The sequence below is a fragment of the Neolamprologus brichardi genome, chromosome 15, assembly GCF_056152115.1.
Source record: "Neolamprologus brichardi isolate AB-2024 chromosome 15, ASM5615211v1, whole genome shotgun sequence".
Taxonomy (NCBI): Eukaryota; Metazoa; Chordata; class Actinopteri; order Cichliformes; family Cichlidae; genus Neolamprologus; species Neolamprologus brichardi.
The window spans coordinates 36502527-36646705 of record NC_142118.1 but is presented as its reverse complement, the minus strand read 5'-3'; the positions used below and the strand labels follow the sequence as shown (position 1 = coordinate 36646705).

At 40.5% G+C, this 144179-nt stretch overlaps 4 protein-coding genes across 6 annotated transcripts; 2 read left to right on the top strand and 2 right to left on the bottom strand.

The window, feature by feature from the left end:
* Positions 1-16308: 16308 nt before the first annotated feature.
* cth (cystathionase (cystathionine gamma-lyase)) lies at positions 16309-27500 on the bottom strand. The gene is made up of 12 exons (XM_006791959.3): positions 27212-27500; positions 26423-26504; positions 26158-26253; positions 25922-26031; positions 25482-25616; positions 25300-25357; positions 24288-24365; positions 23911-24063; positions 21493-21614; positions 19111-19163; positions 18707-18845; positions 16309-17244 (listed from the first exon to the last, which is right to left on the bottom strand). The coding sequence occupies exons 1-12, from the start codon at positions 27395-27397 to the stop codon at positions 17230-17232; spliced, it is 1227 nt and encodes a 408-aa protein (XP_006792022.2). The 5' UTR covers positions 27398-27500; the 3' UTR covers positions 16309-17229.
* A 7718-nt stretch (positions 27501-35218) lies between these two features.
* On the top strand, positions 35219-61963 carry ankrd13c (ankyrin repeat domain 13C). The gene is made up of 13 exons (XM_006792067.3): positions 35219-35922; positions 37571-37612; positions 44106-44210; positions 50092-50177; positions 51918-51963; positions 52835-52901; positions 54113-54257; positions 55683-55814; positions 56667-56828; positions 60068-60147; positions 60327-60425; positions 60610-60710; positions 60821-61963. Exons 1-13 carry the CDS (start codon positions 35529-35531, stop codon positions 60949-60951), a joined length of 1590 nt encoding a protein of 529 aa, XP_006792130.2. The 5' UTR covers positions 35219-35528; the 3' UTR covers positions 60952-61963.
* A 3420-nt stretch (positions 61964-65383) lies between these two features.
* Positions 65384-73986, bottom strand: LOC102791795 (uncharacterized). Of its 3 annotated transcripts, XM_087852801.1 has the most exons (12): positions 73595-73986; positions 72404-72537; positions 69685-69794; positions 68786-68875; positions 68642-68688; positions 68434-68564; positions 68185-68266; positions 67965-68078; positions 67661-67750; positions 67413-67484; positions 66247-66424; positions 65384-66164 (listed from the first exon to the last, which is right to left on the bottom strand). In XM_087852801.1, exons 1-12 carry the CDS (start codon positions 73714-73716, stop codon positions 65961-65963), a joined length of 1374 nt encoding a protein of 457 aa, XP_087708927.1. In that variant the 5' UTR covers positions 73717-73986; the 3' UTR covers positions 65384-65960. The 3 variants fall into 3 exon arrangements, with proteins under 3 accessions (XP_087708927.1, XP_087708928.1, XP_087708929.1); XM_087852802.1 differs by having other exon boundaries at positions 69685-70850; positions 72404-73986; XM_087852803.1 differs by having other exon boundaries at positions 69685-70193; positions 72404-73986.
* A 489-nt stretch (positions 73987-74475) lies between these two features.
* Positions 74476-106918, top strand: xxylt1 (xyloside xylosyltransferase 1). Its single transcript, XM_087852800.1, has 5 exons — positions 74476-75016; positions 76434-77061; positions 84440-84587; positions 92522-92654; positions 103029-106918. Exons 2-5 carry the CDS (start codon positions 76525-76527, stop codon positions 103423-103425), a joined length of 1215 nt encoding a protein of 404 aa, XP_087708926.1. The 5' UTR covers positions 74476-75016; positions 76434-76524; the 3' UTR covers positions 103426-106918.
* The last annotated feature ends 37261 nt before the right edge of the window (positions 106919-144179 follow it).

The following is a 144179-nucleotide window of genomic DNA, read 5'->3' as shown; positions in this document are numbered from 1 at the left end:
TATACTTTTTCTTCAGTTCCAGTTTAAGTTTCATGATGTTTTTTCACCCGTTTCAGAGTTTATAATGGGTGTGTATGGGACGGAATGTTGGTGCTAGAGTGAGACAGCTCAACTGCTAGAGTGAGAGGAGCGAAAAAATTAATCCTTAAATCTTTTTTAAAACTGCTGCTGTGTCCGCAGCGTTTGCTCTACATGTATGATTTTACCCTCAAAACGTAGCCATCGCTGTCCTCTTTCATCCAATGTGTTTACTATTGTACTAGGTGTTATGGTTCTTTCATAAATGTCACCAATGCACAGCCTCCTCCCTCCAACTCTTCCATAGACTCCAATGTTAAAATAGCTCAGAAGGTTCGTTTGAAAATCAGAAGAGCATGGTGTCTTTACACTGTCACCACGTCAATATAATAAACTCCACAGACATGAAAACTGAGAATTCAGTAGACCAGACATTGCTGGTGCTCACGGTGAAAGAATTTTGTCAATACGACCTGTACTTTTCATTTGGGAACGATTTGTTTCGGCCTGACTTTTCTGTTCATTTTAAGCATCCAAAGTGAGGCGCATGTCTGTCTGTGTGTGTAGGGAGCCATTGGGTGCAGTCACTATAGCAACCAGGCTCACACCTGCCTGCCTAACGAGCTCTCTCTCACTTTGCCAAGATTCATCTTAATACACACTTCTCTTTCAACTGCTGCTGTGTCCACAGTGTTTGCTCATCAGCCATCATTTTACCCTCAAAACGTCGCCATCATTGTTCTCTGTCCAACACCGTGTCTTTCAAAGCTCAGATGTAAAGTTTTTAAACTGTGTGGATCCAAGTGGAGGGATCACATTTTAAATATTCAGTGATTCAAAGAATATGAACTTTTAATATTCATTCAGATGTTTTCTGACTCTAAATTTCCTTTTCTCATTTCTTAGGTCTTTGTAATTTACATTTAAAACATTTTCAGCTGTTTTCCAACTTCTTCTGTGTGGATTTCAGCTTTTAGCAGTTCAGCACTTTTGTTTTCAGGCGAAAATTTCTGTATTTTTCATCTCATTCAACATTTTTAACTTAAAATTCAGCAATTAATTCATTTCAGTGCATACATTCAGATTCAAGCATTCACACTGCAGTTTCTTCAGAAAATGCACTTTCTAGTTATTATTCCGGTTTATTCCGTACGTTTTTCGCCGTCTATCTCCTTCAAAACCGTTCAACTTAGAAAAACCATTCAAACACCGTTAGATTCCTCTTCTTTTGGAATTGACTGCTTCTATTTTTCTCATTTTTAACATTTATATTTTTAATTTTATTCAACTTTATTCAACAAAAATTTCCCATGTATTTCAATGGAGAGACCCTTCAAATTCTCATTCAACTTACTCCTCTTTAAACTGTATCTACTTCCACATACGTTGACATAGAGCCACCATTCAAACTTTAAAACGAAGACAAGACATTCAACTATTCAACTTGTATTTATCTTTTCAATATCTATTATACTTTTTCTTCAGTTCCAGTTTAAGTTTCATGATGTTTTTTCACCCGTTTCAGAGTTTATAATGGGTGTGTATGGGACGGAATGTTGGCGCTAGAGTGAGACAGCTCAACTGCTAGAGTGAGAGGAGCGAAAAAATTAATCTTAAAATCTTTTTTAAAACTGCTGCTGTGTCCGCAGCGTTTGCTCTACATGTATGATTTTACCCTCAAAACGTAGCCACCGCTGTCCTCTTTCATCCAATGTGTTTACTATTATAATAGGTGTTATGGTTCTTTCATAAATGTCACCAAAGCACAGCCTGCTCCTTCCAACTCTTCCATAGACTCTAATGTTAAAATGACTCAGAAGGTTTGTTTGAAAATCAGAAGAGCATGGTGTCTTTACACTGTCACCACGTCCATATAATAAACTCCACAGGCATGAAAACTGAGAATTTGGTAGACTAGACATTGCTGGTGCTCACGGTGAAAGAATTTTGTCAATACGACCTGTACTTTTCATTTGGGAAGGATTTGTTTCGGCCTGACTTTTCTGTTCATTTTAAGCATCAAAAGTGAGGCGCATGTCTGTCTGTGTGTGTAGGGAGCCATTGGGTGCAGTCACTATAGCAACCAGGCTCACACCTGCCTGCCTAACGAGCTCTCTCTCACTGTGCCAAGATTCATCTAAATAAATACTTCTCTTTCAACTGCTGCTGTGTCCACAGTGTTTGCTCATCAGCCATCATTTTACCCTCAAAACGTCGCCATCATTGTTCTCTGTCCAACACCGTGTCTTTAAAAGCTCAGAGATGTAAACTTTTTAAACTGTGTGGATCCAAGTGGAGGGATAACATTTTAGTCATTCAGTGATTCAAAGACTATGAACATTTAATATTCATTCAGATTTTTTTCTGACTCTAAATTTTATTTTCTCTTTTCTTATGTTTTTTTCATTTACATTTAAAACATTTTCAGCTATTTTCCAACTCCTTCTGTGTAAATGTCAGCTTTTAGCAGTTCAGCACTATGGTTTTCAGGTTCAAAATTCAGTTTTTTCATCCCATTCAAAATTTTTAACTCAAAATTCATCAATTAATTCATTTCAGTGCATACATTCAGATTCAAGCATTCACACTGCAGTTTCTTCAGAAAATGCACTTTCTAGTTAAAACACTGTTATCATCGACCTTTTGTGACAAACAAATCAAATAGTAAAACAGGCTGAGATAAATGACAAAATCTTAGGTAACCAGCAGGTAACAACGCATCGCATCCCCTGCAAGCCTTTCATCTGCAGCTCCAGATGCTATAATGGGCTCCCTCAGGAAGATATCCACCACTTTGCTTGTGGCAAAAAGTGGTGCAAATCACATCTTTAGGGATTTTATTATTTGTACATTAAAGCTCAGCATCAGGAACATTTTCCTCTTCACAACACCATCACCCAAGGACTGAATGTTCCCTTTGAGTGCCTGAGTGTACAAGAGAAAAATCCTTTCATGATCGGGAACATCGTGTGTACAAGCCTCATCCCAAGACAAATGGAAATGAAGCCACACGTGGCTCTGATGGCTCTGACGGGCATCTGACAGCTTTGGTAACATTAGTATAAAAAGTAAATCAGGAAGTCTTGTGTACAGTGAATAATTAAACAACGTGATCGTTTATTTTGTTCTGTTCCATTCAATTCAATCCAGTTTTATTTATGTAGTTGTCATGGCCCTGGGTCATGTGACCCAGTATTCTGAGTTTCTTGGTGTTTTGTTATTCTTTTTAGTGTAGTTTCATTTTGGTTTATCTAGTTACATTCTGCCATGTTTCATGTCCAAGTTTTCTTTGTTTGTCAAGTTCAAGTCATGTCTGGATCTCCTTATGTTTCCTGTTTTATTTTGAAAGAGTTTTGTTATGTTTAGTTTCACGTGTCCTGTCATTATGTTAATTGTTGTCAGCTGTTTTCCCCATGTGATTCTACTTCCTTTGATTATTCCTTATGTGTATTTAGTCCTGTGTTTCCACTCAGTCACTGTCAGATTGTCTGTTAACCTCACCACAGTTTTCATTGTTTCTCTGTGTTTTCTAGTTTACTCAGTGTTCACAGTTTGTCATAGTTTTTCACTGAGTGTCACAGCCTTTTTGTTAACACAGTGTTCATAGCCTCCTTAGTTCCCCTAGTTCCTTGTTTTTTCTTCTGCAATCAGCCAATAAAGGCTCGCTTTATTTTTGAAACTACGTTTTGTCTCCACTGTGTCTGCATCTGGGTCTACCTCTTTCCTCACACCGGCGCACCCCGCCGTGACAGTAGTAGCAGTTCACAGTTACTGTGATTTAATTTCTTTTGTAAGGTAAAGAAAACGCCAACAATCAGAAGATCCCCAACTGGGACGCAGTGAGAGTAGAAAGAAAGAACTCCTTTTAAACTGGAAGAAGGCAAAGAAAGCTAAGGTTCAACTGCCTGCAATCCAGTGACCACATGAAGAGGAAAAATCACCACAACCCCAGAAACGAAAACACTTGGTACAACTTAGAAAAGTAGTAAAAAAGATGTCTTAATTTTTTTCTTTTCTTTTTTTTTTTGCCTGTCCCGTTTGGTTCTTTAGCCATCAGAACTGTCTGAAGGTGGATCATCACGTCCTTGCCGTATTCGTCCATTTGATTGACCTTTGTTATTATTATTTATTTATTATATTTTATTTTCAGTTGTTACAGACAGGACAGACAGGACTGGGGGATAGGCAAGGGAGAGAGAAAGAAAGAGAGGGAGGGAAAGAAACACAGAGGGGAAGGGGGAGAGTGAGAAAGGGCACTTTAAAGGAAAAAAATCTCCTGGATCACCTGTTGAGAGAAGAAAAAATAAAAAAATAGACAACGAGCAAAAGAGAGAGCAACATAATAAACACAGCACCATTGCAATAATCTGTAACTAACAGCAAATACTGAATATTGAATGTTATTGTGTAGTACGCAAGAACGACAGCACACAATGTGCTTTGAGGTAACAGCCAAGAAAGGTGTAGTTTGTGTCTGTGCACACCTGTGTGGATGAGCTCGCTTGCATTCAAAAGGTTTCTCCGTGTAACGATCTGCTAGAGGGAGTAAAAATTCTTAAGCCTATACTAAGACTATCTAATTTATGAGGTATTGGACAAAGTACATTGGAAATAAAGTCATGACTGTCCAACAATATATGGAAAAACATTAAAGAGAGATGGGAGACTGATAAGAGGAAGAAGGACTGTTTTCTTGGCAAGCTTTGGAGAAAGCAGCAAACTCCCTTTGTATTGATCTTGTAGATGAATCCATGTGGGCAGCCAAGCAGAGAGCGGTGATGAGTGAGTGATTCTGCATTTCAGGGTGACTGTCACCCAAAACACCTGAATTGGTGGACATGAAGGTAAATGTCTCTGAGGCCTACAGCATAATGAGAGCAAACGTCTGTGTCAACTAATCCTATTTGACCTTTGTTGTTTTAAGGGACTTTGCATTTACTGTCATGTAAATGTGTTTTTTTTTTAAAGATATCCATCTATAAATCAGATGTGTTAGAGGCAGAAATGTCCTGGCGAAATCTGATTTTAAGGAAATATACAGTCGGTGTTATTTGTTATGTAAGTTTTGCTGTCGGTGCCCATTTCTGTATGTCTGAGCCAAGCAAACCTTGAATAACATGTGTTTTTATGGAAGGTATCGAGATGTGCAACGCTTTGCTGTCCCCATGAACTGTGGTAAACACAAAGGTGCTGACTGGAACCAAAAACAGTTGTTGGGAGTGATTCTGTCGAAAGATTTTCTTTCAACGAAGAAACTTTTGGCTAAAGTTCAAGGTAGAAAGAACAAATTAAATTTAAAAAAAAATTAAAATAAATTTTTCAGCATCTTACAATATAAAGCTCCTTGGGGCAACTGTTGTTGTGATTTGGAGCTATATAAATGAAACTGAATCAAATTGTTTAAGCTGTCCATGAGTTACTTTGCTGAATCTGCTTCACTAAATAAAGGATATTTGGTGCTTCTAATCCAGCTTTATCTGCTTTGCCTCTTTTTTTTAAAGCTGTCTAATATCTAATATTAAAATTTGTTTAATGATCTAAAAAATGTAAGCGTGACATCAAAACAACAAAATAAGAAATTAGGAAGGAGACAAATACCTTTTCGTGGCTCGTTTAAAGCTGTAGTGAAGTGAGAATAAATCTGACAGGCAGGAGAAAAACGTCTTTGAGGAGAGAGACGGGTGCACTTTACTCAAACTACTTTTTCTTTTTTACAAGATGATGAATTTCTAGCAGCACAGGCAAGGACTTCTGGGAAACAAATATAACATCACATTGAACCAGATCCAGAGAAATAAGCTGTTCTGTTCACTCAAAAACAGAACACAACACACCGCTGAGCATGAATAATTGATAGGATACCTCCCGTGACAAGGTCAGGAGAGGGGAGAACAACTCCCTCCATCTCAGCCCACCAATGCAACCGTCTCCTCCATGTTAACACTGACAACTTATTTCCTTGCTCGGGAATGACTCTATAGGAGTAACTATTCTGTGACTTGATGTGCTCCTGCTCAACCAGGTTCTCTCTGGAGAGAAAACACAAACATCGATATAATGACGGCTCCTTATGAAAACATATAAAGTATCAATAAGCAGCAGATGGAGGGTAATTATAAAAAATGAGGCAATTTTCTGCTCGATCTATTGCCGTGTAGATGACAAGAAGTCATGCTATGCTGGTATAGATTTTAGCCTCAAGTGATGTGACCCCACTCACTGACTTTGCAAGGGTAATGAAAAAGAAAGTACAAACCACAATGTAGTAGTTTATACAAACACCTTTAGTAGCAATAACTTCAAGTAGTTATTTTCAGCATAACTTGTCATCTCTCAAGTTAATGTGGAGAAATTTTGGCCCAGGCTCCTTTATAGCTTTGCTTCAGTTCATTGAAATTTATGGATATTCGTTTATGCATCAGTCTCACTCTCAAGGTCCAGAGGGCCTTAAGAGGGCCAGCTCTGCTCTAGGATGCCCTCTGGATGCAGCGGATGTGGTGAGTGACAGGAGAATGGTGGCTAAGCTGTCATCCCTGTTGGACAACATCTCCACCCCATGTGGGAGACTCTGACAGCACTGAGCAGTCAGACTCCACAACAAAGACTTCACAACTGACCAAACACACACATCCACACATGTGCAATAGCAATAACACTAAGTGCAATACTCTTTTTCTGACAACGTTGTATTTTTACGAGTATTTGTACTCTATTTTATTCTATTGTATATAGTATTTTATTCTATTCTATTGTGTGCAGTATCTTATTCTTATCTTATTCCAGTGTTTTTCTCATTTTTGCTATGTAACTTTGCACTTTCCACTTTCTGCTGTAACAAAACAAATTTCCCATGTGTGGGACTAATAAAAATTATCTTATCTACCAGAGCATTTGAGTCAGACTGAGGTTTGTAACATTTTGAGTCTTCTCTTTTTCAGCCATTCTCTTGCAGATTTGCTCCTGCTTGTTATCCTGCTGCATGACCCAGTTTGGCTTCAGCAGAGGCCTCCACAGTCAGCTGCAAGATGTGGTTGTAAAACAAGCCCAAATCATCAGCCTCCACCACCAGGCTTACAGTTGGTATGAGGTGTTTACACCGGTCTGCTCTGTCAGGTTTTCACCAAACATGGAGCTGTGCATTGTAGCCAAATGTCTCCACTTTGGTCCCGTCTGTTCAAAGAACATTGCAAAGCTGTTTATGATATGGACTTTTAAAGTTCACAGTCCCCCGACTGTTGGGCAGGAGAATAATTTCTTCCCCTACATCCTTCTAACCTTTAGCTGAAGAGGTCATCCTCCTACCTTTTGCAAACTGATAAGCTGACATTTGCTTTCTATTTACACAGAAAGTGGGCAGTTGTTGCAAAGGGGAAGAAACCACAGTGTGAACTTGTAGCTTAACTCTGATATATTTCTACTTCTGTAATTTGAGCAACTGAATGCAGTGCTATTAATACCTTCCAGAAATGACTGTATTTACTGATAAAGGTCATCACATCTCGCTGCTCAATGATGGCTCAATTTTCACTCCGGTTTTATGTCCGGCCTTTCAGCTGTGACATAAATGGAAGAGTCTTGTTCAGACGAACAAATGAAATTGCTTTCATGTTTTATTAATGAAATGGCTACTTGAGATTGCCTCTCAAAGTGAAACATTTCCTACAAACCAAAATGTTGTATAAAAAATTTATAAAATGTATTTTATACAACTTCACAGAGAAAATAAATATGTTCATAGACTTGTGATCCAGCAGGACAATGATCCCATAAACAATTTAAGCTTGGTTTTTCAAATGAAGCAGGCTAATATTAAGCATCATGAATGACCTTCACCCCGACCTCAACCTATTGAAAATGTCTGCACTGTGCTTAAATCCAGGTCTACGCCAGGAAATTAACCAGTTTAGATATAACTCTACCTATTCTGACAAGAGTGGTCAAATATCCAGATAGACAGAAGCTTGGCTACCAAAAAGGTCTTGCTGAGTGGCAGTTTGCTAAGGGACATTATATTAGGGATATAATTATACATTTAACTAAAATGCCAAATAAATACAAACTTGTGCTCTCAGTTCTTCTTTTTTAAAGATGCATGTTTCCCAATTATTCCACGTGGCGTTCAAAGAAATCAAAAAATCCCAAACTCACTATGACATCCATGCCTATGATTGAGTGCATGTAAACTTCTAAACACAACTGCAAAATCCTTTCACTGATAAAATGAATTAGACTATGCATGCAATCTCAGCACATGCAAACAAAACTGCTCCTGATGAAAGAACAGTTTTGTGTTTTTCTACACTGCATCCCTACATGTTCATGTTGAACAGCTATCTGTATTTAGATAAAGGTTTGGGCTTTTGTGTAACAGCTATGCTTACATGTTTGTCAGTTTGTGTCTGTGTATTTAAAAAAAAGAAACAAAATGTATTTACTTTTTAATAAAATGATCAGTAATATTGAAGATGGTTGTTCCTTTTTAGCTTTTACAATCCGCATGAGTGAGAAATGAAGAAAATCAGTTTCTTTTAAAAAAAAAGAAGGCAATATACTTTAATCTGTCTGCTGCCGGCTTCTGAAATTGTCTGAGCATAACTTTATGAAGTCTGTGAACAACAACAGACAGAAGTTTCAGCCAAATGATGCATGCATCAGCACTAATCTGTTGACTTCCTGCCAGAATAATTTCTGCCTGTTTTTACTCAGACTGACCAGACCGTACTGCTGGCTGATTGATCCGCATAGTTTTTTTTATTGTCTTTTTATTTATTCTTCTTAGACCTTGGCTGCAGTTCCGTTGTTGGCATAACAACAACAACAACAACAACAACAACAGCAGCAGTTGCTGCAGCTTCTGGTTTTGCCACAACAGCAACATCATTGACATTATTTAAAATCAATACAGGAGTAATTATATTCTTTGTCTGCCAAACACAGAGGCTGAGAAATAAATGGCGACAACAAACCCTTCAGACACGTAATTATTCATTTTCAAAGACACTGTCAATATCGCTTCAGTTTATTCTTTTAGTTGCGTTCGACCTAAAAAATAAATGTAACTAAAGTCATTGTTTGTGCTGTTTAAAAATGGGGATATTTAAGCTTGAATCTATGCAAACTCACTGCAAACAATCATTCTTGTTTTCAGTGCTGAAGACGAAGGAAATGATTCCAATGTCCTACCCAGCTTTACCTGCCTAGAATTTGTCTTGTGTGAGACTGTTTACAGCTTCTCAGTGTGAAAAATGCCAGAGCTGACTGCAGTTGTTCCCCACTAGAGCTCTTGGCTGACATTGGAAACAGATGGAGCTTTAATCAACCACAAAGCAGTTTTTACCAGCAAGCTCATTTACGCAGTAATTCAAATGGGCAGCACGGCAGCACGGTTCATGCATCATACAAACAAACTGGTTCAGTTCAGATTTACAGTATGTCTTAATGTTAGAGCAGACAGAGAGCAAACAGACTGGATTCTGGTTGGCCAATGTGGTCTAGAAAGTTTTTAAAGTGCATGCCAAGTGAGCCTCATCATCATTATGCACACATTAATAGGGCGATAGGCAGGTCAAAAGGCATCTGGACGTCTGGCTTAAAGCTACTACAGTGTTTTGTCTCAGCAGCAGCCTGAGCAGAGCAATGACTTGGTTGCTTTAAACCCTTCTCTAACAGCATTTTAATGACCACGCTAACGTGTAACTAAATTCTGCTTTTCAGTCAAAGTCAAATTTGAAACCAGATGCTTTTTGACTAAACGCATCAGACTTATTTTGGGCTTGCTAGACATAAAATTTGTTAATGTGAAATTTGAACAAAGGGTCTTTCTGTAAGGCTGGAGAGGTGGCAGGTTATATTTATGTTTCGTGCAGAGTTAGACGAGCTACAGCAAGAAGAATCTAACAACAGTTTAAACTCTGTTTAATGAGACATAGCCAAGATTTCTACAAAAGATGCTGTTTTTTGTAATGTTTGCGTGCATGCATGTCATTCTTTCTGTCTGTAAACACGATAGCTTGAAGGTTTTGAACAAATTCTGATAAAATCTTGTATGAGTGTAAAACGAGATCATTTTAACAGTCCGTTAAAATTTGGCTTTCAACAAAGAAAACAAATTGAATATATACAAAATATGACAATATTCCCGCTCAGAGAGTGAGCTGCCCTGGTGAAGGTTTGTGCTCTTGGGGTGTAGGAGCCATATGAGTTGTTCCTTTTTGATTATGTGGGTTGGTTTAAATGGACTCACTGTATTGGTGCACGGGTGTGGGGCATGTCTCATGGGTGTGGTAGATAATAAATGTGGTTGCACTCACCTGTTCACAGCACCTGATGTTGATGAGCAGAAAGGTAGGGTGAGCATGAGGCAGAACTTTCTGTTGACCGCAGCTTGAATTATTTTGATGTATTTTAACTGGAACTTGATGGTTTTGTATATTTGTGCACTAATTGATGCCATAGACCAGGGGTCGGCAACATGCGGCTCCAGAGCCGCATGCGGCTCTTTAGTCCTTATACTGCGGCTCCGCGTGGTTTGGGAAAATAAATTAGTATTTAGCTGAAGTGTATTTTATTTGTGTTCTTTTTTTTTAAAAACTTGTAGTTCTAAATTGGAAGATTATTGTGATATTGAAATATAAAAATAAAATTATATTCTATTATTTTTTCATCGCTCAAAATAAGCGTCACACTCGCGGAAGCCGGTGTACCCGCCGAAACGCCATGCATTTATCGAGACTTTCAACCCCAGGTAGGCCAATTATGGATCTTCGGATCCACATTATGTCAGCAGCTATTCTCCACCGTGAACTATGTTAAAGACAAACACTGCTCACGCCTGACAGATGACAGCTTACAGTCCTGCGTAAACTGACTTCGTACAGCCCCGATTAGCAGACGCTGTGCGCAGAGGTTCGGGACCATAAGTCTTATTGTAAACATATCACGGCAGACCGACGATGTTTGCATGAACACGCTTTTCAGCATCTCTTTATTGACCACTTTTCACACACGGTTGCTGTACGCATACAGCCGGCTATAGCTTTTCACCTCACAGCCCGACATACACCACCAACAACACAACAGCACAGATAGCTGGTTATAGTGTGCTCTGTAATGTTTGTTCTCTTACCATTGCTGGTATGGATTCAAAAAAAAAAAAAAAAAGTGTGTGCATATGTATGTACATGTGTGTGTAGATATATATGTGTGTATGTATATGTATGTGTGTTTGTCGCTATGTAATTATTATTGCCTGTTACCTGTGGTAACGCAATTTATAATTAATATATATTCTGTATTCTGTTATGAAGGTCCTATTTGTTGTTGCGAGCTGCCATTGAGATGCTTGCATGTGCCCGGGGCTGTTGATGGTTTGTTTGGTTGTAACGATGGGCGTAGCTGTGGGAAGCTTATTGTTTTTTGTTGATGAGTGAGTATAGGGGTGGGATTTAATAAGTTTTCTTCGTCCCACTCCTTTTCAGGTAATTTTTTGTTTTTTGTTTTTGTGCACTTTATATTTAATATATGTATTTTTGTTGTGCCTGAAATGAACAAATAAATGAATGAAATGAAAAATGAATAGCGCAGACGTAAAGGCAGCGAGGCATGATTGCGGGTGTGGCTCAGGTGCGTCCGCCCCCCTGCAGCAGCGCTGCAGACCACGCCCCACCGCACGCATTAACCTGGTAAAATACATATTTAGGCAGAATTTTGCAAATATCTACTTTTAATTTTTCAGCAGCATAGTGCTTTTTTTATTTTTTAAAAGTCAGGTCAAGGCTCCAACAACCCAAAGGCGATATAAGGGTGGTGGCTGAGAACAGTTTTTGTTTGCTACATGGATCATTTTAGTTCAGGTTGGTGTCTTTCCTTTTGTTATATTTCTTTAAGAGTTCAAAATGTGTTGATTACATAAATAAAATGTAATTTTCTCTGTAGCACTTCATGGATTTCATAAGCAACACACCTTAGTTGTTCACACAAAGCATAAAGGTAAAAAACAATATATACAGTGTTATCTTCATTTTAGATGTCAAAAAGTATTTGCGGCTCCGAGTGTTTTCTTTTGCATGGAAACAGAGTCCAAATGGCTCTTTGGGTGTAAAAGGTTGCAGACCCCTGCCATAGACCAAGTTGTAATTTGGCATAGTAGTTAGTGCAGTTATTAGTGAGTTGCAGTTATTTGTTTGTGGTCTGTGCATTTGTTTAATAAGTTAATTCCAGGCACTGATTTGTATATTGGACAGTTGCATGTGGAATAAAAGTAGCAAATGGTACAGAAGTGTATTTTATGTGTTCATTGTTGCGCGTCATCTGTGTCCTCATGTTTAGCCTGCCGCGGCCATAGCTTGGAGGAGCCGCAACATGGGGTGCTGCTTCTTCTATCATAAGTTTGATGTTCCAGCGCCTCTAAAACTCATGAAAACACATCTTGTTTGTAACAATTCCAAAGTGTAAGACTAAACGTTTCCATTTATATGAAGGGTTTGTGTTGGTTTGTTTCCTGGCTAACAGTAGCATGTTCCTGACATCACTTTTGACTGACAAGACACTGAAGATCACTACTCTCCATGCTGCTGTTCGTTTAATGGTCCAAGTTTAAATGGCTCAAAGGCTACTGGTTACTGGAGGTGAAAAGAATCCATCAAAGATCAGAAAATACAGAAACTTTCTAAAGAAAAATAAACAAACAGTTCTTGTGTCTTTCTGCTTCTATCATTTTTTGATACCTTTCCGTAATACACCGCTGCCCACACTGAAACACATGTATGAGCAGTTTGTAGTCAGTTTCTGGGAACTGGAGTTGATATTTCAAAACAGAGCAAGCTGACATCTGAACTCCAAGTATTTTACTCTCAGATTTGTGTACACGAAAGTACTGTTGGTCAGACATGATGAAGAGCAGAGACCCTCCAGTGAAGGCAAGTAAGTGGTGCAACAGATTGAAAGCACACAATGGAAGGGTCAGTCATTTTTACAGTGTTTACAGTGAAGACTTTCTCCACATTTTCAGTCCCGATTTGTTTAAAATGATGACAGCACATGCTATATTTAACAGGAAATCTAATCCATTAGTCATATTTGTTAAATAAACACCAAGAGCCACACACAGAAATGCGTCTTTCCACAGTAGTCCAGGGTTGTTATTGAAGGTTAAGGTGGATGTGAGAAGCAGTGCCCCAAAAAAGGCTCTGTCTAAATGAGGGGAAATGAAGCTGAAAACCTCAGATGTGTACGTACATTTTCCATTTTAACCGCACACTGAGTGACAGATTCAAGCCAAGTCACAGATAAAAGGGCTCAGAGCTGAATTTAAAACACTTCAGTAGCCCTTCAATTTTGATCCTGTTTTCCTGTCCCGTTTCCATTTTAGCCCTGAGTTCACACGGGTACAGCTAAAGGGACGTGCCAGGTTAAACGAGTTCTGTGAGGCTTCTGTGTGAGGATGATGGTTACGTTAAAGATTTCAGCAAATTTTAAATACTTTGGCAAATGGTTGCCGCAGAATATTCTCATACTCAAAACAAACCCTTACAGTGTGTAAAGCTTCAGCACTAGATGTCTGTAGATTAGTCAACTGAGTTCCGTTTTCTTGTCCCTCTCAATTCAAGTTCATAATCATAGTTAAAGCTGCTTTGGCACTAACATGTTTTTGTTAGCCAAAAGACATCAAAAACAGTAAATATACACATTGTTCCCCATAATGACCGAGGCTGCTCAGCATGTTTCTGCTACTTTAGACTGAAGCTAGACAGACCCCACAGTTTATCCCTGTCTGTGGGCAGTGTTGGGAAGGTTACTTTTAACATGTATTCCATTACAGAATACAGAATACATGCCCCAAAATGTATTCTGTAACGTATTCCGTTACGTTACTCAATGAGAGTAACGTATTCTGAATACTTTGGATTACTTAATATATTATCATGCTGTTTACAACTACATGAATGTCCTATTGCTGTGATTTATTACTGTTACTGAAGGTCCGCGGCTCCGAACCGTAGTAAAGGGACCTCTGGCTAATACGGTGGGTTCTGTGTCGGCTCGTAGCCGAAAACTAGCTTTACTTTGTTGTCTGGGTCAACTTTGCTAGCAGAGACAGAGAGAGGCGTTGAAAGGCTGCTCCAACTGAACTTATTGTTTCAGAGGAAAACACGAACACGGTGTACAGTCGAGTCTTAATAGCTTACTTACAGCTGGGCTCGTCAGGCTCTCTTCTTGGCTGCAGTGGTTATTATTATATTTACATGCTTCCAGCTCCCGTTTTTGCTCGATGACAGCTCGTACTTTTCCTTTTTCTCCCTCCCTCGCTCACAGACACATAACGTGTATGGCAGTCCATTCTCCCTGCAGCACGGACTACACTGCCCATGATGCTACATTCTTTAGAGCTATACCTGTAGCATTCTGCCTATTAGCTTAGCATAACAACAACAACAACAGGCGCTCTCTCACCCAGGAAACACACAGAGACAGAGCGTCACCCTGTAACCATGGCAACAAGAACAACAGAACGTAGCTGTCAAACAAAACCCAAACAGTCCTGACCCGCCACAATATGAAACAGGGAAGTACCGCCGTGTAATCCATTTATTTCAACAAAGTAACTGTATTCTAAATACCACATTTTTAAACAGTAACTGTAACGGAATACAGTTACTCATATTTTGTATTTTAAGTACATAACGGCGGTACATGTATTCCGTTACTCCCCAACACTGTCTGTGGGCTGTTGGTCCACCGCTTACCTCAGCTGTCAATGACAGTGAGAAGCTTCCACATTTATTTAGTCTGGTATAAAACTAAGGTAAACGACTTCTCCTCTGAACAATGGCAGCAATACTGCAGTGAGTTGTTGAGGATATGCTGAACTTTGTCAGTAAGGCCGCTGTTTGTGTTGCTGTTAGTGAAACACTGTTACTCTGACAGTGAATCAACTCTCATATGATGTGAGAATAATCAACTGTTAATCAGAGGGAAAGGGTTAGCTGGCAACATTAGTTAGAATAATGTTCGTTTAGACCAGCGGCCATGGACCGTTTGGTACCAGCGAGTTGAGGCTCGGGTGTGAAATTCATGGTTTTCAGGCTTTTCAGGAGATGACTCTTGAGGTGAGGAGGAAGAGCGTGGGATTTTATTAAGAGGCAGCATTACTTTCTTCATATTTTTGTTTCTGTGGTGAGGGGGACTTAATCGCTGACGATAAAACACAGGTACGATGCTTCATATCTCAAGTCTGAAGGTGCAGGGATGAAGTGAAATGTCCCTCCACCGCAGGCGGCCGCCTACGTATGTGGCCAGTCTCTAGCTACATACGTGAAACACAGTTGGAAAGGTGCTTCCACCCACTGCTTTCAAATATGGTGGTTTCCACAAACCACTTCCATGGATACATTATAGGTTCATCAGAAAGCAACGATTTGTTGGAAGATATAATCACACACACTAATCTTTGTATCCTAATGAACACGATACATTTTTCTCCATTTAATAATTACATAAAATTACTGACTGCACATGTGGGTACTGATCAGTCTTCTGCAGAAGATCTGACTCCTTAAGTTGGAAATTGCATTAATAGTGTTAGGGCCCTAGCAGGGCCTCCTCCTGAAGGTGCCTGTGTGGGCGTGTCCCACCACCTCTTCTGCCTGAGGTGCCACCTTTCCCTTTTACACAGCTGACTCACATCAGTAATTAAAAGTATTTAAGCCCAGGGAAAGGTGAGCTCTGGGCCAGAGTGCCATTAGTGCGTTTGCAGCTAGCAAGCTGTGCGTTTGCAGCTAGCAAGCTGTGCGTTTGCAGCTAGCAAGCTGTGCGTTTGCAGCTAGCAAGCTGTGCGTTTGCAGCTAGCAAGCTGTGCGTTTGCAGCTAGCAAGCTGTGCGTTTGCAGCTAGCAAGCTGTGCGTTTGGTGTATTTGCAGTTAGTGAGCTGCTCTCTCTTTTTGACGTACTTTTTACTTTATTGACCAACGCTTGAGTTTTGTTTGTTTTCCTTAAATGGTGATAGCGGCTTGTCCGTCTATTTTAGTTGAGCTACTTTAATAAAACTATTTAATTTAACCCTTTTGGCTCCTTGACTCCTTTTCCTGACCCGGACACTTTTTGTTACTTCCCCCTCACCGCCTAGACCCCTCAGGGGAACGTAACAATAGTTTGTTTGTTTTTTTAAGATGCCAACTACCTCACCCACCCCATGCCCCATCGTGCACCCCCACCCCACTGCTGATGCTGAACTCACAACAAGACTTGTGCTTGTACAGCAGGATGGTTGAGAGGAAGTGACACGGGCACAGATTTGTACTTGGACTGATTTTAATGGATTTTTTTCAATTACAGTAAATGATGAGCTGTGATGTGGGAATACAGTGGGTTGCACAAATGGCGTGTGTGTTGTCACACAGATAAAACCCAAAGGAGTTCTGACATGTCTCAACCTCTTGTTTAAAAAACATACAAAGCTCTTTATCAAGCATAAATCTCAGAGATGTTCCTGTAAAGACATTCAGCTGTTTCTACACAGACCTCAACTGGAGTCACTGCTGGGAACGTCTTCACTTGTGCATACCAAACCCTCCCACGTTTACTAGCCTCCTCTCTTAGTGACAGTTCAGTTATATCAAAGTTTTGGCCAAACAAAAAGGACATGCAGCATTTTTTGTTCACCTTCTAGTTTGAGTAAAACAATTGTTCTGCATGAGAAAAAGAAATCTCTGTCCAAAACTGTGAGAGCCACTAGCACTTCTAACATTTGGTCAGTAGGTGGCAGCTGAGCCTCAGATTGCAGATGATCACGTGGAGTCTTTACCTTGCCACCTAAAGTGCCCTGAGGTAGATGACTTACATTGTGAGTTGGAAGTGCATATAAAGTAATCTAAAAATCTGCACATTGATACCATGAATCAACCTGAAGACACAGTTTCATAGCCAGGTTATTCAGAAAAATGTCTGTTTGACATTGTTCCAGCAGTAACTCGTGCTTCATCAATTTGAACTGAGCAGGACTTTGCCTGATTAAAGCCTTCGAAAAATCCTAATTATAACAAAGCACAGAACAAACATGAAAACAAAGTAAAACCAGCCAAAAATTCAGCCCCCCCAAGAACAAGCTTCCCTGACAGGCGAATGTCACTGAGCTGAGGTCCCACATGTTGGAAATTCGGGTCTTTCATCCCAAATTTGACTCCTCCACCCTCAAGGATGCCATCTGAAGACATTTCACTTCTTTGGATGCTATTAAAGAGAACAGAAGATAGAGGGGGGAATTAAAATAATTTAATAAATAAATACATAAATAAAATGTACAATCCACATCCAGCTTAATAAAAAGGTCACTCTCTGATGAGCTTAGACGGGATACCAAAATGACTGCAATAAAGCCCAAATTAGATTAATATAGGCCAAAGACAAAACCAGCCACTAATCCAAACCCAGGATCTTACAGAAATATCATCATAAACTACATCAGTAATTGACCAACCGATGTCCACGGCCAACTTTTTCCTGATAAAACTCAACTGGAAATGTACCCGTCTGCCCCCATCTGACCTGCCATCCTATCCAATTAAATGTTTCACAAATCAGAGGTGCCTTTTCCTGGGACCACAGACAGTCATTAGAGAGATTTGTCTCCATTTAATATCCATTTTCTTCAGATGGGCAGCAGAAGGATGCAGCAGCATTATCTGAATGCTGAGGACAGGAGGTACAGAGTGCCATGTAGGGTACAGCTAAACGAGGTCGTAACAAGATTTTAGGAAATTCAAATGCACTGCTGATGACAGCATAGTTAGAGGATGGGAATTAGCGATGAATCATCCCGAACCAGCGCGCTAGAGCTCGGAGTTTTAACGCAGCAGAATCGTGGCCGAGTTGTTGGTGTTTAGTTTTACATCCATTCATAAAATACACCAGAACTCACATCCCTAAACTATCCACGCCAACCAGAACAACGATGAATCGGAGAAAAGCACATTTAATAAACTCTTAGCCACCGTGCCAGGCCAGAGACAGTCAGAGAGGCGTACGAAAACGTCAGACGTCGACACCAGCCGCCAGACGACAAGATGCGATACAGATGCAGATGTCTGGACACAGCCTGCCAAGTCTGAGAGTGATGCAGTGAGACAGCTTAAAACTGAGTAATGAACTTGAAAATGAATTCTGGGAACACGGCAATGTTTCTGCTGAACCAACGAAGAAGTTAAAAATAACATTTCCACTGTATATACTGAGAAACAGCAAATATCCATTTGAGGAGAGGGTATCCAAAAGTAGAAAAAAGTGAATATTTTATTCATTAATGCACTAGCTTGACTACCCACATATCCTGAGACAGGAAAAAACCTGGTAAGTAAACCGTTAGTTATGCTTCTGAATGTCTGCCCTCAAATAATCTACATAAAAGGTACAAGTGCAGCCACAAAACAGAGGATGGAAACGTGACATTTTCAGTTGGTTTATATTTCCACTGGATATTTGTTTCGGAAAAAGAAACAAAGAAAAAGGACAGAAGACATATCTGCTCTAGTTTATTCTGTCCAAGCCATAATTTAATAAACTCCCTGAAAACGTTTAAACTGGTTAGTGCCCAACAGGTAAAGTTAACCTTCTCAGGAAGTCATCTCAAGTCTCCCGTAAACTTGATGCCGCCACAACACAGAAAGAAAACAAAAACTTAATGTCTCGTACTTACAGCAGCAGCCAGTGCCTGATCCAGGTCTTCGATGATGTTGGCTTCGTCTTCCAGGCCGACGGAGAGCCGGATCAGGGTGTCGCTGATGCCCAGCACATTCCTCTCATTTTCTGGCACTGATGCATGGGTCATAATCGCCCTGAACGGTATGATAGAGAAGGATTACATATGAGCTGTGTGCAGAAAAACATGCTGAGATTCTAATGGAGAGCATAGACAGTGACTTTATAATGGACATAAAGTGTTGCAATTAGTTTGAGGGAGTCTGATAGGGCTCATCTATTGGTCTCTGCTGCCCCCTTGTGGTGGTCTGTGTTAAACTGCAGCATAGCTTACAGTAAACAATTTACAGAAGAGTGTACTTTTAACACTACCAAGAATAAAAACACTAGAGTGACACTTACGGGTGTTCTGCCAAACTTTCGTATCCACCGAGGCTTTCTGCAATCGCAAACATCTGAAATAAGAACACAAAGGACATGAAGATGAAGCGAAGCACGGCGCGTAATGTGTACAGGCGAGCACAAAAGTTTCAAGGGAATTACAAAAAATGAAAAAGACAATTAGTAACCAACAACGGAAACCAGCCAAAGCAGCACTCTTCGCTGTTATTTGTGGTCTGGATCATTTTCAGACATTAACAGCAAGCTTACATAGGCCTTTCATACACACGGTGAAATCCACAATCTGTTCTTCTTGGATCATGCTGCTTCACAATGGTCCACTTGTAACAAATGCTATGATAAAACTGGTCAAATTAACATGAAACCAATGTTTTTCCAGTGTGAAAAAAATGTGATGAATTTGGCAGCAAGTATAAACTAATGTCACATGTTAATTATGGCTACAGTGTTGGGGAGTAACGGAATACATGTACCGCCGTTACGTATTTAAAATACAAAATATGAGTAACTGTATTCCGTTACAGTTACCGTTTAAAAAGGTGGTATTTAGAATACAGTTACTTTGTTGAAATAAATGGATTACACGGCGGTACTTCCCTATTTCATATTGTGGCGTGTCAGGCCTGTTTGGGTTTTGTTTGACAGCTACGTTCTGTTGTTCCAGGTGGCAGCGTTACGGTTGCCATGGTTACAGGGTGACACTCTCTCTCTGCGTGTTTCCTGGGTGAGAGAGGCCTTTTTGTTGTTGTTGTGCTAAGCTAATAGGCAGAATGCTACAGGTATAGCTCTAAAGAATGTAGCATCATAGGCAGTGTAGTCCGTGCTGCAGGGAGAATGGACTGCCATACACGTTATGTGTCTGTGAGCGAGGGAGGGAGAAAAAGGAAAAGTACGAGCTGTCATCGAGCAAAAACGGGAGCTGGAAGCATGTAAATATAATAATAACCACTGCAGCCAAGAAGAGAGCCTGACGAGCCCAGTTGTAAGTAAGCTATTAAGACTCGACTGTACACCGTGTTCGTGTTTTCCTCCAAAAACAATAAGTTCCGTTGGAGCAGCCTTTCAACGCCTCTCTCTGTCTCTCGCTAGCAAAGTTGACCCAGACAACAAAGTAAAGCTAGTTTTCGGCTACGAGCCCGACACAGAACCCACCGTATTAGCCAGAGGTCCCTTTACTACGGTTCGGAGCCGCGGACCTTCAGTAACAGTAATAAATCACAGCAATAGTACATTCATGTAGTTGTAAACAGCATGATAATATATTAAGTAATCCAAAGTATTCAGAATACGTTACTCTCATTGAGTAACGTAACGGAATACGTTACAGAATACATTTTGGGGCATGTATTCTGTATTCTGTAATGGAATACATTTAAAAGTAACCTTCCCAACACTGTATGGCTATTATAATGTAGTGAAATATTATCAACTTGGAAAGTTTGTAATGTGTCTTGTAGAAAAACGTTTGAAAATGTCACTGTGTGCGTGTGTGTCCGGTCAGTGAAGGCATCTGATCCTGATACAGACTCTATGCAGTCCTATGAAAAACTAAGTCCACCCCATGACTCAGTAGTTATAGAACCTTTAGAAGCAACAACTTAAAGTAATCGTTTTCCAAATGTCTTCTTTACATTGAGGTCTGCAGACATTCATTCATGCACCACAGTATTTCAGTCGGGTTGAGATCTGGACTTTGGACCATTGCGACACCTTGTTTCTTCTCTTTGGTCTGGTGTAGATTTGCTGCTGTGCTTGGGATCATTGACCTGTTGCATGACCCAGTTTAGCCGTGTGACAGATAGCCTCACATTAGACTCCATAATACTTTGGTATACATAGGAGTTCATGGTCGACTTGGTGCGTGCAGGATGCTCAGACCAAATCATCAGCCATGCACCACCGTGCCCGACAGTTGTTGTGATAAACATTTTCATCTTGTGCAAAATAATAGTTTGCACACAAAACTGCAGTTGGATTTATGAAACAGTCGCACTAGCCTATTTTGTTCTTACCACAGTGCGTATGTTCATCGTTCATGACCAACAGTCTTGTTTAATCTTTATACAATTTGCAACCTATCTGCACACTACCCCGTCCACATTTCTCTATATAAGGAAATAGGTTTGCCTCTAGGTGCAGCTGAGAAAGCTGTGAAAGGCAAGAAATAAGAAGTGAAATTATAGTGTCTGAGGTCCAAACAGGAAGCCAGAAGAGATAGTAGCTCGACTAAACCATTTTTTTGTAATCCCTACAAACGCAGGAAGGGTGCATTTAGTTTTTCACAGCACTACATCTCACATAGTTTTCCTAAAGCCCAGCAACCTGCTTATTAAATGCAAAATCAAACAGGCCAGAATAAATGAAAACTTTGAGCCAAATTACTTTGAGGTTATCGAGGAAGGTAGTAGCATGCTCAAGTTTCCCTTTAATGTTGAAGGCAATCATCCCTGGACACCCAGTACACTGTCTCTTCATCACTTCGTACTGGGGGTGAGACGGCAGGCCTGTGTCAAAAGAGGGAAGACATATTTCAAAATTTCAAAATTAAAGAAAAAGTTGGTAACGTACGGCTTAATCTAAATAAGAAAACTGGCTAAATGATATTTTATAGGCAAAAGCTGTAAATAATTGGCAAAAACAGCACAACAAGATGAAAGTTATTTACCCATGAACACCAAAGTAAGTTGGAGGGAAAATGCTGATTAATCAGTTTGCTTAGTTAAAAATTAGCACAGAGGAGGGACAAAAAATTTATGGATGAGACACAATCAGTTGGCTACTTTCAATAGAAAATTATGTATTTATTAGAGATGGCACGATACCACTTTTTTATGTCCGATACCGAAATCATAAATTTGGATATCTGCCGATACCGATATGAATCCGATATAGTTTTTTTAATCAATAAAACTGTTTTTTTATATCTTGCTGCTTTTTGTATAAGTTCATACTCAAGTTTAAAAAAAAAACAAAAACAAAAACAAAAAAAAACAGTAAAGCTATTCTGTTATACCTGTATGCGAAAAATACACAGCACCCAAAATATTCCATATTTCAGCAATACTGATCAATCTAATGAACTTAAACCTACTCCATCCTCCCTATTCTGGTATTTTAAAGAGTAAGCAACCTAACCAATAGGGTTCTAAAATTCCCAACAAAAAAATAAATAAAATTATTTTAAAAAAAATAGGGAACCACCCCCCCTCCACCTCATGATGCTTAATCAACGTAATCAACTTTAATTTGATGCAGTGGGAAAAAAATTGCACAGAAATAAATTATTTTTCAAGAATAATTAAATAGATTCAACATCTTTCTTCAACAGAACTGCACAGATGGTACCGTCCCAAAGGAAAAAGTAGTATAGCTTACTAGGGTATATTAGACTTAACAGTTACTATATACAGTAATGGACTTCTATACATTTTACATCAGATTAAAACTTTGGGTGTAAGATTCGGATAATTATTTATTAAAAGCTAGACATTTAAAATGAGAATAAGAAAGAAAAGTATGTCTTTGTGCCCCCTTTTCCCTGTTCATGCCCTATCGGCCCCCCTGGCTAAACTTTGCTAGATCCGCCCCTGCACAGTTACCAGCCGTCAGCTGCGTAGAAAAAGATCCTGGTGTAGAAATAATATTAAATAAATTCTAACAACAGCTTATCAAGCTTAAACGTGCTGCTGTTGTTCAGCCGCTGGTTTCCTCTTTCTGGTGCAAAGTGGGCCAAAGACAAACAAGAGAAAAAAGCCGATCAGCTGATCATTGATCAGTTTCATGATTGAAGTAGCAGCAGGAGAGAGAGAGAGAGAGAGAGAGAGAGAGAGAGAGAGAGAGAGAGAGAGAGAGAGAGAGAGAGAGAGAGAGAGAGAGAGAGAGAGGCAGTCGCTCCATATATCGGTTGTTAAGCTTAACGTGGGAACGCTTTACAAACACTCAGAGATGAACTTACACACTTGCTTTACTTCTCTCTGGGAAAACTTCCTCGGAGATGAAATGCTGGTTTGATAGCGAGGCTACAAATACACACAGCCGCTCTATTACGTGATGCATACTGCTGCGAAGTGCTACGGTTATGAGCCGAGTTACGCCATGTCGCAAGTTTTGTGAGGTGCTTTTTTGATATTTAATGGATCGGATGACATTTTTTATTTCTCTCCGATATCCGATCCAGTAATTTACGTCAGTATCGGACCGATACCGATACGTAATATCGGATCGGTCCATCTCTAGTATTTATTTATTTACTTATTATGTAGAAATAGAGGGCAACGCATTACCAAGGCAGGGACTGCGTTTTGCTAGAAAACCAAAAAAAAGCGTGTGACGGGTCACCGCTCAGCAACGTGAACTCAAGTGACCGACAGTGACAATGGTTTAAAGAACAATGGTTCTTTGGATCAATGTTGTCGTGTCAGTGAAAACAACAATAAAGGAAACCTCCCACAAATGTAGGAGGTTTTTAAAAATATATAAATAAAAAATAGTCTAATTGATCTACTAAATAACTGGCAAACAAAGCATAAAGAGATGAAACCAACTTCTATAGTTTAACTGTATGACCACCAGAGTTGTGAAAAAAAAAAAAGAGTGTTTCAATGGGGAAGGTCACCATTGGTCAGTGTGAACTCAAATGACCTAAAAAGACAATGTACATCAAACTGTGCCACTCGGGTTTTGCAGGCTCCTCCAAAAAAAAGCTTAAAGCTAAATCAGCAAGAGTTTTTGGAGATAATGACGGGCATGTTTTGACAAGTCTGTGGTATGTGTGATTTTGAAATGTTTACAGCAAATCACCTGGATAGAGGACGCGCTCCACCCTCGGATCAGCCTCCAGAAACTTGGCAACAGCCAGGGCGTTCTTAAAGTGCCGCTCCATCCTCAGGTGAAGGGTCTTCAATCCACGGTTACACAGGAAACAGTCAAAAGGAGACGGCACACTACCCAGTGCTGACGCGGGGGCGGGATCACATGAAGAAAAGGAAAATCCAAAGAGGTTACAAACAAAGCCTCCCAAAATCCAGATCAACAAATACTTTCCTACTGAAGAGAATTTAAACTGGTCAGAACTTGAGCCTCCAAATACAGTGTGTGGCACGGAGGCATATAAAGAGGTTTATTGTATATTTCCATTAAAAAAAAAAACACTCGACACACTCTTTGTATTTAATCACCATTTTGCAGGAACTTCAGTCGCTCGTACAGATTCTCCTTGTTCATGGAGATGAGTCCCATCACCACATCGCTGTGGCCTGCCATTACACAACAATAAAGAGAAGTCCAAAACACAGAGAGTTTATACTGGAGTTGACTTTGTTGATGTCAAGAGATTTATTCTAAAGACACTTCTTCAGCTAAGAATCTAAAGGTAGAAACACACAGACGCTGCAGTTTTTACTTGCAAGGGCATGATCGCAGAACGCTCACACCAGAGTGGGGGCTGTGAATGTGCGCTCTGTTCCTGCACTTGCCTTTATTTATATACAAAAGTAATACAGCAGTGAATACCTCTATTCATTAACAGAGGAATGTTAGTATGTAGGGAGTGAAGATAAGAGTGGTTCAGGTGTATGTGTGTGTTATTTTGAAGGACGTGGCCCCTCTTCTTGAAGATAAGAGCATCCAGCTCCCCTCTTCCTGGCAGGAGTGAAATGATAACAGCTTATTCAGCTATTATCACTGTGAGAAAGAATTTATAAAGCAAGTCTTGATTCCAACAACAGTCATAAAAGGGTCATCATGCAGTATTCTATAATATGCAAACTTATATATCACAAAAAGATTATACTGACTACTAAGTACAATTTTATATTGACAGTTGCTCTTTTGTGTTTGAGCTTGTGCGTCTTTGCTATGTGATGATGGTGGGCCAAAACTAACTGGGTGAGCATCAAATTCAAACACCTTGACAAAAGTTCTAACTTCACTGGTGATCCCTGCATGTGTTGCTCTGTTTTAATCGTAGAGATAGGCAACGTGAGCATTTTAGCAATGCTTTACAATCATTATTCATTTAAGCTTAAGATCTTATTTCACCCATTTCAGACTTACTTTGGTACATTTTGGAGACATTTTAGGACTAAAGTAATTAATCCCTTCTAGCGTGCAACAGATCACGTGACTAAGATCACAAAATGTTTGCATCGACTTCTAATGCAAATGTTAGGTTAGTAAAATCGAACCTACCATTCATGTATTTGGTGGCTGAGTACATGCAGATATCAGCTCCCAAAGCCAAGGGGCGCTAAAGGTGCACAAGAGAAACAGGAGTAAATCATTTCCTGAATTATTCCAGCGTGAACTGGAATTTGATTGCAGGAGGTTATCAAACTGTTGTTACACAATCAACGGTGCGGGTCAAGTTTCACCTGGAAATAGGCCGACATGAAGGTGTTGTCCACGACCACCACTATGTCTTTGTTGTGCTCGTGGACCAAGTCGGAGCAGGCCTTGATGTCCACCACCTTCATCATGGGGTTGGTGGGCGTTTCAATCCACACCAGCTACGTGAGCAAAGAGATGATGTATAAGTCAAACCAAACATGTGGGCGGAGGGAGGGGTGGGGGTAACTTCCAGAAGAGAAATCATCCAATCACTCGAACTGCTGATTCACAATGACCGTTTCAGTTAGCTTAAAGACACACCCTATTATGCAACCTATTAGTTAAACCAGACAGTGGTACAACAGCATGTGTTTATTTTGCAGGTAAAATGGAAACGTCTCCTAAAAAGGTGCACACAAGCAAAAACAAAAAAAAGAACACATGTTCTGAAATCTTCTGAAGTGTAATTTTTGCTTTGACATACCTTAGTATTTGGCTTCAAGGCAGCCTTGAGCAATTGTGGTTTTGTGCAGTCAGCAAAAGACACATCCAGGCCGACTTCAGCTGCGATTCTTTGAAAGTAGCGGTTTGTGCCTTGTGATTAAAAAAAGAAAATCTCTGTTAATATCACTAAACATAATCTAGGAAACAAGATAACGTCTCATAGCTCACAGAGTTTGTTTTACACATTTGCATCCAAGTTGCAAAGTGGTTTCTCACCTCCGTACACGTCATCCATGCTGACGATTCCATCGCCTGCTTTGAGCATGTGAGTGATGGTCACTGTGGCCGCCAGTCCTGAAGCGAGAGCAAGGCCTGCAGAGGAAAAGGTGTGAGAAGTTGTCCAGAGCAGGAATTATTTTCATCATCGTGTCAGAGAAGCCTAAAATTGGAAGGCTCTGTCATTTTTGAAGCGTTAAACATTTAGTAAAACGATGACACGCTGTTTAAATTCACTGCTGTGAAATACGCTTGGCTGACGTACAGTACTTTGCTCCGTCCAGTGCAGCTACGGCTTTTTCAAGGCAGTTCCTGGTAGGGTTTCCACTCCGGCTGTACTCGAACCCCTACATCAACACAAGATTTTTACATTTCATCACCACGGTCAGCATTTATAATACTTGCTCGCACCTGTTCAGACAGTAAGGGGATGCAGTTATTTAGTGATCAGTGATGACTTGATATGTGGCTTAATTATGTGATTTCCAAAACACATAATTAAAAGGACGTGATCGGATAATTAATTCCGTGTGAAATCAAACGAATGCTTTAAACAAAGTGTTTAAGTGGTTTGTGTGAAGAAAGCTTACCTGAGTGCAAAAACTATAAAAAAAAAATAAAAAAAAGTTTAACTGGTAATGCATTACATATGAGGAGTCTTACAACTGTGAAACATTAAGCAATGAAAACTGACACTAGTGACCTCTGCCCTCAAGAATTTCTTTCCTGTGTAACGTCCTGCCTCTTTTTGTCAGTGTAGTGCTAGAAATCTGTCATCTGTAAGCCAATCAATGCCAGAAGCAATGAGAAGGGAAAAAAACGACTTTAACAATCTGAAACATGGAGAGATAATGATGTTAAAGCGGAAACAAAACAATATTTATCTAACACAGGCGGATTCTAGTCTAGACTCCCAGTAATGGATGGCCATGAACTGGTTATCAGGGCAGTTTCTTATTTAACAGAGTGCGCAGTCAGTCACGTGCAGTGGGTTAAAAACATAACACTGGAACGAGTCTGATCCTAACCTGGCCTAAAGTAACGGGGTACTTACAGCGTGCTTTCCTGGAGAGTATTGCTTGAACGTGGTAGAAAGGGAAATCGGCGGCACTACAGCCAAAGATTTCCATTGCTCCGGCTCCTGGCCGACGTGTATGGCATCTGTTGCGAAGGATTTATAAGCCGTGCGGAAACCGGCGAATAAATCGCTTTGTTCTTCTTTTTTGTCCGTGTTACTCATGTCGGTGCGCTCCAAAAATGACGGCTGCGGGCTGAAGATGAGTAGGCATTACCCGTGCCCGGTAATGGTAAAAGACTTTTAATGGAGCCGTGCGCTGCGCTTGTCGCTCGGAGCCAATCAGCGCTCGAAACAAACCGCGACGTGGTGCTGATTTGCTGGGGGTTAGTGGCCGTCCAGCCAACGTGGCCCTGCACGTTGTTTACGCTGTTCGTCGTGATGCAATGTTTCCTGCTTTTTAAGGCAGGGTCTCTTTCTTCCAACACGGTGCCTACTTTTTAACACGAATGTGCTACTGCACGTTGTTTCCTTCTGGGTTTATGATTCAGATATTTACCCAAAGACAGTGATTTATGATTTATGTTGTTTTGTAAAGCAACAGAGTCAGTTTACAGTAACACTAACTTGGGGGGGATACTGGATTTTTCAGCAGCCGCAATAAAAGTTCTTGTGTTGGTGGCACAATTCACAGAATCTGGTGCATTTTTTTTTTATCCAATCATATTATTATTATCGCTATTTTGTTTTCTTCTTTAAGAACATTTTTGTATCTGAAGCTGTGTTTCCAGGGGTGAACCACAGGGGGAGGAAGTGCTCTGTAATGTCTTCTGAACGAGAACAGTCCGCTTTGCTTTATTGTGTGCAGTTTTCTTCAGTTTGTTGAGCAAATTCACACAAGCGCGTGGTGTTAGTGTGATCTCAAAGTGTAAACAACATCAAATAAATATAGGAATATTTCTGGCTATTTGTTTTTTCTGTCGTGGAAACAACAAATTTAATCTTTCTATCAGAACTACATTATCTTTTTTGGTGTAGTCACAACATTTTGGTGTCAGTGAGACAGTGGTAACACGATAGAGGTGTTTTTGATGCAGATTTAAGTGTTTGTTGTTGTTTTTCATGAATACTTTTATGTATAGTAATGATTTAGCATGTAGACAGTGGGTGTGCTCTGGTATGGAACGATCTGTGGAAAAACAGAGGACTGTGCAGTCCTGTGATTTAGTAGCTTAAAGAAGAACCTTTTGCAGCAGTAACTTGAAGTAATAATTTTCCGTGTGACTTTATCAGTCTCTCACATTGTTGTGGAGGAATTTTGTTCCACTCCTCTTTACAGCGTTGCTTCACTTCATTGAGTTCTGTGTGCACTTGTTTGTGCACAGTTTTCTTAAGTTCGTTATACAGTATTTAGTCAGCTTGAGGTCTGGACTTTGGGCCCTCGAGCCACCTTGATTCTTTTCTTTTCCAACTATTCGGCTGTAGATTTTCTGCTGTGCTTGGGATCGTGAGGGACTCATATTTGACTCTAGAATACTTTGGTTTACAGAGAAGTTCATGGTCGATGCAATGAATGCAAAGTACCCATAAAGGTGATGTCCAGGTGAAAAAAAGGCCAATTTATCAGCCCTCTGCCACTGTTGGTATGAGGTGTTTGTCCTGATATGCTCGTGTGTGCATTATTAAACTATAACATCTCCACTTTGGTGTCGTGTGTCCAAAGGACATTGTTCAAAAAGTTTTGTGGTTTCTTTAAATGCCTAAGCTGTGCTGCCATGACCTTTTTACAGAGAAGAGGTTTTCTCCTGGCAGCCCTTGCAAATAAGAAAACCAACAGGATCAACTGCAACAACAACTGCAAGAATAGCAAAACACTTTTTTGAAAAGTCTGTAACAAAACCATCAAATCTGATCAAGGTTATTAAAATGCTGCCAAAGAAGAATGGATTGGAATTTTAAAAAAATACATATCCTAACCTTAATTACTGGAGGAGAATAATGAATGATGCTCATAGTGAGTAAAAAGTAAACTGTGTGCATTTTTTGGACAGAGATTCACTTCTAAAGTGTATGTATAATACAATACAGATACATAAAAAATACACTCCAAAAATAGAAGTCCTTGAAATATACAAAATATTATTAGAAAATGGAGACACTTGGCCTTTGGTACAATGTATACAATGTATGAAAAGATCTTTACTGCAGATACTACTGTGGCTCTGCAGATTTTTTCTTTTCCCTTAACCTATGTCGCCTCACCTTGAGGTTGGTAAATCTGTCTATCACATTTTGGTGGTCGAGTCTCTCACGCATCTCTTTCTCAACTGACATCACAGCCAGGTGCTGGAGTCTGCTTTGACCCATGGTCCTTCTCAGCCAGGTATGGAGCGGATTAAAGACACTAAAAGACCTTTCACAGCTACAGCTGCTAACTGGGTTTGTCAGGGCAACCTAAATAACAGTTTTCAGTGTGGTGAAGATCTGATTATCCAGAAGATTGTACAATGTTAACATATCTGGAATGGCACCAGCCTCACTCTTGAGCTTTATAAAGTCTTTGGCAACCGTGACTTCCTCTGACTGAAGCTCAATATGGTAATGCAGTGCCAGGGCTGACAACCCAGTTTGTTTTGCAGATTCTGTATAGCAGCTTTAATATAGGGAGAACACAACTTCCAGATTGTATGAGTAAAATTAGTTGTTTGTCTTTCTTTTTCTTTGCCAGTTAAACAGTTACTGTTTTGCCTGTTAGTACTCCCTGTCTGTTTTCTTACCTGGTACTTCCTGATCTTGTACTTTGTCCTCATGTACCCCTCTTTCCTCTCTCCCTCTTTGGACTGACAATCTGTACACACACACACACACACACACAAACAACAGGAGTTATAAGGTTAATGGGCATCCAGTCAGTTAGCTAGTTAGTACCTTGGGTTCAATATCGGCACATGCACATATGGCAAAATAACCAGTTTCTCTCATTACATTTCAAACAGGACAGTGGTAAAAACAGCAGGCTACGGACAATGTTAAGTTTTACATTTTAAATAGGCTGTATACATTTCAATGAGATCAACAGGGCAGTCAAATATGGCTAATTTTACTACAGAGCAAACATCGTCGGAAAACACGTTTTAAACTAGGGCTGCCACAAATGATTACTTTGATAGTCGACTAGTCACCGATTATTTTTGCAATTAGTCGACTAATCAGATCATCATCCATTGGACGTACAGCGTACAGCTTATTGCACCAGCAGCATCTGCTCTTATATAACTATCATTAGCTTACAGCTTTAAGTGTTTAAGGTATGTGCTAACTAAAAATAAAGACAAGATGATAGTTTATTAAATTTTAATGAAATTTGCAGATTGTTTCGGTGAAGTTTAATAAACTCATTGTTATCTAAAATATAACAGGACACCGGAGTATATTCTCCAGCATCTCACACTTCTGATAATCAGCTGTCTGCTTGACGTTTATTCAGCTGTGTAAAAACTATAACTTTAATCTCAGCCTAACCGATTTACTCAGGAACAAATAAAATACTAAAAAAAAGCCAAACAATAACATTTTTAAGTTATCTAAGTGACTTATATATGTTTAACCTGAGTAGTGAAAGACCGCAGTATGTTTGAAAACGATTTGCCGGAGTCCGGTGTTCTCACGGCTCTAGTGAGGCTTGCCCCCGGCTAGCTATCGAGCTACGTCGGAGCGCTTTTGAAAATATGTGGTGTCTTGAGCAGATATTTGAGGTTTGCACAGCTACATTCTCGCCTGAAAATATGCTAAACGTTTATTTTGTGACCCAGAAAGAATAATAAGAGTAATATTAAAACTAACTAGCTGCCGCCATTGTTGCAAACTGAGCTGACACTGCGCTATGAATTCTGGGACACAGCTCCTTCTTCTTCTTCTGGGTTTAACGGCAGCTGACATCCTTGTGCTGCCATCTTCTGTTTCAGTCCGTTATTACACTCTTAAATTCTACTACTTGTTCCTGCTTCTTTTGTGATCTTACAAAGCTTCAAACGATGCCTCGACTATTAAATCAGTCGTCGACGATTTTGATAGTCGACATAATCGTTACTAGTCGTGGCAGCCCTATTTTCAACACAGCAGGTTACCTGGTGTAATGTTTTTCAGTTAAAAAGAAACAGGGTCTGACTCCTACCTAACTATATAAAGAGTAACTGAAAGTTAAATGCAGCTAATATGTCCTGTTTTAAGCCAGGCACTTCCACCTCCGCTCCGCTGCGTCTCAGCCACCATCGCTCTGGCAGCTAGTGATGGGTCGTTCGCGAACGAAATGGCTCTTAGAGCCGACTCTTTGACGTGAACGACGAGAGCCGGCTCCTTATCGCGAGCCGTCACGTGGTTTTTTTTTTTCTTTCTCTCACCCTCTCTCTCGCACTTTTTTTCTGCTTCACTCAGCACACGAACCTTGTGCTTACCGCTGGGCAGAGGGGGGAGGGGCGGTAGTTACTCTCAGTAGCACAGGAACAGAGCCAGAGGGAGAGAGAGAGAAAGCCAGGGACAACAACGTCACATTAGAAAGGTATAGTAATCATCCACAACTATTTTCAGTTGCGGATGATAAAGGATTCAGAAAGTTTATTCATGCAGGTCCATATGACAGAGAATATGCATGTTCTTTTTGTTTTCATATTTTAATTTATATTTAATTGTGTTGTGGTTTGCAGTGTTTTGTGTTGTTTCACTTTAAATTTGTTTAAAAGGAAAAAGCTGAAAATTTAAATAGTTAAAAGTTGAAATGTGAATAGTTGATTTTTGTATTATATGATTTATTTATTACGTTTTATGTGGAGTGAATAAATAAAAGTATATTTACGGTGGCCCCTAGAGACAAAGCACATACAAACTTCAAATTATGTACGAACTCTGAAGCACGTACAAACTCCAAAACACGTAAAAACTCCAAAACACGTAAAAACACGTACAAACTCCGAAGCACGTAAAAACTCAGAAGCACATAAAAACTCAAAACACGTACAAAAGACAACAGAAGTGCTCCAGGATGCTAGGACACAGTGTTGAGCTTTTGTTACCTACCTACACAAGCCAGCAAGTAGCAACGACCGGATTTGGTGTGTGGTAATAACAGGTAAATGAACATTTTTTTAAATTATTTGAATATATGCCTGTGTACAGGCACTCATATATACACAAACAATACACAAAAATACACACATGCTTTCAATTGTGTAATTTAAGTGATCTAGTAGCTCTGCTTTGGAAGTTCAGTTCATGCTAGAAATGTGTTTTGGAGTTTGTACGTGTTTTGTCTCTAGGGGCCACCGCATATATTTATATATAAAAATATATAAATAAAACCACTTTTTTTTTTTACGTTAGTAATTCCTTTTGTGCATAATTTTATATTATTGTTAATAATAAATTAATTAAAGCAACAAAACAACCCGAAGAGCCGGTTCGGAGCCGGAAGAGCCGGTTCGGAGCCGAAAGAGCCGGCTCTTTTTAGTGAGCCGAACCGTAAGAGCCGGATCTCTAAAAAGAGCCGGTTATCCCATCACTACTGGCAGCAACGGTGCTAGAGCGAGTAGGAGAGAGCCGAGCTGGAACAAACCATTTTGGGAGGGGGGAGGGGTTAGCTATACTTTTGTTGTTAAAATGTTCCATCTCAATTAAGTACTGTATGCTTTTTATACTTTTAGTAGTGTGTCCCACAAACAGCAAATATTTTCAAAAAAAGTAAGACATCTTTGGGGGTGCTTTGATTCATTTTGGGGGTGCTGAAGCACCTCCAAAACTGGGCTAAAATCGCCCCTGATTGTTACCACCTGCCTATTAAGGATTAGGTAGTGTTTTGTGGATGGCTGCGCCCACATGTGCATTAAAACTACTGAGAAAAGCCTTGTGCTAAAATGCATTTGTATTTTTCTTATTATCTAGTAATATTAAAGATTTTATACATGGAATTGTGAATGCTGAAATTCTTATTCATAAGTTAATACTTCCAAACAAGTTATATTTGTTCAGTCTTCTTCTAATTGTACTGAAGTCTGCAGAATCTGAAGAGTAGGTCTTGGGCTTTTGGCAGTTTCTCTGAGCATTGCACTGTCTGAACTGGAAATCCACTCTTGGAAAGACTGTTGCATTGTTTTGACACAAACTGTGAAAACTTCTGCTTTTGCACTTCCAGATAATCAGTAAATCAAGTCCATTTGATTAGTATCTGGCTGCTACTTACTCGCATAATTCCCGTGGAAGCAGAAAGGGTGTATTTAGTTTGAATGCACAGTTACATGAAACCTTCACGTGACTGTGACTACTGTAAACAAGATCTCACCTTTGTTTTAGGAAACTGTGGATAAATCAAGCTGCTGCTGCTATGGCCTTTTTTTTTTTTTGGCAAAGTACTCACTACAGTTTGAACAGAAATTCTGTAAATAAGGGCTTAGAGACCGTCGTGTTTTGTTTTGCTTTTGTCTAAGTATATTTATGACTATTTATGAAACGGAATCTGTCATATTTCTTGTATTTTAAATACCTTTCTTTTTTCCTGAAGCACTGAGTCCATCATTGTCAGAAAGAATTAATGTTCATTGTTCACTCAGGCTTTTGGTCATACACTTCATTTTAAATGATAACATGAAATAGATTATAAACTAATTACTTACAGTGGTGATAAAGAAATGCATTCACTGAGGTATCTGGGTGTAATTTTAAATACATGTTTATTTCTGTTCTTCTTAGTATAGATCTTCCACTATAGATTCATTTGAGAGTCAATATTCCTGGTTATTTATTCGAGCTATTCAATGCAGATGATCCACAGAGAGTGTGATACACATAAGATTTCCATCTCCAGCACTAAACTTTTAAAGTTTTAAAGCTGAGATCTGTGGCTGAAATTAACACTTCCATATAAAAACATTCAGCTGATGTACTATGTGGTCATTAAAATGTAGAACTTTTATTGTCATCGATGTACATTGATGTATTTTGTAGTATGACCTTTAAAAAAATTAAAGTACCTTAACATTTTACTGAATAAAATATATTTTATGTTGAATTTATTATTCAGTATATATTGCAGATCACATGGGCAGATTACACACTGGTAAAATACCTTAATAAAATGCAGAAGACACAGTAATACAGTATAAAAATTTAAAATCCAATAATGAGTGCAATAGGCTCCTTTTTTATGAATAACAAGCATGCTTGTAACTCTTGTAACTCTACAAACAAACAGTGCAGTGTTAAATAAAAATAACAGTTCCACAGTTAAATTATTACTTTACAAAATGTTGTTCTTCATCCAAGTTTTTGTTTTCTGCAAAAACAAAAGAGAACAATATTTTAGAATGATTTAGCATAAAGAGGTGGTAAGTACACTGTACTGTACACACAGCTTTTATGAAAATAAAAGACAAGCCCCTATCAGCAGACAGTTTTTGTTACGTACATAAAAAATATATATAATTATTGTTGGGATAAACGAGATAGACTGTGTTAGCTGCAGGGGTGTTGATGGCTGCTTCCCATGTGTCGTGTAAGTTTTAAAAAATCATAGGAAATGTAACTCCCTTGTTGATATATTTTTGAATGCAGTGCTTTCATGCACAGTACATAATAAAAGTAAAATATGTTTAGATTTTAAATAAGTTGCGACCTCCAGTTCGGCAGAATTAGCGAGGAAAGACTTTGCACGAGAGAATTAATTGTAGTTTTCAGGGGATTTTTTTTTTCTTTTTTTGAGGAATTTGGTTACTCGCGAGCAATCTGAACGCTTTCAGTTACAAGGCCAAAGCTGATGGGAAGTTGATGTGTGTGGGAGTTTGATTTTGGTGTTCGTGTAGCTATATTAGATGTCATTTTAGATTAAAATGTAAAATATATGGCTCTTAAATTTGGACTCAACTCAAATACGTGAGTAAAATAATAGAAAACGTGTTTATTTTACACTACTGTAGGCTGTGTTTTTATCAAATAGGAGCGGCTTCAGTGAGTGGCCGTTAATAACCTTTCCCAAACTCTCGCGATAATACGAGCCGGAAGATATCAGCCGAAGCGTTCGTACTAGTCAACTGGAGCCGCTTATGTTGTACTGCAGCCGTCGACAGTTTGGGGCGGTAGGAGGAGAGTGGACTGTTTGTTTTCATAAGAAACCGGCACGAGGGGGGTGCTACTTGTTCGTCCTCAAGCAAACTGTGGTTTTTGTGTGTCCGTGGGAGAAGTAAGTGTTTTCATGTTGTGCAGTTTCCAGTGTTTGCGCGAAGACTTCCAACTGGCGAATCGCATCAGTTCGCCCGGAGGGTCATCGTCAGCGACGACACCCTCTGCTCCGTCAGCGTCGACCGTTTAGAAAATGACCGGAGAGAAGGTCCGCTCCCTGCGCAAGGACCACAGGCCGAGCAAAGACGAGGACTTACTGGAGCCCGACGAAGAGGCTGCGACCGGGACGTTTACAGCCTCCAGGACGAACAACAAGAGCAGAGCGAGTAAAATCTTCAGCAACCACAAGTTAATCAAGTCTTCATCCACACAACAACAACAACAGCAGCAGCAGCAGAACCAACAGTCGCAGATTAATGCTAACACCAACACACTGTCAACATCCGATGTTATCGATGACAACAACAAAAACCCCATTATCCGAACTGGGCAGGACTTTCCGGTGCACGAATGTGTATTTAAGGGAGATGTCCGACGACTGTCTTCGCTCATACGGACGCAGAATATCGCCCAGAAAGACGTCCATGGTGAGTTTAACAACTGCTCATCTCAGCTGCCTTTAAAAAGCCCACAGTGGACTGCCAATTTCAAGGTCCAGTGAAGCTTAGTTTTAGCTAATAGGCCATCATTCTCCGGCAGCATTAGATGTAGGCGAGGTTTCTTCTTGCCAAGGCCCAGATAACTGATGTCCAAATTGAGGAGCAGTTTAATGTCAATACCCTGTAATTTCTTCAAATTCACTTCTTTCAAGCCTGCATAAGGAAAGGTCCCAGCGGCATTACAGTCCACATTTCAAATTTATCACATATTCCTTGTGACACGAGTCATCTTTAAACACTGGATGATAAGTTGGTTCAGGGCCCTATGGCTAACGCATCAAGGCGTGTTGTGCGAAACTTTGGGATTCCCAGACTTGACTGCAACTCATCTGCAGGGCAAAGTCTGTTCAGATAACGCCACATTTTCCAAATCAACGCATTCTTAACTGACAGATCTACAGCGACGGTTTGTTCCGGTTCGCATGTAAAGAAAAAAGGATGGGCTGTGCTTACTGTCAGCTCTGGAATGTGTTCTGTCCTCAAAACACTGACATGCTGTAATGAAACAACGTAGCAGAAGGGGAGGGCATTTACTCTGGTGATGCTGAAGAATCTGAACTTGTTAAGCCTTTTTGCCTTCTCGGTTGATGGTTACCTGGGCTCAGTATCTTGAATTCGTGGCTTTATTCCCATACATTTTTAGCTTCTAGTGGATATAAGTTGAAGCTGGACCATCAAATCACTGAAGTAAGGCAGGCTTTGTTTCATATGTTTATTAACACTGTTATATTTCATCCATTCACTTTGCTGTTTTGTTATGATTTTTTTTCCCAGAAAACTTGTTGCTTAAAGAAATACCTTTTAAACAATTGTTTTCCACTTGCTTGTGGGAGGGAGGAAATAGTCCCAGTGAATCCAGACAATAATTTCGTAACACTGCATTGTTAACAAGTTAAAATGCAGCTTGTTTACAGATTAAACTTAATTTACATCAGCTGACTTTGTATTGGTGCTTTAAAAAATATCAGTGGTTTATTTGAAGCTGTCTACATGGAAAGGTGCCACCAGTGGTGGCTGTAAGTGAACTCAGACCTCACATCCTCATATACACAGAAAACAAATCTTTCTGCTGTTCATCACAGCGTCCCTTGTGATTTTTAGCTGAACCCCAGCTTTGGCACATTTCCCATATTTACCCCACGTTGTTTTTGGATGCGTGCCTACCTCCGTCTTCCTCTGTAAGGGAAAGCCTGAAGGAGCTGGTCCTACAGTTTGGCCAGATAGTAGGTAGAGGCTTTTGCACACCTGCCAAAAATATCATTTCTCGCTTGAATGATTACCATGTAACACATACATTGTGTCTGTTAGCAGGCCATGTGCCTGCCTCTGAAATGTAGCTTGCTTTGTGGTGCAGTTGGGTAGTAATCAGTGGTATTGCCGTCATGGTAGGAGAAGGCACAGTGAGCACAGACTTACCATATCATTTGGAGTTTAGCAAAGGCTGCCTCCCAGATTAAACATCTAATTCACTCCAGCTGTGACAGCCCTAAAGGCAAAATGCTCTTCGAAGTCTCTCGCTTGTTTTTGTTTTTCTTAAATGCAGTACACAAATTCTGTTTTTTTCCCCTTTCTTCAGGAAACACACCGCTGCATCTTGCTGTCATGATGGGACATAAAGGTGAGTAGTGTTGAAAAATTCACCTCCACATGCTTTATTTTGGTTTCTCTCCTTGTCTCCGTCTCCGTGGCTTTTTAAACACGCCTCTCTGTAGGCCCGTGCATCTTTTGTTTGTGTGTGTTTCAGTTTATTTCCCTCCCTTTGTGTGTGCATTTGCCAGGCTAAGCACCACCAGACATTTGTCACAGATCACCACATAGATCCCAGAAGGCAAGATGCTCATGCATGAATAAAGAGGTTGTGTTAATGGATTTTCTCCTGGTCAAAATCATGATGGAACAAGAGACCTTTCCTTCTTTATCTGTTAAGAGCGATTTTTCTTTTCTCCCCAACTTTATAGATTCACAAAGGATTATCAGATCATATTTAATCAGTGAGTACTGGATAATGATGATAGTGCAAGAATTAGGCCTCTCTCAGTAGTTAAAGTCTCATTCTGATTGATGTAACACTGCCGGCTCGAAAGACTTTAACTTTGACGCTGGCACAGGAGGTAATTAGTTGAGATAAGCGATGTAATTTTCAGTGCCTATAATATTTGCTTAGTCTGTTATTTTTAGTTACCTGCCAGTGTCTCTCGCACCAAAGAGGTTACTTTGGTTTTGTGATCGGTTCGAATTGGCTTGTGAAAAAGAGGTGAACGTGTTTCAGAGGCTACAACAATGTGTATTATCTCAGAATGTTGAACATATAACAAATTGCACATTAGTGAGATCTGGGCGTCTTAGAATAACTGTGAGTTCAGAGTATATAATGAATATGTCATGATGTATCAAGGCAATGTAGGAATCTTACATGAGTTTGTTTTTAGAATGAATTGCTCTGGCTGGACTGAAAGCATCCACATAAAACATTAAAACGCTGTCCCTTCGAGACTCAATGCCTGCATTTTAATATGACAAGGAAACATCAGAACATGCTTCTGAAAAATTAATTTAGCCTTTTTTGCAGTCAGCTCCTGATCAGCCATTCAGGCATAGGGTTACCCGTGCTGCACATTGTCATTTGTGGTGTTTGTCACTGAAGCACGGGTTTCGATTGATTTCACATTCGCACAGCTCAATTTCTGTCAGTGTGATGGCTCTGCCACTACCTACGGGTAATTCGGATAGCAGAGTACCGAAGTGTTGTCGTGGACGGGACACCATGGAATTGATTTTGCTAATGAGGTTGCCTGTCTCTTGCCTGAGCTGCTGCCTGGTCCTCTAGGGATGCTCAGGCCAGACGGGCTGAAGGCTACAGCATGAGATCACAGCCTGGGTGTGGCCGGCCTGTTGGGATGCAGAGGACAAGGCTCTCTTTGTTTCTGGCTTTTCTGCATATATGTCCGCCATTGTGGTAATGACAGTTGTGCATATCAGCAGTCTGCTGTCTGATCGTTTGCATGACCGGAATAGTTGCACAGGTGGAATATCTAACGTAAAAGACGAAGAAAATCCAAAGCAGAGCATAATGCAGTCCTGAAAGCTGACGTCATTGTCAGAGGAGTAAGTTTGTCTGGATTCTGCTTCCTGTCACGTGCCTTGAAAGAAAACTCTTGTTTCTTTTTTGTTTGTTTGTTTCTTTCTTTTTTTGTTTCATTTGTCCAATGGGTGTGAATGAAAGATAAAATGGTGAGATTCTAAAAATGGCTTTGAAAGATACAGTTCCAGTGAGTGTTTGACATTAGCGGGCCACCCTGGCTGGAAAAATATACTCTAAAGTGGCACACACATGCACATTTTAAGATTTTGATTAAAATAGTGCATTTGAGTCAAACAGGAAAAGAAAATTTCCTGTTTGACTCAAATCCACTAATGCAAATGTTGCTGAGTGTGTAAATAATGGTTAAAAAAAGCCAGATTAACATTTAAAATGTACTCAGACTTAGTCAAAACTGTAGGGTGAAGGTAGGGAGCTTTAACAGCAATCAGATCCTGTCGACAGAAGCCCCATCTGTAGCCAGTGCACAGCAAGTAGCATTAGATAAGTGCTTTACATCACCATCCTGCTCCCTTACTCATGAGTTAAATGCGACTCAAGCAGGACGTCTTTGCAGCTGATACACGTGCAATCAGCCCAGCAGCCCACAGGGAGTTTTCCTTTATCAGTGCTCACACAAGTGCATATTAGATCGAACAAGACGGCAAACGGTGGCTAATAACAAGCAGCCTAAATGTCATTTTATCCAGTTGGCGAACTTTGTTTATATTTAAAACACTGAATACACACAGCAGTACATTATAGCCATTTTGTATAGAAGCTATGCCGCCCAAATTGGGATAAGTGATCCCAAATTTGTCATGATTTGATCATGGTTATATAAAATTCAATTTCATTTTATTTATATAGCGCCAAATTACCACAGCAGTCACCTCAAGATGCTCTTATAATCCAAGGTAGAGACTGTAATACACAGAAAACAACCTCTTTTGAGCAAGTACTTGGCGACAGTGGGAAGAAGAAACGGGAAGAACCCTCCAGCAGAACCAGTAGGTTGGGAGTGATGGGAGGAAGGGAGGACAAAAACACACTGTGGATGAGATTCACAATAACTAAGGATGAAATGCAAAATGGTGTGTGTAAGCTCATAGTGAGTGAAGAAGAAACGGCCATCATGGAAAGCCCACAGCACCCTAGGCCTATTGCAGCATAACTAAGGGAGGATTCAGGGTCAACTGATCCAGTCCTAACTCTACGCTTTATCAAAAAAGGAAAGTTTTAAGCCTAATCTTAAAAGTAGAGAAAGTTTCTGTCTTTAATCCGAACTGGGAGATGCTTCCACAGGAGAGGCTGTAGCTTAGGGGAGCTAGCAGGTCATCTGCTAATCGGAAGGTTGGTGGTTTGATCCTTGGCTGCATACCAAATATCCTTGGAGAAGATACTAACTCCGATGCATTAATCGGAGTATGAATATTTGTGAATGTTAGAAAGCACTTACATTGAAAAAAAGTGCTTGTATGAGTGGGTGAATAAGGTAAGTTGTATAAAGCGCTTTGTGCTCAGTTTACCATTTGAGAGGGGCCTGCTTTTAAATATCCCAGGAACCACCAACCAAATAAACTAGCAGTCTTTGAGCAAAGTGCATGATTGGGTGGGTATGGTGCTGTGAGGTTTTTAAGATAGGATGGGGCCTGATTATTCAGGACCTTGTATCTTGTGAGAAGGATTTTAAATTTGATTCTGGATTTAAGAGGGAGCCTATGAAGAGAAGCCGTATGGGTCAAATATCCTCTCTCTTTCTAGTCTGCTGCAGCATTTTGGATCAACTGCAGGCTTTTCGGAGAGTTTCTGGACACTCTGATAAAAATGAATTCAGAAGTGAAAATTCTTGAATGATGGACAGAAAACAAAGCATAACTGATTTATTTGAGTAATTTAGTTAAACTACTTCTAATAACTAAATACTAATCAAAACATTATTGTATTAAAATGTAATTTGTTAGGAATCTCGTGGAAAAATCTGATGTTCAGGTCACAGAATTATCAGGTAAGATACTTTTGGAGAGAGCCAAAGGAAATAAAAAAGGTGTGTGGGTGTGTATGTCTGTGTCCTTGACTCTGTAGTGACCAGTGAAAGATAAAGTATCTGTTTGTCTCCACCTGAGCACCATGTCCATGATAATGTGTAAATCGACTAAAAAGGTCCTGCATGTTACTTTGTTACGATAAGAAAACAGAACTCTCGGCTGTTCCAAAAGTTTGACTTGTTACTTATTCCTGAGAGAAATGCAAGTCTTTGATATCTCTGAAAGTGCCTCTGTGGATGTAGCTGCCATGTTGCTGTGTGTGTCTTTCTGAGAAAATGTTTGATGGTTGATTATGAAACAGTCCTTGAAACCAAATGGTGGCCTGGCACACACAGGCACATGCCACCTTCACCCTGACCTGCTTTTAAACCGATCCTCATTTGCTGCTGTTTGAAGCCATTTCATCTACAGCCATGGCTCAATATCATAACTCATATCATACTTAACTGTTGGTAACAACTTGAATGCGTCACAAATGCTATTATTCCACCAATAAGAGCAAACAGGAGACAAGTGCTTGAACCTGGAATTACAAATGTTTGCCTGGATGTTCAAGTTTAAACAAACACTTTAGTCAGTGGAACAGCCACGTGTCTTTGCTGTTAGTGTTGTATCCCATCACATTTGATACAAAAAGCCTTCATTATCTCAACATGATGTAGCTACAATTGTGCTGTGATGTCCCGCTTACCTCACAGGTAATGGAAATGTATCAGTCGATCCTCAAATAGCAACTGTTTGTAATTTTTATCTTAAAGAAAGTGCGAGGTAATTAACTTAGTTTCTGCATTTAATTCACATCATAAACAAGGCATAGAACTCAAGTGTTGTGTGCCTTTAAAACAAAAGTGTATCCATGATGCCGCACTATACACTGCTTATTGCATCTGAAACACAAAACTCAGACCAGAAGCTTGAAGGTGTGGGGCTCAGGACGCACGGCCTGGCTGTTCTCCTCGTGGTTATATAATGCATGTCTGCTAAATGTTGTCGTTATCATTACACAATCGTTGGATTTAGCAGATATATAGGTCAAAGCCTTGAGGAAATGCAAAGCTTACATCAGAAAGCATGCTCTTGTCCGTTTGTTTGCCTGTGTTGCCTCCATATCAACTTCTGTTATCAGCGGCTGAGTCTCGGAGCTGAGTGACAGTTTGAACTAATATGTAAAGACTGGGGTTTGCTGTAATGTTGCGTTATTCACTCACTTTTCAGCTATCTTCCTGTTACCAATGCAGCTATTTTAATTAATTCAAGCATGCGATATGAACAGTATTAGTCAATCTTTTTGAAGTGGTCAGCTTTTGGACAGCGTTCAGCATCAAGCAGAAATTTACCAAGAAAATCCATTAAAGCCAGCAACGAGCCAAGTCTTTGAAACTCTGCATCACTGGTGTGACCATAATGACTTCCCAGCGCCGCGTCTGTGTTCATCTCGATTTTCTTTGCCATGCTCCCATCTTGATGTCTGCTGTACTATACACAACTGGTGTTGCTGTTAATTGCTTATGAGGAGAACGTAACTGTTTGAACTGGTTGATGTCACATCTTGCCCTTTTTATTTCTGTAACTACACTCCTGGGAGAGACGTGCTTCTCTTTGTTGTGTGGTTAATGCGTCTAATAAGGAAGCGTTTCAGATTGTATTGCCCGCCGTCATTAAGACTTTGTGTTACCCTCGTTCTCATTAATGAAACATGGGGAGTATATATATGGTGCATGTGGTTTTGTGATGTATTTGATAGTTGTTTTTCTGCATAGATAATAACAAGTCAGGAGGATTTGAATGAGTTCACGTGATACACCCATGACTAAAAAGACCGGTCGAGCAAATATAACTTCCGGCTCCAACAAGCAAAGGCCCCACGTATGCATTCAGCAGCGGACCATTAGCACTTAGCCCCTGCTTAGCATTTGTAGGACTGTGACTTTTTCGGGCCAGTGCTGGGACAGAGCTGTACAGATGCCAACATTATAATGAGTGATGTCACAACAAAACTGACAGCTGAGCCGGAACAACAGGCTTCAGTTTTGGTTGGCTGTAGTTTGTTGACACGCTGCCCGGAGAGCGGAGGGATTTTGTGCTGCACTTACTGCTGATCTCACCATAGAAAAGAGACGAAGCTCTTTGGCTGTTTTCCAGGTGTTAGAATTCAAGCACCGCTCGGAGGGTGACTACATAGTACCAAGGGATGTCTTTTCCTATTGCTCAAAATTTAGTTTCTAAGAATCCTTCGTTAATTTAAAGCAATGCAGGATAAAAAAAAGGGAAAGATTCCAAGTCTTGCATAATTGTAGGTCCCATATGGCTTTTTGGTTAAAGTTCTATACACAAACTAGCCCTCTGGACACCCTGGATACATTGTGAGTAATGTGCTCTATGTAACAGATGACACCTGTACAGCAGAGTAGTCAGTTTGAAGTAAACACATCAGATAAAACTTGCAGAGCAGGAGAAGTAAAGCTGTTTAACTTTGCATCTCATTTTTGTTTGGTTCCTCTGTGGTTTGAAAATCGAACACATGATTAGAGCTGGACGCAGGGTTTTTCTTCTGTGTATTAAGCAGTCACCATAAAAAATATCAATGTAGTTTTTTTAAAAAGTTTTTATTGTTTTGTTTTCAGCATATATTGTATTATGTGTTTGCTTCATATTAATCGGATGTCAAATGAAGACAAATAAAAAAACAAAACATACCCCAAAGCACCTTTTACTTCTGTGTATTTTTATCATTAGTTACTGGAACATTAATTTCCTGATATCTATGACTATGAAGTTTGGATGCTGTCACATTTTCAGATTATTTCTGGTCAGGAAATCATCCTTCAGCCTGTTGTCGATTCAAGATGCCAAACTGAAAACTATTAGGTCTGTGGTACTGCTCGTGAGTCGTGTGTTAGGCACATTCCTTATGGCTTTTTGGGTTTTCAGTTTGTCCTTCTGTTTGTCTTTTGGTGTTTAGTGATTAACTGTCCTCCTTGCAGAGTGTGCCCATCTGCTGCTGGCCCACAATGCACCAGTGAAGGTGAAGAACGCTCAGGGATGGAGCCCCCTCGCCGAGGCCATTAGCTACGGAGACCGACAGATGAGTAAGTATCTCTGGCATTGCTCGATAAAACACTCACGCAGAGGTTTGAAACCGATGTTGGTCAGTGAACTCGTTTACTAAAGCGAGGCATCAGGCTTGCACCAGTAGGAGAAGGCGAGAGAGAGAAGTTTTCATCAACAGATACAAATCAACAAACGCCTCTGCACATTCTTCCACGCGGCCGCCTCGCAGTGAGGCCACCACACCGGCCTGGCTCTTTTGTCCCTCAGAGGGGGGCATTCCTCAAGGCCCTCTGGCTTTTGTATTCCAGTGAAAAGCAATTCATTAGATATTTCCCTCAGTCCTGATAGGCTGATTATGCTCAAGCCCATATCACACGTGTTTTTGTCCCACGTTTCATAATGGCCCAAAAGTTTGTTTTGAAACAGTGAGAGTGTTTTGTATTATTTCACTGTCACGAGTACCTGCGGCACTGTACAAAAAGTCACGTTAGATTTTTTTGTAATGACTGAGGGAGAATGGATTGAACGACAGCTGTTACAGTTTTGCTAGTAGTGCTCTGCTAGTGAATTTCACCTGCAGTCTATTTAGAGCTTTTGATGGCAGAAACAGGAAGGCTTGAGGTTTGTAACTGTGGTGGGGTCTGTAGCTGTGGTGAATGCATTAAAACTATTTTACAACCCTTCACTACTGCTACAGAACTACCAGGTTAGGTGCTGATTGGCCCACTTCATTCTCAGCTATTGGAACATCTCAAGTACAGCAATCGGATTTTACATATAAGTTAATAAGTTCCAGTTAAAAAATGACTTTGCTAACCTAGTACATGTGGATACATGAATGAAAGAGCTTGCTCTTTCATTCATGTATCCACACAGCCACTTCGCACCAATGTTACGTCATAAACGGAAGCAGCTTTAAGTTCCTCCATCGACTGCTTCCTCTAATGAACTGACTCAAAGTATTTGTGTTGACTGAAACCTCTAATGAACTCTAATGACATTTCATCTTACAGCTGGCAGGTTTCTTGTGCAGGTGACCGTGCAGGTACATGTTGCAGTAAGGTTTTAAAGAAAGGTGTAGCTCTCTATTCTCTGCTCCTTTTTTTTTTCCTGCTGGTGCAGTTAACATTCATTTCCCCTGTACACGTGCAGCGAGGCTTTAGTCCAACTCTCTATAGAACGGCACTAAGGGAAACACAAAACTCGGCAGGATTTTAAACTCCTGGGTCAGGTCAGCGTGCTGATCACCTGAATCAACTGACAGGCTCGGAGAGCCGAGAGAGACTTCAGCTTCTTTCACGCTGAATCAAAAACACGTAGGCACAGAGGACTGTTTAACTCTGCCTGCCTGAGGTCTTTTAATGCTAATCCAAGAGTGCAGGGCATTGGCCACTGCTGTGACAGCTACAAAAAGCTGACTCCACACACAATAAAAATATATATTTAAAAGAAAATTCCCACTTGGAATGTGATGTCTAAAACTTTACTTGGCTGTCATGATGATATAGAGGAGAAAGGTGCTGAAGGGAACCTATAATTTTTTTTCTCTGTACAGTGCAATAAATGTTTTTCACAGGCTTAGCAAAGCTCTGTTCAGTGTGAGCTGACTCAGCGTTTGTCAGGACTTGGAGAAGGAAGTGGAGACCTGGGAACTTTTGTTTGTTTTGCAGTGAGGCAAACATCAAGGTCTGGATAGTGCTGAGAACAGGATAACATTTTGTTTCTGAAATAGTTTTTCACAGGTTGTATTACATAAATTATTTCTTTTCTAAGGAAACATTTGGTTGAATGTGATTAATTGTTGTTTTTAGTTGAAGAAGTGACAATTTACTGTTGACGTCCGTTGTGCGGTTGTTGCGACACAGTGCGTTTGTTAGCCGTGTGTGTGGCTTTCCGTTTGAACGAGGAGACAAAATGCGGCTCAGAAATAGTTTTTGTCATGTGTTTGGTTCAGAAAGAGCTATTTCAGTCCTCGCTCGCCTCTGCCACACAGCTGTGTTGTCAGCTTCAGGGACTTGTTCAAAGAGAGTTTCAGTCATATTACTGTATGTGAGGCAGGGAGCTGCTTTTTCATGTGGGTGTCAGGCAGTAATGGTCTCACTAGCCTGAATAAACAACCAGACTTGGCAAGAAAAGTTTAAGTTGAAGAAGTTTGGCTTAAGAAGATCCTTTTCTCTCTCTGTGTCTTTGTAATAAGCTTGAGTTGAGATTTTTCTCACATGGTTTCTTCCTGTAGTCAAAATTTATAGAGTCATTTATAAATATCCATGATTAAGGCATTAGAATAGATTAGAATTAGAATAACTCATGATTCATCAAGTCATACATACACAAGATCACTTCATAATAGAAATAGTGCCAACAATCAGCAGCATTCATACATACAGAATAGAAATACATCACAGCGTCTTGTTTTTCTGTATACTAATTGCTTTTGGCTGAAATAATCCCTGACTATTAAATCACCCTGAGGGCATAAGTTCAACATCAGAATAAAATTAACAATGACCGGGTTTTCCTTAAGACGGAAGAGCTTATCTCATTAGATTTGTTCTCGACCAATGATTTTTTTATTTATTTTTTGATTCTCCCATTGCTCTGACGTTCATTTGTCTTTCTCTTTCCACAGTCAGGTTACCATACCAGACTGATATAGTGAACATTATGAAATCTTTCCAGAATGTTTTGGCTAAATACAAAGGCTCCTCCCTTCTTTCTAACAAATAATCACTAACTGGCTTTCTTGAAGATAGAATCATCATTATCCATAAAATTCATCTTCTTATCAGTATATGTTGCAGTATATGCTATTAACGATTTCCTCAGACTGACCTGAAAGACCTGTTATAGTGCATGTGTGAATCAAAACAAGGCAGCATTCAGTAACAAATGAGGAGATTTATATTACTCCTCCAACCTGTGCAGAAGAGTCAGGGTTAGAATTCCTGTAAAAGTAAAGACACCAACAGCAACACTATCACTAGGGGTGGGGAAAAAATCGATACTGTGTAGTATCGTGATATTTTGTTTGCTAATAATGTATCGATACAGGGACAGCAGAAATCGATATTTTGTTACAAAAAAAGTTTTTGTGGACTGGAACATGCTCTGACTTCTGAGCAAGAATCCTGACATTCCTTCACTGTCCAAATGTGTTTAACTTTTTTTGGCAGCAATAAACATGACAGTTTACTTATTTTAATTTAAGACATGTTTTATTTTAATTAAGTTTAAAACTTTTTTATTTAATGTAAAATTGTATTTTGTTTTAATTTACTTTCAAATTCTTCAGTTGCTGAAGGGGCTGCATAGTTTTCATAAACTGCATAGTTCAGAATAGCTATAATTGTACCAGATGGTTGCGTTCAGTTAAGTTGGACTAGACTGTAATACAAACCGTTCAGTTTGTCAACAATAAAACTGAAATGAGAGAAAGACTGAGTGTGAAACTTTGTTATTAGATAAAATGAATATTGATAAAGTTTACCTTTATGTACAGAATCTGAATATCGCAAAATATTTTTAAAAATTACAATATTATTGTATCGTGGGATGTATGGTGATTCCCACCTCTAACTATCACCAGCATATTTGAACATTTTCAGTTGGATAGATTTTTATTTCTGAATATTATTATCTTGATTGACTGAATGATATTTTATATTTTGCTTTTTCGGGTGATATGTGTGGCATTAGAAGGAAGAAAAGTTGTTTTTGTTTTTTTATTAAGGCCATAGCAAACCACACGAATTCTTAAATTTAATTTTCTTATTTATTAATTAAAAGCTACCATGGTTTGATTTTAGCTTGTAACTAGTGAATTTTTCTACATTTATTTGCAAACAAAGGTTTCTTTATAGCCTCACTATAACCTCACTGATAAATTAATGTAGAGCAAAATTATTGTGCATATAAAAATATGACAGCACAGGCTGCAGTGATAAAGAACAACGGAGTTCTGTTTCAGCTTGTAATTATTTGTTATGTCTAAAAATTACATTTTCCTGATAAGATTCAGAGCGTTTAAATGAAACTAAATTGAATCAAGCTCCCTGCATGTGATATGTCATCTTCAGTTAACTCGGCCGTTTGAGTTAGCTGCAAAATTTGTCGACCTTGGCGAGTTTTCGCATCCATTTAATATTCTGGCCTGTGTCATTTTGAACTTTTCCCACATTCTTGGAGACCTGCCAGCAGCAGCCGTCCACCTGCATATCTTGTTAAATAGTTGCCCTTTGTGGTAATGTAAAAGCAAGTTTTTGTCTTGACTCTGTCTCTTTTTATTAGTGTGGAGGTGAAACTGCTGAGATCACTCGACTAATTAGCGCCAGCAAAGTGCCCCGATCAGTATCTCGGTGAATTAGTGCCAGCGTGGAGAGTCAGTTGGGTTTAGTGTCGAAACGGCCCGCATCGGTTTCTCAGTCTGTGTTGGCTGGGTGGTCTGTGACCAGATGGTGAGATTTTACTCCCTTCCTTGTCCTGCTGCGAGGCGGTGAGGATCAGGAGGAGCCCCATCCAGAGCTTGTCTACACTCATTAGGCAGCCAGGCCACAAAGACACCCTCATCCTGTAGTTGTGTCTGTGCCGGCTGGCGCATGTGCGTTCCTGTGCTCTCATTTGGCCTAGTTTTACCGTCGAGTCCTCTGCCCCTCTGTGCTGCTGCATGGGGAGCACCAGTTAGACAATATGAACAACACGTTTGTGTATGTTGACTCGCCACGTGGACATGGAGGAGGGCACAGGAGATGGTCAGGCTGATGACTATGCCATATGGGCACTGCTGCTTTTAGTCCTATTAAAATGTAGGACGGGCGGGTTCTCAGTGGCCAAACATATTCCCCCCCCCCTTTTTTTTTCATAACTGTTTCCATGACTTAATCACTGGAATAGTTGTTGTCATTTATTCCCTTCATGGCTTCGTCAAAAGCACCACAGTTATGTCAGTAAACAACTGATGCTCCCACTCCCTAATAAGCATCACATAACATCTAAATAGTTGTAAATTTGCGTGGAACCGTTTTCTTTTGCACAAGTCTCCTGCAGCCAGTGCTGCAGAACGCTTGTTAATGTGACCCGTCATGGCTAAAAGCCCCCTGTGAGCGTTCCTCTCCCCTAGTTCGTTAAGGAGGTTAAAGGAGTTGCTCATTAACAGGCAGCTCTGTATCTGCCATTGCTGCTCCCTTTGAACTTCCTGTAACGGTTTGATCCCTGCAGGCTATGCATCAGGGTTGGTTGGATGATGCTGGGAGTGCCCCATTTGGCTCCAGGAAGCTGGTAAATCTCAGTAAAAATTGCTGTAGCCTGTAGCACTTTTTTTTTCCATTGTTGACACGATTCGCTTAGAGAAACCGTTAAGCACACAGTATTTCCTGTACGTTAAAAACGTCTTGCCCTAAACTTTAACCTTACCAATATTGCAGGTCTGCCCTTTGCTGTGCAGCATAAAAACAGATGGTATGATATTTTTGGGCATGAAAGAAGCACAGTATCTGTCAGTCTGATCACCACCTGTAATTTAAAATAAAACTGACGATGTTCTGCAAGGCACTCAGATTGTCTTGAAAGATGCCCATATGGAAGTGAAGCCCAGCACCCTTAATTTTAGAAATGTTCAAGTAATCATGATTAAGGACAGCCTGTCTTTCAGGGCGTGTGGAGAAAATGGTCAAATTTGCCAAAACACAGTTATTAAACTTTTTTTTTTTTTTAACATGGTTCATCAACTCACAGTAGAATATTTATTAAGTTTAGCAGTGGGATCAGATCCAGTAAAACAGAGGGATATAAAAAATATTCATGGCAAAAAATAATGTGCCATCCAATAACCTTAAATTAAACTTTGATATGTTTTTGTATAGAAAAAGCTGGTGTATCACTTTTCTCATCTGTTTTTCTGCTCATCTTTCTGTGCGCTCTCAGTCACAGCGCTGCTGAGGAAGCTGAAGCAACAGTCCAGGGAGAGCGTGGAGGACAAGAGGCCCAAACTGCTGAAAGCCCTCAAAGAGGTAACGTAGTCCTAAAGTCCTGCTAGAAGCCAGTTTTGCCACTCTGCACCCAGCTTTGGCAGGTTTTTTGTTTTTTTGGCCGCTATTTTGAAGCCTCTGCCCTGAACGAACTGAGTTGGAGCCGTAACTTTATTTTAAATGCTCAATGGACTATTAAAAAAATATGTTTGCTCAAATTAAGTTTTAAAAAGTCTTTTTACCTTCAAGTTATACTTCTACAGCTTCATAATGGCTAATTCCAGAGTGCTGACACCATCGATGACTCTCACCGGAGCACTAATGTCATGCTAATTAATTCAGTAAACCAATAAAACCAGCCCTTTTTATTGTAACAAGTAGATATGCCTGCCACTACACAGATGAAATTGCAGTGAGTCTCTGCTCTGCATTTGTGTCCATTAAACCACAGGATTTTTTGACTACCATTTCTCTCTTTTATAATGTCTCTGATCGTCCTTGCTGCTCCTGACCCTTAGATGGGATATCTTGTTTTATGGTCATCAGATCTTTTTACCTCTCAGAGTGCTCTCATCAATTCTGTCCTGTTTTTTTCCTTTCACTGGGATCTATTCTGCAAGCACAGCCTTAGCACACCTCATTCAGGTTTGTCATTCACAAATTACTGTCATTGCAATGAGCCAGGAAGGACGCATACATGCAAATTATCAGACGGTGCGAGTGGAAGATCGTGATGCTCTTGTGACCGCGTGGTATGACATCATATGTACAAACTGTAAACATGTAACTAGTCACAGACATGTTGATCAGGGTGAAATGACCCCTTTAGCTTTGTTGGTCTCTTGTGCCTTTTTATATCACTTTTATATACATTCTGTAAATGTTTAGACATACACAGACTGGCTTACATGTTTATCAGAGTAAGAACCTTTTCCAATGTTGTTGTGGTGTTATTGCTAAACATGAAGTTATGTAGCCAAACTGTAGGCGTTAATCATTTAGAGATTTTGGCCTCGAGGTCAGCTGTGCAGTAATGCTGAGGAGATCAAGAACAGGACACGAGCAAATAAAACTCAGCGTTTTATCGTGTTTAAAGAGGTTTTACCACTTCACCTGACCTTCCTCCCTCACTGTAAAAGTTTTAAAGTCTCGAGTACTTGACAGACCTCGGAGGCTGTATTTTCCCTGAAATGATGAGACCGGCGATTTTCTTGAGTCATCATCTCTCTGAGATTATAAAGCTCTGGGAAGTGATGGTCCTCGGCCAGCCTGACATCATTACTGACGTGTGGATTGAGACCACCGATCGTAGCGGTGATCCAAGCCTTACAAGATAATTAGACTGTACTGAGGTGGGATTTGCTATGTAAAGAAGCAGAGGCTCAGTTATACTTTCATGTAAAGTGAAACACTGGCTTGCTACTTTTTATAATCTCATTAAATAAAACCAAATCTGGTGTCCAAGTCTGTGGTTTAATTAATTTTTCTGTTGCATAGAGCTCGCTATGTCACTATTGTTACTGTGGGTGAATTGTTCTGTCATTATCAAAACCATTGTCCTCGTGGTGTAACTCAGTAGGAGTACTATTTATTTTTGAGTATTTTTAATTATTTATTTATTTATTTTCAATCTGGTGGCTGCGAGGCACAGAGAGGGAAGTTGGAGAGTGTTGGGAGACAGACTCCGACATTGTGGGTTTCCGGCCTTTCTGTGGAAAAATAATCAGCAGTAGAAACACGTAGCCTTACTCCTTATTGATTTTTCTTTATCTGTGTTCACAGCTCGGAGACTTTTACTTGGAGCTTCACTGGGACTTCCAAAGTTGGGGTGAGTCGAGTTTCTCTGTCTGCTCTCCTTTGACAGTTTCTCAGATTTGATCCACTGTGGAAATGAATCACATGTCATCGTTCTGAAAAACGAACATGAAGGAATCTGAGGGAGAAGAACAGACTTAGTGTTCACGTGGTTACCGATGGATTACCGTGTGTCATGAGGGACTTTGAGTGACGTCACGCTGAAAATGACAGTGCCTGTTTGAAATGAGCCAATACGCCATCCTTTAACATGGATGTCTCACCTTTAATGATCTAATACATGTAGATTCATCAGGTAAAACATCATAACACAGATGGAGCACAGTGTGTGGCGATAGAGCTCAAGCATCAGCATTTGCTTAGCTTGCAGACCAAACCCAGGACTGTAGGCCTGGGCTGATTTCTGTGTACTCAGTGTGTCTTTGTGAATTATTGACAAGGTGAATATGGTTGTGTAATATACACGTGATGGTAACAAAATGTAAAATAGTTACATAAGGATATATTTTTGCCAGTTGAGACGGTGTAATAGTGAAAGTTAATGTGAAAATTATATTTTTAAGGTTTGTGCTCGGAGAACAACAGACTTGTATCAGATGCACATCTTGCTTATTGACTTGTCTTTATTTTCTGTTGTTTTTTTAATGCGCAACTATTCTTCTGTACTTTGGAGCAGCAAGTATAGTATCATGCCTTCAGTTACTTAATACGATAGGGACTGTGAGTTATTAAATATTTAGCTGTTGAACTACTTCTGGTATGTGGCACTCTAGTTTCCAGGTTTATATGCCACCAAAGCTTTGAAATCTGCAGTTTTTCTCCTCAAATGTGCTTTCTAAATTTAGATGTTTTACACACCCTTACTGTATCTTTTCATGTTGCAGTGCCTTTGCTCTCCAGAATCCTGCCTTCAGATGCCTGCAAGATCTACAAACAAGGCATCAACATCAGGCGAGTCCTGTCAACAAATGTTCATTTAAATAGCATTCTGACATTTCAAAACTAAGAGTCACTTCTCAAGCTGCTTGTTAAAGTAAACCAGAAGATGCGAGCCCTGCCTTATTAAACATTTCCCAGAGAAAGCCTGTTCTTCGTGTTGTTTGTTTGTTTGTTGTTTTTGTTGCTGATTTATTTGTAACTGCTGCTGTACACAGCATCCTCTCGTCTTTCTTTTCTCTACTTCCAGTTTCTCAGTTTTGTTAACTAGAGTGTGAAATCAGCGCCTGCAGTACGAGGAAGCCGAACAGCGATCCCTCTGTGCGCACAACTCTTCCTTCTGCGTTTCGCTTTAAATCACAGTCTCATAGATGAAGCTACTGTACAGTCTACTGTGCTGAGTAGCTCACTTACAAAGAGCATCAGCAGAAATTCATCACACCGTGACACATGCTGACACAGTCTCAACAGTGAATCTACAGTAGGAATATATGCCGCTGTGCTCCAAAAATCTAACGCTATGCAGGCTTGAGGGCTGGCTTCCACATTTACAGCATATGCACATAGCTTTTCATACATATATGACAAATCCTGCCCCCTTTATCACGCACGTAAACCTTTGCCTCTACATTTGGGTTTATATCAACACAATCAAATAGATTGTGTTGATATAAACCCAAATGTGTGTGTGCGTGCGTCTTCACTCTTCCTTATGAGGTAACCTTGATGTGGAGCTTGTCATTATTCTGTAAAACCGCTCCTGGCTGTCTAATTTGGTATTCAAAATGCCCTCTTATTATGCCAAAGTTGTAGGGAGAAAAAGGGAGAGCGAGAGACGGAGCGCGTGAAAGGAAAAAAACTGTCACAGCACGTTCATTTACATACCAGCTCCACGGCGTGTCAGGCCTATCATACCTACCCGTAGCACCTACCGCTTTGTGCGCATTCTTCACAAGCAGATCGCTTATTCTCTTTGCCGTCACGCTTTATTTCAGGACTACCCGCTCTGACAACACAAAGAAAATTTTGAAAAGTGCTGTTGGACTCCCGTGGCGGTGATTACCATACACATTGTCTCAGACCTTTCAAAAGTGTAACATCGAGCACAGTTTTGTCTTCGCTCACAGTTTTGACACTGTTGTGCTGCTGGCCTGAAAAGTTAACTTGAGCTCACAATAATCCTCATTTTTGTCTCCTCTGTGTATGTTCACGATGTGTTTGTGCAGACTGGATACAACCCTGATAGACTTCACTGACATGAAATGCCAGCGGGGTGACCTCAGTTTCATCTTTAACGGCAATGCTGTTCCCTCAGAGTCTTTTGTTGTGCTGGATAATGAACAGAAAGTCTACCAGCGGATACACCACGAGGTGTGTGAAACCCTTGTGGCCCTTGAATTTGTGATGTCTGTTAAGAACAAAGCAGCATATTTAAAGTTTTGTCATTGATTTGAAAAATGCAAGGTTTGTGATTCTACAGTGGAAATCTAAAGTTGTTTAGTTGTGTTTAAGTAAATTATATAACAGTGTCCCTACAAATTTTGTAGGGGTGCAACAATACTCTTATCGATATTGAACCGTTCGGTACGCATATGTATGAACAATACAAAATTTTTAATTTATTTTATCAACTTTCCTTCTGACGGTGCTGTCTGTGTTGAGCGCTCAGTGGATCTGTGCTCGACAGTGCAGCCTAGGCGGAGTAGTCGAACACAGATTCACTGAGCGCAGGGCAAGCTAGCTAGACAGAAGTTAAGCTCTCGTTGCAACATGGCAAATTGAGCCTCCCCCACCCTCATTCAGATCTGGCCTTTGGAACTATTTTGGTTTTCATGTGACGTATGACCCTGAAGGTAAGCGCGTCATGGACTAAAGTAAAACAGTATGTTGGATGTGCCACGCAATGCTCAATTACATTGGTGGGAACTAGTGCGTTAGTGCAGTTAGCTCGTTAACGTGTTGATGCCGTCCAGCCCCACGCATGGGATCCGCGGTAGCTCGTTAACGAGATTTGCCGTGTTGTGGCGTTAACGTCATTTCAACGATATTAACGCTGACAGCACTAGTGGGAACACAACGAATATGACTGCACATTTACTCTGACATCATCCTAGTGCAAAGACAAGTGGAAGCAGACAAAAACAACAAGCACGCATGCTACAAACTTTACCCGAGTCATTTAGACAGCCGTTAGCACATGATTCTCCTTATGGGGACCTGATATGTTTAATATGCTGCTGAGAATATAGCCCAGAAGAAGCGTATAGTATAGCTTTTATTTTGGAAAGGGACATTTCTCTGTAATAAACTCTCTTTTCCAAAGATGAGGGATTTCTCCATCAGATTTATTTTTTTATTACTTTGTTGTTTCAGCAACATTACATTTAAAAGCTGTACTTTTGAGTTAAAATATATATTTATAATTTTAATAAATGACAAATTAAAAAGGCATGAACATTTTTTTGTATCGAAAAAATATCTAACGGTGACGCCAAAGTATCGAACCGAACTGTGAATTTTGTGCATCGTTGCACTCCTAATATTTTGGTATTTCTTATGTCTAGCAGGAATATTTGACCTGATGACAGCACTAGACCAAAGGTCAGGGCATCTAAATGTTAACAGATGTAACCCTCTGGGAAACTACAACAGTTCAACATCTTGTGCAATCTGCAGAAAGAGTTGGAGGAACCGACTGACATCATTGTTTCCAACACTAGGATGTGGCTGTTCAGTGTTCACTATGCATGATGCATAATGATGTGCTATATTTATTTATTTATTGTACACTTTAAGGAGTCAGAGATGGAAACAGAAGAAGAAGTGGATATTCTGATGAGCAGCGACGTGTACTCGGCCACACTGTCCACCAAATCCATCACGTTCTCTAGGGCGCAGACTGGTTGGCTGTTCAGGGAAGACAAGACGGTGGGTGTCATTTGTCAGCTTTTAGAAACTCTGCTCTGACTGTGGACCTTCAGGGATTTTTAAAAGTTTAAGACATAACGACTGTAGTCAATTTTTGAACCCAGTTCTTGTACTTTATAACTCAGTTGGCTGGGATGAAGGGGAAAGCTGATTAAATTAAACTTTACTTATGGTTTATCTCATTTATCTCATTTTTAGGTTGTTGTGTTTTTTTGTTTTGTGTTTTTGATTGTTTTCTTTAAAAAAAACTGACCTGAAAAGAACATCAGCCTTTAAAAGGACTGAAGCCAGATCGATATGAGATTTTAAGACCATGTATTTGATGATCATCAGATATATGGACGGATACCAAAACCTTTTTTTTCTCTCAGACACATGAAACATAAACAGATTTTGCTAATGTTGTTAAGTGTGTGTATTTATGAGTCCTTACTAAAATAATAAGACGATGGCCTTGTTTTGCCGACGGGGAAATTTGAGCAGTGTTCGGTGGTAAACTATTCGGTGTTAATTCATAACAAAGGTGTTTTTCTTCTTTAGCTTCATCGTTTTTATTTATTGGCAATTTCAAATTCCAGTGCCGACATATCATATTTCCTGTTGTAAGCCCCACACCAGGAAGGAAAGGCGGTGAATAAATCAGAGAGGCAGTGATGACCCCGGGAAGGGAGCTCAGGTGACAGGATTGGGGTTCAAAACAACACAGACAAATCTGTGTGGAGCTAGTGACTGAAATATGACAGTATTGCTTTTTGCCCTCTCAATCCTTTGTCCTTTTGACTTCTGTTTGAAAGGGAAATTGGTCAGTCTGTGGCAGGCGGGGATCTTATCTAACTGTTTATTAATCTCCAGGAGCGCGTGGGAAACTTTCTGGCCGATTTCTACTCTGTGAACGGCCTGGTGCTCGAGTCGAGGAAGAGGAGAGAGCATCTGAGCGAGGAGGACATCTTGAGGAACAAAGCCATCATGGAGAGTCTGAGCAAAGGAGGGAACCTCATAGAGCAGAACTTTGAGGTGAGCATCACTGACATGAATAAAGATTTATGTGTCTTTGTTTGATAACTTCACAAACCAAAAAAACAAAACCGTCTTCCTGTGGCTATTTTATGTGCAGTTGAAGTCCTGTTTTGAAGCTTTAACTTTAGCATTATAGCATCACCATGTCGATTCTTTAGAGCCAACCTTCAGCATATTTAGACGAGAGGTTGGATTGATAAGTTATGAGCTATGGCCAAAAAGCTGCTCAGCTATCTGCATCCATATTATTAGGCGCAGAGTTATGGAGTGCTATGCAACATTCCAGTTCAATTTATTTATTTTGCAGCAGCACACAATAACAGTCATCAAATGAACTAGTATCCTGCTAGCAGGCTTCTTGGACAGACTGTAAAGTTAACCGCACATCAAGCCAAAATACACAAGCATCATAGTCGGGAGGTCCAGTTCAGTGACTTGAATTTGGAGATTAGCAGAAGCTACCAGCTACAGCTGCCTGTAACGGCATCCAGGCATCCTTCAAAGTGGTCGTGCTGCCAATAATTCAAACTTTAGGTCCTGATAAGATTTAAATAAGTGAGTTAAGTACATTTTAACAAAGACCTCTCGCTTATGAAAAGGGAAGTGGAGACCAAAGGTTTGTGGTAGTAAACTGAAGTTAGGGGCTTAACATCTGAATCTGTGAAGGGTGACTCGGTTTGGGTCAGGAAATGCAGTTTTATCACTAAACGTTTGTCACCATACTTCTTTTAACCATTTTTATTTCTACAGGGAGATACAGTGTTGTAGGTTTGATAGGCGCTGAAATGTACTTAATTTACATTTCTCCTCTAGTTCATTTTCCCACAGCTTCTCATTCAGCAGTGAAGTTACAGTCGTTAAATTTGTGTTACAGTTTTTCTCTTTAACTCGGTCAGTTTGTTCTAACATGAATCCTTGTCTTTGGGAAAGGTTTGGTAGTTTTCTCTGGGAGCAATAGAGCAGTGTATCGAGTGCATCGAGTGCATCGAGTGCATCGAGTGCATCGAGTGCATCGAGTGCACCGAGTGCACCGAGTGCACCGAGTGCACCGAGTGCACCGAGTGCACCGAGTGCACCGAGTGCACCGAGTGCACCCGTGTACCGAGTGCACCCGTGCACCGAGTGCACCGGGTGCACTCGGTACACGGGTGCACCGGGTGCACTCGGTACACGGGTGCACCGGGTGCACTCGGTGCACGGGTGCACTCGGTGCACGGGTGCACCCGGTGCACCCGTGTACCGAGTGCACCCGGTGCACCTCCAGCACTTTGTCGATAAACATTGTCTTTACTTATACCTGCAGCGTAACCACCAGTCCAATCCTGAAACTGTCCTGTCCCGCTGGAACATTGGGGTAGGACACGAGCCTCTCAGACAAAATAAACCTCACAGTACTCCTCACCCCCGTATCCATACAAAGATAAATCCTACAGAAACGGACCCTGTCGAGCCACTTTGTATGGTTTATTGAAAAATTCCTGACTGGATCCCCACTGATGTTCCTTTGATGTTTTTATTTGTTTGAAGACAGAATGAACAAATGCCCCCTGAGCCACCCTGCATGGATTCAAATTCTACCACTGCCCCCCAGTGGTGAAAGCTACTAAGCTGTTCATCGCTCACCCACCATCCCCTCACTACAGTATGTTCGAGAGGAAGCCGTAAACACAACCACTCTGTGAACATAAAGCCTCTCGACACACAATGGACGCTCACGGCTTTTTGTTGTGTTTTTGACCGTCCCGTGTTCTGTGTTGGGCTTTGTTTCATCAAAGTGTTCTCTGTTGTGTGTCAGAACTTTGTGCTGATGTGAATCGGTGCCTGCTCTTGTTTAAAGTGGGGGGGAAACAGTTTGAAGGGATATAATTTTTTGTTTTAGTTTTGATGTGAAAAGTCTCGCCTCCCACACCTGTGGAAAATGATACATGGGAAGTGGATGAGATAAGCAGCACTGCTGTGACGCAACGGTGTTTACTACAGCAGGAGAGAACAAGTCAGTCTGTGGACACAGGCAGAGCGTGGGAGGCTTTGGAGCAGAGCTGGACGCTATTGATCGCACGGATGAAAGCTAACCCCCCCCGTGCCGTGGAATGATGGGGGAGCAGGTCCGGCATGCCAGCAGATCAAGGTCTCCACAGCCTGTGTGTACTCTGTCCTCATCACAACAATGTGCCAGGCCTGGTCCACAGTGTGAGCGAGCACATAATAAGGCTGCACACCTTATGTCAGCCGTCTCTTGGCACAGAGGCGTCTCGTCATCCAGAACCTGTTTTCAGATTCTTCTGCCCTAGTTGTCGTACTCAACCACAGCTTACAAAAGAGAGATCGGCTGGTTTAATAATGATTTAAAAAAAAATCTGAACTCTGGCAGAGCAGGGAGCTAATATTTAGGAATAGCAGACTGTCAAAGCACCTCGTAGTTCAGAGTCATCCAGAACAGATCGTCCGATCTTAATATGAACTGACACCGAAGAAGAACATTAAATCAAGAAGGCCAAGCGCCAAATGCTTTCCAATTTTTCTTTTGAAGAAAGTTCTTTGATCCTTCGTTGCTCGTGGGAAGAGTAACTCACTTCAGCTGATAAAAACGATCTGGTGAATGGCGGCAGCGTTACAGCTGAATTTCAACAAAGCTTAACATTTGAAGGCTGTTTACTGTGCAGCTCCTGTTTATTCAGTTAAGATCACTGGTTCACACAGTTGTTATCAACCATGAACAATAACATAGGATCTAATTTCAAGGTCGACACAACAGCATCAACAACTCTCCTTCTTCTTCTCTGTGACCGTTTGTGACGCTCACGCGCTGAATTAACTAAAGATTTAACATTTTCATCACTGAATTAGGACTTTCTCGATTAAGTTTGGCTGATTCCCGCTTTTAGTAATTACTGATTTAGCTTTAATACTATGCTAACATTTAGGTTATTATATAAAGTTAGTTTGCTGTTGTTGGATGGCTGTTAATTATGTCGGCATAAAAGTGTACAGCTTAGTGATGCGCTGGGGCCCTCTAGTGGCATGTGCCGTGTATGTCATTGCTCTGTGGGGAAAAATTAAAGGTGTGTATGTAAACGCTAATATTGATATAAAAGTAATGACAAAAAACATCTGTATGTCATAACTTAGATCAGTTTTAACATTTTTTTTTTGTTAGTTTCACTCACTGTTTTTAAGGGTGACCTGTATTTTACACTTGACCTTTGACCTTTTTTAATCTCTTTTCTGACTTTTAGCCGGCAAGAAGGCAATCTCTAACCCCCCCGTCACCCAACACTATATCCTGGGAAGAATACATCACGGCTGACAATGGAAAGTAGGTGTCTGAAGTGTTTGGGAATAAATAAAGCAGGAATCTTTATGTGCGCCAAATGCAATATTCACATAGGTTGACATGTTTTAGTTACTGGAAGAACACTGGTAGTTTTCCATGTCTGCATTAATGAGCTGTGAGCTCTTCCTGCCTTCATCGTGGGATAAAATTTTCTGTCTCAGAGCTCCTCATCTAGGAAGAGAGCTGGTGTGCAAGGAGAGCAAGAAAAACTTCAAAGCCACAATAGCCATGAGTCAAGACTTCCCTCTGAGCATCGAATCGTAAGTCTTCATTTAAGCTGCCCTCCAGGTGGTTATTAAAAAGCAGGCAGCATCATTTTCTATTGGTATTTTCAGGCTTGTTTAGTGGGGATAAAGGGGGAAATTACTCATTCATCGAGACCTAAATGCTTTAGTAAAATAGACTTTGTTTCTGTTTGTTGATTTGGGTTCTCGTGTCCCTCAGGTTACTGAATGTTCTGGAAGTGATTGCACCCTTCAAGCACTTTAATAAACTCAGGGAGTTTGTTCAGATGAAGCTCCCCCCTGGCTTTCCCGTCAAGCTCGGTAAGCAGAGTTTTATATGGTGTTGCAAACAGTCTGCCGATTGTTCATGACTTTTTCGTGTGATGTGTTCTTCATGTCATCCATATAATTGTGCTCTTGGCTCCCCGCAGACATCCCCGTGTTTCCTACGATCACGGCCACGGTGACGTTTCAGGAGTTTCGCTACGATGAGTTTGATGAATCCATTTTTAGCATTCCCAATGATTATAAAGAAGACCCTAGCCGCTTCCCCGACCTTTAACCTCACACACTGGACACTGAACCGCAAACAAGCAACGAGGCAACGTTATGCTACAGAGGGTACTTTTTGAATTTTAGAAACAAAACAAAAAACACGAGGAATAAAAACTGCGTTTTGCGACTACCCCTCGCCCGCCCCGACTCTGAATACAGACGACAACCAGACAGCCTAAATTTAAATGAGAGGTAGCAGGTTGTTCGACGTCTCCTCGTGTCGCAGGTTTGAACTTTACCTTTTAGATTTGATTCGATGCAGCGTCCGAGGCAGGAAGTGCAGGTGACTGTGAGAATCTCATCAGTGAAGGGGCATTGAGTTAATATGAGAAACAATACAGCAGGTGAATCTTCTGTATATTCAGTACGAGTACGAAAAACAGCTGATGCTTTGTATTTAAGTATGTAAGTAATGTTCATAAAGGGACTGTTTTAAACTGATGTGTAGTTAAAGCACTGAGTGACTGTGAGAGACGCTGGAGAGGAATTCCACTTAATTGATTTTGAGATCAATTTTTCACTTTTCAAAACACTCGTGAAAAATCATCAGCCTTTTTTTATTTTATGATCTTACATTTATTAAATTACATATAATAATTTATGTCCTAATCTATGTTACAGGCCTGTGTAAGAACGCTATTAAAGAACACACTAGACTATTCCTATTTAATGATTAAGGATGAAATGTAAATGTCCAAAGGGGTCGAATTATTACTAAAAAAGTGTTACTTAAAAAAATATATTAAAAAAATATATACACAATGGATTATAACGGCCATGTTAAGTAAACAAGAAAGTGAAAGGTCTGTTATTTTAATTTGGATGTAAGTTTGAAATGCCAACGATATTCTTGGGATGTGAGGTTAATTTAATTCGTTTTTTCTTAATGTGGCCTTTATAATCCTCTGAGAAGTTTGTTTTGTATAAGGCTGAATACTTTTTGTAGATAAAAATCCTTAAAAAATCCGTTTTCCATAGAATTCCACTTTAACTGTGCACATTTTTAACGTGCGTGTGTGCGTGCGTGTGTGTGAGCGATGATTTTTACTGGCACAGTCAGTGAATATTTGAGGCACTATTTGGATCCACTACACCTACTCGCCTTCCAGCTGACTTGTTAGACTCTCATGTTGTGAAGCTGAATCTTTAAACCTGCATTTGAAATATTAACTTTTAATGGCGGCAGCGGCAGCGGTGCTGCAGATTTTAATGGTACTGCGAAGTCTCTGAGCGACAGGGCAGTGTAAGTCAGGCTAACCCAGCCTTTTGTTTTTTACTTCATCATATTTTGTTCTGTTTTTTTAACTGTGTAAACAACCGCACAGTTCTGCTAAAAGAGGAACTCTGGTGATTGTACAGTGAGCAGGTGTCTGGGAATCAGTAAGTACAGCATTCATGCCCCTTTTTTTTCTTACACTTAACAAAAATCAGGCATTTCCACCGCACACTATATAAATAAATGTTCAGTTATTGATTTGTCTTTTACTTTCTTTTTTTATTCCTACGTGTTTATGGGTTTCAGACATCCTCTGCAAAAAGAAGAGTTGTGTAATTTTTTTATTTTTATGCATCATGTGACATAATTTGAGACTGTTGGTTTGTAAATGGTGGGAGTTGCTTTTTTGTACATACTTATGTTGCTTTAACAAGAAAAAAAATCTCTTAATTGTTTTGTTGGATTTTTTTCTTTCTACTCCCTGGAGATGTGTGGAACCAATAACCTGTCAGCTGTGTGAAAAAGCTCAAAATCAGTCTGTAGGAAGGAAGGAAGGAAGGGTTTAACTCTAAGGAGTCTTCGTAGGTGCTGCTATGGTTCATGAGCTCTTAATGTTGATACAGACAGCTTTCTGTGGGATGTTGCTATTGTACTGGTGGCTCAGAGTTGTTCAGCATCCTGATTATTGAAACACCGTGCTTACATATATTTAGTATGATAACCAAATGCAGTTTGACTTTTCACATTCCATAGTACAGGCAGGCGCAGCTAGTAGAAGCGTGCCTCTTCACTGACATAATGCTTTACATTTATTTGATGCTCCTTCCCCCAATTCAGCTGATCGGATTTGACATGTTTTCTGTAGGAAATGATTCATCCATGTCTAAATGTCGTTGTACAGCAAAAACTGTTGTATAAGTCTGCGACACTATTTTCATATAAAATGTACCAAAATAAAAAGCCACATATCTAATAATGTTTGCACTCTTGTGTTTTTTCTAACTTGGTCGTATTAAAACATGCATGGCACGGATACGACACCTCATCTGGGTATCCTTTTATTCTGAGCTCGTTCTCGAGCATCCTACACTTCTTTTTCTTTTTTAACTTTTGTGGGTTTATAAGTATTTATTTTGTTTTACTGGATGTGACAAAGTGGAGGAGCAGTTGCAATGCTCTCCATTTGTCCCATAGGTGTTTACCTTTTTTTGCACATTGTATACATTATTCTGTTTCTATGTATTTGCTATGATTTGCTATTTGTCAAGTAACATTGCTTCACTCACTATCCCGGGTTTGTTTGTGTAAGCGTTCTGTTGCCGGCAAATCAAACATTCTGCAAATTAAGACAAATACAAAGTTATATTTCTTTATATTTTATTATGTTACACATTAAGTCATTTGTTCATACTTACTTCGTTTGTCTTTTCAGTCGTCATAAGGGTCAGGTGTGGGGAAATGCCCGCCTGGCATTTCCTCATTTTAAAGTCCTGATGATGTCACATATGACATCAGCAGGTCAAACCAAGTGGAGGGGTTTCTTTTTCCATAGAGATGCTTCCTTTTGTTTGTGTTAAGGTTTAAAGGGATTTGTTGAATGTTTTTCCTTTCATTAATACTGCCATTTAGTTGTGTAAATGTGAATGTTAGAAGTGTGTAGAGGTTTTGTGTTTTTTGGATAATCTGTGTAGAGTTTTAGATCCCTCAGTTGAGTGAGTGGTGGCTGGGCAATTGAAGGGAAATTGATGGCCCTATTTAAAGCCAGTCTCTACCAGATGCAGGAGAGAAGAGAGGTGAGCTGTGTCACCAGATCCATGTTATGTTGAGTTTTGTTACATTACATTAAATCAAGTTCACTGTAAATAAATTGCTCACCTTGGAAACCTGAAATGTCTGCATAGTCTGCTTCCCTACCACCTTCCTTGACGTTCGAGTCTGACTACTTCACACTGGACAATGGGACCAAGACATGGTTGTCAAATAGTCAATATTTCAGTTTTTGTTCAACTAAAACGGAGCTGCGATAGGAAGTTTGGTTTTTAGCTTGACTGGGCAGAAAAGAGAATCCGCAGCGGCCTTTCAGAATATTTTTGTTCACATGGTTTCTGAAACGAGCAGAAAAAAGAGGAGAAAGAAAAAGTTGACATAAAGTAAAACATGACGACCTGTCCTGTACCCTTAATGGTGAGTGTTGACACCTCAGTACATATCAATAAAGATGTGGTTTGATGACCATTGGAACAGTTACCAGGTTTTTCCAAAGGTAGCTGCACAGGCAGAGACCATCCTCACTCATTTCTGATGCACATTCAGTTATTTTGTTCTATATGCAGCCTAAAACAGTCAGACACCCACCAGTTCAGGGGAAAAAAAGCTTCAAGGGTTTAAGAATTAAATTACTTTTGACAAACAAGCACTTGCACCTGAGGTGGGAGGGGCTTATAAAGAATAGGTGCAGGAGAAAGGCTTTATCTACAAATATGAATTGTGGCACCCCCACCCTCTGTACAGTTCTAACTACTGCAAAGTAAGTGGTTGAGAGAAATAAAATAAATATATATATATATATAGATATAGATTTATTTATTACTGGCTGGCTCATGACTTCTCCACACCACTGCATGCATGCCTCTAATTTAGTACTTTTTGTTCATTAAATAAGGATGCGTCTCTGCAAACTTCCTATTCACACACAATGCACTGAGCTGTTTAATTCTCAGGCAAAGTCACTGTACATGGCAACAGTAAGCATGTATAGCAGGGGTCCCCAATCCCAGTCCACGAGGGCCGGTGTCCCTGCAGGTTTTAGATGTGTCTTTGATCCATCACAGCTGATTTAAATGGATAAATTACCTTCTCAACATGTCTTGAAGTTCTCCAGAGGCTGGTAATGAACTAATCATGTGATTCAGGTGTGTTGATCCAGGGTGAGATCTAAAACCATTTAACATTTATCCATTTAAATCAGCTGTGATGGATCAAGGACAAATCTACAACCTGCAGGGACACCGGCCCTCGTGGACTGGGATTGGGGACCCCTGATGTATAGTTTATCCCTCAGGTTTCAGTGGAAACAAACTCCATGAATGTAGAGATTAGGACTGAACCATAACGCGACAACACCTGAGTGAAGGTTAACAGTTGCCAGGCACCCAGAACATAACCACAGAATAAATCCCATCGTAGCAATTATTTTTCAAAATAAGGACCCTTGTGGCGCAACTTGACAGTTTACCCCAATTTTATTTGTGTCCTTTGGAAATTCTATTGCAGACAACATATTTCATTGTCACAACACATTTCAATCTACAATGTACAATAATAAAGGGTTGTAAATAGGTCAGTAGAGATGAAACACAGCTGGGTGTGTTACACAGTTAAAGCAAAACGGTTCGTTTGGAAAAAATAAAACGGTGAGTGGCAAACGACGAGCAGTGTGAACGAGGACAAAGTCCTGACCAGTAAAATATTTACAGATGCTGCGTTTTTAGAGGAAAACGCTGCGTATTCTACTGTCAGAAAGACAAACTCCAATAACAAAATCTTTAAAAAGTACAGCAATGACAATTTAAAACCAGGTTTCATGTTCTTCATATTTTAGTAATTGTTTCTTATATCTTTACAAAAGTTCTGCCTCCCCCTCCCCTCCGTACACCCCACTGCCTGCCCTCCTTTGCAGTGTTTCTACAGTTAAGACAAAATCTGTTTAACTTCGAGCGATCAGGCACAGACATATCGTGGCCTATATTAAAAATATAAAAAGGACAGTGAAAAGACGATGCTATCTGGTTTGGACGTTTCTAGTCGCTCATCTCCATGTCTTCCTGGTGGTGATCGTCTCCATTCAGTTTGGACTTTTTGGGGATTTGGCCCTCAGATCTCTCCATCTCCTCCTGGCTTTTCGGGGACGAGATGGAGTCAGAGTCGCTCTTCCTCTCGTCCTCCTCCTCCTCTCCTTTTTCGCTGTCGTAACCCTGCTCCTCCTCATCGTAGTCCCGAGTCACCTGTGCCGCATTTAATCATGTTAACGACGAGCAGAGTAAAGCATCCAGCCACCTGTCTCTAAACAGTGCCTGCTCTACATACCTTAACATCTCCTTTCTCGCTGTCGGACTTGCGGTCCCGATCTCGTTCTTTGTCTTTGCTCTTTTTTTTCTTACTGTTGGAGCGTTCGCGTTCGTCTCTGCTGCGGTCCCTGTCCTCCCTTCTGTCTCGGTCCCGTTCCTTCTCACGCTCCTTGTCCTTCTTTTTTTCTTTCTTGTGGCTGTAAAGATAACAAAAGTATTTTTAAACTGTGGCACTCAAAATTAAACTAGAAAAATTTGCATTTCCTGCGAAAATGCTGTGTGGATGCCGTAACGCTGAAGCTCTCTGCTGAAAATAGCTGAAAAGTTGTAAAAAAAAATTCTATGGTGGTGAAGAAACTGAAAATTCTGCTAAAAACAGGCGAAGAAGCAGAAATTTTTGCTGAAAAGTGGTGAAAAAAAAATGTTGCCGTGAGCATGACTCGAACCTGGCCCTCCTGGTCTCAAGGCGGTTACTCATCTCACTGAGCTAAACTCATTCTCACAAATAGGTGGAGAGACTGACAATTCTGCAGAAATGAGCAGAAGCTGCTGAGAATTGTTCTGATAAGAGGTGAATCTGCAGAATTTCTGCTGAAAACAGCTGAGATTTGTGCTGGTAAGAGGTGAAAAGGCTGAAAATTCTGCTGAAAAGAGGTGAATGAGCAAAATTTCTGCTGAAAAGAGATTTTTTTTTCTGAAAACAGCAGAAAAAACTGAAAATTTTGCTGAAAAGAGTTAAAAACGTTTAACTGTTAACTGAAAGAAATGTTGCCATAAGCGGGATTTGAACCCGGGCCTCCCAGTCTGAGAACGGCTGCTCATCTCACTGAGCTAAAACACAGCTCAGCCCGGCGAGCAGAAACAAGTGACCACATTGATAATGTGTTCCATTCATTTCAATGGGCAAAAATATTGTATAAAAAGCTTAATATTTTAAAAAGTATAATAGTTAAAAAGTACAAAAAGATATAGCAGGAATGAGCAGAAATAGCAGAATCTTGTGAAATTTGAATGGTGAAAATTGCACAAAAATTGTGGAAGTAGTTAAGCGGCAAAGAACGGAGAATAAAGCAACTTGAAGAATAAAGTATAAAGAATAAAGACAAACAGGAGCTCAATAGTGTGGATGCCTTTGAGGGCATCCACACAATGAACTTCATTGTACATCAGATGCAGAAAGCTCACCGTCTGGGGGACGGAGACCTGGAGACCCTTCTCTTAGGGGAGCGAGAAGCGCTGCGACTTCGCCTGTGTCTCCTGAGACACACAAAGGAGTAAAATAAGTAACATTCATAAAAACATCCTCATCATTTATTCAGGACTTTCTTGATTTTCTGCTGTCTATAGAAGAGTTGGAGCTTCTTGTCTTTCACACTGTAAATAGGCTCACCTGCATTTCATCATATTATCACACCGTATTCAAGACTACTCACCGACTAATGCTCCGAGACCTCCTGGCGCTGCTGTAGCTTTTGGGGGGAGTCTTGGATCTTTTCTTGGATTTCTCCTCCTTCCTCCTGTCTCTGTGCGAGATGAAAGCAAACGAAAACATTACCAAACATTTTCATCCCTGAAAAGTCTCAAAACCTGGAGCTGCCCACTGCCAACATTAAAAAACAAAACTCAAAAATATTTTTGACAAATTTCAATTTTGAAATGATCAACCTCTGGTCTCCAAGCACACTTTGAATGAAATGAAACACAGGAGCCATTTTGCTCCTCAGGATAACAGCTGACCTAGATCTACTGCGACGGCCTCGATCCCGGGAGTAGGACCTCCTCCTCCGTGGGCTCTTGGACCTCCTCCTGCTCCTTGAATGAGACCTACGCCGAGATCTGCTCTTCGAACGTCTGCTCAAAATAAGCAGCAGCACATTCACAAACAATTAATATTCAAAAATATACTAATTATGAAACTAAAAGGCTTCCCCCGACATTGCCATAGACGCATCTTTACCTGTGTCTTGAACGAGATCTGGTTCGTCTGCGCCGTGAACGCGAACGAGAGCGGGAATGTTTGCGCTTGTCGTCTTTCTTACCTGCAACAGTAAAAACAAAGTTATACATGTATTAAACATTTACTTACTGCTCTCTAAACATCAATAAACAGGTAAACTGAGAAGTAATTTCCGATAACACGTAATCTATATGAAGCAAGTATTTCTGGTACAGTTATATTTGAAGCATGCTTTGAAACCGCGCTCACTTCCTGGTTCAATAGCTGCAGAAATAAGAGACTGGGCCTCTCGGACTCTCTTCATGGCCTCTTCAATCTCCTTATTCGATGCGTCAGCCTTCAGCCCTGGACTCAAGTTCAATCCAGCTGCAAGGTTCAATCTGCAAATGGCATCAATTATTTAGACACTGCTCAAATAAATATGTATGCTGACTGTCTGTGTCTGCACTTTTCTTACTTGGGGTCCATGGATTGCATGAGCTTCAGGAAATCTGCGGAAAGAGCCTGGAAAGAAAGGAAGACAAAGATATTACTATGATTTTAAGAACTAAGGACTTTTTGCTTGAACTTAAACGGCGCTATGAAGGTAACTGATCCTCACCTGGGGGTTCATGTTCGGTCCGGGCATTCCCATAGCAGCCATCTGCTCAATGCTAGGAGCTCCAAGACCGCCAAATGGTGTCGCTCCCATCTGAAATGTTGAGCATAGACACTAGAATATACTGTAGAGGTAAAAAGCATAGCACGCTTTATTTATGTAACGTTTTGGAGGGGGGATTTTTTTAATAGGATACTTTCAGATGTACTGTTTTTATTATTTTCAGAGAATTGTGCTTTAGAAAGAAGACGGGTGCTTGCAAATGGGCCTAAGGCTTTTTGATGGATCAGAGAAAAGTGTGTTCAGCAGGCTCCAAGTGCCTGCTAGTCAAAATCTGTGGTCCAGTAGCTAAATCTGATCAAACCCGGCTTGGACAGTCTCAGTCGTTGTGTCCTTGTTGTCACCCGTTGCCTACTGGTGGTGGTCAGAGGACCCGGTGGTGCCAGTGTCCGGCAGCCTCGCCTCTGTCAGTGCGCCCCAGGGTGGCTGTGGCTACAATGTAGCTGCCATCACCAGTGTGTGAATGTGTGGATGTTTGTGTATAGTGTAAAGCGCTTTGGGGTCCTTAGGACCAAGTAAAGCGCTATACAAATACAGACCATTTACCAAATAGTAGCATTGCTAACTCTGAACCACCAGCAGCTTGTTTAGTTTGAATGTGCTTTTAGACATAAATGTTACCAAATATCTCCACCAAGAAGAAGAAAAAAAGCCTGCTGTGTGTTTGTTTATTGCAATAAGGCAGATTCATGCCCATTTCCAAGTTAAATTTTGATTGATGGCTGCAGAGAAGGTCGGAGCAATTTTAGAAAAGCATCAACATCTAAAATATCTCTTTTCCCTGATCAAATAACAGTTAAATATTATTGTTTGATATGTTATGTGAAAATGTAAAAACTCACAGATGCCAGAGGATTCGGCGTCGGAAGAAGGCCTCCACCGGGCATCATTCCTGCCACAGCATTGGCTGGAGCCAACAGCGACATAGCTTTAGATTCATCGGGAATGACTCCTGGAGGAAAAACCAAGAACATCTCAGTACATCTCCAAAGACGACGTCGACAACACTCAGACAAGACTTGCAGACAAGCCACCTCAGTCTAACTACACTGTAGTAAAAGAATGAAAAACAAAAATCCACTTTTTTTTGTCTTGTCTGTAAATCTTGAGCCCTGACTTTTGTTGTTGTTGTTGCTGTTTTGCTTTGTTGTGAATATGATTGTAGGATTAGCAGCTATAAGTTTCAAAGTCACAATACACACTGTGGTCAACACTGCCAAGATTTTATCACCTGTACTTGTTTTTTAAGTCATGAACCAAACGTAAGCAAGCACAGCCAGTTGTCCCGTGGGATGTGCTCTCAACTTTCATTAGATGTTTTATGAACAAGCGACTCGCGCCGGCTGCTTCGCTATAAAGCACACAAAAACATTGAGATACAGAAAACAAAGTTCATGATTTGGGTGTAGACACAAGGGTACATTTCAACATCACTTACCATTACCAATACAAAAAACAGAAAAGGCTTACTCATTTGACCTTTTCTAGCCTTTTTCTGGTGGGTTCTCTCTCTTTTTGTTTATTTTGTACAACCCCACCACAAAAAACACTTAACAACCAGGTAAAGTACTGCTAATCAAATACAGTACTGACAGGTTTTAGCCAACAGTATGTCACAAAAAATATAGTAAATAAACAATAATCTACACTGAACAATTACAGGCAGCAAAGGTAGTGATAAGAAAAATATTCCCAAAGCTGAAGAGAACCAAACGGTAAAAATGACAGAAAAAAAATCTCATGAGATGATCATCCATGGCTGTGCAATCTGAAAACAGGCTATTTTTTAATCTGACATGTTTCTTTACATTATGAAGGGAGGAGAGAGGGAGGGAGGGAGAGAGGGAGAGAGAGAGAGAGAGAGAGGGGGGAGACATGCACCCACGCACACCCACGCACACAACAGAAAGGACACTTGAGAAACAGGATAAGGCTGCAGAAGACAAAACTGTTGGTGGCATTTTCAGCGGGGCCTGGTAAATAGGGCTGGCTGAACCAGGAAAAAGAACTGTAAAACACAACAACAAAAGAAACACCACTGTTAAACGTGAGATTCACTCAACTCGTTCAGAGTCATGTTTGGAGAGGGTCAATTTAAAAAATTAAGTTAATAAAAATGCATTTTTACGGCAACATCAAGAGGCTTAAAACCATAATTATCTCTTGTGTTAGTCAAAGTTTGGAATGCAAATTTACAGTATAATAATGATAATATAGTAATAACAGTAATACAAGGCTTTGGGAAATAAAGCAAGTAAATGCCGAAGGCAGTTTCTGTGCTTATTATGACCAAAAGCCAAATTAGAATTAACTGCCACAACACCCGCTGGCCAAAACTCAGATGATGGCAAACACCTTCAAAAATCTAGTCTAGCATGCACAGCTGATTAGTTCTTCTATTTGGCATGCTTTGTGCTGGTGTAGGGATGTCCCGAACATTTTCTTTTATTGGTTTAAAGTCTGATTAGTGTTAACAAAAGGAAACAGACCCAAATCTTGATCCAGTATTCATATTTTCCCTTTAATGTAGCTGTGTGATAAGTTTCCAGCTAAAGAAATTTACATTAAAAAAAAGAAGAAAAAAAAAGTTCAGTTTGGAGACTTGTGTGTGTGTTTGAAGGGGATGGATTCAACATCCACACAGGTGTTTTCTCTTATTAGGCTGATCAGACCAGTTTTCAGGAGCTTCACCCTAACTCTTTTCCTGGTTTTCTTGCACCTACTGGCCTAGAGTTTGCGATCCAACCATCACAGCCCAACCCAAGCCGATCCTAAAAACATGATCAAATCAACCAATAACCGAAACACCTATGCGTACGTGCAGAGCATTTACTGCTATGTCACTGTGGTCTGATGGCTTTCACAGTATCTCAGACAACATTAAAACACATTGCTGCCGAATTTCAATTCGCAGAAGGTTAAAATATAAACAGAGGATCAGAAATGGTTCCGATATGTTTGGATTGCCTTGACACTATTCGACTTGCTCGGGGTATCCCTTATTTGGTGAATGCCTACTACATGACACACATTGTATCTGAGAATATAAAAAATCCTTTCAACATGTGAGGACATTAGATTTCCCTGCACCCTCCCAAATCCCCTAATTTGATTAAGCAGTTGTGAGGCTATTTTTTTTTTCAAAAAAAGATGCCTTGAACAGAGAGAAAAAAAAGTTAATATTTTACTGCAGAACAAGAGAGAGAAGGGGCTTGCGAGCCTGGTGCCATTATTTTTTCTAATCTCCTGATGGCATCAGAGGACCACTTTCAGCCAGCAAGGAAGGGGCTCTCTGCAAATGACTTGTCCACTATGAAAACCACAACACAAATAACAGAGAGAGAAGTTTACAGCTAGATTGTAAGACACAGACACAAATGTACATTTCCCTTTTACATACCTAGAAATGCCAAGCACTGAAAAGCTTAGCTGCTTTCTCATGGCAGTAGGAAAAACAGAAACCTCAATGTCTCTAGTGTTTGCAAGTCTAACAAATACACCTACGCATTATGACGTACGTTCAGAGATGACCACAGCCAAAGGAATAAAACAGACACCCACCTTCAGCGAAAGGGACCACGATCAAGGCTCTGTCCACGAAGACTGTGTTCGTCAGGTGTTGGGAAACTCCCACGGACTCAGCCTCAAGGAATTTTACAAAACAGACACGTGAAGTCACAGGCAAGGGAGAGTCACTGGAAGAAAATACAGATAGGTTGTGCAAAGAATACAAACAAGGGGAGACAACATGCCTTCTTCATACTCAGTCTGTGTCCACAGGGACAAGAAAGCACAGGAGTGACTCTTGTTCCCTGCATCCTCTGCATAGTACAACACAGTATCATCCAGAGGTGACACACAACCTTTTTCTTCAGCCATTTCTGATCCTGTTGCACTCCTTAGCACCACAGTATGAGGATAAAACTCAATACTGGTATAAAACTGGTGGCGATCAAATTTCAAACAGTTACTAAATTGTTACAACTACATCTACCCGGAAAATCACCTTCTTGATTATGTCATACCTGTCCAGTAGCCACGTGTAATTCAACAGAGAAAACACAACACAGAGAGAATTAAGGTAAGAAAACACTGTGCAGTGTGTACTGTAGCTCATTATTGTCCACTGTGAATCTAAACAAAGCATGCACCTAAGGAAATATTCCAATTTAGCTCAACCAGACGTGTAACCAAATGTCCCACTGCTCATTAAGAGTCATAATTAGTTGTTCTTTTGCACTGTCGCTGGTTTAGGATGCTAATCAACAGCTCATTTTATACGAAAAGCTGCCACATAAGTCCCACTTGAAATCAAAATAATTAGGAGCAACTCTGGTGATTATTATAATTAAGCCATTCATGCTTATTTCTCCCGTGTATATTTTTATGACTTTGTTTTCTGACGGAGAGATTACAGATAACTCGATAAACAGGATGTATAGCTGCCTACCGTGTATGTGTTAGATAACCGACTTACACAAACGATTACCAATTTTTTGATTGCTTAATCGACAAATGCGATAGTCAGCAGATGCGTATGGATGAAGAATTGAAGTATTGTTAAATACATGCATATCTAATTTGAGAGAAGCAAGTGCTGCCACGTTAACTAAAGACGCGGGAGCATTAGCATTAGCACTACCGTGCAGCGAGGCCTGCTCGATGCTGTAGGCCTCAGCAAGAGCCCCGCGTGAGCCGCCATAGATTGTGGAGGAGAGGATAATTTACCAGTTCATAATTCACAATACTCACTCGGGCGGGAACAGTTTGAGCTCCTCTATGGTTCCGAGGAATCCAAACAGAGTCCTCATTTGTTCGGACGTGGTACTCGGTGAAACGTTTGTCACCTGGATTACGTGCGTGTTGGAATTCATTTTTGCGAGTGCTATAGTCGAGCTAGCTATATGCTAGCAGCGTCCCCGAATCTTAAACAGAAAAGACAAAAAACTGTAAACGTTCACAACTACAAAAACATCAGGCGACCACAAAAGCTAGCATCTTCCCCAGAGATAGATGGTGGTTGTTTTTTTGGGGGGAGGATTTTGTTTTGTTTAGTTTTTTTTTCCTCCGGACAGCCCTACAACAGTGAGCACAGAACAACAATGCCACTGCCCAAACTGTCGTGAGGTTGCGTTGGATACTTCAGGTACTGTTTGTAGAATCGTACTTAATAATTTTTCCTCCATGTACAGTCGTCACAAGTTAATATACACTCATCATGGGCATTAATTTCATAATCATTTTTGGGCTTGTAATGACTTATTTGAACTGTCCTTTTATAACAACCAAACAAAAAAACAAACAAAAAGAATAGGGATGCACAAGTTTTAATTTATTTTGGATTTTCTCAAATCCACACAGGGTCAAAAATATATGCCGCACGTTTGATCTTTTCAAGAGATGGAGTAAAATTATATTGATCATAGTGGACTGCACTGTGTTACTAATAAAATTCTGGCACTTTGGTTTTGAAGGTGCAATCTAAGGTAGTGCACACAAATGTATTGATGCCTATCTCGAAATTAAATATTTTGAGGTAATTCTCAAAGTCTGTTGTGCTTTAATGTGATATATAAATAAACTTGACTAATGTTCTGTAAAATAAACGAAATAGTGTTTCATAAAGCTGAAACAAGAGAAATGCGCTGGAGAGTAAATAGCTCTATTTTTTCCCCACACCACATAAAGGCAACACGAGTCGGAATACGGCTGAAACCAGGTGGGTGTGTTTAAGGTTGTGTCACATGATTCTGTTGCTAGGCTGTTAGCTGGTGGCTTCTCCATCTGATGTTAGTGCATTCTCTTACCTCCTTACCCTAAACTATGCTATTATACACAAATCGTTTTCAGGCGACAGCGATTTGCGCATATACAGCGAAAATTTTAACAAGCAAACCCTGATTAATTCTCTTGATGTGTGTGCTGAATAATCATCGCTGTAGGGGCTGCTCAACGACCCACATCTAGGCACGTTGCTGGCTAGCTTAGCACCGGTTTTAGGCGGGATGTCAACAGGTTTCCGTAGTGTTTGTCTTGGTTTTATCTTTCAAAACGTGAGGAGGCAATTTAGTAAATGAGACAGAAGCTGCCACTTAAACCGAGGAGATCTCAGGACAGCTTGCTCCCTGGATAAGCTGATATGGTTGAACCACAGAGATCAAGAACATGAGACAGGCAAGTGGATGCACTTCTGTTTTATTTTGTATAATTGGGGTTAGAGTTGGTGTTTACATTGAATATAATCACTGTTTGCCCAACAACAATATTTAATTAGATTTATTTTCTTTATGTAATGCACTGATCCAAAGAATAACATGTTAAAATCAAGACACTCGCATAGATGAGCAGAGAATTATTAGCCCCTATATGAAGTATTTTGCCTTTTTAAGTATTTTCCTAAGTGCTGTTAAACAGGACAAGGAATTTTTAGCAAGCATCCTAGTTTTATTTGGGATGTCTACATGATCTTACTTTAACAAACAACTACCGGGGTCAAAATTAATAGCTCCTTTGATGATAATAGTCTTTTTTTGGTGGTAATAGTGTGTTGTAGCAGCCTATTCTTCTCTTTGGTGAGTTTCTAGATTTTGATGGTCTTTTGGCATGGACTTTGGTCTTCAGGCTTTGTGCAGACCAGCCTGTAATGTTTACTTCGGTGCTCTAGTTTCTTCTCATCTGACACGCTTCTACTATGCATAATCTTTCTTCGGGTTATTCTTAGTACACTTCAGTCTGTCTTAAGGATATCTGTTCATCCGAAGTCAAGTTTTTCTTAATCTTCAACCTTGCAGTCCAATTCCTTTGCAGGGTTCTGCTGATTTTCTTCTTTGAGAATACAATTCCCAACTTGGCTAAGTCATTCACTCGTGCCTTGGCAGTTGTTCTGGGGTCTTTAGACACATCTCTCACTTGTTTTCTTTCCAGAGTCTTTGAAACCTTTCACAGGCTGCCAGGCTTGTTCTGTACTCTGTGACTCTCTTTGAATGTTTTGATGCAACTTCTCACTTTTCTGTTTCTTCACAGTTGAAAACACTGTGATAACTTTGTGTATCCATCTCCTGCTTTGTTTAGAACAATTCTTTTTCTAAATGATAAACTGATTTTGTTTGTTTTTGGCGTGATGCTTTCTCAACTGACAGCACTGTTGTGTCACATTGACGAGCCTCAGTTTGAGCATTACAAAGTTAAAGCACAACAGTGGTTTGTGGTATGGTCAGTTTTTCAGGGGGCTAATATTATTGAAATATAATAATGCCGCCCAACACACAGCCAAAGCAAACGCCTCTAGCCCCTGGACTCTACTCCGGATCTTGCTGCGTATCCCAGGATTGGAATAGCAGTGCTCAAGCGCCTTGAGGCGACTGTTGTTGTGATTTGGTGCTATATAATTAAAAATGGAATTAAATTAAAAGGAAAAACATTCAAAGATGAATTTATAAGACCATGGAATAAAGATCTTTTAATGGCTTAGCCAGAATAGATCATCAATCATAATGCTTCACTTAGATTTGGCTGATAGGTGATATTTAGTTTCATGGTTCACGCCAAAGCTTAAAACTAAAGCAGATGTTTGTTTTTGTTACTCTTGCAGGAGATTGTGGAAAATCTATGAAATCAAAGATCATGAAATGCTGAAAATCTTCCCACTCACGCTCCCGTTCTCATGACGCCAGCAGGGAGGTATGGGCTTCTCAAGGGTAGTAGCCAGAATCATGGGTAGGATCAGTACATTCAGGTCCTATCAGCTGGTGCTTCTGCTGGCTGCTGCACTCGCTGTTGTAGCTTTTTACTACTTTGGCTCAGAGAGGCAGAATTTCTCCAGCACCACAAAGAGGATCAAGCAGACCCAGGCCAGTCACAACACCAACAGAAACGATGCAGACCTCACCGTGGACACCAGGCTCTCGCACCCGGACGAGCCGAAGGAGCAAGGACGGGAAGAGCGAGGCGTAGGAGAAGACGGCGACGCTTTGACGTCCAGGGAAGCGGACAGTGAGGCTGGTTTCCAACATTACCACGTGCTAATGATGTTCACCAAAGTGGACAAGAGCCGGAGCTTGCAGGATAAATTCCGAGTGGCCATGCTGTCCATGGTGAAACACGGACACTTCTTGGAAGGAGAGGTGTTGGTTCTCCACTTTGTGAGTGACCAGGCCAGCCAAGAACTGGGCAAGAGGATGCTGCTGGAGCTTTTCCTTGACACAACGTTTAAATACGAGGTATTTCTCGACACTCACTCCAGTAAATGCCGTTAACTTATTTAGTAGTGTTTCTGACCAAGTACCTATTTATTTAGACATATTAGTTTGTTAATAACAAAACAAAGGAGTAAGTGATTTATGCAGTTAACACTTGACAGACAGACTGCGTTCAGCTTGATTTATATTTCTAAGATATCTCTATTTCTAATAGTGAGGGAAAAATATGTTTATGTAAATTCTTCTTGTGGGTAACAGATCCTATTTTTAGAGCCCAAAATGCTCATGATCCACACACACTTTCTGGGAAGGTTTTATATTTTTGCATTGAATGAGTGAGAAGGATTTTTTGTTTTAAAGGGAGCTTCTGATAGAAATGTCTAACTTTTGTAACACCTTGACTAATCTCTGAATAGAGCTGGTGCACTTCCTGTGAAGCTACTTGACCTTTTAATCAAAAATCCTTCCGGTTAAGAAACGCATTGGCTGTACTTGCTATTTACAGTTGAAACACAAGGGGGCAGTGTTTTCCTGCCAAGCTGATGCCTCACACATGGGACTATCCCTCCCTTATTGTGTTCTTCCTGCCAAAAAACAGGATTATTTCCCCCCCTCTTGTGCTCTTTCTGTTACATGCATATTTTACCCACTTTCTCCTGCTTTGTATTTCTCACAGAGCACACCATCATAAACTGGCTTACAAACTACAATCTCCCTTTTCAGATCTTCCTCGACAGGCAGGGCCTCCTTTCTCAGGAATGTCTCATCTTATAAAACCTCTGCTGTGGATGTTCCACTGCTCTTTTATCTCAGGCTGATCGCATTCCTGCTGGGATTGGTCAGGGATCTGCTCGGCTTGGGATCTTGGCAGTTTAGTGGCTGCAGGTTGGATCGGATCCCGTTCAGATGATTCTTTTGCAATCAGACCGTACTCAGACTTTTCTAGTGGATAAGTTTTACTATGCAGAGCTAAGTCCTCAGAGGAGTGCTGCATGAATATTAGAAAAATGTTGTGTCAAAAACCCATTTTTGGTTATATTTGCTTAAAGCATTAGCAGGGACTTGGTCAGACAAGAGTTCCTCTGTGTTGGTGCGGAAATGCTAAACCTGACTGTGGGTATTTTCTTTTCCTTTTGCATTTACTATTTCTGTCACAATTCTATGTCCTTCTTACTGTAGAGATCCAGTTGTGTGCTAAAGTCTTGAGCCACCACTCATATCTTTATATTTGGCTTGGAAAATGGGTGCATGGATTCATTGAAACATGTGCAAACACACATGGAAGTACAGCATAGAAGGGAAAAACAATTCCAATGAGCTTCAAAGTCAGTATTTGTTGATCTTCAAAGCAGACTGAACTCACTTGGGTGAGTTTTCTTCCCATTTCTGTAAGTAGACTTCAGGAATAGTTCTCCAGGCTTCTTAAAGGACATTCCGAGTTCCTCTTTGTTCTGTTCCCTGTCAACCCCACACTGCTTCAATAATGTTAAGGTCTGTGCTCTGCGGAGGCCAATCGATGACTGATGTGTTTTTCTCTCCATGTTTGCTTTTATTCCATTAGCAGTGTGTTGGGGATCGTTGTCACGCTGAAAACTGAAGTTGCCAATCTGAGACTTCACAGATGATTTTTAGTGGTGGAGCAAAGTCTGATGCACTTTTCTGCATTCACGATTCCATCACTTTTTGACAAGATCCCCAAAACCTTCGCTTGAAATGCAGCTCCACTGTTGTACGTCTCTCCTGATCTCCTGCTTTTCAGTCCAGTTCTTGTGTAATTTGACGTATGTCAGCCTTTTCCTGTTCCTTTCATTACAAACGGCTTCTTGACAGCCACGCTTCCACTGAGACTGTTTGTGATCAGGCTTTAGTAAACAGTAGACGGATCGACTAAGCACCAGATCCATGTCTCAGGTCCTGTTTCAGGTCTTTTCTGCTTTGTTTTTTCCCTTTTAGACGTGACTTTCAGATATTGTTCATCTGCTGTGCACAGATTTTCAGGCCTCTTCCCCAAATCTGTAATTATCTCAAACATCTCTGGCTTGCCACGCATGCTTCATGCTCCTCTCTCCCCTGGTTTCCTCTCAGTATGCTCTCACGTGAAGACGTTTCTGTACTTTCTGTACTGCAGTACCCCCTCACCTTTAGTCTGATGTAAACACGTCTTGACAGTGCTTTATGTTGTTGTTTTTTTAATCTAAGTTACACGCTCCATACATTCAAAGTCGTTTTTTGTTTTCATCAGTCTCATAATATCATTCCAGACCAGCGATTTAAAAACCAAAAACATGTTTCTAGATCATGAATCATAAAACGGCCGTCTGCCGTCACCGCCGCGAGTACAGCCGCTGTCTCTCCTGCTTAGAGGCAGCGGCAGAAACGTATACCAGCAGTTTAGTTGGGACAGAGACTCCTCGGGGTCTGACAAGGGCAGTGCTGACATCCTTGTCTGCTCATCTTGAGGCTCATTCCTGTTAATGATTTAACTTTAAGGAGCACGAGGATTAGATAAGTATGTATTTTAGGCTACATTGCTTCCCAGCAGCAGCACATTAAATGACCCACTTGACATTTGCAGCAGAGAGACTGCAGAGTCACGCTGCCTAGAGGTTACACACTTCACTCCCTCACCATATTTCATGGAACTCACTTGAGCAGTGTCTCATGCAGTGCTGACAGCTCACAGGAATTAAGCAGTGTTGTGATATAATTCCTGGGTTAATATCTGCGTGCTAATGGCAGTGTTTTTGTGTCGGAGCCATTGTACAATATGTTAGTATTCTGCAGCTGATAAGAGGACATAAAAGGCAATAAAAAGTCGCTCAGGAGGATCCAGGAAACACAAGATCAACTCATTTAATAAAACTCAAGAAGGCTTTTTGAGGTCACTGATTTCTATTTATCCTGTAAAGTTCAGGTTCAAGGACGAGTTTAATGTCTCATATTCCTGAAGTTAACGTCATACTGACAGAGACTTTTGTGTCCACGTTATTAAATCCAGTTTGTAAGCATCCATCCTCCATGTTTATGTTACATATGTTCATCATTTCTCTAGCTTTTCATTCAAAAACATGTTATTGCTCATATATAAGCGCAAAGTCCGAATCTTTTCCAGCTCTGTGCTCTCTGAAGGGAGCGCTGCTCGAGTCAGGCCACAGGAGTCAAAAAAGGAACTTTTGCTCAGTCCTGGCACGCCTTCAAAAGCAACACGGCGGCTGCCAAACACGTCCAGCCTTTCAAGTCCACTGCTAATATTACTCGATCAACTGATGTTTGAAAACATCAGAGCTCGAATGATGTGCTCGAGTTTCTCTGCTTGGTTTTTGTCGGTCAAACAAAAGTGAAAACTCTGGTTTTCCATTTATGTGCCACAGGTAAGATTTATGAGTCCGAGTGTCAGGATAAACCTGCACAGCAGTGTGAAGTTTTGGGGCTTTGAAAGTTGGAACTGGGTGTGTTGCAAAAATAACTCCGGTTCATTAAACCAGGACACAGTATTTTAGTACTTTCACATAAGCCCGCACTGGGAATTGATAAGGTTTCCCTGTACCAATATAGATTACCTGGGAATTTTATGACCTTTTTCTTTCCTTTTCTTCACAAATCCACCTGAACAATACATTTAACCCCTTAACTCTTTACCTCCTGAAAGCCTCTCGGCCTTCTGAGGCTGCGTCCACACAAACCCGGATAGATTTGAAAACGCTTCACGTCCACACTATCGTTTTCAGTCGTTTTCAGAGTTGTGCGTTCACATTGAAACGGCCGAAGACGGTTACGTTCCAGTCCTGCGCATGTGTGATAGTGGTGTGTGGATCAATATTGAAATATTGATTCTTCCTATGCCAGTAATTTATGTTCCAGAATCAATTCTCACATTAAAATATCGATATTTTAGTACTTTGGGATAAATTTGTAGTTTTTCATTAACAGGAACACAGTGGAAAGAAACTTTATCATTCAGATCGTCTAAATGGGAAGGAACTACTTCCTCTTCCGCCTGTCATAGTCATGTGCGAAATACAGCTGTATAAATTTGTGGCGCCCTGGCATGCGCACTCACAACAATGGCTGAGCGTAAACAGAGTCATGTGTGGACGTATTTTACCTCCACAAACAGCCGAGACGTGGTTTGCGATACATGTGGCAAGAAAGTGAGGTGTTGTGGCAACATCACTAACCTCGTCAAACACCTCAGAGTAAATCATATCACAGAATATGACGAGTTTATGTTGAGGCGAACTGAAGAGGAGGAGGACAGGTGCTGCGAGACAGACGTCTCTCACAGAGTCCTTTAGTGCTGCAGGCAGGCAACGTGTTCAAATAGCACAACTTCAGGTTTTTTATTTCTATATTATTTTTCTGCATCATTAAGCTATAAGAACAAGTAATGTAATCATTATGACGCTATATTATTATATTATTATAATTACATAATGCAATTTATATATTGTATTATTAAATACATTGAAACATTAAGTTTTTGTACAGAGTATCGGTATCGTATCAGTATCGTCGATACCGCCCTGGATTTTACTTGGTATCGGATCAGAAAGTAAATCAGTGGTATCGCACATCACTAATGTGTGAAACGCAAGAAGATTCGACCTGCCTCATTTCTGTCAGCCGCTTATTTACTTTCCGGCTCTTTGAAACGTGGCGGCAGAATGTCGAGGAAAAGCACCGAGTTTTTAAAATGGACTAACAATGAGGTGGAGTTGTTGCTGCGAGTAACACGAAAGTACAAAGTTGCAAAAGCGAGTGAGAATTAAAGAATTTGAAGAAAAGCTATCTGGAGCATGTACAGATATTAATCTTTAATAGGGCTAAGCAACTGCTGTATAACGCCCTCTGCTAGCTTAGTTTAATTGGTCACATGACTGCATCATATGACTAACATGTGTCATTGTTTTAGAAAGTCTGCGTTTTTGCCGTCCACACTGCAACGCGAAAGCACCGTTTCCAAATGTATGCGTTTTCACGAGCGTTTTCAAAATGCTGTGTTTTCCATCAGCCAAAACGCCGTCTCAGTGTGGACGGGAGGCCAAAACGGAGAGAAAACCCAGAAACTATACTAATGGACTAAAACTACGTCTTTGATGTATGCTGTGGAGTCAGAGGTCATCAAATATCGTCTGTATGTTGAAAACAGTTAAACCTTTAATTCCTTTAGTGGGAAAAACACTATACAGCTCCTTTAATCTGTGACCTCAGTGAATGCTGATAGATTTAAGGTCTCAGTCAATGCTTTCATGTCGTATTCAATGTAATTGTAACTGTAAATTATGATGGGGGATGCTTTAGGGCAGGGCTACCTTAGGATGTATTATTTATTTGCTCAGTCCTGTCCTTGTTTTGCTCTGTTCAGCTTTAAAACGGCAAGTTATCGACAGATGAAATGTTCTGCCTGAAGCTTTAAGATTTCAGTTTTATTTATATTGTCAACTCACAACAACAGTTGCGTCAAGGCTTTTTATATTGTAGGGTGAAGAGCCTACAATATTAGAGAGAATAGAAAACCCCAACAATCAGGGGAGACTCTGAGCAAGCAACTGGCAACAATAGGAAGGAAAAACTCCCTTTTAACAGGCAGAAACCTCTAACGGGACATCATGGGAGAGAGCTGAAATTGCTAATTGAATCATTGAATCATTAATCAGGATAAAATGCAAAAGTATAAACACAAAGAGAGAGAAAAGAGGTGAGTAAAGAAGCACTCAGTAGCTCGTTGGAAGTCCCCTAGCTTCTTAAGCCTGTTGCAGTATAACTAAGGGAGGGTTCAGGGTCACCTGATGCAGTCTTAACTATATCCGTTATCAAAGAGGATCATTTTAAGTCTAATCTTGTAAGAGAGTGTTGTTTCCTAAATCCAAACTGGGAGCCCGTTTCATTTTTTTTTAAAGAGAGAAAAAAAGGACCTGATCTCTGAAGGCTCTGCTTACTATTCTACTTTAAAAACCTCTATGCACGTTGTCTAACCCTGCAGTAATCAATGCACAAGTCCCGGTAATTGCAACGGGTTAAGACGTCTTTTCGCCACACTGACACGTGTCTGGCCTTAACAGAAAGTAGCCCAGCCCAAGTCGACTTACTTATTTTTCCTCCTGCAAGAACACTTTAATGATAATCACTACTTAGTGTATTTTTTTTTTTTTAAATCCTCTTGCCCTAATCTGTAGAGATATCTACTGTACAAGATGTTGTGGGATTTGAAGCTCTCAGAGGCAGCATGAAGGGAAACTTGGACATAAGAAGGCAGCACTTAATGGAATTTGGGTCGTGGACTGGTGCAGCTGTTTGCAGCCATCGTCTGAAATGAAATCACCAAAACGGAAAGATTTCAGCAGAACTTGTGAGCCTTGAGTTTACAGAGAATTTCCATAGTGGAGTCAGCGTTACTTCATTTAGCTGTGTAAAAACTATAACTTCTCTCAGCCAAACCGATTTACTCAGGAACAAATAAAATACTAAAAAAAGCCAAACAATAACATTTTGAAGTTATCTAAGTGACTTATATATATTTAACCTGAGTAGCGAAAGACAGCAGTGGGTTTGAAAACGATTTGTCAGGGAGTCCGGTGCTCTCACGGCTCTAGTTAGCCTAGCCCCCGGCTAGCTATCGAGCTAGTGGGTAACAGACGTCTCCGAAAACGTCGGAGCGCTTTCGAAAATATGTGGTGTCTTGATAAACTGAGCAGATATTTGAGGTTTACACAGCTACATTCTCGCCTGAAAATATGTTAAACGTTTATTTTGTGACCCAGAAAGAATAATAAGAGTAATATTAAAACTAACTAGCTGCCGCCATTGTTGGAAACTCAGCTGGGCCGCGCTATGAATTCTGGGACACAGCTTCTTCTTCTTCGGGGTTTAACGGCAGCTGACATCCTTGTACATGCAGTGCTGCCATCTTCTGTTTCAGTCCGTTATTACACTCTTAAATCCTACTACTTATTCCTGCGTCTTTTGTGATCTTACAAAGCTTCAAATGACCCGTCGACTATTAAATCAGTCGTCGACGATTTTGATAGTCGACGTAATCGTGACTAGTCGACTAATCGTGGCAGCTCTACTTCACATTAGCTCAAGTCCAGATCTTCTGCTTAGAAAATATCCCGTGCAGCCCTGATCCTTACCACAGTCCGTAGCTCAGCATTGCTCACTGCTTTAAGTATTTGTCATAATTTAGTCCAAATAGCTTAGTGTGCTGTAAATGGATTTCAGTATGACATAAACATTTGAGTAGACAGTTACCGACACGGTAAGCGGGGGAAGTTAAAGGTGATGAGCTCACTAAACCTGTCCAATGCAGACAGTGGCCTCAAGCTGCACCAGTTGTTGAAAACAATATTATTTTCCCAGCTTTCTTTCACGACTCAATTCTGTTCATATTTTCCTGCAGGTGGTGTTTCATGACGTCGTGGCTCTGACTCAGAAGCTCTTCCCTATTGTGGAAGCCATGCAGAAGCATTTCAGCGCTGGCTCCGGAGCCTATTACAGCGACGCCATCTTCTTTCTGTCCGTAGCTATGCATCACATCATGCCTGAAAGTAAGACGTGGAACATTTTATCCCATTTAGTCCCTTTAGTTCTTATCTTATCTGACAGCAACCGTCCCCTCAGTTATTACTTTGTTCCTTTGCTCGAGGAGGGAAATGTACATAACAGATCATGTTTCACATATAGAGCTGCAACGATATGTCAAAAAAGTCTGCGTTAGTTCTCTGGCGTACCGAGCTTTAAATAAACTCGGTCACTCACTTCTTCAATTTGCTGGTGCGCAGCTGGAAAAAAGCAGGTTGGGCAGGTATATAACATGCACGTGGCATGCTGCAGAGGCCCTGGGGAGTGAGGAAGGAAGGATGTGCTCTGTCATTACTGTCCATACCGGTGCCTCCTGTGTGGGTGCTGACTGTGGGCAGAGATCTCTTCTGTTGTGCACTGTTGTGGATCACTTCAATGGATGTGCAGCATGGGGCATGCAGTAGAGATCAACAATAGAGAACAGCTTACATTTTTCAAATGTTTTCAACGTTTCCAGTTTAAATTTACCCTAACATGAACAAGAGGGATGAAGCTGAAGCGTGTTCAGCTTGATGGTTGGTGATGGCAGTTGTTCAGGTGAAAGCTTGAAGAGATAAAAGTAATTTTAAGAGATGTCGTTCATCCAACTGTCTAATTTTTACACTGCTCAAACTTTAAAGCGAATAATTCAAATAACAAATAAAATCTCGCTGGAGATCGTGTCCTTAAAGCGCTTATCGATCGACCATGTGTTGCACGTCTGCTCTGTGTGCCCACGTGGTCACACATTTCTATTTAAAGAATGCTTTTATCTAGAAAGGGCATAATGTGGTAGTTTTGGGACAGGTGGGGGTGAGAGTATGTGATGCACAAAGCTACAGCAGGGTTGTTTTCTAGGCACCGGTCTTTGATGTAACTGTTTCCCTCATCACTGGGCGAGATAAGCAGCAGACAAAGAAGCTTCTGATTAGTGGCACGAGTGTGAAGGATGGACGTTTTGTCAGATTTGTTGCTGTTTTCAAAAGAGAATTCATGGAGGAAATTGTCAGCACTATGACACGTTCCTGTACACAGCCTGAATATGAAAATGTTTCATCAGCGCATATGAGAAATGCAAAATGTTTTTGAGGTCCTTATGTTCATTTTTATTAATTTAGGTACAGGTTACGCCACACTGATGCTACAGTAGAATAGCATAACAAAGAATTCATGATTCAATTCAATTCAATTCAATTTTATTTATATAGCGCCAAATCACAACAAAAGTCGCCTCAAGGCGCTTCATAGATACAGAGAAAAACCCAACAATCATATGACCCCCTATGAGCAAGCACTTTGGCGACAGTGGGAAGGAAAAACTCCCTTTTAACAGGAAGAAACCTCCGGCAGAACCAGGCTCAGGGAGGGGCGGGGCCATCTGCTGCGACCGGTTGGGGTGAGAGAAGGAAGACAGGATAAAGACATGCTGTGGAAGAGAGACAGAGATTAATAACAGATATGATTCAATGCAGAGAGGTCTGTTAATACATAGTGAGTGAGAAAGGTGACTGGAAAGGAAAAACTCAATGCATCATGGGAATCCCCCGGCAGCCTACGTCTATTGCAGCATAACTAAGGGAGGATTCAGGGTCACCTGGTCCAGCCCTAACTATATGCTTTAGCAAAAAGGAAAGTTTGAAGCCTAATCTTGAAAGTAGAGATAGTGTCTGTCTCCTGAATCCAAACTGGAAGCTGGTTCCACAGAAGAGGGGCCTGAAAACTGAAGGCTCTGCCTCCCATTCTACTGTTAAATACTCTAGGAACAACAAGTAGGCCTGCAGAGCGAGAGCGAAGTGCTCTAATAGGGTAATATGGTACTACAAGGTCATTAAGATAAGATGGGGCCTGATTATTTAAGACCTTGTATGTGAGGAGCAGGATTTTGAATTCAATTCTGGATTTAACAGGAAGCCAATGAAGGGAAGCAAAACAGGAGAAATATGCTCTCTCTCTCTAGTCCCTGTCAGGACTCTTGCTGCAGCATTTTGGATTAGCTGAAGGCTTTTCAGGGAGTTTTTTGGACATCCTGAACCTGGACATCAAAACCATGTTGCATGTTCTCCTTGTAAGTGTAGCATGCAGGTCATTAAATGCCTTGAAAACAGATCTATGTGTTCTCTGTCCTTTGAGAATAGGCGAGAAATAAAATTGCACAATGGAAAGCTGTTAATTAATGACAAGGTTCCTAAACACTTGTTGTGTTTAGGGGAAAGGTGTTACGTGCTTTTGCGTCCCCTCGAGAGGTAAACGTGCTGCTACTTGAGTCTCTGCTGCGACCTCGTCTTTTGTTTTCCACACAGGGTTAAAGTGACGCTGTTAATGTGCGAACTGCTTTGAAAACGTGACAAAGATGATATTTGAATCCCAGGAAGAAGCAGCGGTTTTGTTGAAAACCGCGATTTTGAGTCGCCTCTCATTTGCTTATATTTTGCTTCCAAGATGCCAGATGTAAATTTTTTTAAAGTGGTCTTGAGAGATGGTTTTCCAGTTTTTCTTTGTTTTAGGCAGCAGCCTATTGCAGGAACACATCTTTTCCTCCCCATTTCTTTAGTTGAATCTATAACAATTGAAAACGATAACACAGTTTGACAGGCTTAAACTCCCAACGAGCTCTCAGCCAAAAACCTGGCACATCTCAGCGTGTTGTACAATGTGTCCTTAAAAAATTTGAGGAAACTGGACAAGGGAAGAATAAAAAAAGCAGCAAGCCCGAAAAACGACCTACACCAGATGAACAGCATCTGAAAGTCATGTCATTAAGAAACGGGAAAAAATCTAGCAAAGACCTGACACAGGGTCACACATATCCATGACAGTTTTTGTAGGGATAAGGTTTTGTCTGTATACCTACCTGCCAGTGAAATCACACATTTTAATGTGTGCAGGTTTTCTGATTTGTAATAATGCTGCTCAGTTTCAGTGAAGTGTTTGGTGTTTAAATGCTTACATATACACACACAGTTACTGTCCCTCCACACATACAACTCGGTTCTGCTTCTATGCTCCAGCTTTGTTTACTTTTTCCCGCCGAGGCTTCTAGACTTCTGATTGGCCAACATTTCTGCACGGTTAGGAATATAGCGCCACCTGCTGCTTTGGCATCAGTGTTGCCAACTTAGCGACTTTGTCGCTATATTTAGCGAGTTTTCAGACCCCCTAGACGTGAAAGCGCATATCGCTTTTACTCTCAACAAGCAGCGGGTGCTGTAACGCAGTCAGTTCTTCTTTTACTGTTATGCTGTTTTGTGGATCACAAGGTTTAAAACTACTTATAAACACACACACACACACAAAGTAACTCCACCAGAGTGCCTATTTCGGGTCACTTTTGCCGGTCCAAGCCCGGGTAAAGGAGCAGGGTTGGAATTGTGACATTACAAAAAACAATAATTGCTAAAATAAATTTAATTTGTAGTTCTAAATAAATTCTAAATGCATTTAGGACGTTTTTTGCTCACTTTATGTCTCGTCCACGATGTTATTTCTCTCTCCAGCAGCGTAGGTTACAATTACATTAGCATGACCAATTATGCAAATTAGGTGATGACGTCATTTAGCGACTTCTAGCGACTTTTAGGACAACCAATAGCGATTTCCCTTACTGAGGAGTTGGCAACACTGTTTGGCATGTTCCTAGCAGCGTTTTCCTTCATTTCTGCCTTTACGTGTGGACGGGATTATTTTTTAAAACGAAAACGGAACATCTCCATTTTCAAAGATACCCGTGGACGTAGCCTCAGTTTGTGTTCAAGTAACTGACTTGAGTATCCTCAGCACGGGTTAAGGTTTGAGTTCATCAATCTAGCTAACATGTTAACCTTATTAGCATCATACTGGCAGAGAGTAACATTCAGGAATTTGTTTCAAGTCTACAGTTTTGCCGTTTGCAAGCCTAAAATACTGTCACTTAGACTTGATGAAGTTTGAATGCAGTACAGCTGCTTTCTGTTGTCCTGTTTTGCCATTTTATTTTTACTGTTTGTGACTCTAGGACCTCGTTGTTTGGAGTAAACCGTTTATATTGAATCAGGAAACGTACTTTTGGTGGCATTTTCTAGTGAATCTTGGTGAAAGCAGAAAACAAAAGACTCACATCAAGGCTATTATTACAGCTTAATGAGGTTGACCCACTTTCTTACTTTAAAAATAAATAAATATATATCGTGTTAGGTAACAGTGTCTCTGTTGTTTTGTTGCCGTGCCTGAGTTTGACCAGATCTGACCAGAGCCTCAGGCAGGCTCTAAGCCACACTAATGACATTATTCCTGCAGTAAATAAGTAAATGCAGCACCCACACACCTGGCCCAGATTGACCTCAACTCACATATTTTCCACATAGCAATATTTTTTTGTTTAATTGTTTGGGGAAAAAAGAGTTTTGTATTTTGATCACACAGGGATGGATTCTTTTCAAAAGATTATTTATGTAGAGAAAATTAAATTGAAATAAACAAACAATGTAGAAGTTTCCTACTATTTCTATATGAGTGCGTTTAATTTATATGTTTCATATCTTAGATATAAAGATACCGTTTAAGATGCGTTCAGTCTGCTTGGAGATTAGTACATACAAGTTTAAGAAATTAATTAATTTAATAATTAAGAGGTTTTCAACAAAAATTTAAACAAATCTCGTCCTCATCTCTAAATCAAACTAAGGAAATACACATAAAAGTTTCATTGAAGTTTTGACTTATGTGTACACTGACCGCTTTCAAACTTGAAGTACCCTATTTTTGGGGCTATAAGGCGAACTTAAAATCCTGCAATTTTCTCCAAAATTGACAGTGCGCCTTATGTATGAATTCTGGTTGTGCTTACTGACCTCGAACCGATTTTATGTGCTACACAGCGTTAAAAAATCTGTCAAAAATGTTTTGGTACGACTTTGGTAAGCTATGAAGGCGCACCGCTTCAAGGATTGTTGGAGCATTACGGCTACCGTAGTCAAGAGCCTCGCGGACTCATCTGGGTCATAAACTCCGTTTACTTCAGGTCCCAAAGTCAGACGAACACTGCAGCATCACTGAGAGTTAAAAACTGTCTAAATTCTTACATCTTTAATAAAATGATCAGCATTGCTGCTTTACCAGGTGTAACAATTAAGTTTAACATCCAGGCATCCATGAAAACAGAACTTATTAAATTTAACGGCGTTAGACGTTAGCAGGAAGTTAGCTCGCTAGTTTCCACCTAAACATGATATAGCATGTTCTGACTGAGAGATTTCTGAAACAGTTCAAACGTACAGCTCTGCTATCACTTCCAACATAAATGAAGACAGAAAACTAAACAGCAGTGATGTTTGTAGGGTTACTGAAGTTGGGCTAGCTGGTATATAATGATGTGCTCCACATACATGCCAACCCTCCTGATTTTTCCGGGAGAATCCCAAATTTCAGTGCCCCTCACGAAAATCTCCCGGAGCTACCATTCTCCCAAAATTTCTCCTGATTTTCCACCTGGACGACAAAAAAAAAAAAAAAAAACATATCCCAGTATTCATAGCGCGGCACAGCCAAGTCCAGTCTCCAACAATGGCGGCAGCTACTTAGTTTTAATATTACTCTTATTTCTCTTTCTGGGTCGCAAAATAAACTTTTAGCATATTTTCAGGCGAGAATGTAGCTGTGTAAACTTCAAATATCTGAGCAGTAATGAATCAATGGTACGGAAGTGGAGGAAGCAAGAAGAATGAGATGAGTAAAGTTTGATCAGTTTCTTTATTTCCCAAGAGCTGCCATTGGGATAAACCATACATTTAGGTTTAGATGTAGGGGGGGGGAAAGACGTCATGTCAAGTTTATTTGTGTAGCACATTTAAACACAACAGATGTTGACCTAAGTGAGGACAACAATGGCAACGATAAGAAAATGAAATATCGCGATCGAATATGGGTAAAACCCGCATGCGCAGTGCCTTTGTTTTCATACGCACATGGCCGAGAAAGCACGGCGGCAACGGAGAATGAGGAGGGGGAAAGCAGATCGTTGAATGAAACGGATGAACCAGAACTGGTTTGTAAAAATGCTGCAACTTCAGTGGTGTGGAACTGGTTTAGCTTTCATCCGTCAGATACACAACAAAGCACTATTTTTGGTAGCGCATGCTAGCGGGCTGTTGTTAAAATCAATCCTTTGATTTTTCTGAAAATCGACAGTGCCCCTTATAATCCCGTGTGCCTTATGTTTGAATTCTGGTTGTGTTTACTGACCTCGAAACGATTTTATGTGCACGGCGCTCGAAAATCTGTCAAATGCTTCAGTACGACTTTGCTAAGCTATGAACCTGCACCGCTTGATGGATTGTCGGAGCATTACGGCTATCGTAGGCGGGCGCCTCGCGGAGGGATACGTACTGTGCTTCAACATAATATTACCGTATTGTGTGTGTATAACCTCTTTTTAAGTTTTGTGGATATTATACATGGTTATGCTGAGGATATGTCGGCCAGTTTCCACTGGAAATGCCTTTTGGTTAAACTGTCAGCAAGGAATTTGCATTTGCACTGTTAAATTTTTATATAACTTTAATGCACATAAAAAAAACAGCTGCTTGTTTAAGTGAAAATACATTGATGGATTTTTTTTGTGGGGGGTGCACTAATGAAGTTGTAAAATATTTTATTTAGTATCAATTATGTCGTCAGTCATATCGTTATCGCAAATTTTCAAATGTATATCCTGATAAATATTTTTGGTCATATCGCCCTGCTCTAGATAATAATATAAGATAATAATATAAAGACGTATAGCAATGTAGGAGCTGCAACAGGGTTCTTTGTGTTATCATTATAAAATGTAAAAAGATAAATGTTGATTTGAAAACATGCAGCTCCACTTTCACCTTCAGAGGACTTTGTGTTGAGTTATTGGTCCAACATCAAACCCACCACATTACAATGTTGCAGGAACTGAAGACCCTCTTCCTGTTACACTCACGCTCGTTAAGCCATGTTAGTACAAACAAACAGCGCTGACCACGCAGAGATTACGCTTCCTAGCCCCTCTGTGTTGCCACAGCACATTCGGGCATTGTGATGTGCAGCTTCCTTGTTTGGAGAGCACAGAAAACAGGTTGCTGCACTGCTGAGCCATCGTCTTTTCACGTCACTTGTTTTAACAGACAGAAGCACTTAAATATGTTTATGTGTGACCTAGCTGAGTTTTTCTAGTGACTTAGGCAACATTAATTAAATAAGGTCACTGTCTTTCATTGTACGACCGCATTAGTAAGACTGAGGAGCAATCACCAGACATTTAAAAACAAGAAGAAAGTATGTTCTGAAGCGTCCTGGATCTCAGAAAGTTGCCACATCTTTTCAGTCCATCGGCTTTAGATGTTGTTAACGCGACAGCCTGTAGGTGTTCATCGTTGACTTTACATCCGAAGCTGACAAAAGTTTTCATCAGTTCATAATGTTGTGAGCACAGTGCCTCATTCCTGAGCATTTCCCATCCTTTCATCACTATGCCAACCAGAATAATATAGGAAGCTGAAACAATGAACTGATGAGGGCTCGAATATCCTGGTTACTGTTATTACAGGTTCTTTCCCAGACCACAAGGTGCAGTGTTAAGCATTTACTCTGCATGCTACGCCACTGTGTTCACGTTTCGTCATCTCCACATTTTCTTCTCGTGCATGTTTCTCATTTCTAGGTCAGCGCTAACATTGCACAGAGAGAGGCCAAACGAGCCAACCTCTGTCAGTGTCTGCTCTTATTTCCTCTAACTCGGTATTCCTGGAAGGGCCAGTTCTCTCACTAAATGTTGTTATCCAAGCTGAATGATGTGCTAGTGGTCAGTGAGATTTTACTCAGAAGTACATTTTCTTAGGATCATTTTTAAAATAGACAATTTATTTTCATTATCTGTTCAACTTAGTCTTTGCATTTGTCCTTTGTGTTTCCATTTCAGGTCTGACACACATAGTGCAGCTTGACTTGGACCTGAAGTACAGGACCAACATCAGGGACCTTTTTCAGGAGTTTCACCGGTTTCCTCCAGGAGCAGTTATAGGGATCGCCAGAGAGATGCAGCCAGTATACAGGTAAGCAGTGCAGACCTACAGAGCACCTACTAGGGAAGCTTCAGACTGACACCAGTCTGCTGCATCTTCACATGCACGTGAATAAAAGTGAGGCTCTCTGCTTTTAACTTCGGCGCTCTTGCTTTCAAGTGTTCGCTCAATACGTCAGTATAATTTCCGGCTCAGGCTAGATCAAAGGCTAGCATCTGTCATGAGGAGAGACTCGACTGCTGGGCTTTGACTTTTGGCAAGAAAGCATCCTCACTTTGTTTTTAAATTGTGCCAAAGTAAAATTCAGGTGTCAGTCTGACAAAAAAAATTACACCCTCTTTCGATTCAAAGGTTTTATATGTCTGGATGTAATAAAGAAATTCATCTGTTCCTAGCAGGTCTAAAAATGTGATAACTACAACCTCAGATTAACAGTTGCACACAGCATATACTGTATTGTGTCAATATGTATTTAACAAAGAGCATATAAGAAGGTCATAAACGGCTAAGTGCACTTGATTCATTGAGAAGTTTTGTCAGTTTTCTGGTCTGGAGCGTTCAGGTATGTCTTTAACACAGTGCCAGTGAGGAAAGACGTCAGCAGTGATGTTAGAGAAGCAAATGTTGCTGCTCATCAATCTGGGAAGGGTCATAAGGCCAGTTCCAAACAATTCATCCAGCGAGAATGACTATTCTCAAGTGCAAAGCATTTAACACTCCTTCCCAGGAGTGGACGTGCCAGCAAATTCACCCCGAGGTGAGACCACGCAATGCTCATGATACTGCAAAAATCCCAGAGCTGCATCTCAGACTCTACAGCAGGGGTGTCAAACTCAAATACACAGTGGGCCAAAATTCAAAACTGGAACAAAGTCACGGGCTAACGTTAATATTTATTGAAATTATTCCTCCAGATATAAGAATGAATCTTTTCTTATGGACTCAAACACGTTTTGCTGAAAAACTGAATATGGAACAAGCAAAGCTTAATACTAAACAATATATATATTAGCTGTATAATACCAGTAGGCCAGCTCTAATAGTAATTTGGTATGGCTTCGTGGGCCAAATGTAATTAGGCTGCGGGCCAAATTTGGCCCGCGGGCCAGAGTTTGACACCTATGGTCTACAGGCCTCATTCAACATGTTAGATGATGCTTTATGTTCATGACAGTACAAATAGAAAAAAAAGTGTGGCTTGTTTGGATGGGTTGCAAAAAGAAAGCTTCTTCTTGCTAAAATGGGGCGACCGTGGCTCAGGGGGTTGGGAAGCGCATCTGTAACCGGAAGGTTGCCGGTTCGATAGTGGCATTGTAAAGCGTTTTGGGTGCCTTGAAAAGCGCTATATAAATCCAATCCATTATTATTATTATTATTATTATTATTATTATTATAAAAACAACACGGCAGCACGGCGTAGGTTTGCAAAGCTGCATCTAAATGGACCACAAGACATCTGGAATAATGTCGTTTGGACAGACGAGACTGTGAGACGTCCCGGGTCAAATCCCGGGCTGCGCGGCTGTGACAAAAACCCAGAGATGCATAGGAATGTTCCCAACTATTTTATTTTATTTTTTTATTTCATGTTAAGTTGAACCTGGCTGAAATAGTGTGTTGAGACCAAAAGAGAGCGGCGCATAAACAAATGCAGGTAAACCTCAATGAACTGAAATGGCACCGTCAAGAGGAGTGGACCAAAACTCTTCAACAACAATGTGAGACACTGATTAAGTCATACAGAAAGCAACGAGACCCCAAACTTCCTCAGTTGTCGCAGGTGGTACAGGCGCTGCCTAGTCTTTTCAGACTGGACCTGAATGTGGGCAGACCATGTCAGATCTGAGGAGATGTGGACACATATGGATACATATCCATGTCTGTTTTATGTGTGTTTTGGTCACCAGGACCACTTTCGACCGATAGTGTGACATTAACATGATTTAATCCACTCTCCTGACAAAAAGTAGGGGTAAGGGAGAGAAATAGAAAGCAGAGAGAGAAGACAGGAAGCAGGAAGTTCATCTTCATCTGCTAATTCTTTTGTCAAATGAAGTCCTTGAAGGTGAGAAGCAACCCTTGAATTGATCGGGATCGTGCATACATACGTTTGTAAGTGGTGTAAGTGTACATACCACATTTTTAATGAAATATTAATAACAGGTTAAAACGCTGTAGAAATCTCAGTCGCTCTTGTTGACCCCAGATGGATTTCAGCCCTTTTGCGCCCCACATGCATGCTCACAGTTGGTGTCTCTCACTCTCACAGGAACATCAGAGGTCTGGTGTCCAGACTGATTCACAGGAACCTAAACGCTGTGTGTCTTTCTCAGATACAAGCACAAATGAAAAAGTTGCAATGCAGCCTGTAACAGGAAATTAAGCTGCCTTTCTGATTGTAGTTGCAGGATTTTCATGCGCTGGGATTGTGAAATATCGACACGAGGCGAAATTCCTGCAGAATCTGAAATTAATTTGAATTTGATTTATGAAACTGCATCCTTTTCAGGGTTTTGGAAAAAAGACATCTCTGTTATGTGTTTGGCAGCTATGGAAGAAACGAACTTCATTTACTGGAGACAAACATAGTTTAAGAGGAAATGCTTTGTTTCTGTGGTAAAATGAGGCTCTCATATCTGCACAGACTCATATTTCACCTCTGTCGTGCCAGCATCATCCTAATGTGCTCAACTTATTTGCATCGTTTCCAAGTGGTGTTTCTAGTTTATTATTTTCATATTGTCATCTGGACTTGAAACTTGAACCTCGAGCACTTGTTGCATATCTGGTATTTATTAAGGGTGTATTGGACTTTACCTCAGCTGAACCAATCAGACCGGCTACCCAGCTCTTAACTATACCTCGATTTAAAGGTTCACGTTAATAGATTTGTTTCTAGAAGCATGTTTTTGCCATTCAGCAAAGCTTGGTACTAATCTGTCATTTGTCTTTTCTCCAACTATGAAGAAAAGACAAATTCACAAACACTGAAATCTGAAAACTAAACCCGCTGATTGACAGTCCAATGAGATACACAAGAAACAGCAGGTGAACTGAAAAGAAATAACACAGTTCATAAATAATTGTTGTCACTTCACAGCGAAGATTCAGAAAACGATTTAAAAAACAAATACAAGAAAAATCTTTGTGGAGAAGGAAAAAGAAGCGTTTTTCACTGGGAATAAAACAATCAGTCAAACCAGCAGGGGTCCTTTTGAAAGCACCAGGATACAGAAATTCAAATGGAAGTTTTTGAAGAGTTTTTACAGTGGAAAGGGCTCCACATGTGGTAACAGGCCTTTACTACGTTAGTCAAATGGTTTAGAAGTCTGGCGGGCTGTCCCTAAATACTCTGTCCGATCTAAAATCTGGTTTGTTGTAAAGTTTATGAGATGATGTCAGTGTTACAAGCTGTGTTGTCAAACCTGCTGATAGAGGAATGTCCTAGATTGTGACTTTACGCTTGCTCCGATTTATAAGTCAGATTTATAACCGGCTTAAAATGAGATTCTGCAAGTGGCATAACTATGAGGTCAGAGTCAGGAGGCCAAGTTATGACAACTATGGTGAAAATGTTATTTTGAGTCTCTCATGCCAGAATAATAATGGAGGATTTGGCAGGAACCACGATGAGTCACCTGTTAAGAAGTGCTCTCGTCCTGCAATTCATATTTATCTCCCGTCTCTCTGTCAGAACTGCCAGGAGTAAACAAACTGTTCATCACTCACACTCAGAATCCAGCAACACGCCAGGTTGATTCATACAGTACAAAACTCTGAGTGCCCTCGTTAGGCAGTGGAAATTTATTAAATCCTCTTGGACATGAGGATCCGATGTGGCGCTCCAGATTGAATCTTTCCTCCTGTCATCCTCGCCTTAAATGCTCGTTATATTTTATTAACATACAAAGGCGTTAAAATGAGCAGATGTGGTAACAGATGTCTGGTCAGGTTCAGCATTCTGTTATTGGCTTTCTTACCGTTGCATTGCTGAACTTTATGAATGAAAGGCTCATAGGGGCATCTATTCAAAACCTTGGATGAGTTTGAATCTCAGTGACCTCGACCTCAAGGTCAGAGTACGTTTTCTGAAACTGTTGTGAATGCAATAACTTGAGAACAAACCAACATAGTAAGTGTGTCTGCTGGGAGGGTGATGGGTGGCTGCATTGCCATACTTATGAGGGGTTCCCAGTATTTAACGTACTCACTGGCGTCTGCACCCACAGAAGGGAAACTGAGCTGCTCGCTAATAAATCTTAAAAATGGTTATTTTTAGTGGAACATATGAAGGAGAGAAGACTTCAGTGTGTACACAGTGATAGGAAAACCTGACAAATGCATGGATTCATTGACGAAATACTAGCTGTTGCATAGCACAATGAGCAAGCAAGCCTATAATTACTTTGTTTCAGAAAGGTACAAGCTGTGATCTAATCACTGCTGCTGCTGCTGCATATTACTATCAAACTGACCAATCACAGTTGTTGAGGTCTGTTTCTGCAAAGGGTAATTATATTTCTGTCAAGCTCTGTACACTGATTCAGTCATTTAGTCATTGATTTAACTGTGTGTGTGTGTGTGTGTGTGTGTGTGTGTGTGTGTGTGTGTGTGTGTGTGTGTGTGTGTGTGTGTGTGTGTGTGTGTGTGTGTGTGTGTGTGTGTGTGTGTGTGTGTGTGTGTGTACACAGGTAAACAAGGGCCCCAATTTTCAGGCTCTTTGTTCCTCAGCATTTTTTTCCAGTTTTCTCCAAGATAATAAAACAAACACACCAGGTCCGTTTAGACTACTTCACTGTTTTCCACCCCTGCGCAGCATCAAAACAGGACGTCACTGTGTGTGTTTGTGTGTGTGTGTGTGTGTGTGTGGATGTCTGTGTGTGTGAGATACTGAGACTCAATGAGCCAAGTCCAGGTGGGAAGTTTCATGCAGGAGCAGCTGCTATACTGGTACAAACACGGGCAGGTGGTTTCCTGTGGGCTCTTGAAGACTGTGTGCTAATGAAACAATTAATCGAAAAGTGTTTAATTTTAGAAAGAAGCCAAAAAGGGTAACAAGTCACAGGTTTGCTTTCTTTGCACTATTTTTAAACCCTTCACTAGGGTGGCTGTAGAGCAGGTCACCTACTGATTGGAAGGTCGGTGGTTCGATCCCTGGCTCCTCCAGTCTGCATGTCAAGTATCCTTGGGCAAGATACTAACCCCAACTTGCTCTCCGATGCATCCATTGGAGTATGAATGTGTATATATGTTAGAAAGCACTAAGTGTAGATAAAGTGCTTGTGAGAATGGGTGTGATTTGGTGAATGAGGCGTGTTGTATAGAGCGCTTTGAGTGCTCCGTGAGAGTAGAAAAGCGTTTTATAAGAATTAGTCCATTTACCAATTTTTACCAGCAATTTCTCTGGCTTACACATCGTACACAGAGTGCTTGTGTATGATAAAGTACAGGACATCTTGTCAGCATGAAGTTACAGATTAAGATTTCAAGTGCACGTGATATTGAAGGTGACAAGTGTGATATTAATATCGTCTTCTCTGCAGTGCCTGTGCATTAATCTTACCACTAAGCCCTAATAACTCACGCCAACCAAAGTTGAATTCCTCTGTAGCGAATGTGTTTCTACAGCCACATTTATATGCTGTTAGTGACGCTTTGTTTGCTCTCAGGATTTGATTGATGCTTGCTTGTCATGTGTGGTGGAGAAGTGCCATCAGTGGAAAAGCAGTGTGTGTGTGTGCGCATGCTAATCAGTAAATGTGGTGTCTCTGTTCTTCCCAGTGGTTTACCAACACTGGGAATCCCCACTAATGTCCTCCTGTGGGCCTGGACAGGCTTATTCAGCAGCAGAATACCAAGAAATCGTATATCAGCTTAAGTTTTTCCACATTGTCTCAGTGTCTGACCAATCACAGTTGCACTGACATGTGACTCACTCACTCTGCAGTTTGTGGGGGTTAAAAGCACATTCCCTGAGCTGCAATTGATTTTTCTCCCTTTTAAAGGAAATTTGAAAGTGTTGACAGCGGTTAGCTTTTGCGTCACTGAAATTCTGGAGGATATTGCTGTAGCCACGGGCTGAGATCAATAGAAAATACAGAGAATCAAGTTTTTATTGTTTTTCTTTCTCTTGTTTTGTGTTGAGGATTTGTTTTTGTTCCGATTGCAGCGACAGGTCATGACCTGTGTAATGTCAGGATGCATGATCCAAATGAAATAAGTAGCACTGACTCTGCACCCCAAAAGAAAGAAGCCTTTTATTTAATTACATTTAACCCAGACTGAGTGAACATTGGAGAAGCCGATCTGTTATCTGTTATCTCTGCATGCTGCCCTGTTAATTGGCCTCCAGCTAATGGACTTGACAATATTTAAATTTTTTAACGTGCTATTAGCGAGGCAGCGTCCACGTCCTCTTTTCCTGTGCCGAGCAGAGAGAGAGCTCTCAGCTCTCGGCTCGCACTGCATTTTGGTGCTAATGGACCGAGCATTGTGCAGGAGATTGCATCCTCCCACCAGCCACACCGAGAGCACATCCTGCCCCTGAAAAGTTCATTATTGGAAGAAATGCCCCGTGTCTCTTCCCTCGCAGCTGTCTTCGTAATGTTTTAAAACCCCGGAGACATGCTTACATAAGTGCCACAGCCACGGGCGCACACAATGAGCAGCGAGGAAATTGCTCTCTTTAAGCTTTGTGTTTTGAGGCTCCATTGTGCGATGCATCCCACGTGTTTCCACTTTTTGCTGTAAGATGATACCGAATGCTTAATATGAAATAATGACTAATGTAGCACGGACACTGAGATACTCATTGATCTTAATAAAATTAGATTTTGCATCTGGCGGTCAGCATCATCATCGAGAACAGCGAGTCTACCATGATGCCTTCTTTAGTCAACAGAATTGCCAAACCTTGTTTAACGTGACGTTGTTAAATGACTTTAATCATGCTTTTTAATGACTCTATTCTAAATTTAAGCTCTTTATCATCTCTTCTATTAAAGCGTCTCTTTTGCATCCATCCTGGAATTTTAATGTGTTTCTGTGTATCCGAACTACAGACGAAAAGGGCCGGACTTTTCATTTGCACAGCCCAGACTCCCGTCTGTCGGTTAGCACATTTTTTGCAGTTATCAGAAACCAGGCTGTCTCATATTCTGAAGAAGCAGAAGCATGCATGTGGAGGGGATGGCAGCACAGACTGCCCTTGTCACCAGCTACTGCTTTTCATTCTTTCACAAGTGAGAGAGACACTTGATTTGAAAGGTTGGCAGTGAAAATTCAAGGCAGGAGAGGACGGAGGTGTGAAGAGTATGAGCTCTAATCTGAGCTGGTGAGCTTATTTGCTCACTTTGAGTGAATGTGGTGTGAGTGTGCTGGTACAAACCAGAGAAAGTCTTTGTGTCTCAGCATGAAGAGCCATTCTCTATTATTTGCTCAGTTTTCTAACCTTCTCCAAACGTAGAGCGGAACGTTTCATTAAAGTTTAAAGGGCTTTTCTTGGGACTATGCCTTGCCAGTGCCTGGTTAGACTCCATTAACATTGCATATCAGAGATTCTACAAGGTGCTTAAAAATATTCCTCAGAGATTTTTTTTTCTCCCACGTTGACATGATTGTATCGCACAGTTGCTGCAGATTGGTTGGCTACACGTCCATGATGCGAATTTCCTGTTCCACCACAATCCAAAGGTACCCTGCTGGACTGAGATCTGGTGACTGTAGAGGTCATTTGAGTAGGGATGGGTATCATTTAGGTTTTATCCGATACCAGTAACAAACCGGTACTTTTGAAACGGTGCCGGTGCTCGAACCGGTGCTTAAAGAATGGAGAACACAAAATTGGTCCAAAAACCTCTCATGTTCAGCTGTTTTTTTGTAAAAAGATAACAATGTTAGCCTTTTCTGCAGCTATGGGGCATATATGGTATCACTCTTGGCTGGAAGCAGTGCTTAATCAATGGAAAAAACACAAACTTTGTCCAAAAACCTCTCATGTTTAACTGTTTTCCACTTTTTCTTTGGTCATTTTAGCCTTTTTGTCCAGGGTGAAGGGAGTATCTGCCATCAAACATGAAGACAGCCGCATGTAGCTACGACGGTGTTTGCTAGTTCACCTTACATGCATTAATGTAATAACGTGGTTAGCCTACTCAATGTAAATTACACACGAACAACATTAAGCTACTCACGCAGAGAAGAACGGCTGCTGCTGCATCATCATCCTCATCATTTCTGCTACACTGGCAGGGCTAGGAGCCAGGACTCTCCTCTTCGGGTTTTTGGGGGATGTTGCTAACTCCGGGTCCGATAACAGGCACCACACCCGCAGTAGATGCGCTCGGTGTGAGGTCTCGCAGCAAGCTATCAAATACGGCGCATTTCTCGGCTTTTAACAAAATGCTATACGTCGCCAGGTGTTTCATCAGATTTGAGGTGTTACCTTCTTTGACAGTATCACAGTATCAGCTTAAAGCACTTGTTGCAGCTGCTGAGTTTGCATCTTTTGCTGTGAAGTACAGCCAGACTGATTTTTGCTTGATGCATAAAGTTAAAAGATTAAAACTAATAAAACAAGTTTTAAAAAGAGACTTTTCCATTTGATTACATTTTGTATGATGATTATGCAGAAAAAGTAGAATTGGGCTGAAAGATCTATCGCTTTATCACCTATTCAGGTTGTAAATCGTGTTTTTAAAAAGTATCTAAGTAACTAAGTAATTAATTACTTTTGAAAATAAGTAATCAGTAAAGTAACAGGATTACTTTTTTGGGGAAGTAATCAGTAATTAGTTACTGATTACTTTTTTCAAGTAACTTGACCAACACTGGACATGACAAATAAGGCAACAGGACACATTTTTGTCCTTTTTTTGGACAAAAATGCATTCCAGAGTTTATGTGAAGCTAATATTAGTCAAAATTTCCCTGTTCTTAGCTGTCAGCGAAGAACAAGAAACTGAGGGTAGACAGCAGGGTCAGAAGCTGGCAAACACCACGAAAGCATAGATCCATTCTGCGTTGTGCTAACGATTCGGTGGTGGCGGCGTACGCATCTTTTGATGGCTGCTTCCAGCAGAATAACGTGCCACATGTCACAAAACATCTCAAACTGGTTTCTTGAACATGACAGTGAGTTCACTGCACTCAAATGTAGGGATGGGTACCGGTATCCGGTGCCATACCAGACCGAAAAGCAGCGCACATTTCGGTGCTTTTTATTCCTGATCTGTGATACACTTTAGATTCTAACCAATCATTTTACCTTTCCGAGGATAGTAGGCGGGTCCAGGTACGTACGTTCTTTTAGAGCAGAGCTACAGATTAAAAATGCCCAAAGCGAAGCGGTACTGCCCATCTCTGGTCATGTCTGTAACTAGTATGATAGAAGTCGTACATTACTGGCCATCATGATGCTGAAGAAAATGCAATTTATTGTTCTTAATGTATTTTACTCAGTGCATGCTTACTTACTTACTCAGAGCAGCAAAACAGAAATGTAAATGTTCCCTGACTTCACCATGTTTACTCTGGATACATCTCCGTGCACGTACACACACTGAATGTCTTTAAAATGATAAATACTCCACAGGGGCCCCAAGTCCCCAGTCACTAACCACCACACTCTATAAAACTGTAAGCTACAGCTGCCGAATATAGGTCAGTAATAATACGAAAGTGTGACTCAGAATCTCCTGCTCCCACAAGATTTGATCAAACTGCACACACACAGAGAAAGACAAATGCAAACTGTGTGTGATTTTTATTTATTCTTTTTCATTTTTCTGCCGCCCACATGCATTGATTTATCCAAAAAGTCAGCAGAGCAGAAATTAAATGAGTGGTTAATTTTGTTTTCTGTTTCTGCGTTACTATTTCATCTACTGTAGCTTTCCTCCTCTGTGGCCCAAACTAAGAATAAGCTGTATCTGTGCGTACGTGTGCACAAGCAAGCAAGTAAGAGCACATTTCCATTCATCCTCGTCTTCAGTTGGCACGAAACATCTTTGCACCAGCTGTCAGTGCACAGAAGGAGCATTTTGTACTTTCTTGAAGCAAACACTTCATCCCCACCCCCACTCCCTAAAAATAAAAACGGTACAAGCAGCAGCATAAAAATCCTGAGCTCCCTAAATTTGATAGGGACGCCTAAACCACAGCAATAGTTTTCCTGACAAATGCATGAGAGAAAGAAACAAAAGGTCATGACTACTTATGTTTCTTCTTCAAATGAAGTCATCAGTTTGTTCATCAGTCTGAAAAAAGGCAACTTTCCCTTACCCCCCACCCTTCATATTCAACCTACTCTGTTTTTAAGTGTTTTGACTGTTACACACATTTTGCCCAAATGCACTTCGACATGCAGACCGATCCTTATTCTGGCACCTCTTCTTTTTTCCTCAGGCACACTTTCTGGCAGTACCGGAAGGAGAACCCTCAGACCAGAGTCGGGGAACCTCCTCCTGACGGCCTCCCGGGCTTCAACAGCGGTGTGATGTTGTTGGACCTAGGCGCTATGAGGTCCTCGGCTCTTTACAATAAGCTGCTGGAGCCCAGCAATGTGGCCAAGCTAGCAGACCAGTATCGCTTTAGAGGCCACCTGGGTGATCAAGACTTCTTTACCATGATCGGAATGGAGCATCCTGAACTGTTTTACTCCTTGGCGTGTGGCTGGAACCGGCAGCTGTGCACCTGGTGGAGGGATCACGGATACGGAGACATATTTCAGTTGTATTATCGCTGCGATGGACCGGTCTATATCTATCATGGGAACTGTAACACCCCTATACCAGATGACTGAGATCTACACTGGCTTGATACTACAACTGTTTTCATTTTATGGCAGTTCCCTTTTGTGACCGCAGTCAGATACGTTGCCCCCTGCTGGCCAAGGGGACCCCACCCCCCAACAAGATGTGGTGTTTGTGGAAGTTGTTTTAGCACAGGTCGCCATTATGAGTGAAAACAGCTCTGCATTACGGTCGTACAGAGTAGTGTATTAACAGGAGGTTGTTTTTTCAGGTACTACACACATGACATTATGATGTAATGTGTACAGGTCCATGTGGGATTTGAGCCCGTCACTGCAAAAGGATTTTACCTTCATGTTCCGCAAACGCATAAACCTGTTTGCTAGTTTGGATGTGACTTAGACCCCAGCCACACAGGCTGGTGTGTGGCAACCAGCGGTCGTGAGGGAGCTGTGAAGGAGTTGTGAGTGGTTGCGTAAGATTGATGACAGTGCTTGAAAAATAATTGCTAAAGCACGAGTCACACAGGCTGGGAACCTTTGGGAAAACTGTATTCCTCTGCTGGTTGGCAAAAACTTTGGAATTGCTTTGGCTGCTAGCATATTGGCCTGAGCTGCAGTGACAACATGAAAGGTGCGCCACACTTTTCCAGATTTTACTGCAGCTCTGCTAGTAGTTAGCGAGTGTTTGCAGACAGCATCACGTAAGTACGGGCAACTGTGGAAATCTGCGAGCAACCAAAGCAATCACCGTGAGGTTTTTGGTGTATTTCCTTCTACAAAACAGAGTTCACACAGCAAGAGCCGGCAACTTCCAGGAGTCAGCTGCCAACTCGTTGGGGAATATATGTTTCCCTAGCAACTGCATCCAATATGGCAGACAGCTCTTGAGCAGTGCAATAATGATGTCACATGAGAAGCATCTTTTATTTCTGTGGAGAGAAAAAATTGTTTGATTTAGGTTTATTGTTTATATATTTACAGTTTATGTGTTTAACAAACTTAAAAACAAGAGAATCAAGTACACCAAGTAGTGTACAGTATTTAACGCAGTAACTCCCAAATCACTAACTGATGTTGAAATATTAATGCAGTGAAGCAAATGCGTGGACCGACCTCGGCTCGCTTCGTTCTCCAACACGTCGAGTTTTCAGTGTCCCAAGTTCAGCCTACATCACACCGTAGCAGGTGAGGCCTAATCTCTGTCAATTACGTCTATTTTTTCTTTCTTGCAACCAGAGGGATCGCTCGTCGTGGACTTTGTGGGTCAGCCGCAGCTCTTTTCAAACACGTCTTTACAGGTAGAAAAGCAGAAGTGAGTGGGTGGGGGGAGACAGCAGAGAGCTGGCCACGGGGATTGGAGAGATAACGATTAACAATGACGGCACTGAAGGCTGTTGTTTGTGCCCCGTGTTTGCAGTGTAGCCGAGGCCAAACAGACCCACTTCATTCAGACACACGTTTCTGAAGGAGCGCTGCGGCCAAAAGCGTGACTGCAGACGCTGACCCACTTTTCAGTTTTCTTGCTGTGCTCAATGAAGTCCTGCTCAGATTCAAAGAAATGTCAACACTCGATATTAATCAGAAACTTAATCGCTTTATGTAGCACTGAAGCACGCTGCTGAGGAGAAAACGAACAGTGGAACAAGACTATAAAAAGAATGTCTTCAGTTCTCAACACCTTATAGCTTTTTCTGTTTTACTCCTAACAGAGCCAGTGGCTTTACTGGTTACATGATGATTACATTAGTTTTACTGGGATTGCCACTATCAGTGTACATCACTATCAGTTTTAGTGCATTACAGTGTTTAAAATGACATAAAATGGTTGGTATTGATAATCTATCAGAAAGCATATACAGTCATGTACCAGAAAAGATAGATTATTAAAGGGGAGGATGAAACCAAACGTTGCAGCTTGGTCTTATGGACCCTGCCAACAGCTGTACTGTAAGTGTCATACAATATATCCATGTGATGGTTTGTGTGTGAACTAAAAACTTGTGTATCAGTTTCTTGTTGGTACTCTGCTAACACATGCAAACCTATTTGTGTCATCATCTAAAAAAATGTTATGTGTATCGTCTAGAGATTCACTCACTGCAATTTTTGATTCCAGGTTGTTTTTGTTTGTTTGTTGCCAATTCTGATTTTCTTTCTAACAACTACACCTGACAGATTATAGAAAAATTAAGTTTTCTTTAATGCACCGATTACAGTTTGGAGTTACAGGACCTTCTGTTACTGAAACAATGGAAAATAAAATGCTTTATTGATATAAACAGAACTAATGTCAGATTCTTAGATCATTTTGCAAATAAATTTACCAAATAACAGAACAGTGATGCTTTTTTATTTTTCACTCAACTCCACAACTTTCCTGTAACTGCTTTGGTCCTTTGCTCATACCGAGGCTCACACCAAGCTTGTGGCTAGCTCTGAGCTCTGGCTAGCTTTAGCTTTAGCCACGTTCCCTTCTTTTAAATGGTGATGTGAACGCTTTCATGGTTCTCCCCCTACCTCCACTGTGAGTCTTTACTTACAGTGGAGAGCCTCCACAGTAACGACATATTAACGCGTGTTTGCAAGTAGGGCTGCCACAATTAGTCGACTAGTCACGATTACGTCGACTATCAAAATCGTCGACGACTGATTTAATAGTCGACGCCTCGTTTGAAGCTTTGTAAGATCACAAAAGACACAGGAATAAGTAGTAGGATTTAAGAGTGTAATAACAGACTGAAACAGAAGATGGCAGCACTGCATGTACAAGGATGCCAGCTGCCGTTAAACCCCGAAGAAGAAGAAGCTGTGTCCCAGAATTCATAGCGCAGCCCAGCTCAGTTTACAACAATGGCGGCAGCTAGTTAGTTTTAATATTACTCTTATTATTCTTTCTGTGTCACAAAATAAACGTTTAACATATTTTCAGGCGAGAATGTAGCTGTGTAAACCTCAAATATCTGCTCAGTTTATCAAGACACCACATATTTTCAAAAGCGCTCCGACGTTTTCGGAGACGTCTGTTACCCACTAGCTCGATAGCTAGCCGGGAGCTAGGCTAACTAGAACACCGGACTCCCGGCAAATCGTTTTCAAACCCACCGCCGTCTTTCACTACTCAGGTTAAACATATACAAATCACTTAGATAACTTAAAAATGTTATTGTTTGGCTTTTTTTAGTATTGTATTTGTTCCTGAGTAAATCGGTTTGGCTGAGATTAAAGTTATAGTTTTTACACAGCTGAATAAACATCAAGCAGACAGCTGATGATCAGAAGTGTGAGATGCTCGAGAATTTACTCAGGTGTCCTGTTATATTTTAGATAGCAAGGAGTTTATTAAACTTCACCGAAACAATCTGCAAATTTCATTAAAATTCAATAAACAATCATCTTGTCTTTATTTTTAGTTAGCACATACCTTAAACACTTCAAGCTGTAAGCTAATGATAGTTATATAAGAGCAGATGCTGCTGATGCAATAAGCTGTATGTTGTACGGCCAATGGATGATGATCTGATTAGTCGACTAATCGCAAAAATAATCGTTTGTGGCAGCCCTATTTGCGAGTGTGCATGCTACTGTTTGTCTGCACTGCTGTCCATGTGCTGAATATGCATGAAACAGACGGGGTCACTGGTCAGTTGATCGGTATTGTCGAGTGCTTATTCCTGTGTTACGTGCATCCATTGCCACGTCAGTTGTTTCTGTTGTGTCCTTCAAACACTCAGACATTGTATAAAGCGTTTTAGCTCATTTGGCACTTATGCAATTGTGAGGCATCCGTCATCCGTCTGTCCCTGTTTGTGAGCCTCTTTGACATCTCGTTGGCTTTTCATTAGTCATTAGTTTGTGCAGATCAAGCAGTGACAACAAAACTTAGACAGACAAGCAACTACACCCTGGTTAATCTGACTGAGATCTTGGAGAGTGTGAATAATCTGGTGTGTGTGGCATTGATGTACTAACACTATACTTACCAAAGTAACAGCTGTCTGTATTTTTCACTTTAATAACCCCTCAGCAGATGATGCTAATGTCTTCCTGTGACAGCAGCAGAGTTATCAAATCTTTCAAATGTTGTTACACTGTGTGTGTTTCTCTTTCCTAAATAAAATGTCTTGCTGTTATTAAAATTCTTTGTCCTTATTGTTTGTGTGCGCGTGGGAGGTAAAGCTGCCAACACTTCAGTACAAGAGGATGCGTTTACTTACGTAAAGTATAAAAATGCATATGTGAACAGATCAACCTCGCTTATGTTATAACACCAGTCCACGTCTGTGCTCTTGTTTATCTGCTGCAAGCCAGGCCTGACCCATTTCTCTCACTCAAATTTGCCATCACACCCAGTTAAAGCTCCATAGGCAGAATATTTGCAAGAATGTAATGATGTTATCTTTGTCATCAGTGACAGCCTTCATTCACTTGTCCTTGTAAACATCTGCAGTCGTTTGAATGGTGTTTTCTTGTGCAGCCGGGTGCAGCGTATTGTGGCCTGTTCCTGTTGTGTTAATGTGACAATCAGCGAGGAGATGACGGGCTCGTTTCTTTTCTGCTTTTTATAGAGTTTAATCATGACAGCAGAGATCGCAGCGACAAACAAAAACTCAAATTCAAAACCTACATTTAATTGAAAAAAGTAGAAAGAAATCAGCATAGCTTACTCTGAAACGTGTTTTTGAAACAATATCTGCTCTCCTTCAGTTTGCCGTAGGCGACAGGTTCAGGTGCACCATTTTTGTGTTTTTGCTTTTCAAGCAGCCAGATGTTTTCAGTTGTAGCTCTCCATGCTACGTGCGCTAATACACCTCTGTTTCACCTTTTCTGGGATGGTAACAAGATAGATTTTCTCATTTTGATTAAAACCACAGGAGCAGTTTTCCTTGACACCTGTATCCAGCTCGAGCACAAAGAAGGACGCGGTGTTTGTGGACCTTCAGTGTTTCTTATCTGTTGTTTTTTTATCTGCACTTGATTTTTTCCCCTAAGCCTGCCGCTCACCTCTCGTCAGATGGGGAGCAGACAGCCGTCCCCCTTGAGCACTCATTTCTCCTCTTCAGTCAATGTTCCACCAGCACTTGATAGGCATAATTAAAAATTCAGGCAAACGCACGTGTGTAATTAAAATTGAACACTCAAACTGCTGGCTTATGGTGGCAGCTGCTGTGGTAGGAAGAGAAAAGTAATTGAAATTCAGCAGACTTCTGACAGTCTGTCCAATTTGAACATTCAGACCATATCGAATCAAAGATATATTGCCTTTGCTGCTTCTGAAACACATTCAGCTGACAGGAGCTCCACGTAACCCGTGTGCAAATATGTGTACGTGGAGTGTTTTCACTTTAACCTGTGTGTGATTGTTTGTGTGTATGAGAGTGTAGACAGCACAACACACCAATTGGAAAAACAAATGTAGGCCAGTACCTTCCTGAGAGCTCCTCCACCTTGTCTCTCCCTCGCCTGTTTTCTCTCTAGTATCTCTCCCACCCATAGACCGGGCAGGCTGCCCACTAAAAAGTTGAATAAGTGGCCTTCATCCATCTGTACAGTTTGTTCTGCACTCATTGTTGCTTTACTCAGACTCCATAAATGTCTTTAGAACTCAATATGCACAATAAAAAAAATATTTTTAGTTTTTATTCTTTTACCCGAAACTAAAGGGTAAACATTGTAGCATCCAGTATCTGGATACACAGAGCATTGTATTAAAATAGATACAACGTTGCATTATGTACATGCTGTGTATGTGTGCAATATTTAATTATTGGGGACTTTAGCACAACATTTAAAACCATCCTTGCTGCAAACTGACAGACCTGGGACTGCCTCACTCCATCTGCCTCTGGATAAAAACCTTCTGATCACTCCCAGAGGGTGAGAGACGGCCACTACATCTCCTCACCTCTCAGTCTCAGCTCTGACTCCCCCACAGGGCTCCCTACTCTTCACCCCTCCCTACTTGTGGATTACACCACCGTATTGGGGCTCATCTCTGGGGTGGATGGTTGGTGTAAAAGGATTACAACTTGATCCTTAACACCACCAACACCAGTGAGCTGATGATTAACAGGAGGAAGGAAATTGGAATTCGGTCCATTTTCATCAGTGGGGAATGTGTGGAAAGGGTGTCAGGCTTCTGGATCTGCGATGCGCACATCAAAGGGGACCTGACCTGGAGCACCGACAGAAAGCAGGCACAGCAGAGGCTTCACTTCCTGAGGATCTCCAGGGAGAACCAACACATCCAAAAACTGCTTGTGTCCTTTTACCATAGAGAGCATATTGACATACTGAAACAGTGTGTGGTTTAGCAGCTGCACGGTGGCAGAGTGATAAATGCTGCAGATAGTCATCACCACTTCCCAGAAGACCATCAGATGCCCTCTCTCCTCTCTGCAGGAACTTTGCTGCCTCAAAACAGCCCAGAGCATCCAACCCCAGACACCTTCTGTTTGAACAGCTGCCCTCAGGCAAGGACAAAGAGATTAAAACAGACTTTATCCAACAGAAACAACTTCATTTCCACTGCTCGAGCTGTGCAACTTTTTAACACAATGAATTATTTTATTGTTTCAGCTTAAATGTCTTTTATGTGTGATATGATGTGACACTTTCAATTCAATTCAATTCAATTTTATTTATATAGCGCCAAATCACAACAAAAGTAGCCTCAAGACGCTTCAGAGATACAGAGAAAAACCCAACAATCATATGACCCCCTATGAGCAAGAACTTTGGCGACAGTGGGAAGGAAAAACTCCCTTTTAACAGGAAGAAACCTCCGGCAGAACCAGGCTCAGGGAGGGGCGGGGCCATCTGCTGTGATTGGTTGGGGTGAGAGAAGGAAGACAGGATAAAGACATGCTGTGGAAGAGAGACAGAGGTTAATAACAGATATGATCCAATGCACTTACATGTATATTTTTATGGCCTTTTTTAAAATACATTTACTTTCAATGGGGTTGGATGAATCAGACGTTTGCACTGAGAGGGTTAAATCTGATTTCTGTACATGTGAAATGACAATAAAGATGTAATTATGACACTTAACCTGTCAAATGTTCTGCTGTGTCTAAAAACCAAGTTAAAATTCACTGCAAGCCAACAAGTCCAGATTATAAGACAATGTAGAGATGTTAAAAAAGGTTTTTTTCTATAGCATCTATCGCTTCATATTCAAAGCACAATTACGGTGAATACCTGTGTTCTAATTCATTTCACGTGTGGTTCAACAGCAGTTTGATGCACTGATGCTGTGTACGAGTTCCCACAACAGCACGTGTCTAACCTTGACATAGTCAATATGCATTAAAGTGTTTCATTCAGAGGACAGAGAAAAACAATTCAACAATTTCTAACAATAGTCAGTCCCAAGGTGAGTGTAATCAATGACAAACATTCAACTTTATCCAATTTGTCACCAAACACAGGCTTACTACTTTACACTGAACTAAGCCTAAAAGGCTTTAATGCAAGTGACCTAATACAAACCTAATTAAAAACTTTGGGTGGAGTATCAGGAAACAGATTAAAGCTTCAGACAAGAACAATAGTGATAAAGGACGATGATCTGTATGCAAATGTTCGGGTCTTCTTTCCTGTCCTCCTTTCCCTCTCTATCCATTACTATTTTTCATCGTGCTCCGATCTTGGCACCCAAGTTTTTGCATATGCATAGCAGTACACAAATTAACATGCACTCACACACGGCACCGCCATCTGTGGCTTTTGGAGATTGCCCTGTTTTCAGCCTCTCAGTGTCACAACAGCTGTAACTTCTAAACAAGAGGGAAGATTATGATGACAGCAGAGGATCATTTCATGAATCACAAGCGATGAAACATCAGTGCAAATGGCACGGCCTGAAATTGGGCCATGGACTGTCAGCGCTGTTGACTGAGGCTGATTAGATTAGCCAAACAACAGGTTTGAACTGTGCAGTTTTATAAAGTTTTATGCAGTAAGGTGATGAGCTATTATTCTATGTGACACTCACTGATGGAATAGATTTCCCAAGGGGAAAAAAGAAGGAGATAACGCCACGCAGAGACAGAGAAAGATGTCAGACACGAGTTATTTCAAAACTTGTTAGACTGGAAATTTTAAGCATTCCTGTAATGCCCTTGTTCATTTTTTCCCCTTTTGTTTCATCATCCTTTATTTACCCAGGTGAAAAGTCTCATTTACACGATGTGTGGCTGTTTTTTTATATTGTGAAAAATCCTGCAAAACAACTTCAAGTATACTACATTTCTGGTATTCAAAGGTTGCATGAAAATACCAGGTTGTTTTAGTGCAGGCCACACTGGTTTAATAAGTTTACAGTGATTAACTGGTGCAGAGGGACTGTGTTGTTCATGATCCGGGTGGAGCTGGGTGGTGGTGTTGCTTAGATTCACTCGCTGAATTCTCACATGCACGATAGCTTGTGTAGCATTAGCTTACATCACATTGAATTCAGTTGGATAAATCCACAAACGCTGAATCCAGAGCAGCAGCAGCACGAAATCTACTGGTGCTCACAACAGAAATTATTCTAATTTATTTTTAAGTGATTCTTTTCCCTACATAGTGCCACTAGAACTGATCTTAGGGCTGAATCTCACTAGCTGAGGACATTCATTAGAATTAGAAATTTGAAATAAAGTTTGTATTTAATTGTATTAACAATAATTCAATATTATCTTTAAATGGCAGGTTATATTTGTACAGAAATACCTGGTAGAAGACAATATTTTTATACTATGAGTATGTCTGTGAAGGTTCTCAGTCATCCAGGTCATCGTAGTCAAAGGAGCTTGCAAAGAAAAGCATCTGGACTTCTTTAAGTTGCTTGAAGATGTTTCACCTCTCATCCGAGAAGCTTCTTCAGTTCTAAGGTCAAATGGTGGAGAGTCACAGATTTAAACCTAGTGGGAGTTTCCCCCCACAGAGGGACAAAAGGACCCCCTGATGATCCTCTAATCGCCTGAGCCAAGGTGTGAAAGCGGGTGTGGGTCCCAATCAGCCAGGGTTTCGGGTGAGCTCATTGTGAAACCTGGCCCCACCTTATCATGTGAATTCCTATACTATGAGTATGTTTCAGAGTTCACTTTGTGCTGGAGATCTGTTCCTGTTAAAAGTGAGTTCCTTCTTCCTGCTGTCACCATTGGGCCACTTGTAGGGGATTATCTGTTTGTTGCAGTTTTCTCTCTAACATTGTTCATTCTTTACCTCACAAAATAAAGTTCTTTGAAGTAACTGTTGAACTGAATACTGAGGAGAACAGCAAACATACACAAATATGTATGTGTGTCTTTTTATATACACTGTATTGGCAAAAGCATTAACTGAATCCAGGTGTTCCAATCACTTCCAAGGCTGCAGGTGTATAAAATCAAGCACCCAGTCATGCAGACTGCTTCTACAATCTTGTGAAAGAGTGGGTTGCTCTCGGGAGCTCAGTGAATTCCATTGTAGTACTGTCACATGATATCAAGTGGATTGTGCCAAGTGTAAAGTTTGGTGAAGGGGGGATTATGGTGTGGAGTTGAGTTTCAGGTGCTGGGCTCCCTTAATTCCAGTGAAAGGAACTCTTAATGCTTCAGCATACCAAGACATTTTGGATGATTTCATGTTCCCAACTTTGTGGGAACAGTTTTAGGATGGCCTCTTCCTGCTTCAACATGACTGCACACCAGCGCACAAAGCAAGGTCCATAAAGACATAGATGAGCAAGTCTGGTGCAGAAGAACTTGACTGGCCTGCACAGAGTTCTGATCTCAACCTGACAGAAAACCTTTGGGATGAATTTGAGTGAAGGTTATAAGCCAGTGTCTGAAGAATGGTCCAAAATTCTCATAAACACTCCTAAACCTTGTGGAAAGCCTTCCCAGAAGAGTTGAAGCTGTTGGGCCAACATCATATTAAACCAAGTTCATATGCGTGTGAAGGCAGACATGCAAACTTTGGCAATATATATTTATATAATAATAAAGTTTCTTTACTTTTCTTAGAAATTTATGTTGAGTTTCATGTGAATGATTGAGTGGGAACGGGACTGGTTCATTGGAGAGGTGCGTCACCAACCACGGGGAATATGGCATCTCACAATGGGCAGACAGTGGGATACTTCAACCGGCTGTCTCAAGAGCTACACCTAGACACATTACAGCCATTAATACACGAGATATGGAATCACAATGCCTTCTGGAAGGATACAAACTGTGAACACTGGCCGGGAGGCTGACCCATATAATATATGACTCTGTCTAGCTGAAATTAGGTCTCTGTGTCGCCCTACTTCTCCACAGGGAGACGTGTCCACACTGACTTCTAATCTTGTATTTAACTGCAGAATCTGATTTACAGTCTGAGGTGACTCACGACTCTATCATGTTGAGGTCATAGAAACTGAACTTATCTTCAATGCAGTGGATTCATTTAATGTCCAGTTTCTTGAGCTAACTCAACAGACTGTTGGAATATTTTCTTCCTTTTTAAGCATTTCTGTCCAAACAAAAAGTTATTAGACACGAAGTGTGGCAGCACTACATTAAACCAGGTATGATTCTTTCATGGAAATGACTACATGTAGGGATGGCTTCTTTACCGATCGGGAATTGGATCTAATGCTTTTAACGGAAACTTGGCAGAGAGTCGGTGAGTCCAGTTGTTTTACTGAACTTTTACCGCATGACTGTGAGTATCTTAATGTGCCGAGGATGACTGGGCGTGGTGGTGGAGTGGCAGCTGTTTTTAGGAAGAAGCTCTCTTGCAAACAACTCTTAACTGACTTGTATTCTAGTTTTGAACTTCTGGCGTTTGAATTGGGGCATCCCCGCCCGACACTCGTTGTAGCTATATACAGACCTCCAAAATATCACAAGGATTTTACCCAAGACTTTTCAAACTTCTTAGCTGGAACTGTGCCAAGCTACGATCAAATCTTAATCGTTGGCGATTTTAATATTCATGTGTGTTGTCCCTCCAATTCGCTGGCCAGAGACTTTTTAAGTTTGATAGACTCCTTCAGTCTTGCTCAACTTGTGTCTGGGCCAACCCAGAAACAGGGTCATACATTGGATCTTGTGCTGTCTTTAGGGTTACCGGTCCTAAACATGGAAATATGTGATGCTGTTTTTTTTCTGATCACTGCCCTGTTGTGTTTGACATACTTTTATCTCTCCGCCATTTTACACCTCTTATTTCAACACGTCGTTGTCGTGTTGTTAACCCATCTACAACAGAACAATTTTCTGTTGCTTTTAAAAAAGTTATAAGATCTCCCCTTGGCTTTGGTACCGAGGAAATGACAGTTAATTTTTATGATAAATGCAAAACTGTCCTTGATGAGGTCGCTCCTTTTAAAACTATAAACTCGAAACCACGACCAGACCCATGGATAAATAAGGCCACTCGTTCAGCCAGACGAGAGTGCAGGAAGACCGAACGTAAGTGGAAAAAAGATGGGCTGCAGGTGTCCTTTCTCATGTTGAGAGACAGTCTGTACAGGTATCAGGACATTGTTAAAGCAGAAAAGTCAAGGTTTCTTTCTAATGTTATTGAGAATAGCTCCAATAATCCTCGGGTTCTTTTTTCAATTATTGACTCTGCCCTGAATATTTCCCCAGCTTCTTGTATTAATAGTTCCTCAGACACCTGTGAAAGGTTCTTGCAGTTTTTTATCAATAAGATAAAACAGCTTCGATCTATGATCGCCCTGCCTTCACATGACGCGTCTAAAATATTCACCTGCTCTGCTGTTTTTGATCAGTTTGAGCCTTTGTGTCTTGATCAGGTGGAGGAAGTATGTAATGGCACAAAGACATCATCGTGTCCAAATGACATTATTCCAACACATTTTCTAAAAAAGATTTTTAAGGTTGTCAGTTCTGACATTTTAGCTATTTTTAATAGCAGCCTTAGCTCAGGTGTTGTGCCAGCCTGTTTTAAACATGCTGTTGTACAGCCTGTACTCAAAAAACCTAATCTTGACTCCTCCGTCCTCACTAACTTCAGGCCTATTTCAAAGCTCCCCTTCCTGTCGAAAATTTTGGAAAAGATTGTATTTGTTCAGCTGCAATCTTTTGTAAATGGACACAATGTTCTTGAGAGGTTTCAGTCTGGTTTTAAGACTCTTCATAGTACAGAAACTGCACTTTTAAAAGTTCTTAATGATCTTTTATTAGCCACTGACTCAGGTGACTCAGCTGTGCTTCTGCTCTTAGATCTGACCGCTGCCTTTGATACTGTTGACCACAGCATCTTATTCTCACGGTTGGAGCATTGTGGCGTAAAGGGCACCCCATTAGAGTGGTTCAGGTCATACCTGTCTGACAGGACCTTCTCTGTGAGCTTTGGCGATTTTATCTCTTCCTCAGCTCCCCTTACTTGTGGTGTTCCCCAGGGATCTATACTGGGGCCAATATTGTTCTCCATTTATATGCTGCCTTTAGGTCTAATTTTTAGAAAATATAACATTTGTTTTCATTCATATGCCGATGATACTCAGATCTATCTTCAGCTGAAGGGAAATAGTTCTGCCTCACTAGATCCCTTACTTCAGTGTCTCGATGAAGTTAAATCCTGGATGGCCTCTAATTTCCTTAACTTCAATGAGAACAAAACTGAAGTGAATTTTTGGACCAAGCGGCAATCCCAACACTTCTAATTTTAACCTGCACAGTCTTGAGCCTTTTGTCAAATCACATGCCAAAAATTGGGGGGTTATATTTGACAGCAATTTCACCTTTGAAAAACAAATTAGCTCAGTCGTACAGCGGTCCTTCTTCAAACTGAGGCTTTTATCTAAGGTGAGATCATTTTTATCTTTTAAAAACTTTGAACGAGCGATTCATGCTTTCATTATATCCCAGCTGGACTACTGTAACTCCTTATATGCTGGAGTTAGCCAGACCTGCCTGGCAAGGCTGCAGTTGGTCCAGAATGCTGCAGCTCGTCTTCTGACACATACTAAAAGATGCGAACACATTTCCCCGGTACTTGCCTCCCTTCATTGGCTCCCTGTCTGCTTCAGAATTAATTTTAAAATTTTATTGTTGACTTACAAAGCCCTGAATGGACAGGCTCCCGGGTATTTATCTGAACTCCTGCAGACTTATACCCCCCTTAGATCTCTTAGATCAAGTGATCTTTTGCTTTTAGCTGTACCAAGGTCGAGGCTGGTTCATAGAGGTGATCGAGCATTTGCAGTCGTAGCGCCCAAGCTGTGGAATAATTTACCCCTACACATCAGACAGGCTCCCACTGTCAATCTTTTTAAATCTTATCTTAAAACGCATTTTTATTTACTGGCTTTTAATACAGCATGAGAGTTATCTGTTAATTCATATTTGGTGTTTGCTTTTAATACTTTAAGTTGTTTTATTAGGTATGTTGTATTCTTGTACAGTTATTTTATTATGTATGTTGTATTCTTGTACAGCACTTTGGTCAATGCTCTTGTTGTAATTAAATGTGCTATATAAATAATTAAACTATTAACTATTAAACTATGGGTATCGTTTAGGTTTTATCCGATACCGGTGCCAAACCGGTACTTTTGAAATGGCGCCGGTGCTTAACCGGTGCTCAAACCGGTGCTTAAAGAATGGAGAACACAAAATTGGTCCAAAAACCTCTCATGTTTAACTGTTTTCCATTTTTTCTTTGGTCATTTTAGCCTTTTTGGCCAGGGTGAAGGGAGTATCTGCCATCAAATAAGAAGACAGCTGCATGTAGCTATGATGGTGTTTGCTAGTTCACCTTACATGCATTAATGTAATAACATGGTTAGCCTACTCAACGTAAATTACACACGAACAACATTAAGCTACTCACGCAGAGAAGAACGGCTGCTGCTGCATCATCATCCTCATCATTTCTGCTACACTGGCAGGGCTAGGGGCCAGGACTCTCCTCTTCGGGTTTTTGGGGGATGTTGCTAACTCTGGGTCGATAACAGGCACCACACCCGCAGTAGATGTGCTCGGTGTGAGGTCTCGCAGCAAGCTATCAAATACGGCGCATTTCTCGGCTTTAAAAAAAAATGCTATGCGTCGCCAGGTGTTTCATCAGATTTGAGGTGTTACCTCCTTTGACAGTATCACAGTATCAGCTTAAAGCACTTGTTGCAGCTGCTGAGTTTGCATCTTTTGCTGTGAAGTACAGCCAGACTTTGACCGCTTCGCCTTGGGCATTTTTAATCTGTAGCTCTGCTCTAAAAGAACGTACGTACCTGGACCCGCCTACTATCCTCGGAAACGTAAAATGATTGGCTAGAATCTAAAGTGTATCACAGCTCAGGAAAAAAAAGCACCGAAATGTGCGCTGCTTTTCGGTCTGGTTACTACCGTTTATGTCAGAACCGGTGCCATCATGGCACCGGATACCGGTACCCATCCCTAACTACATGGGTTCAGGAACACTCCAGAAATCACTGTGTATGAACACAGGTCATCGGGTCATCCACAAATGCAAGTTAAAATGCATGAATGAAAAGTAGGGGGCATGTGTGAACATCATCCAGGAACACTTTCAAAGTGGAAAACTATTCTGTGCTCGGTCGAATCAAAAATTTAATTCTTTTTGGAAAACATGGACAGTTCATCATTTGGACCAAAGAGCAGAGGGACCATCTAGCTTGTTATCATCACACAGTTCTAAAGCCTCCTCTATCTTTGCTGGTATGGGAGTGAATTAGAGCTCCAGATGATTTCACCCAGAAAAACTGCATCAGAGATCACCTGCTGCTTAAAAAACGTTCGATTTATGATTCTGAAGTGCTAAATGCAGAATTTCCACAGACACAACCAGTTATTTATGTTAGCACCGTCAATGCATCGCACAGATGAAAATAAAGGGTCTATAGGAACCTTGGTGTATCATTATTTTCTTATTACTCTATGCTGCAGCACACACACTAACCTTTGATGGTAATATTTATAATTTTACTCATCAGACTTAATTACTCATTGCTGAAGGTGACAGACGCTGTTCTGGTGCATTTTAATCTATGCTGCATAGCTGTTTGTACAGACAGAGACGGAGGAGGAGCTTCTTCCCGCAGGCAATACGGTCTCTCAATCACACCACCACATAGTACTGACCCACACATATGGTTTTTACACACACTGGACATTTGTTTACACTAGTGGCCACTGCACAACTACACTGCGTGGTCATCAAATCAAATCACTCTATCACAAGTCATTTAAATAAATCACTTTTAAGCATATTTGCTCTGCACAAGACACTTAAATATGTGGATTGCACAACCCTGGACATTTCTTTCATTACCATTTATTAATTGTACAGCTGCTCTTATTGTTCTATATTTCTTCATATAGTCTTATATATTTTCTATATTGTGTATTTTGTTGTACAGTTATTTTATTTTTAACTTTAATTTTTATATTTAATTTTATTCTTTCCTAGTTAGATTTACCCTTTATTTTAATTTTCATATTTATTTCCTGTCCTATTCATAGTCTTTTATTTTAGGTCACGAACAGTTGTCTAAGCATTTCACTGCATGTCGTACTGTGTATGACTGTGTATGTGACGAATAAAATTTGAATTTGAATTTTGACAGTCACAGTTGCTTGACTGAAAAAGGACAAGTTCCTTGAAAATGGTAAATATATAAATTTTGTAGTTACTCATTTACATGGTCGCCTAAGAAGATCTTTCAAAAGATCTCTGGTTTGGTCCCAGCAGGAGACACAAATCCCTTTGGAGTTGTGTCAGGAATGACATCCAGCATAAAAAAATCGCCCAAAATCAAACACGCAGAGCAACCTGCCGTGGCAACCCCTGGTGAATAAGGGAACAGCCAAAAGTAGTTTTCTTTCTTTAGGAATTACTCACAGTTACTCACCTAACAAGGGAAAGATCTTTGGTTTTACTTCAAGAGGAGATCAAACCCTTGGTGGTTGCATCAGCAAATGTGAAATCTGCCTCGGAGTGCTTTGAAATCACACGGAGTGAGCTGCTGCAGTAACACCTCGTGAATAAGTAGCACACATCTTGTGATTAACACACAAAACATAAAACAAGATACTATGATGGGCAGATCAGCAGTTTGCAATTAGTTCATGTGACTAAATGTCCAATTTTAAACCCTCATATGTCTCATTATAAAATGTAATTTCATTACACTAATAAAATAATGTGTTACTGCCTGACACTGATAATGAAGAATACAGTAAAGTCCTGTCCACACACATTCAGGCTTCGGCATCATGGCTCATTCATTGTGGCTAACAGCAGACTGGTTACATTAAATTACATGCAGTACAGCATGGCCAGTGTCACTAATGCTAATAACACACTCAGCGCCTTTACCACCCCACCCTTCAGCTTCTGTGCTGGGCTCTCATGTGCCTGATTTAACTAAGATTTAACGTTCCTATGTGGTCATTTGTTTCTCAGGTTAACTGATTTCTCAGTCATGTTGAGATTCATCACAAGCTTTTTTTTCTTTTAAATCGCTTAAACTGGGCTTAACATTTGCTACTGCCCTCACCTTGAACTGCAGTGATTCCCATTTTACCAGCTGTTGCAAGGTGTGGCTGCCTGATTCACTGTACTGTCAGAAAAAAACAAGAAAACACTTTTTTTTTTTTTTAGAAAAAGCTTGTTTAAAATTAAAAATTATATTCTTCAGTTCAGTTCATTTTTATTTCAAACATTTCAAACATGTGCCTTCACAATCATTACAAAATATCATTCCATTATTTGTTTGAAAAGGAGTAGGCAGAAGTATTTACTTATTTGTCCCTACCCCTTAAAGTTTTACCTCTCATTCATTTATTTATTTTTTTTTTTTTAGTCTTAAATTATATTCTAATTGTATTGTTGGGAAAATAAACAAAATTCATGTTTTTATACCCAAATTTGAGTCGGCACACTAAACTTCTCTGGTGATAAAATAATATTCAACCACTAAAACAATTTTTTCTGTTTGAGAATCCAAGTAAAAATAGTAACTTGGCATCAAAAATAATAATAATGTACTTTACTATTTTTTCAGCAAAACAGTAAATTTATAAATTCACAGAAACGTAATATGATATCATTATATTTTAATTCAGATCAATTCAATTTTATTTATATGGTGCCATTCGTCACCTTACAATGTGCCACATTGCCTACAGTAATAGAGAGAAAACTCCTGCAGCCCCTGTGAGCAAACACTTGGCGACAGTAGGAAAAAAAAATCCCTTTTAACAGGAAGAAACCTGCAGCAGATCCAGGCTCTGTTAGTGTTTTGTGTTTTTTGGTTCTTTGATTTTGTTTTTTTCATTATGTTCTAGTTTTCTTTGTCTAAAGGGTTTAAGGTATATCATAAGTTTAGGTTCTCTAACTGGCTTATGTTAGGTTGTTTAATCCTTGCTGTTAATAATTATGTTTACCTCCCTCAGTGTCTAGCCTTGTCTTGTGTTTTGTGAATCTTCTCTCTGTTTTATTAGTGTTAAGCTTGCGCGTCTTGAGTTCAGGCTGTGTGTTTCCTGGTTCCTGTCTTATTTTGACAGTCCCAGTCCTGTGTGCAGTGTGTCTGGTTTTGCTTCTCTTGTCTCGTTACCTCTGATTTGTCCCAGCTGTGTTTCCCTCCTGTCTCCCTGATTGCTCCCCCTGTGTATTTAAGCCCTGTGTTTTTCTTGGTATGTGTCATGATCTCCCTTGTTTCTCACTGTGTATCTGTCTGCCTGCTTAGTTTGTTTGTATTTTTAGTTTAGCCAGTTTTCTGTTTTGCCATCCAGCAATAAAACTATGTTTGAGTTCACCGTTTCACCTCCATGAATCTGCACTTTTGGGTCCACCATTCCTGCCTGCACACAGTACTTAACAGGCTCAGGGAGGGGCAGTCATCTGCTGCTACTGGTTGTGGGGAAGAAGACAGGACACAGGAAGCATTTTAGCATTAACAATCTTGATTAATGTGCTTGTAGATACTGGTGGATTTTAGTGCTGTCAGCGTTAATCTCGTTATAATGAGATTAAAATGACATTAACATTGGCACATTAACGCAGCAAATCTCTGTTAGCATTAACGGGTTGACGCCGTCCAATCTCACGCACGGGGCGATCCGCGTTAACTTGCTAACGGAGATTTGCCGCGTTAATGCGGTTATGGCGTTAACGTCATTTTAACGAGATTAACTCTGACAGCCCTCGTGGATTTACTGTTAAAAAAATACATAAAACTTAGTTTATTAATGATCATTTCTCTTAATTAGAGACTGCCATGTCAGAAGTGTTGCACTGGGTGGTGATCTAATTTGTTAAGCACTGTACTTTAGTACACTGTCATTTTTTAAGAAACGATCAACTGGAGAATGTGAGAGATTTGTGGTGATTAAAAAACATTTTCTCAGAAGACCCATTTCTTCTGTTTGTTCCTTCGTCATGATTACTCTGACTAAACAGAAAATGAATCTCCCGTTAGTTTTACGATTCAAAACGTAATTACTTTAATTGTAAAATTTTAAAAAAAGACCATTTATGACCATTTGGCTCCAGCAAGGCATCAGAATACGAATGACCCACATATTAAAACACCTTAGAAAACTGACCAACAGGGGTGACGAAGCCTGAGAGAAGACCACAGAGAGCAAACATTGCATCCAGCTCTCTTTGAAAGAACAAGATAATTCTCTTATGGTTATATCTCAGGTTAATCCGCCTTGTGTGTGTACTGAGAACTGCCACCTCCATAGTTTGAGCTCCTCAGGTAATTCAAAGCTTTATGTATTAGTTACATGACAGAAAATGTTGACCCCATTCTGCGACATACGTTGGTAACAGGCTTCTGATGAGATCATAGGACAGAATTTCTGGGAGTATTTTGGGATATCAGGGTAAAATTGGGCAGTCGGTCAGTGCTTAAAGACAGTCGCAGAACAACCTTGGTGTCCACGTAATGACTGAATAATACTGTGACTGCATAGCATTCTTAGTCACATATATAATGGAATCACTGAATTCATGCACGGACGCTCTGGCACGCTTAATTACACAAGCTAGCTGAAAGGTCATGACCATGAAGCTCTTATATGTTGATGTCATTTGTCAGGCTTGATATAAAAGACAAAAACATGCCTCACACTGTAAGTAGGTCAGTGTGCTACAGAACATGCAACAGGCTAGCAGTGGAGAAGCTCCAGCAGTGATTAACAGCCTATCACTGCATGTATTAGAAAAGTGGTATTAGGTCATCATTAGAAGACCATCTGTGGGGAGTTCATCACAGATCTGCTGGGCTGTTTTAATTTTATTTAATCAATTCAAATCAAAGCTTAAAAATTCTTGAACGGGCTGAAGGTTGGCGCAATAAGCAGATGGATGCAGTGAGTCAGAAAATCAGCTGACCTCGCGGCGCAAGTGTTGTCATTCTTTAACCGCCACCGCTCCGTGCAACAGAGAAATCACATGGACAAAAGGGATTGTGAAATAAATATCTTTATGCTAACAGATCTGTGATGCAAACATAGCTATGCCCAAGCTTTTCTAAAATGCATTGCTGCCGTCTTAAAATTTTATATTTTCTCAGTTTAAACCTTTTGTATGTTTTCTATTTTCTATTGTGAATCAGTTTCTTCAGTTTCAGTTTTCAGTTTTATTTGTCATATGCAAGTTAGCACAGGGTCAACATTGCAATGAAATGTGTTTGACGAGCAGCAGTCACTCAGCAGCATGATACAGTAGGAGAAAATATAATAAAATATAATAAAATAAAAATAAAATAAAATTAAATTAAAAAAAAATAGAAAAATAGTAAGGAGCAAAATATTAGAGAGACATGGTAAAAGAGAAAAGATGACTAAATATATATGTATCTATAAATATAAATATATGTACACTAGTGATTAAATAAGAAAATCTTGAAAAGAAATATGACGGGAGGGCAGATGGGATATTGCACAGGAATGAGCAGCAGAAAATTACAGTATTGCACTTTTAAATATAAATATCAATAACGGGTCAATCTATGATTATATTCTCTGTTGTTTACATTTTACACAGCTCCCCTCCTTTGACAGATTTAGGGTTGTACTTTAAGTAGAAGTCCGTCTTCAAGTCTATGCACAAAAATCAACTCAATCCATCCAACAACTTTCCCCCCCCTTAGTGCCGTTGCAATCATGACTACAGAGATTTTACACATGCATCCTAAATCTACACCATCTAGACCAGGGGCAGGCAACTCCAGGCTTCAAGTCCCGGTGTCCTGCAGGTTTTAGACGTGTCCTTGATCCAACACAGCTGATTTAAACGGCTAAATTACTGCCTCAACATGTCCTGAAGTTCTCCAGAGGCCTGGGAATGAACTAATCATTTGAATCAGGTGTGTTGACCCAGGGTGCGATCTAAAACCTGCAGGATACTGGCACTTGAGGCCTTTTTAACCTTTACATGTAGTTTAGTTTAAGATGTTTTTGTGCATTTATCTCACTGCCTGTAAGGCTCTCCAGCACAAACCCAAACCTAGCTCAGACACTCCTTTCTTCACACAGAGCTGCTCACAAACAGCATGAACATCAGAAATGCTGTGAACACCTTTAAATTGCCTGGCACAGTGGAGCACGTATAACTCATGACACCCAAGCCACACAGGATGGCATGACTACATCTTGCAGCCTGTGCATGAGAACTCTTAAGGTCCCAGTATGCTACTGCGTAAGAAGCAAGCAGTGATTAGTCAACGTGCAGCAGCTGTGTTAATCAGCCCTCCCTGACACAGCTTCCCAAACCTTTCTGCTCCACCTGTTTTTCTGCGACTGAGCAGAAACAATCACCAGACATCGCTGTCATCACTGTCATCGCTGTCATCGCCTCGCTTTAATGAGCTGTCTGGATCGTGTCCACGTTCAGTTAACAATCATCCTGGTAAAGACGTGATTATTAACAAACCAATAAATCAATTATTGACTGAGCTGGGCGGTTGATAGAAACACTCAACTTTGCTATGACAAACACTTACGCTGTAACTTCCCTATAAGTGTGCTCTCTATTGTTTGGAACATCATTATAAGCCACCACAGGGCCATATGCTCAAAGGCTCTGCCCTGATTCCTTGGCCCAGATGGCTAGCGTCCACTGGCTCCGTCTCTGCCAAGGCAGTGTTGGTGACTCACTGGCATTTAGCGAGTCAAACCTTCTGAGGTGATAAACACGCCGTTGTTGGACTGACATCACTGACATGGAAGCATCTCAATCACAGGTTTCATATATGTGGAATGGAAGATATGAAAATGGAGTTTTGTCATGGTGTGATTTCGACTGAGTCTGATTTACTGATTCTGACACACTATCCAAAAATAACTCCAATAAGCAATGGCTTAAGTTTCACATATAAAACAGAGGCATGTACAAAATACATTAAACTTAGTTGGTGTTTTCTATAAGCGAGCAGTGAGAGTATGTTGTAGGCAGTGTTGGGGAGTAACGGAATACATGTACCGCCGTTACATATTTAAAATACAAAATATGAGTAACTGTATTCCGTTACAGTTACCGTTTAAAAAGGTGGTATTTAGAATACAGTTACTTTGTTGAAATAAATGGATTACACGGCGGTACTTCCCTGTTTCATATTGTGGCGGGTCAGGACTGTTTGGGTTTTGTTTGACAGCTACGTTCTGTTGTTCCAGGCGGAAGCGTTACGGTTGCCATGGTTACAGGGTGTTTCCTGGGTGAGAGAGCGCCTTTTTCGTTGTTATGCTAAGCTAATAGGCAGAATGCTACAGGTATAGCTCTAAAGAATGTAGCATCATAGGCAGTGTAGTCCGTGCTGCAGGGAGAATGGACTGCCATACATGTTATGTGTCTGTGAGCGAGGGAGGGAGAAAAAGGAAAAGTACGAGCTGTCATCGAGCAAAAACGGGAGCTGGAAGCATGTAAATATAATAATAACCACTGCAGCCAAGAAGAGTGCCTGACGAGCCCAGTTGTAAGTAAGCTATTAAGACTCGACTGTACACCGTGTTCGTGTTTTCCTCCGAAACAATAAGTTCTGTTGGAGCAGCCTTTCAACGCCTCTCTCTGTCTCTCGCTAGCAAAGTTGACCCAGACAACAAAGTAAAGCTAGTTTTCGGCTACGAGCCCGACACAGAACCCGCCGTATTAGCCAGAGGTCCCTTTACTACGGTTCGGAGCCACGGACCTTCAGTAACAGTAATAAATCACAGCAATAGTACATTCATGTAGTTGTAAACAGCATGATAATATATTAAGTAATCCAAAGTATTCAGAATACGTAACGGAATACGTTACAGAATACATTTTGGGGCATGTATTCTGTATTCTGTATTCTGTAATGGAATACATTTTAAAAGTAACCTTCCCAACACTGGTTGTAGGTCACAGCTTCATCTACCATAGAAATAGTAAATGTTAACGTATGGGCTGCTGAATGATCTCAACAAATCATCTATTTTATATTCACAACCAAAACTCACATTCATTAACCATATGCAGTCATTCATTAATGCTAACAGCAGGACTCGTAAGCTTCGGGTTCTCAGCAGGCATCCTTTGAAGCCCATAGTCAGTTGTTATTCATCACATGGAAAGTCAGCAGCTCTGAGCTTCTAAGAGCCAGGAGGGCAGCTGCTGGAGGCTTGGGTTATGTGCAAACTTTAATCTAATGTCCACAAGTACAAATAAGGATCCTGTTTAGAATCATAAATTAACGCTTAAGAACAATTGTTGTAACATTGTTTGCAGCCAACAGGGAGAATACGAGGAATAAATCTGTGTCTGCGAATCTATATTTATGCTGGCACGAAGAGCTCTTTGTTTACTGACATAGCCAAAGATTTATCAAAGGGGTTTCATGTAGGCGCAGCGAGAGAGGCTCTGGCAGCTGTAACAGGTGGAGTTTTAGAGATTTGTAACATGAAGGATGTCTAGGGGACACACAGTGTTACAGGCATGAACAAATAACCCCAAAAGGAACTAGAAGCCTGATATTAAGTGATGAAGTGCAGGCGTGGCAGCCAGAGAGCTCGCTGGTACCAGTGAATAGACACACCCCTGAGATTTCTATTCAAATGCAGAGAAACCTGTTCAAACCCACACATTTGGCAAGACAGGAAGAGAGAAGAAAAGAGAGAAGGCGGGGAGTTGGAATTGAAGACGTGGGGAACGTGACTAAATGTCAAATGAACATTTCTAAATGTCACAGTTAAAATGATAACGATTAAAAATGTAAAACGTTTGTTTGGCTAAAAACTGTTTATGGATGTGACTTAAACACCAAACCAGCAAGTTTGAAAAATCCTAAAATGCTCCATAGATGGGAACTGGAGACCTTTGGGTGTATTTTTCTTTGTCGTCTTGTCAGCTATTCTGTTTTTTCCTTGCTGCTTAATTTCTGTGACAGACTGATGAGTAAGTATTAGTTTCATCTCCAGTGAACTTAATAATATGCCATTAATATAGTACAATAAAATACAATACAATAGTACAATAAAATATATTGGCAAGCTCAACCTGGCATGCTTCTGCAACCTTCTACATCAAATCTGTGCCTTCTGCATGAATTCAACATCCTGGAATCGGTTTCCACATCTGCGCACAACAGCATTACACCTGCTGAGATGTTTCATCAGTTATATCTGCCGGTTCACCCGCATTAATCGTGCTTTGCTTCTTTGTTTTCTTTATGTATGTAAGTTTTCATCTACATGCTACGTTTTGTCCGAGTGTGGTTACACAATAATGTAGGTCATGTTACTCACTTAAGATTTCTATTTTCTTAAGGAAGTATTTTAATTTTAAACACTCTTGCAACCTACGAGGAAAGAAAAATGGGATGAAAGACAAAGATGAAGAGTGACATGAAAGCTGATGTAGACGGAGAGTTAAACAGTGTGAAAAATAATAAAAAAGACAAGTGAGGGTATAACTAGGTGAGCAGCTGACTGATTAAATCTCTCAGGCTAAAGATAAGAAGATGCCAAATGAAATGTCCGTTAGAGGAATACACTGACAGAACACACCAAGCTGTAAAAGCTACAGCGTAATCACTCCTGGCATGCAGGGCGGTGTCCTGTTGACTCTGAGAAGTGTCGCCTTCCACCAGTGTGACCCACATTCTGCATCCAGAAAACACACGGATGCTCTTTCTGTTGCAGACTTCCTCCGCTCTTTGTTGTTTTCATTTCTTCTCTCAGAAACGAGCCTGATGTTTAAAAAGAGGATGCAAATGCAAATCACTTCCCATGCTTTGTGCTTTAGAAAGCAGCGATGTGACGTGGAAAATACCGCCGCAGCTTCAGATGTGTCATCAGTGATGCGTTCAGAACATTTTGTTCCACATCAAAGTAAAAGCTCTGAAATTAGGAGGAAGACAATTTTTTTTAATTCATTGTAATTAACAAGGCTAACTGTTTGAGCCCAAAGCAGCTTCATTACAACTTGCTTGGACGCAGATAACCTTGCTGCGTATGATGGAAACGGCGCAGATGCTGCCTGCAGTTTAAGGCAGCGGCGTTCCCTTGTGTTTGTGTGTGCGTAAGAAACGTGTGCGTGCATTAGTCTCAAACCCCAGCGTAAATGTAACCTGACACGCACGTGCTGCAGCACACTTTCCTTCACATTCCAGACACAGACTTGTTTTATACATAAAGTCATGTTCCAGCTGTGCTGTCCATCAACAGCTGTTACTTTCCTCCACAGATTTACCCCTAACGTGCGCTTCATGACGGCTCAGTAGCTCACTACTCTTAATTAATACCTGAGGTAAACTGTAGCAGAACAAGTTCCCAGAAGTTTAATTTTGCTCTTCATCACAGGGCAGAAACTTACTGTGATAAGCAGATTCATCCTCGCATCTTTTTCTGGTTTAAGACCCTGAAACACAATAATTTATTTAATTCAGTTTATTTGTCTGACTGCTTGTTAGCAGACTCGCGTCCACAGCTTTCAAGATATCATTTTCAAAATTTGTGTGATGGTAGATACCAATAACAGGTCCATCTAATTTCATTTTGGTGAAAATCAGGTCGAGGTCACTCCAAATGTGAAAATCAGTAAAAACTTTATATTAGCCACAATTTCTTATGGACTGTTTTTACAACAACACCCCAGGCCTTGGGGGACAGGAGTACCTAGGCTAGCTAAGCATTTGACCTTGACCTTCACTATTAGCCCCCAAGAAACCTTATCAAGTAAAATAGAATATGAAAGCTGTAAAACACTCTTTTTTTTTGTAGTATGATGATCTGCGACGTCACAAAGAAGCCATAACAAGCTAGTGTCATAACATTTTGTTAAAAACAGGCTGACATTAGCATATTGTAAGTGTAGCCTTCGAAGGGAGTTGTCCTCTTTGAGTGATCTTGTTGTATGTTTAGCACGACTAACATAAAACCAGATATTTATTTTTCCATTCCCTTGTTTTTCTTTCCATCCTACCTTGTAGGTGCAAATGGGAAACAGGTTTAGTGATTTATTGAAATGTGGGAAACACCATCTTTATTCTTCAACACAGCCTGAACGCTCTTAGCTAAACATTTTTTAAATGTCTTTAAACAGTCTACAGGAATGGTTCTCCAGACTTCTTGGAGGGGTTTTTTTTTGTAAACAGACAAGTTTACAGTTTGCAAACACAGCTGTGTTGTGGGTTCAATAAAGGTTTATGATGCCACAGAGCTAATAAACATTGATGGTTTTATTTATTCATTTTAGACTTTTGGCATGGTTAACCTGTGAATGATCTGACAGTTTAATGTCCTGTTGGTCGACACTGGAAATTTGCAGCTATATTAGTGCTAATTGCCTTCACCAGCCGATGGTGACAGGCCATATTTAGAGTTTTTTCACTGGTGATACGAGGTGTGCTGGGCGAAAAGCTGTCCAATATTAACTGTCCTGCTGCAAATATGTTGCTATCACGAGTAGTTAATACATTAGTAAGATGTTATCTGTTGCTTTTGTAATGAAGACAATACCAGGTGTCAGTCACGCCTTTCTGAGTCTATTTTTATAGCCTGTGTTCAGTTCTAGGTTCATGCCGCTCTGTTTTTGTTCATCTGTCTTCTAAAGTCTTGCTTTTATGTGCGTGTATGGTGCTATTAGGGGATATCTTGTGATGAAAAAAACATTCAGACTTTTTTGTTGTCTCTTTTTCACAGCGTGATGCTTCAAAACACTCAAACTATATTTCAGAGAGAGCAGTACAACCGCCCGTGCCACCCCCATGGCAGTGCCACTTCCTCCGTCTGCCCCAGAGCAGCTGCCAGCTCAGCCCTGGCACAGTGCCCCGTCCCAACACTCATCTCTGCTGTGACTTTGGCTCGAGTGACACCAGCCATGAAAACTCTGATTTACTCTGCAGATATGCACAAACAAATTTCCTCTGAGGCAAAAGATTTGTGTACATACCGTTTTGTTTTTAGTAATGAGATTTCTTGCTCTTTGTTGGCTACATACTGTGATTTAAATGCATTTGTATGCAGTGTGACACAGTACTGATTGAAATCTAGAAAGATGATATGTGAGAAATCTTAAACATCTTTGTCAGACACACCCCACAAACCTGTAACACAACTGCCTCAGTAGCACTACATGACAGAATATTATCTTCATCTATTTATGGATCTGTCTGTCTACCCATCTATGTCTGTAATCATTCACTCATATACTCATATGATAAATTGATATATATGAAGGCACCGATCTGAGCTTGTTAGTTGTGCAGCACGGTGTATTCTGCTGTACACTTTGTTCTGTTCACACAGTGTGTAAAATAGGCCACAGACACCCTTCGGGCCACCTATCGGAGGCGCTGCTGTACCCTGATGGGAGCACTGTTGCTGTTCACGACTCGGGACAATCTCTTTGTAGACTCACACTTTGACTGCACTATGTAATCAGCGTTTGACTGTTAGTGTGCAGTTAAAGAGCAGATTACCTGGACCACACACCCAGACTGGTGGTTCTAAGGCACTTTTGGTTTATACTGTCCTGCCCGTCACTAATTTATTAACAGTAACTGTTGTTTCAGTCTGTTTACTTGCTGTTTGTTAAAGTGATGTAGGGCTTTGGATTGAGCAGATAACACTGATGATTTGAAATTGGCCAGCGAGCATGTATTATTGTATTATTTCACTAGGAGATGCACAGCATTTGGCCACAGTAAAACAACTGACAATTTCAAAAATGGTCCCTACTTCATTTAAGTGTTTGCACTTTGCTTTTTTCATGCTAGTTTTTGATTTCTACTTCTACTGAATTCTAGTCTAGTGAAGAAGTGCGTCTCTTTTCTTTGCTTACTTTTATATAGAAACCAAAGGGAAACACATCAGCATCAGTCACTTGTCACTCAGGACAGGGAGCCATGCCGTGACATGCTGCGAGCGTGACGCAATCAACAAAGTAAAAACGCCTCCATCGTCACATGTGCTGAACACATGAAGGTGATGAGGAACAAAGGGGGAAACTAATCTTTTCATCCTTCCACCTGCATAATGATGGTGGAACAAAGGGCTTTCCTACTGTTTTTCTGTGAGCTAATGGTCACTTTGGAGCTGGTTTTTAATCTCCTGCCCTGTCTTCCCTTTACAGTTTCTTTTAGTAGCACTTTTCATTACAGCTCAGTACTGATGTGGTAATACTGGGGAAATAATGTAGAAACTAGAAGGCAATAACATAGAAATAGCAAAGTATTACTACTTAAATAAAATCCAAGTAATATTTTGTATGAACAATGGTTTTAGCTGAGTAATATTACACTGAAATCTATGTTATCGGATAATAAGGGGCGGAAACAAATATATAACAATCAGTAATCGTTTAATAATGTGTTAGTACAACACCTGTTAGCCTCAAACCCCTGGGCCATGGACCGGTTTGGTACTGGGCCGCGAGAGTTGAGGCTCAGATGTGAAATTTATGGTTTTCAGGGTTTTTATCAGTTTTTAGTGTTATTGTGTTATGAATAAATCTTCTTTTTTGGTGCCAGTACTACATTTATTTGTTGTATTTATCTGCGACACCTTAAAGGCCGATCAGTGAAAATATTGTCGGACATAAACCGTTGATGACCGTTGAATTAGACATTTAATATACTGACTTTAAAGTGACTGTAACCTCATAATAAATAGGTTAGGATACTATTATCATGCAATTAATCTTATCGTATGTTCCAGGCATTCTCTTTTGAGCAAAGGTCACAGTGTAAATATTATGTTTAATGCTCTAGCCCAGCGGTCTCCAACCTTTTTTGCGCCACGGACCGGTTTATGCCCGACAATATTTTCATGGACCGGCCTTTAAGGTGTCGCGGATAAATACAACAAAATAAAACTAGTACCAGTACCGAAAAAAAAGAAGATTTATTCATAACACACGTGAAAAGACCCAGGAAAACTGAGTTAACGATAAAAACGATAACAAAATAACGCTGAAAACCGATAAAAATCCTGAAAACTATACATTTCACACCTGAGCCTCAACTCTCACGGCCCAGTACCGGTCCGAGGCCCGGGGGTTGGGGACTGCTGCTCTAGCCTATTAACTGGAAATAGCACAGGTTAAAAACATGGAGTAAAGAAGCAGTAAAATTAAAAGAATTTGAACTTTTGTCTGTTTACAGGTGAAGTTTGTATCTTAACAACTTTCCATTATTGATTATTTCCCTGCCGAGAACAGCTGACCCAATGCAGGCCTGCTAATTGCATGGTTACACAGCGTGATCTCTGGCCCATCCGGCGCCATACATAATTAAACAGAGCATTGATTTGCCGTATAATGCACAATCGCATTCTTTCAATTGACTTTATCTCTTTTTCCTTTGCCTACTTCTGTCTTGTCTTTTGGCTCTCAAATGTTTTCGTCTCGTTCTTTTTTGTTGTCCTGTTTTGTTTCCGCGTCTTGTGCTCTACCCTTGTTTTTAACACACTGACATACATTTGTGAGTCTGTGACCTACATTTACGACTCCAGGCTTCCATCATTCACGATGAGCAGCCTCCCTCTCTTCTTCAGCGCTCTTCATTTCCCGCTCTGATCCTTTTGTCCCTAACACATGCTTTGCTGATATTCAGCCGTACTGTTATTTTCATCATTGGCTCCCACATTGTTATGCTAATGTTGAGTGGAATCATTTCCATATGGTTTTCTTAGGCTTAAATGCTGGATATATATTTATTGTTACATACAACAGTCTGTTATTGTATTTCAACTAGTGATTAAGTGCAGCATCTTCAGCTACTGTCTCCATAAACATGTCCACCGAATTCAAGAAAGCTGGTAAAAATGAGTGAGCCAACCTGTCGACTACAGTAAGGCACAACTCCCCTTAAACCACGAATAAAAAGAGCAAGCGTGCATCAGTGAGCGTTAGAGGTCCTGGCAGCCCTATTTTTTCCATTTTGATACAACCAGGATCGTCCTTTTGCTACGTAACTGCCCAGTTAAACAGCAGACGCAGGGGACGCAGGAGTAACGCAGGAGCTTTCATCACCGGTCGAGCTTCTGAACACCAGGCTAATGAATTCCCAACAGAAGCTTTCTATCCATTTTTTTTAAACTGAAAACACTTTTCTGCCTGTTTTTTATGAGCAACTGTGATTTTAGCATTCTGCCACGGCGCTTTCCTAGTATAAACTGTCATTTAAATTAATTTTGTTACTAAAAATACTGATGAAAACACATTTATTTTCCTCTAATTACTCTGTTTTTATATCCTTTGCAAAAGCTACTTTAAAAAAAGGACCAGCAGTACTGTGTAGCATTTTATAGCTTAAAAGAAAATTTTGCCTCTGAAAAATAAATATATGTTTTAACCACTGCCTCCTGCTAACCTAAAATATAAAATAAATAATAGTTAAGTTTCCATAGAAAGCTCCAATCTCAGTTTCCCTTATTGTAACTTGTTTTTTTAGTTTTAAAGGATTTGAAGGTTGTGGTGTATGCCTGATTAACAGTTATGTCATTGTGCCTTCATGGCAACCTACCTGCACACTTTAATTACAGAGCGTGTAATCACAAGCACCCAGATTTACATTTCTGTTAGGCTGAGATGAAAGGCTCTGTTGTTGTTGAGTTGTGCTTTTATGGTGCTTTGCGATATCTGTATCAGAACCTACAGCTTTGTGGTGGAATTGCCGTTTCAGAAATAGCATTCAGCCCCATAAACAGCAGGAGGGCAGCCTAATTGAACATATAGGTTGGATGCCTGTTTCAGTCTGTTTAGCAACTGGTGACAGAAGTACAGTACTTTGTCACTCTGACAACCCGGTAAAAATACTTCCTTCACCACACGTGCTGAGCTCATGCAGTGATGTGATGGGAAACAAAGGGGGAAAATGATCTTTTCACGTGATGCTGAAAAGCGGATTCTGCTGTATGCCTCTTTCCGTCCTGTTTTCTGTGACCACATGATCACGTGGAGAGTCTTTGTGTCTCATCGCCTCCTCTCCCTGCTCTTCATAAGCATTCTCTTAATCACTTAATCTCTCCTAGTTATCTCTTTTATTCCTTTTCTTATGATTAGCATTTATTTTCTCCTCTTAATCTCTACACATCTGTTCTCTTGCCTTTTTTTTGTTTCCCTCTATCGCTGTCTTTTTCTGTATGATGCTGACTGATGCCTCTCTGTGCAGCAGGTGATCAATCAGCCCTTTTCACCCTTCCCTCAAGGCACCAGGGTGCCACAGCAAGCGGCCATAACACGTGCCGGTGTCGTGCCTGCTCCCCCCACAGCCCTGATGCTTGCACTCACAGATGCACAAACCCTGTCTGTCTGGCTTAGCTGTCTGTGTGCCCTTGACAGTGTGTTTGTTGCTTGTTTGTGGGTGTTCACAAAGTATTTATCTTGTTCATGCAGCACATTTTCATTTTAATTGTAACCAGTTACTTTCAGAGCATGCCGTTTTGACAAATTAGTGCAATATTTTCCTTGTTTTTAACTCAGTCAGCAGACTGTATATGTTCTCATTATGATATGACACTGCGTGAAAAACATACTTAGTCAAAATAGCACTGAGCTGCTGAGAGGGAAACAATGATTCAAATATGCTTTCATTCACATTTTACATTACAGTGTAGGTGCAGTTTGCATAGTTCTGTGACAATGTAACAGAAACAAGCTCCTCTGAATGCAAATGTGAAGTTCATGTGAACAATTTCTTTGAAGTTTCAGCTTGAAAATATAGTAGTGTTTATGAATCCTTAGCAACCGTTTCTGTGCAGCCAGCTGGACCCGGCACAATCTCACACGTGGCTGTTTGAGTACAGCATAATTAGTTTTTTTTCACACAGGCTTCATCCTCTACAGTCGTGCCCACACACTATTACAAAACAGCAGAGTGGAACTTTCCTGAAGCAGTTCAGTTCAGTTCATGTTGCCCTTTGTCTGTTAATGCTGTTGGGAGTTTTTGTCCTTGTTTTCCCCAGAGCACACTAGTCATTCTCAGCTGTATATGTAGAGCTACATGTGAATTTGACCATCTGAGGAGTTCAGGAGGGTCTGTGTTATGGCCTCACACTTGACGTGCTGTACTGCAGTGTTTGTGAGAATGCAAAACTATAAGAATGGAATTCCCTGAATGAAACCAGCTCTAGTGTGTTACAATATGCTTGTGCGACCCAAACTGTTCAGCATGACATTCCCATGCTTCTGTGAGCCAAAATGTGAGCCAAATAGATGCTGTCAGAAGTCTTTTTATGTGTATGTACAAAAATACTAAAGCACATTTTCTTTCAGCAATACACTATTTGGTATCAGCCAAAAACAGCATGCTATCATGGTAATTCTAAAGACAATGTTATCAAAAATATTAGATAGATTAATGAAAGAAAAATTGTTGGAGGAGTTTCAGGAAGCATCAGGTCAAACGGAGCCTGTTCACCACATACTGTAAATAAAAGATGGACATAGAGACACACAATGGTTAGCAAGGTTGCATCACATCCTTGCTGTTTTGAAATGAGATGCGACGAGTCCGGAGTGGACGTGACTGAGAAAGCGAGGGAAAAGTAATTCTTAAAGTCTGGCACAAATGACCTCGAAGAGCATTCCAGCTCCTTCATTTAACCCTCTAAAGCCGGTTGGAGCGGGCACGCTCCGTTTTGCGCAACTACACTGCAACCACGTGAGCTAGCGCAATAATTTTTTTTGCATATGAAACCGGAGGAGTTGTACTTACATCTTATGCCATCAGCTTGTCCTCGGTCACGGTTTCCTTCCACATACAGCTTTGCAAAAACTGCATAAAAAGCACTTGCAGCAACAAAAACATAATATTCCAGAAACAGGCTTTGTCGATCCGATCAGCTGTTTGTAACACTTCCTACGTTGGAATAGATGTCAGCGCGAACAATCGCATGTCCGCCATGACCTGCCCGAAACCGGAAGTGATGTCATTTTCACGGAAATGTAGTTTTTTTTACCATGAGGGCCTCATGAGCCTATACTGGTGTTTTTAAAAGTTATGTTTGACTTTATGACTTTCTGTGTCATTTCTGGGATACTTAGGACTCATATTGCACTGCTGGAAATAGTTTATTTTGATGCATATGCTGCTTTTTTGCAAATTTGCACTATAATATTTATTTTCGTTTTTCCTGCAGTGTATAAAAATTGGTGTATTTCAAAAATAAAACTATGAAGACACTCAAAATAAATTTCCTGTGGTGGGAAACTATTTTGTGCAACTTTTTTGTATTTACAGTTTTGAGGGATAAGCCTCTTAAATTTCTCTAACAAGAAATATATGTTAAAAAAACAAAAACTATTTTCAATTTTTTTGTAGTTTATTGCACTTTTTTGCAATTTATGTAATTACTATGCACTTAAGCATACATATTATTAAAATTTAGGCTGTAATGGTTGTATTGACGTATATCAACTTGAAATGCTCCCAAAAATGACATTACAACATGTAAAAATATAATATAAGCTCTGGCGGACTTGGTTCTATGGTAGGTCTTAAAGGGTTAAGGAGTGATTAAATCTGAATGGTAGCTTAATACAAATTATTGTCAGGTGAGATTATTTTTCATGTCATGTGCCACAGGCTGGCAGCCCTTCCAGCTGATGCCACAAAGACGCAACTTACCACATGGTACCGCGTTCACACATTCTCTTTCCTTCTCATCCCTGTCATATTCATGCAGGCAGATGTCAGTAACACTGCTTTAGTGTTACTTCAGAGCTAGTCCTACGAAAGAAGAGCATAAACAGGATCTTTTGCCATCCCCCTTAATAGAGAGCTTCATAGACATCAGACAATTATGTCTGATTATGATTTTACTGTTGAATTTGACTCCAAGTCCAAATAGATCAGTAAATGTTGCTGTTGATTAAAAAAGAAGGATTGGAGATGTCTTCATAGATAAGGATGAGTATGGGCCAGTCTTTAGTATGGGGCAGACTTCTTAAATGCATTGCACTGAAAGCTCCAGATTAGCTGAAGGAAAGCTACACACAACCTGAAAAACAAAATCTATAAAAAAAACAGAGAAAATCCTCCCAGACACAGGCTGGTCAGTGGATTCAAACCCACAACTTTCTTGCTCTGAGGAAAAAGAACTAACCCGAGCACCACTGTGCTGTCCTATTTCTATAAGCAGGTCCTAGCACAGTTATTTTTGCTTTTAGATTTGCTCTAGCAGAATAAAAAATAATCTCTGCATATTTCACTGCACTGTTTCGAGCTGAGGTGCAACAATTCTCTTGTCACTTGAGTAAAACTGTAATGAACTTCAGTACTTGGAAACATGTGAAGACTTTTTGCTACAATGTTCCTTCTTTGCTCAGTTTGGAAGTGAATGGGCGAATGGAAGGTGTCAAGAAATTGTATCACGACTTTGCTGTCATGGTTAGTTTTGCTGGTGTGCCGTTGAATTTTGCACCACTTTATCACTTTCACTTCACTGGGGTGATCTGTTCTCATAGCAGTGAGACGATATTCAGTGTTTCTCCTGTCTGAGCAAGAGGCTAAAAATACGCTTGTGCAAACAAGCTGAGTATTTCTAAACCAGATGACATAATCTTCTGATTTAAACTTGGGCCCTGCGACATAATCGGTCCAAGGAAATATATGTCAGTTCCTCCTTGATGAACATGTTTAACACAGCATCTTTCACTTGTGAATCTAACGTGTTTTTCCTCCTATTTTGAAAGTCCGCAAATGCTCCCCAAACGATTCAGATCACCCTTTATGGCGCAAAGTAAACAGAACTCTAAGGTTTCATTTCAAACATGCACACAATGCAAAAGTGTCTTAAAATGCTCGTATGTCATGCAAGGTACTTTTTAGCTGGTGAACCTCTGCTATATCTGCGGAATCTGCAGAATTGTTTATATCAATGAAGCAAAATCTGAGAAGATAACGAGGCAGACCTGATGCATGCATTCCTCGTATCAAGACTGTGCGCCCCATCAGTTATTGTGAAGCATCTTTTTAATGCCCATTTTATATTAAACAGTTATAATCTATTTAGAATGTAGTCTTGATTTATGAGCTTGAAGGTGACGAACGTGAATTCCTTATTTCTGCCTTTTTGTTAAAATTTTGCTCAATCTGGGAGATTTTCTTTCTTTCTTTGCTATTATGTATCAGTGAAACTTGAGAACCACATAAACAATGTACCAAACTATGATTCGTGAGTTTCCTGTAACACATGGATGAATAGGATTGGCATGACAAAAAGCAAAACAAAAAACAGTTCATGTCTCTCAGTTACTGTCCTTCTTGTACAGTACAACAAGAGGACAAAACAAAATAGTCACAGTGAGACTAAAAGAGAATAGGTTGATCTCAGGCTGACCTCAGTTTAAGTGCAGGATTACTGCAGGAGCTTTGCCAAAGATTTAATTTCAGCTCTTTAATGGAGGAGATAAAAGATAGAAGGAGGGGGTGTAAGCAAAGGAGAGAGACACAAGGAAGGAAAGCAAAAGAAAGGGGCACCATATCTCTGCACATCTCCACAAACTGTTGAGCTGACACGGATCTCGGCAGCAAGACAGGAGGGAACACTTTGTACTTATTTTTCAGGTCAGTCAGCATTGAGCACCATATGAATTAGCAACCCCACTCCCCCCCCCCCCCCCCCCCCCCCACCCCCCTCTCTCATTTCAAAAAGGCTGAATGGAAAGCTCCACCTGCAACACCAAAAGTGCTCCACATTCCTGCAGTAGTATTTCCTGCATTTTATGTGGACTCAACAGTTGCATAACTATTTTTCATAACTGCTCTGGCATGTTGTGCACACTTCAGTTCAACTGGGCTCCCAGGGGTTAGAATGGGAAGTATCAAAGTCATAAAACATGAACTCCAAAATGAATATTAATAAATGCTAGCGATTTGCAAGCCCTTAATTTTCCACTTTCTTTACATTGTGCCCTTTATGCTGAAAGTGGTAATTAAGTCTGTTTGAATCTGTTGAATGGGTCAGCTGTCCTTATGTGCAAACCTTACTCATGAAGATGTTATGAATCAGCAGTCTCTGTCAATGGTGAAAGACAGGTGGTTCGTTCAATCACTTGAACATATATAAACCGTATTTTTCGGACCATTGATTCATTAATGTTGAATTCTCTCACAGCTGCTCTATTCCCATGTTGTTGCAGTATATTAATGACTAACCTCGTATTGTGGATGGATTATCTCAGTTGTTCTCCTGCTGAAGTTTGGTCCGTTTGCAGCATCCTGCCATGTGATTGCATTTGTCCCTAACCATCGGGAACCCTCACGTTAACTTTTATCGAGTGGGAAAAAGTTAACGTTCATCCTCCAGCTTCACTGTGTTTATGTTATGCTAACATAGCTGTGTCGCTAGCGATCACATAGCATATCATTATATACCAGCTAGCCCAACTTAAGTAACCCTACTTAAGTCACTGCTGTTTAGTTTTCTGTCTTCATTTATGTTGGAAGTGATAGCAGAGCTGTACGTTTGCATTTGTTCAGAAATCTCTCAGTCAGAACATGCTATATCATGTTTAGGTGGAAGCTAGCGAGCTAACGTCCGCTAGCTTCTAACTCCGTTAAATTTAATAAATTCTGTTTTCATGGGTCCCTGGATGTTAAACGGTGAGCAGCTAAAGAATTTAGACCATTTTTAACTCTCAGTGATGGCGCAATATCCCTTTGACTTTATGACCTGAAGCGGAATTTGGACCCAGATGACTCCGCGAGGCTCCTGACTACGGTAGCCGTAATGGTCCGACAACCCATCACTCGGTGTGGCTTCATAGCTTACCAAAGTCGTACTAAAACATTTTTTGACAGATTTTGCGCCGTATACCACATACGATTGGTTCAAGGTCAGTAAACAACCAGAATTCATACATAAGGCGCACTGTCAATTTTTGAGAAAATTAAAGGATTTTAAGTTCACCTTATAGTGTGAAAAATACTTTTTTTCCCTTTTATTTTCAGTTTCTGATTAAGTGTCTGAGTAAGAACTGCTAAAGTGGAACCATAAAAACAGCAAAAGGAGTTTGCATAGTTATCTATGTTGTATTTTGTGTAGTTATTTATGGTTGTGTATTTGATTCTACTGGAAGTCTACGTCCTAACTTACAACATAACTGGAAATGACTCATAACTCCACACCGCAATCTTCCACACCATCCACGTCAGTGTTAGGTGAGTCAACTCAACATGTAGTGACATGTCTTGGGAGGTGCAGGTTACGGCGAGGGTTAAAAGATGTTTTCTGGTTACGTCATCTTTAATAGCTCGAATCTGACTAACAACAACTAGTGTATCACAACAGTTTTGTGCTGGCTAAATGTCAAAGGTATTAAGATGAAAAGCTATATGACTTTTGAAAAAGTTACGTTTATTTTTACAGAGCACGTTTCTTTGTTTCTTGGAAATAATATTAAAGTAAATGACAGTCTTCTAATAACTGGTATGGGTCTCTTCAGTGTGTTAAGGGTTGTGTGTACTTGTTTATGCACAGCTCTCTCAAAGTCCTGCCACTGAATTTGCTGCTGTGCTTAGGATCATTTCCTGTTGTATGATCCAGTTTCAGCCAAGCTTTAACTGTCAGACAGATGGCGTTATTTCTGACTTTAGAATACTTTGGTATACAGAGAAGTTCATGGGCAGCTCACCAACTGCAAGATGCCAAGGTCGTGTGGCTGCAAAACAAACCCAAACCATCACCCCTTCACCACCATCCTAAACATGTGGTAATGCTGATATGTTGTGTTTGGTTTTTGACAAACATGAAACTGTGCATTATGGGCAAAAATCTCCACTTTAATGGCATTTTTCCTAAAGTCTTGTGGTTTGCTCAGATGCAGTTTGCAAACCTAAACCATGCTGCCATGTTTTTGTGTTTTTTTTTTATAGTCAAGCAGCTTTCTCCTGGCAATTCATCCAAACAAACCATACGTGTTTCGATGGAACAAAAGCTTGTTCCATGAGCTTTAATATTTAACAATGCGAACAATGCGAGGCCTGCAGAGTCTGAGGTGTAGCTCTTGGGATTTTTGTTGTTTCTTTGAGCATTGCGCAATCGGGTCTTGGGGTGAATTTGTGGTGATGTCCATCCTTTGTGTTCGCACACAACTGAAGGCTTCAGACCTGCAAAATGCAAAAACGTTTGCTTTAATAAAGGTGGTCACACCATAACACTGAGAATCAGTTAATCAAGTGGTTTTTATTAGCAGCAACTGGCTGCTAGATTCCTATGTAAATTTTTCACCTGACTATGACATGAAAATTCAGTCAAATAAAAAATGTCACATTTGTTATTAAGAAAAGCCAATAAAGGTTTTTAAAAATAGCACATCAGTGAGTTTGCTTTTGCTTTTAACTCCAGTATATATACAAGTAGAAGCCTCTGTGTCCTGTTGTAGCATTAAAGAAATATACATGGGATTGTACTTTTAATCGTATATTTTTGTGAGCTCTATATTATAAAACATGACTACTGAAGAACATGTAAGAGTTCCAGTCAGTATACTGTGCCAAAGTTCTGTCCTGCTTGGGTGTGATCTCATTATGGCCTCATTGGCAGGCTTTTAATATACACAGTTTGCATGGGTGAATGTCAGGTCACAGCACTGAGTTAGAAAGGTTTCCTCATGCCGCTCTTTGTGGATGTTAATTGGTGCTCCAGTCAGCCGGGGGCAGCTCTCCGCCTGCTGTCCAATTGGGGAAAGTGGAATTTTGGCCAGACAAGACACAGTTGTCCCTCTCTTCCTCTGTCAGTCTTTCTCATAATTAACTTGCACTCAGTCATTACTTCAAATAGACAATTTGGCATTAAAGTGATGAAGACGGAGAAGGACAGACTGTGTCGGAGAGCAAGACGGAGAAGAATGGTGAGGCTGCATTTTAAAATGTGATAATAAGTTGGCAGTAATGTTACAGTTCTGAATGTCTCTTCAGCTTCAATAATTTTTTCTATTAAGCACTGATTTATTTCAATCAGAATAAGAAATGACTTGAATCTGTTTGGAGAAAAAGTAAAGATATTACATTTTTATTCATTTTGAACACTTTGAAAAGTATTGTTAGTAGGGATGGGTATTGATAAGATTTTCACGATTCCGATTCCATTTTCGATTCTGTTTAACGATTCAATTCTTTATCGATTCTTTTTAAAAAAGGAGAACACTAAGGTCGATTAGCTTAGAACTTTGTTTTATATCTTCTCTTTGAACAAGATAGAAATTTAGGAGTAACATGGCCTTACAAACCCAACAGTGAGATCTTAAAAGATCCACAGCCTCTTCAATTGCGTGTCATAGGGTCCCCAGGAAAAAAAATTGTATATCTAAAATAATAAAATAAATATTCTTCTGTAGCAATAACAAAGTATAACATAAATTATTCTGTAGCAATTACACAAGAATATCCAGTAATGTCCCTGCCTACAATTAAACACATTCACTTACCGAAAATCGGGCCATCTGCTGTGGCAAATGGGTGCGAGCCTTTGACCACAAACTTGGTCACTGCTCGGTGACATTCGTCTGTCCTGGACTGAAAGGAGACGCTACGGTAGACTGCAGCAAGAACTGCCAGCGTCTGAGCCAGACTCTGTCTCTCTCATCATGGACGCCTAAATGCACAGTAATGGCAGGTTTTGTAATAAGGCAGATCGCGCTAAAATAATATGCACTCTTAGTTGATCATTTACCTGCCGCATTGACGGGAGAGGACGTGCAAACGTTACCGCTGCTGCTGGGTTGAGATTCACGAGTCGAGCAGAATTAAAAACACGACATTCATTTAAGGTCATCGCGTGTTTTGTGAACAAATGCTTTTGCATATTCGTAGTGTTTCCTCCCTTAAATGAAATATCTACTTTGCAAGTATTGCAAGTTGCCCTGTTGTCATCCATTCTCGTAAAGTAAAACCAAACTTTTGAGCGTTTGAGCCGCCGTGTTTCCTGCCAGGTAAATGACGCTCCGCAACGTGGTGACGTCATTCGAGGTGACTGGAATCGATAAGGGAATCGTTTGCAAAAATGGCAAACAATTCCAAGGAATTGAAACAGTGGGAACTGGTTCTCAACAAGAACCGGTTTTCGATTCCCATCCCTAACTGTTAGTTTCAGTTTTCCTGTGAATTTCAGACAATATTTAAGTAACTGTAATGCTACTGCTTCTTTTTCCATAGTTTTAAAACTTAAAATGCAGTGTTGCCCAATTATCCTTGCAAAATATTCATGTAAATATACCTAAGAGAATTTTTATTCTTACTCTGATGAGTGTTAAACAAAGACAAACAGAATTATCCTTTAAAAAATGTGACTGCCAGTGTAATCTCCAAAAAACAGATACACTGTATTGCCAATATTATCCACTTGTCTGCCTTCGCACGCATATGAACTTGAGTGACATTCATTCCTAATCTATAGTTTAATATGATGTTAGCCTACACTTTACTTCAGCTCTTCTGGGAAGGCTTTCCACAAGGTTTAGGTGTGTTTAAAGGAATTTTTGACCACTTTCCAGAAGCACATTTGTGAGTTTTAGCAGTCTCCGCTCTACTTCATCCCAAAATTGTTCTATCATGTTCAGGTCAGGACTCTGTGCAAGCCAGTCAAGTTCTTCCACACCAAACTTTTTCATCCGTGTCTTTATAGACCTGTGCAACTGTTCCCACATCGTTGGGAGCATGGAATTGTCCAAAATGTCTTGGTATGCTGAAGCAATAGGAGTTCCTTTAACTGGAACTCAAGGGCTGAGCCCATTTCCTGAAAAGCCTGAAAAACTTGTCCATCAGATTACCAGATGGAGGACGTGATTCGTCACTCTAGGGTCCAGCAGGGGGCGCGGGGGGGGGGGCGCGGGTTTAGACAACTACAGCCGACACTATGCATTGTGCTTGGTGATGTAAGGCTTGGATGCGATGCTGTCTTGGAGGGCTGTAGTGACTGACGCTACAGGAAAGTTGGTAACCTCTGCGCACTGTGCCTCAGCATGTTCATTGATTTTACATGGCCTCCCACTTCATGCCTGTCATTCCCACTTGCTTCCACTTATAGCACCACTAACAGCTGACAGTGGAATATTTAGAAGTGAGGAAATCTCATGACTGGGCTTTTTGCACATGGCATCTTATCACGGTAGCACACTGGAGTTCACTGAGCTCTTGAGACCGATCAAGTTCACAAATGTTTGTATAAACAGTCTGGTTGTGTAGCTGCTTGACTTTATACACCTGAGGCCATGGAAGAAATTGGAGCACCGGAAGGTAAAAATTAAAGGTATTTTTGTTAACATAGTTAATCTGCATACATAAGAACAGCAAAATTTGTACAAAAGGTTTTTGCTACCCAAAGTTTTATGCTTTGACTTGTTTTTGCTTCCAGTAGTAACTACGGGCCAATTAT

Coding starts and splice junctions, on each gene's coding strand:
- xxylt1 (XM_087852800.1), top strand. CDS start 76,525: ATGGGCTTCTCAAGGGTAGTAGCCAGAATCATGGGTAGGATCAGTACA. Junction 84,588..92,521: donor GCATCACATCATGCCTGAAA/GTAAGACGTGGA, acceptor TTTCCATTTCAG/GTCTGACACACATAGTGCAG. Junction 92,655..103,028: donor GAGATGCAGCCAGTATACAG/GTAAGCAGTGCA, acceptor TTTTTTCCTCAG/GCACACTTTCTGGCAGTACC.
- ankrd13c (XM_006792067.3), top strand. CDS start 35,529: ATGACCGGAGAGAAGGTCCGCTCCCTGCGCAAGGACCACAGGCCGAGC. Junction 54,258..55,682: donor ACCAGCGGATACACCACGAG/GTGTGTGAAACC, acceptor GTACACTTTAAG/GAGTCAGAGATGGAAACAGA. Junction 60,148..60,326: donor ATCACGGCTGACAATGGAAA/GTAGGTGTCTGA, acceptor TTTCTGTCTCAG/AGCTCCTCATCTAGGAAGAG.
- LOC102791795 (XM_087852801.1), bottom strand. CDS start 73,716: ATGAATTCCAACACGCACGTAATCCAGGTGACAAACGTTTCACCGAGT. Junction 67,751..67,964: donor GGCCGTCGCAGTAGATCTAG/GTCAGCTGTTAT, acceptor CATCTCGCACAG/AGACAGGAGGAAGGAGGAGA. Junction 67,485..67,660: donor AGGTCTCGGAGCATTAGTCG/GTGAGTAGTCTT, acceptor TGTGTGTCTCAG/GAGACACAGGCGAAGTCGCA.
- cth (XM_006791959.3), bottom strand. CDS start 27,397: ATGAGTAACACGGACAAAAAAGAAGAACAAAGCGATTTATTCGCCGGT. Junction 25,617..25,921: donor CCTTGAAGCCAAATACTAAG/GTATGTCAAAGC, acceptor TTGCTCACGTAG/CTGGTGTGGATTGAAACGCC. Junction 21,615..23,910: donor GGAGCGCGTCCTCTATCCAG/GTGATTTGCTGT, acceptor CTTTTGACACAG/GCCTGCCGTCTCACCCCCAG.